This window comes from Saimiri boliviensis, chromosome X, assembly GCF_048565385.1.
Source record: "Saimiri boliviensis isolate mSaiBol1 chromosome X, mSaiBol1.pri, whole genome shotgun sequence".
NCBI lineage: Eukaryota > Metazoa > Chordata > Mammalia > Primates > Cebidae > Saimiri > Saimiri boliviensis.
Genome location: NC_133470.1, coordinates 40,406,748 through 40,550,926, shown reverse-complemented (window position 1 = coordinate 40,550,926; position 144,179 = coordinate 40,406,748). Strand labels below are relative to the sequence as shown.

General features: G+C 39.1%; 1 protein-coding gene across 1 annotated transcript; it reads left to right on the top strand.

The window, feature by feature from the left end:
* The first annotated feature begins 31,897 nt into the window (after positions 1–31,897).
* Positions 31,898–138,222, top strand: MAOB (monoamine oxidase B). Its single transcript, XM_003939479.3, has 15 exons — positions 31,898–32,104; positions 69,533–69,627; positions 73,550–73,687; positions 104,291–104,395; positions 105,431–105,522; positions 110,305–110,446; positions 111,665–111,814; positions 113,757–113,916; positions 124,229–124,325; positions 125,366–125,419; positions 127,005–127,062; positions 130,099–130,196; positions 135,421–135,532; positions 136,128–136,190; positions 137,237–138,222. Exons 1-15 carry the CDS (start codon positions 32,059–32,061, stop codon positions 137,387–137,389), a joined length of 1,563 nt encoding a protein of 520 aa, XP_003939528.2. The 5' UTR covers positions 31,898–32,058; the 3' UTR covers positions 137,390–138,222.
* Positions 138,223–144,179: the final 5,957 nt, after the last annotated feature.

Here is a 144,179-nt window from a genome sequence, read left to right as displayed (position 1 = left end):
AGAGGAATGGTTGAATACATATCTTCATAAACTGTAGACTAATATTCAGCCATTAAAAAGAAAGTACTGGCTGGGTTCAATGGCTCAAGCCTGTAATCCCAGCACTTTGGGAGGCCGAGGCGGGTGGATCACTTGAGTCCAGGAGTTTGAGAATAGCCCGGCCAACATGGTGAAACTCTATCTCTATTAAAAATACAAAAATTTGCCAGACATAGTGGTACATGCCTGTAATCCCAGCTACTCGGGTGACTAAGGCATGAGATTCCTTGAACTCGAGAGGCAGAGACTGCAGTAAGCCAAGATGGCACCACTGCACACGCTCCAGCCTGGGCAGGCAACAGAATGAGACTCGGTCTCAAAAAAAAAAAGGTACCAAGGTACCACTTGATTTGGAAGAATTTTTATATGAATGTTAAGGAAAAAAATGATGCAAAAATGAGTGTGTAATAATATGATGCATTTTTATGAAATAAACTATGATAAATACTCATACGTGTGTATACAATTATGTAAGCTTGGTAAGGATTCACACCAGGTAGTCAACATGACATTTCTGTGTGCACATGTGTGTGTGCTCATGGGTAATTGTGGGTGAGCATAGAGCAATGAGGTGAAAGGAGGAGCAAAAAAAAAAAAAAAATGGAAAACATAGCAAAACATTTACGTTAGTAAAACTATATGTATATGAAAACATATGAATCACAACACAAAATACGTACATTAAAATAATTTTATAAATAACAAAGTTTTGTATGCTTCATGTTCATACTAAAAATACCTTTGGAATTTGAAGTTGACGTTTATAGATGTCTTCTTGTTTTGAGAGACTCAGGCTAAATAAAGAAAGCATTGTTTTCCTCTAGGAAGGATTTCAGGATCATGTAGTTCATAGCTTCTGATATGATTGCCAAGAAAATATCAGAACCTCAATCTGTGAAATCTGTCCTTTGTTTTACGTTCACATACACATACCTGCTCTCCATTGCCTTGTCTCAGACATAGACATCTGTCCAGCTTATTTCAAAAATGTTTGTTGTTGTTATGATTAGAATGAGATATTCCACAATTGTTACTGAAGCAATTAGAATAGGATATCATGAAATTTGTCTTAGATAAAATTGTCCATTGCTTCGAATTTTTCTGGGTCTGAGCAATTACCTTTAAAAACAAATGAACAAACTCTGTTTTCCCCCTAGAATTTCAATAACACCCATTTTTTCTCAGGACAGTTGCATCAGGCTCTGTTATATGCTATTTACTATAAAGAGATCCTGGATATGAAGTGCTTAGGGTACTGACGTAATTCAGAATGACTTAAAAGGCACAGCCCTCACTAAATGAAAGGCAGAGTCTTGAATCAACAGGCTGGCTCAATAGTGTAGGAAAAATGCAGGGGTTATTTAAGTCTGAAACACACAAGGATAATGAACATAGCTGCTGCTCCTTACTCCTAAAAACCAAGTGAACAAACAAACGAACAAAACCAGAAGCCTTCTTTAGAAAAATTGAGATTCTCTGAGGTTGTTAAAGAAATGGAGAGATTATTTGCCATTATGTTCATATGGAAATGAGAAGAAAATGTAGCCAAAAAGATACAAGTGTAATTCAGGCACAGTTTTTAATCTAACAACCTTAAAAACCTGTTATTTGAAACTAACATATAATATTTGAATCTCAACGAGTTTCATAGAAAATTAGTATGTACCTATGCAACAATCTTGCATGTTCTTCACATGTACCCCCAAAACTAAAACGCAATAAAAGATATATTTTAAAAAAAAGGAAGTTAACCTCAAGCCTTGTTTATGTCTCTCTGTCTTGAATTCTAAGTGTACTGCAGTAGCCAACTTGCCTGCAGAATCAAAACATATAGGTCTTCAGAACCCAAAATATTAATTTTGTGAATTTCTTTGTCCCTACAATAAAAATTCAATGTATCTGGATTGTGTGCATAGATGAACTATGAAACTGCATACATCTGCTTCCCTCTGGGACATTTGCTTTGTCTTCATACCCTCCAAGTGCACTGAGGGTCAGAAAGAAAATGCATGCAATTGAGCCAAAAGGATACCTTTCACCTGAAATGTACAGCCATAAAAAAGAATGAGATAGTGTCCTTTGAAGGAACATGGATGAAGGTGGAGGCCATTATCCTTAACAAACTAATGCAGGAACGGAAAACCAAATACAGTATGTTCTCACTTATAAGTGGGAGCTAAATAATGAGAACACAAGGACACAAAGAGGGGAAGAACAGACACTGGGGCCTACTTGAGGTAGGAGGGAGAGGATCAGAAAAAAATATCTGTTAAGCTCTAGGTCTATTATCTGCGTGACAAAATAATCTGTACAACAAACCCCTGTGACATGAGTCTACCAATATGACAAACCTGCACATGAACAATTGAACCTAATATAAAAGTTAAAAAAACAAAACAAAACAGAAAAAAGAAGTTTTTTTTTTTTTAACCCTCTGCCTTTTAGGTAATGGTGAGGCTGAGTCTGCTTTGGTTCCAATGCCTTCCACTCCTTTCCTGGATCACTGAAATCCACAGTCTTTTGGCAGTCGAGAAGTCCCCGCAAATTTTACCAGGTGGCTACACTCAGCACGATCAGTCCAAAATGCAAATTTTATCTCTACCTTAGAATTATTCATCTTAATTATTATTAAATATTTAAATCATTCTCTTACTTTTGTATTTATTATTGCTAAACAGTAAAAGCGTTCTCTTAATTTTCAGGATACATTTCATTTTTTTTTTTTTACTTTTGATATGCAAGGCATGATGTGATTATGCTTCTGTCTATCTCTTCATCTCACTTTCCATCACACACCTTAGATTCTCTTCCTATAGGGAACATTAAAACATACTGGATGTCGTGCTGTGTGGAGCCACTATACCCTTCTCACCTGATGCTGCTTGTTCTGCAAATGCTCTTTATTCATCTTGTAAACTCCTACTTCCTCAAAAGGACATTTTGTTTGTAACATCTTCCAGAAAGCCTTTTTAGCATTCAATTTTCAAGTAATAGATATGATGTAGAATCAGGTTAAGGGAGAAAAAAAAAAGGTTTTTAATAAGGGTCCAGAAAGAAAGGACTAACATCAGAAATTAGAAAACCACCAAATCCTCTAGGAATCCCGGATTCTGCACTTCTCATTTTGTATCTATCCTATTTCCTCTCTGTCAGGTACTCTTTCTGGTGTTGTTTGTTCGCTTATTTTTTTTTGGTCATCATGGAGCATGAAATACAGTTTATAAGTCCTAGCTTTTCAGCTGTAAACTGTGTAATGAATACTAATTCACTCAGAGTAATATTGTAAAACTTATAGGAAATGATGCTTGTAAAGGGCTTAGCACATTCCTTGGCACATAAAAGCATTAGTTGTTACATTATTAGGCAGATGGATCATTTGAATACTAAAGTTCTGGGTACATACTAATCAACCGAAATGACATTATAAGAATTTGTATTAGGCTATTCTTGCATTGCTGTAAAGAAATACCCAAGAGTGGGTAATTTATAAAGAAAAGAGGTTTAATTGGCTCATGGTTCTGCAGGCTGTACAGGAAGCAAAGTGGTTATCTGCTTCTAATGAGTCCTCAGGAAGCTTCCAATCTTGATGCAAGGTGAACAGGGAGCAGACATATCTAACAAGGCAAAAGCAGGAGGAAGAGAAAAAGAGGGGAGGTGTCATACACTTTTAAAGATACAGATCTCAGGATAACTCACTCAGTACCACAAGAACAGCAACAAGGGGATGGCGCTAAACCATTCATAAGAAATCTGTTCCCCATGATCCAATCACATCCCCCCAAACACCATTTCCAATACTGGAGATTATAATTCAACATGAGATTTGGGTAGGGGCACAGAGAGATCCAATCTATACCAGAATTCAATACCAAATCAAGCAATCCACAAAAGTCAATTGAACAACGTGTTTTTGCTTTTCTTTTCTTTTCTTTTCTTTTTAATTTTTGAGATAAAGTCTTGCTCTGTTGCCCAGTATGGAGTGCAGTGCTGCAATCTCAGCCCACTGTAAGCCCCTTCTCCTGGGTTCAAGCAATTCTCTTGCCTCAGCCTCCTGAGTAGGTGGTACTACAGGCATGCACTACCATGCCAAGCTAATATTTGTATTTTTTAGTAGAGACAGGGTTTCTTCAGGCTGGCGAGGCTGGTCTTGAACTCCTGACCTCTATTCATCTACCCACTTCTGCCTCCCAAAGTGCTGGGATTACAGGCGTGAGTCAACATACCTGTCTGAACAATGCATTTTACCACTGTGGGAACAAAATATAAAAACTAAATGTGTCTATTTTGAAGTTGGAATAATGTTTCCATTTTCCAAAAGGGAAGAAAGGTGGATTCTGGAAACCAGGGAATAATGTGCCTGACGGAATTCCTCAGCAAAATTCTAAAGCCGATAACAGAGAGAAAGCCTGGAGCACACACAAGGAAGCCGTGGCCATTGAGGGATGGAATGAGTTCACCAAGAAACAAGCCAAACCTCATTTCCTTTGTACATAGTGTTAATGAAACTAGCAGGTAAGGGATTTCATAGGTTGAGAGAATTTTAAATTCAGCAAGGTATTTAACAAAGTATTTCATTACATCTTTGTGAACAAAATTGTTAGATTAGTAACTATTTGAATGGTATTAGTCAATGAATGATGAATTAGTATCAACTAGGCATGTCCAGCAGTGAGCACAAGGGCCCTGTACTTTGCCAAGTTTGATCATTTAATCCCCACAATAATCCTGTAAGGCAGATAGCACGGTATTAGCTCCACTGTTACAATGAGGACATGGAAACACAGCAAGGGGAAGAAACTTGTGAAGTCTTATAACTAGCAAATCAGAAAATCGTCCTGGAAAAATCCAGCTATATCAGACACCATGTAACCTTGGGTAAATTACTCAAACACCCTGAAACTAAGTTTGCTTATGGAGGAATTGAGGATAATAATGCTTACAGACAGGAATGTCATGGTGATAGTTTGCTTTCGTTCATTCATTTATTTTGCAAATACAAAATATTTTTCAGGGTACTAGGGATACACGGTTGAGAGTCGGTTGCCAACGGAGACAGACAAACAGGGAGGAAGAGAGACATCTAATAACAAACAAATGAACAAATAAGTATCAACTGAAAAACGCTTTAGTACAATAAAACAAAAGTACCAGCTCTGTGAGACATAAAAGCACTTAGAAAATGCTTCAAGAGCTACCTATTTGGTACTATGCTACCTACCTGGGTGATGGGATCATTTGTACCCCAAACCTCAGTGTCACACAATATACTCAGGTAACAAACCTGCACAAATACCCCCGAATCTAAAATAAAAGTTGAAATCATAATAAATAAAAATATAGTAGCTATTTTTTAAATTGCATTTTAGGTTTTGGGGTACATGTGAAGAACATGCAAGATTGTTGCATAGGTACACACATGGCAGTGTGGTTTTCTGCCTTCCGTCCCCTTGCCTGCATCTGTCATTTCTCCCCATGCTATCTCTTCCCACCTCCCCACCCCCCATCCCTCCCCCATTTCCCCCCAATGGACCCCAGTGTGTAGTGCTCCCCTCCCTGTGTCCACGTGTTCTCATTGTTCAACATCAGCCTATGAGTGAGAATATGCGGTGTTTGATTTTCTGCTCTTGTGTCAGTTTGCTGAGAATGATGGTTTCCAGGTTCATCCATGTCCCTACAAAGGACGTGAACTCATCGTTTTTGATGGCTGCGTAATATTCCATGATGTATATGTACCACATTTTCCCTATCCAGTCTATCATCGTTGGGCATTTGGGTTGGTTCCAGGTCTTTGCTATTGTAAACAGTGCTGCTATGAACATTCGTGTGCATGTGTCCTTCTAGATTTATAATCCTTTGGATATATACCCAGTAATGGGATTGCTGAGTCAAATGGGATTTCTATTTTTAGGTCCTTGAGGAATCGCCACACTGTCTTCCACAATGGTTGAATTAATTTACATTCCCACCAACAGTGTAAAAGTGTCCCTATTTCTCCACATCCTCTCCAGCATCTGTTGTTTCCAGATTTTTTAATGATCGCCATTCTAACTGGTGTGAGATGGTATCTCAATGTGGTTTTGATTTGCATTTCTCTAATGACCAGTGATGAGCATTTTTTCATATGTTTGTTGGCCTCCTGTATGTCTTCTTTTGTAAAGTATCTGTTCATATCCTTTGCCCATTTTTGAATGGGCTTGTTTGTTTTTTTCTTGTAGATCTGTTTTAGTTCTTTGTAGATTCTGGATATCAGCCCCTTGTCAGATGGGTAGACTGCGAAAATTTTTTCCCATTCTGTTGGTTGCCGATTCACTCTACTGACTGTTTCGTGAAAATGGCCATATTACCCAAAGTAATTTACAGATTCAACGCTATTCCCATCAAGCTACCAATGACCTTCTTCACAGAACTGGAAAAAAACACCTTAAACTTCATATGGAACCAAAAGAGAGCCCGCATAGCCAAGTCAATTCTAAGCAAAAAGAACAAAGCGGGAGGCATCACACTATCGGACTTCAAACTATACTACAAGGCTACAGTAGTCAAAACAGCATGGTACTGGTACCAAAACAGAGACATAGACCAATGGAACAGAACAGAGGCCTTAGAGGAAATACAACATACCCACAACAATCTGATCTTCGACAAACCTGACAAAAACAAGCAATGGGGAAAGGAGTCCCTGTTTAATAAATGGTATTGGGAAAACTGGCTAGCCATGTGCAGAAAGCAGAAACAGAACCCCTTCCTGACACCTTACACCAAAATTAACTCCAGATGGATTAAAGACTTAAACATCAGACCTAACACCATAAAAACCCTAGAAGAAAATCTAGGCAAAACCATTCAGGACATAGGCGTAGGCAAGGACTTCATGACCAAAACGCCAAAAGCAATGGCAACAAAAGCCAAAATAGACAAATGGGACCTAATCAAACTCCACAGCTTCTGCACAGCAAAATATAGTAGCTTTTAAGAAATAAAATGCTTTAAGATATATAAATGTGGGGGAAATGATTTGTAAACTTAAAGATTCTATAAAAACATTAATGGTCAAGTGAACAATATAGGAGTTTAAGGTTAAGGAGGAATTTCTTGGGCCAAGATGGTCAGGAAGTTATGGGGAATGAGATGTTTAAACTGAACCTTTAAGAATAGGGAGGATTTAGATAGTGGGAGAGGAGGCAGACATTTTTTAGCCAATGGTATCAGAAGAAAAGGTTCTCACACCAGATTATAAACTATATGATTTAAATGTTTACCCTATTCCCCAATATTACAGTTTACAAGTAAATATTTATGCTTACTTTCTTTAAAATATAGGCACCAGACACCTTTAAAGATTATTAAGTCAACTTTCAAGGAAATGTCTCTAAGAAGATAAGCTTGTATTATTACAGGGCAATTGCAGACTTTGTAGATTAACAATAAAGATAATACAGCTGAGAGGGAGGGAGATTAGGTAAAATAGATATTGGAAATTGAGTGAGATTTGGTCAAGAGGGAACTCTAAACTTAAATTCCTTTATATTTAATATATTTTGCTCTAAGTAATATTTATGGCCTGCATGCTTGTGATTTTGAGTTCTTAGTAAAATTCATCTAGTGCAGGACATAAAGATAGCAAAGAAAATGAGTTTAAGCCCAGTCATTAGCAAAGGAAGCTCTTTAAGATACAGGGCATGTGAGTTGCTAATGCTTAGTTATAGGACACAGGTCTTGGGATCTCACTGTGCCTTTACTGTCGATAGTAGTAAAACTAAATTGTCATTTGATCATGAAACAGCAATTCAAAGCTATTCCCCCCCTTTATTTCTTTAAAGAAAATATAATCATAAGATGTATAGGGGTATATGAAAATGCACAAATAAAAGTAGTTCTTCCATTATTCCCAATCTGAGCAGATCCATATTAAATTGCTATATCCATTCTATATGCTTTAATGAAAGAAGGATCTAAAGATACAAGTTATAGTTCAAAAGAGTGACACTTTCCCAGGAGAACAAACCCCATCAAATACCGTTTTTATTTTTGTTTGAGAATGAGAAGACCTAGAGGTCAATTTAATAGTGGCCCTTAAATATACAAAGTACAGTAGTCTTTAAATATACCAAGCATAGGTTGATGAGGGTGAAGCTTATTTTTTTCCTTTCAATTGAAAAAACAGAATGAAGAATTTTGATAAAATTGCGGGAAAGAAGATTTTTTTCTATAATAAGGATCCTTTAGTAAACACTTAAATGGGTTACTCCATGATGTTGGAAATCACCCATCAAAGTATTTTTTAGACAATTACAAGAGTGCTAGGCTGGGGATCAGAAGACCCTCAATCCTTAGTCATTACTCAGTTCCATGATCTTGGATGAGTCACTTAGCCTCTCCGGGTCCTAATATTTTCATCTGTAAAGTGGCATCTTTAGACAAATAAGGAACACCCTTGATTCTTGGCTAGATTGTCATCTTGCTGAAATGATTCCTAACTCACCTTAAGGAAATGAGTTAGATTTCCTTGCTAGGCTATTCAATAGCCTGCAATAATGCTTTTCCTCTTAAATCTCTAAATATTTCGCATTTCCTTAACGTCTCAGTAGCACTCTGAGACAGAAAAATGCAAAATATCTTTTTCTTTTTTTTCCTTTTTAATACACATACTTTTTTTTTTGAGATGGAGTCTCACTCTGTCACCCAGACTTGAGTGAGGTGGCACAATCTCAGCTCACTGCAACCTCTACCTCCTGGGTTCAAGCTATCCCCTGCTTCAAGTAACTGGGACTACAGGTGCATACCACCATGCCTGGCTAATTTTTGTACTTTTGTAGAGACAGGGTTTTGCCTTTGCTATGATGACCAGGCTGGTCTCAAACTCTTGACCTCAAGTGATTCACCTACCTTGGCCTCCTAAAATGCTGGGATTACAGGCATGAGCCGCTGCACCCAGCCAATATACTTTTTTTTTTGAGACAAGGTCTCACTCTGTTGCCCAGGCTGGAGTGTAGTGGCCAATTATGGCTTACTGCAGCCTCAGCCTCTCAGGCTCAATCAATCCTCCTGCTTCAGCCTCCTGAGTAGCTGGGACCACAGGCATGTGCCACCATGCCCTGCTAAGTTTTTAATTTTTAGTAAAGACATGGTCTCACTATGTTGCCCAGGCTGATCTTGAATCCCTGGACTCAAGTGATCTGCCCACCTCGGCCTCCCAAAGTGTTGGAATAACAAGCATGAGCAGCTATACCCAGCCATATTTTTTCCTAAAGTGTCATAAAAACATATAGTTACTCTGAAAGGTCAAACTTCCACAGTGTTTGAACTTTGATGCTTTGTGAGAGTACTAGATAGTTTCTTAGTGCTCTTTGTAACATGCCCTTTATGTTCACCCAGCACCAGGGGCAAGGTGTAAGCTTAGCCATCAGAAAAAGCCTTTCTTCGCTTTTCTTTTATTGCCTGAGAAACAAAGAGAGTAATGACAAACATTTTTTAACCTCTTTGGGCTGATGTATTTGTGGCATTTATTTGCAAGGCTACAAGTATACTCCTACAGATATTAATTCAGGTCATCCAACATTTATTAAGCAGCATTCGTGCTGGAGATACAAAGTTCCTGCTTTGCCAGGCTCTGGTGAAACTGAGAGGCTGATGGAGGACAATGATGCCTCCGATGATAACTTCACAAAAATGTACAAGGCTGGAGGCACACTTGTGGGCCCAGAGGTGCCCAGAAAAGGACATTTAGACCAACCCAGGACTTCAGGGAAGGCTTTCTGGAGAACAGGACACTTGAAATGCACCCCAAAGAATGCGTAAGAAAAGCATTCTGGTTAGGGTGGTCAGATGCAATATGAGACACCCAGTTAAGTTTGAATTTCACACCAATGAATAAATTTTAATATAAATATGTCCCAGATGTTGCATGGGGCATACTTACACACAATAAATTTAATAACTGGACATCCTGTATTTTATTTGATAAATCTGGCAACTCTACTTTTGGAGAAAGGGAATTACTTTAACAAAGGCACAGAGGCGAGACTAGCCAGGAGTATGGCATTATAAGAGGGTCCAATATGAGACAGAGGGTGGCAGCTGAGGCTAGAGAGGGGTAGGGACCAGGTTAGGGGATAGATGTGCCATGATAGAAGCTTATACTTAATTCTTGTTTCCATTTTGAGCAAGCCTAGAAAGCACAGAAGGCTAGAGGGAAGGATTTACTCTTCAGACTCAGAATGCATGGATGTCTGCAGCAAGGCTATATATTTTCTGAACTCTCCCATCTCCGTCATTGTCTAGTCATGTCTGCCAAGTCATGCATAGCTCCTTGTCCCCACATTTCTTCTTTCTTCTTCCTGCAGCAAAACCACAACACTGCCACGTTCAGGCCCAGCCCAGCTTGGGCTGTGGTGAATTTAAGGAGCTGTGTTTCAACAACAGGTGTTGCTGAGAATTCAATCAACCTTCTGCAGGATGACCTTGGGTTTGGCTCTCTGTGTTGTTTCTGTTTTTGTTTGTGGCCATCTTTCTGTAATCAAGTTTTACCTTGTAAGCTAGTTTTCCTAGCTCAGATTGGTACATGTGCTTAACCTGCCTGTTCCTTTCTCCAGCGCTGGGCCTGGGCCATCTAGCCTGTTCACCCACATTTTATAGACTCTGCTGTACCTATTGCTTTAAGAGACAAGCTGTGGGCCAGTGAGTTTTCCCACTTAGGAGGCCCCCTGCAATCTGTGGAGACTTAGCTCACTAGCTTTCGGGTCTTCTGCTTTGTCTACTGCAGAGGTTTCCTAAATTGAGCTTCCAAGTGTTAACTACTGGCTCCTTCAAGTCACTGCTGTAAGCCCCAGGCTGCAGGCTCTAGGCTCCAGTCCTATGCTTCCTTTCCAGCTGCTACCAACTGGTAGAACTTGGTGACTTCACACCTTCTAGCTGTGGGCACTGCTCTTACTCTAGCCCCGTGGCTGAGACCCCATCCCTGGAACTAGCATGTGTAGCAAGACTTCCTAGTCTAGCTGAAATGACCCTTCCTCACCTTGCTGGGCTTCAGTGGCTCTGGACATGTCATCTGGGTTCTCTTTCCTTCTTATGTGATTATCCTTTAGAAATCCCTGCCCTGTCTCAAGGAATATACCAGTCTCTATGCACCAGCCCACCCCTCCTTTAGTTTAGACTAACCATCTCACTCCCTATGTCAGCACTACTACTGTCTGCAGGACAAAGTTCATGCCCAGCATGACCAGGAAGGCTTTCTTTGATCTGACCTTAATCTTCACCCTCAACTCTATCTGCTTTTCCGTGCCCCTGATACACTATGTTACTCATCTCTACCCTAATGCAGGTACCTTGCAGCTTACCCTCCTCTGCCACCACTATAGCTTCTTCCCAGCGTCACCATCCCTGACTAATACACCCCCCACCCCTGTTAATTACTTTCTACTTCGTGTCAACACCATCCCTTAGCATTAATCTCTTTTTTTGTTTTTCTTAGTTTGTGTGTGTGTGTGTGACAGGGTCTCCCTCTATTGCCTAGGCTAGAGTGTAGTGGCATAATCATGGCTCACTACAACTTTAACCTCCTAGGCTCAAGTGATCCTCCTGCCTCAGCCTCCTGGATAGCAGGGATGACAAGTAGGTGCCACCACACTTGGCTAATTTTTTTTTTTTGTAGAAATGAAGTTTTGCCATGTTGCCCAGGCTAGCCTTGAACTCCAAAACTCAAGCAATCTGCCCGCCTTGGCCCCACCAAAGTGGTAGGATTACAGGCATGCATCACTGTGTCCGGCCCTTGGAAATAATCTGTATATAAAGACTTACTACACTGCATTAATATTCTTTATTTAATATCTGTTTTCTCTATCAGAATACAACACTCTGGAGGACCATGTCATATTCATCTTGGTATCTTCAGAGTGCCGGGAAGTAGGTGAGATCGCAATGAACATTTGTTACCTAAATGACTATGTGAATGGAGATATGAGTGACTAGCCCATGTAGCACTAATAGAGGACAGGTAGAAATGACACTTGGAACAGGACCATTTAAGTATATACTTTTCTATTTTCTCTTGCACTTTGAATGCATTAGACCTGTATCATGTAGTGGACATTATCCTTCCTATTGACTGTTCAGGATAGGATCTAAGCCTCTTTTTACATTTGGAATTCTGCCATGGAATTCATACAATGACATGGTGGGAAACAGGTACCAGCAGCTAGGCTGTGGATCATTTGACCCAAGCCCAGTCAAATTACTGTCTTTGAATCCATAATCAGTGATGAGGGCAGTTTAGGCTTCATTCTGGTGGCACCAGTGGAGACCATCAGTGCCCCATGGTTGAGTTGATGTCCTTATAGGTCACTACCCCTAAATAAATCTGAAGCAGGTGTTTTCCCTTGGACACATTAAAACATACCTAAAAGGAAGCTTAGATGGACTGTGACACAATAAATGCAATTAATGTCTTCTAATGCCAACTGTTAAAGGTATGGCCACTGAGAATTTCATTTTATAGAAAGTATATCTAGACAGTGCTTTTGAGAATAACATAGCTGTGTTATTGCATATCTGTTGGAGAACATCCCAGATTTGCTTACACTCTGTGCCTATGATATTGAGTTTAAGGATTTGGGGCAGGGGTAATTGTTAAATATATTTGCTTCTATTCTTGGAAAAGAAAAAGTGTAAAGTGTTAATAATGCAAATGTCACTGTGTTCTCCTCCACTGAGAGGACTGGTTTATGCCAGATCATTTTCCAGCACATAGGGAGTGGCTTTGACAGGTTGATAACTTTGTAAGATGGGAGACATCTGAAATATTCATGTTTTCCCCTTGTAGTTCCATCTCCAATATTTAGAAATGTTCTCAGTTAGACTTTAAAATAATGCACAGGGCTTGAGCTTTCTGTCATTTGACTTTAAAAGGAAGTTTCATTCATAATATTTATCCTCTTATGTAAAATTCTGGTGTAAAAGTCTCAACTCCAAATATGTTAAATGGCAAAATTAGTTTATAAAAGGTTTATGCACATCTTATAACCTTAAGTTTTTATTTGAGAATGTGAAAATACAAAGTACCATAGGCTTCAACTGTCTTGAGTGCCAAGAATAATACAGAAAAAGAAGACAACTGATGAGTGAGTTTATAGGGATCTAATCTTAAGATGGTAAAAATGTAGAAAGACCTTGCTGGTTTTGGTGGGTTATTCATTTCTTTTTTTTTTTTTTTTTTTTTTTTTTTTTTTTTGAGACGGAGTTTTGCTCTTGTTACCCAGGCTGGAGTGCAATGGCGCAATCTCGGCTCACCGCAACCTCCGCCTCCTGGGTTCAAGCAATTCTCCTGCCCCAGCCTCCTGAGTAGCTGGGATTACAGGCACGCACCACCATGCCCAGCTAATTTTTTGTATTTTTAGTAGAGACGGGGTTTCACCATGTTGACCAGGATGGTCTCGATCTCTCGACCTTGTGATCCACCCGCCTCGGCCTCCCAAAGTGCTGGGATTACAGGCTTGAGCCACCGCGCCCGGCCGTTATTCATTTCTTAAACCATCCAGACCAAATCTAAGCTTAGAAGAAAAGTTTAGTATTAAGTACCTTTACCTTCATGGATAAGCTTCAGCTTGCTCTTGCCAACAGAAGAGTGCTTCAGTTACAGAAGGCATACTTAATTTGAAGAATATAGCAGCCTTTTTGTAAACTTTCCAGATATCAAATTAGACTTTAATATATAAATAGTTTTCTGAGATGACACTGCCTCTATTTCTATAACCATTTCACCTGGACTATCTAATCAGTCCTAAGAATGCATCCCTAAATGTGGTTATTGAAAAGCAAATAGCTGTCTCATGACAAGTACATGTTATTTAAGGGGGAAAATAATAAATTTTGAATTGAGTGTGAAGGCTCCCTATCCTTATATACAGGGTTTCTTTTTCCATGCTAGTCAGTGACTTAACCTAAATTGTAAATGTTTATAAAGAGTTAACTGTTCTACATCACACTTATATTAAATAATTCCATCCACTTATGGAGGAGGAGGAGTAGAATAATGTGGAAGAGGTAAAAAGCTGGGCACAAGTTCATATGCCTGTGAGTCAGTAAAGATTGAAGTAATGTTCCATGTTGAACTGGTTATTTTGATATATGATCATAATTGTCTATGAGGTAGAACAATTCTGTTAACTGGAAAATCACAGGAGATATCCATCGTATTTTTCAGGACAGATAGTTTTTACTGGGGGGCAAATAGGTTAAAATTACACTGTATGGTCGTTGCATTTAGGTTTTAAAGCAAAGGATATGTAGAGAAATCTATGCAATGTATAGTTTGTCCAGATTAGTTTTCATTTGGGGAATGAAGTTCTAAGATATTTCAACAGCAGTTTACTCATCAACTGAAAAGTCTTTCCAAAAGAGAACTATTGGGAAACCATGGTGTGTGTGTGTGTGGTGGTGGAAAAGAAAAGCTCCTTCAGTTTTTTGGAGGGAATAACTTTAAAAAAAATACTTAAGTGGATGTTTACTTGGTGCAGTTAAGAATTAAACTGGTCAATTTTAACATTGCTGTAACATCTGAAATAAACTTACATGATGTTCTGGTGAAAAAAAAAAAAAAAAAAAAAAAGGATAACCTAGCCAATCCTGTAACTTTGGTTCCTGTTTATTCATTAGTCTAGTTCTTTAGCCTTTCTGCTGATTCTGTGAGACAACCCATAACTTTCCAACAAGATCTTTCTTTTTTTTAAGACAAGCAGAATTGATTTCAGTTGTTTACTACCAAGAATATCAAGTGACCCACTGGGAAATATACTAGCAACTACCACAGAAGCTGGTCACACTGCAGTGTCCTAGCTTTAATTTGTAGAAGGAGGGTCAGTTTCTCCCAAAACCTGTTATCAAATTATTACAGACAAGAAACAGAATGTTAATAAGGAAAGAACGTTGTCAGAGATCCTAACATTCTATGGCTATTTTATGGTGTGCTTGCTATGCTAACGCTGGAATGTAGCCATCACTTTTACCATTTGAGCCTATCCCTGCAGCGTTGATGTGTAGGCCAAATAAGAAATATCATGTGAAAATGTTCTGAAACTTTAGTAGGACTGTTCAAATGTGGCAATTCAAGCCTATCCTATGCTGGAACTGAGCCAGTCTGGATTATGCAGAATTAAAGGAGTCCCATTGCAGTAACACTTGAGACAGAACTATTAAGTAATTAATCAAAGAACAGGTCACTATAGCTGCTGTGTAAATGTGAGAGGACATTAGGGACTTTGGGAAGTGAGAAATTCTGAGACATCAGCTACAGTCTTAGCTATGTTTAGGTACATGGCATATTAGAAGAACGTCTCTCTGCCAAAGCTGTCACTAAGATGAGGCCACAATTGCTACAGGCTAATGAGAAAAAAACACATCTGAATGATACTTCACCTGAAAGTTTTTGTTTCTTATGATGAAACAACTGCTTCTGGATCCTATTACTTGACAAAAAAAACTGCATAAGACACTCAGGTGCATGTGACATCCCCCAGCCATAGAAGTGGCAACCAGTTCTGCACAGATGTTACATAACCTTGCAGCACCTCATCTCAACTACATCTTGTACTTCTCACTTTCTGCCCCCTGCCCCCGCCCCTGCCCTGGGTTCCTCGGACATCATTACCTGGGAGACATGCAGAAACTCTCTTGGTACTCATATAGGCATAAGTTGGAAGGGTGGGGGAGTTAGCAGCCCATGGGGCAACCCATGTGATATGGGGAATATGATCAATGCTCCCCACTTCCATGCCACTGGCAGACAATTGTGTGGTGCGTTCTCTATCATTACCCAAAAGGTCCCAGCGAGTTTAAATGCCAGATGCCCCCATGTGTGTCGCTCCTTCCTGTTTCTCTTTTCCCACTCCCCATTACTCTTCCCTGGAATCACTTCCCCAAATCAATTACTTGCATGAGTACCCTTGTCCCAGGCTCTGGTTTTCAGGACAATCCAGGCTAAGCAAAGCACCATATTTATGCAGAACTGAGACAAGGCATTGATGTTCCCCACCCTCATCCATCTCAGTCTTTTCCCTCCTCGTTCCCGGAATGCCTCTCTAAAACTCCTGCCTTCTTCAGTGGCCTTCTGTGTTTATCTTGAGGGGTGTGTGTGTGTGTGTGTGTGTGTGTGTGTGTGTGTGTGTGTGCTGCTTGCACCCTCTTATTAAAGCGTGCCATTTTTTGTCTGCAAATGCAGAATCCTCAGACTTTTCCATTTCACAGATTGATATGATCTTTCTAAAAATGATAGTAATAATCAATTGAGTCACTGGTTTAAGGTTGCCAAATTTTAATTTTTCCAAATAAAGAGATGTTAGAGACAACTTTTATTATCATTTTGTAACAGAAAAAAAAAAAACTGTTAACACCAAAAAAGCATAAGGATATAATCTCACGCTAGGTGATGGTCCCCAACTAGCATAATCTTAGCTTTCTGAAAATTTCACCGCGCTGTGAAATTCTTAGTTTTCCTATTTTGAGGAGGGTTGATCATCCTTGGTAGAGGTCCTGGGACCCTGGCAGGAGCAAATGATGCCTCTGCTCCACCAAGGACGATCAACCTGGGCCCCTCTCCCCCTCCCTCTGAGTAATGTCACCCAGCTCTGTTCCCTTTAGTATGAGCAGAAGCGGTTTCATTTGTCTTACCCAATTGATTCTTCTAATTAGACATAACATTTTTTAAGATTCCAAAGTCAAGAAAACGGAAAACCAAATCATAAAAGTCAACACATGGTATTGTGTGTTTAACTGCTTTGCTGTTTGTGTTCTTAAAGTTGAGAATTCAGGGAAATGATAGAAATCTATGTTCTTGGGTCAGAAGACCAGAGGTAAAGTAATAGCTCTGCCATTTGTCAGTTGTCTGGTCTCAGAGAAACCTCTATCGCTAGTATCACAGTGTCTCTACATATGTGTCTGTACTGAGGGAGAGTCTTGGGTTTCAAGTAGTCTTGTAAATAGCCAGAGGGCACGGCTTTGACCTCTGGAATTGGGATACTGCCAGCCTGGCCTCTGCTGAGGGCCCAGGCCCTTTCACGGGGCATGACCACAGCCTACCATTTTCGAAGAACTATCACCAACTCTGCTATTAGTTGTGTAGCTGTTATTTTTCCTTACTATGATTGTGTATACATTTATTTTAAAGTTATTAGTAACTTGGCATTTTTGTGTTGGGTATGTACACTGTTAGTTTGTTTAACATGTTATAAATTATTTTTCTATGAATTAGTAACTTATTTTCTTTTTCTATTTTTTCACTAAGGGCTATGCTTTCCAAACACCCTTTCTTTTATCTATTCATTTTATATGGTTTTTTGCTTTTCAAATCACTTTTATATATTTTAGTCTTTTCCTTCTTACTTCACATGTACTAACCTTTATGATTGCAACTACTTAAGTTTTGATAATTTTGTTTATTTAATAGTTTAATATACATATTTATCCTTTTTCATTAGAAGTCTTTCAAATCTTTAACTGTTACTTTTCCTCCCTCATTTCTATCATTAATTGTAATTTGCTGTTACAGGGAAGAAGCTTTTTTTTTTTTTTTTTTCCCCCAAATCCAGATCCCAGGCCAAGACATATTCCTTTTTTTTCTACCATCTGGACAGGTGGCTTATGTCCAATGAACACTGTCATCAACTTATTCCTTGTAGTGTTTGAACTCCATTTTTAGTCTCAGAACATTTCATGTTTCCCCCCGTCCTGGCTCTGCCCTTAAAGTCTAATTCCCTTGGTTAGGGACATCATCAAAGGCTCAGGGATAGCTGTAGTTTCAAATAATCACGTGTACTTCCATCTGCTTCCTATATTGAGCTCCTTATGATTTCTATCACTTTCCTGTTAACTTGGTTAAACAATTAAAATGATGTTTAGATATAAATTTTTGTTTATATATATAAATTATTTATGTAAATCTGTATGTATATAAAACCAACACCTTTTAAAAAGTATTGTTAATTTCTATTTTCTATATATAGGTGACATTCACATAACATAAAAATTAACCATTTTGAAGCTTACATTTGATGGCATTTAGTATATATTTGGTGCCCACAATGTTGGGCAACCACCACATCAATCTACTTCCAAAACGTTTCATCACCCTGAAAGGAAGGAAACCCCATGCCTGTTGAGCAGTGAATCTTCCATTTACCCCTTCCTCAGCCCCTGACAACTACCACTCAGCTTTCTGTCTTTATGGATTTACCTGTTTTGAATATTTTATATAAAAGGAATCATACAATATGTGACCTTTTGTATCTGGCTTCTTTTACTTAGCATAATGTGGTGTTTGTTATATTTTTTATCTGGAATTTTTAGCTATTTTGTATTGGGAGAACTTCCAGGACATTTAGTGTATCACCATGCTAGAAATAGAAGTGCTAAATCTGATTATTACTTAATTATACCATGAGTAGGAAATTAAGGGACTTTGTCAAAAATTTCTTTTGACTGATACTTATCACTGGGAGTTCCAAGACTTATTCAGTGCTTTCTTATTATTTTTTAACCCAAGAATAAGAGAGTTTTCATTAATATTTGGTCAATAATTCCCCTGTAACAGTGGGCCTTCAAAATATGGATTCATTTTATCTATATTTTATTTTTTTTGTTTATTATATTTATATATTTATTTTTTTGAGATGGAGTCTCACTCTCGCTCTGTTGCCCAGACTGGAGTGCAGTGGCAAGATTTCAGCTCACTGCAATCTCTGCTTCCCTGGTTCAAGCAATTCTCCTGCCTTAGCAGCCTGAGTAACTGGAATTACAGGCATGCACCTCCACATCCAGTTAATTTTTTCTATTTTTAGTAGAGACAGGGTCTCACCATGATGATCGGCCTGGTCTTGAACTCCTGATCTCAGGTGATCCCTTCACCTCAGCCTCCCAAACTGCTGGGATTACAGGCATAAGCCACCATGCTTGGCCTTATCCATATTTTTAAATCTTATACTGAATTTCACTTTAAAAGTTATCAGGAAAAATAAGAATTTATTTAGTCACTAACTTCATTATTATATGGAATATAATATGGAAGTTAGTATTCCATATAAAATGGAATATTATATGTCTGATATTATTATTATATGAAAAAATACATCTTATCATCTTATCTCTCCCACAGGGATCAGTTCTTATGAGCTCCCTAATATTAGTTGGAAGCAGCAATTGTTTCTCAAAATGATGAAATGATGTCTCTAGTATAATAAAACAAAAGGCAAGCAATATGAAAACCTACATATTTTGGTAGAATTATACCAGATGTGCAAATCTCCAGAGGGTTTTTGAACTGATAGAGCAAAGCATTTATTTATTTGTTCAGGAGAACTGCCTCTCAGGAAAGATCGCAGATTTCCAAAGGTTTTTCTCTTTTTCCTTTATTATGGGTAATTTTTCTTCTGCCCAACATTGTAGATGCAGAAGCATACACTAAAGGTAGTCAACCCTGTAATTAGCTGATAATTATTTGCCTTTCATTGTCAAGTGTACTTATTTCAATGAGGAAATCTAACTGAGCTTGACCCAGGACCACTGAAGTCTGGACCTTTGATGTAAATAAATGTGTGTGATCTGAATGGATATAGGTCATAATTCACCTTTTCATCATCCAGTATTCATGTTTGGCAGGATTTTTATTCATCTTTGAGACAAGTTTCTCAAATTCACAGGCTCTGTTTGCCCAAATTGTCCCTTATTTGCCTCAATTGGATAGGAAAATAATTAGAGACTTCTTAGTCATGTAATTCAACTGGTATAGGGTGCTTTCATCTAGAGCAGTGGTTCTCAATAGGGGGAGATTTTGCCCCCCAGGGGACATTTGGCACTGTCTGCAGACATTTTTGTTTGTCACAAACAAATGGGGGAGGGATTACTACTGGCATCTAGTGGTGTCTTGGCTTAGTCCATTTGTGTGGCTATAACAAAAAACTAGAGACTGGGTAATTAATCAAGAACAGAAATTTATTTCTCGCAGTTCTGGAAGCTGGAAAGTCAAGGCACCAGCAAGTTCAGTGTTTGGTGAAGGCCTTCTTGCTATGTCCTCCTACAGTAGAACAGGCAGACATTATGTCCTCACTCTGTGGAAGGCGGAAGGACCAAGACGGGAATGAACGCTGTATGAAGCCTCTTTCATAAAAATTTCGATCCCATTCACAAGAGAGGAGTCCTCATGACCTAGTTGCTTCCTAAAGGTCCTATCTGTTAATATTTTTAATTGGAGATTAAGTTTCAACATAAATTTTGAAAGGATCCAAACATTCAAACCATAGAAACTGGGTAAAAGACTGTGATGCTGCTAACCATCCCTGAATTATCCTGTCCAGATGTCAATTGTGTGAGGTCTCAACCTGATCTACCCTGAAGCTATTCTAGAATTTAGGTCTTGTTCCTTCTTGGTCCCAGGTGCCTTAAAATGACTTAAAAAAATCCTTTAAACTCTGCAAGGCCAGAGTGTATGCACTTCATATTGACACTTTCATATCAGAATGTCAAGCAGGTGTGGTGGCTCATGTCTATAATCCCAGCACTTTGGGAGGCCCAGGCGGGGGGATCACTTGAGGGTCAGGAGCTCAAGATCAGCCTGACCAACATGGTGAAACTTTGTCTCTACTAAAAATACAAAAATTAGCTAGGTGTGGTGGTGCATGTCTACTCAGGAGGCTGAGGCAGGAGAATCATTTGAACCAGGAAGGCAGAGTCTGAAGTGAGCCGAGATCCTGCCACTGCACTCCAGTCTGGGTGACAGGACAGAGCTAGACTCTGTTTCAAAAAAAAAAAAAAAAAAAAAAAAAAAAAAAGTTGAGGACCTACTATTTGCCTTTTCGTTTTCTATCTCAAGAAGCTTAGTACCTACATTCTAGTCTAATATTTCTCAAAATATAGTTTCTAGGCCACTAGTGGGTGACAAGACCTCCCCTAAAAGAGGTATAAACTGACCTAAAATGTAATCTTCACATCAGTCTTTCTAGGAGCATCACATGCAATTCTGTAGATCTTTAATTTTGTTTCATTAGCTGTTTTTTTCTACTGGAAAGTGCAACAAGTAGAGTCAGCAGCTGTGGAATCTTTTGCTCTAAGTCATTCTTAGAAAAAATGTTGGAGAACCACTGCTATAGAAGCTTTCCTTTGTGACAGCTGTTTCTGCTCAGTTTCCTGCTAAGACAGCTATGTCCTTTCCTTTTCTCTGCTATTCTTTATCTATACAGATCTTTATCTTCCTTCAAGATCCATCTCAAATTCTCTCACACTGACTGATGTATTCATTTGTTTGCCCGCTTATTAAACACATTACAGATCTATTAAACACCACTGCCACTATGCTAAGATCTGGGAACACAGGAAAAACCCAAAAAGACATAGTTCCTTGAGTATCTTATCACCTATTGGAGGAATTCTACTTCTGTTAACACTGCCCTTTTCCTGTGCCCCATAATAAAACATTTAATAATATTCTGCTACTTATTACTCTCAAATTGACTTCCATGTCTTGATTTCTTCTCTTGAACCAGAAGAAAATATTTTTGGGGTTCTGGGTTGCATATGGCAATCCTCTTTAAGGCAAAGGCTCTCTAATATTTTCCCTACATCTCCAAGGACATGTAACACAGAATTGGATGTACAGTCAGTGCCCAAATAAGCAATCAGTTGTCTTATTCCTTTAATGTAGGTAGAAACTTTAAATATTCTTTCTGCAAAGGTAGGGACAGTGACTATTTATATTAGCTGGTGCTAAGGTACGTAATTGTGTTTTTTTCTTCCTTCCTTCCTTCTTTCTTTCCTTTCTTTCTTTCTTTCTTTCTTTCTTTCTCTCTCTCTCCTTCCTTCCTTTTCTTCTTTCTCTTTCTTTCTTTCTTTCTTTCTTTCTTTCTTTCTTTCTTTCTTTCTTTCTTTCTTTCTTTCTTTCTTTTTTTTCTTTCTCTCTTTCTTTCGTGCTAGATGGAGATTTGCTCTTGTTGCCCAGGCTGTAGTGCAATGGTGTGATCTCAGCTCACTGCAACCTCCACCTCCCAGGTTCAAGTGATTCTCCTGCCTCAGCCCCCCAAGTTGCTGGGATTACAGTTGCCTGCCACCACACCCAGCTAATTTTGGTATTTTTGGTACAGAAGGGATTTCACCATGTTGGCCAGGATGGTCTTGAACTCCTGACCTCAGGTGATCCACCTGCCTCAGCCTCCCAAAGTGCTGGGTTTACAGGCCTGAGCCATCGCACCTGGCCGATGGTTTTTCCCATTAAAAGTAGGTGACAGGCTTTCCCATTAAAAGTAATGGGAAGAGCCACAGTTATGTTTTCACCAACCTGACACTAGTTCATATTCACATCATAGTTAAATCAACTCTGATCTAAAGTAAAGAACAGACTTTCAGGAAATGGTGGAGTTTAGGATATGACTAAAAGGCAACTCATCTGCCCTTTAGTCGTATTTAGGATATGACTTCTAAACATCACATTAGGAGAGGAGACAGGTCTACAGTTATTTTTGTTTTTGTTTTGTTTTGTGGAAGGATAGGGCAGATGAATTGTCTTTTAGTTCCTTTATATTCCAAACCTGGGTTTTGCATAAGATATTAGTATGTTGGTAATGTAGAGAAACAACTTGTTCTAATCTCAATTATTTGGATAATTCACCATGAAAATTATACCTCAAATAACATTCTTTTCATGTAGCACTTTGCTATAAATGAACATTATTCTAGTTCTACAGTGAATATTATGACTGAAAATTACTGGAATTGCCGTAAAATCTCAGCACTTGATGAAATTACTTCCCTTGAATGCCAAGAAGATACCAGTTTTTGCAAAATAGCACCCAACCTGATTCCAGCAGGTCAATTTCTATTGCAATGCGAACTCTGAGTAATATTTTTTGGAACTTGAAAATGTCCTGGTACCTGGAATTTACCAGTAAATGTTCCACACATAGCACAGTACTATACAGACAGGAGGTATGGTTACATAAAATTTGACTTCACAATGTTTGAGCTTTTCTATATTTGCTTTTCATAACCAGGAGTTCTGAGTTCTCATCTTGGCTGTACAAATGGGTGTTGTCGTTATCAGAAGGAAATTTCAGAGACGACATTGTTTCCTGTTCCTATTTCAAGACCTCTGGGTGTTCTACTCCATCATCGTTTGAGTCTGCCTGCTGCTGGTCTTGCTCTTTTCTTCGAAGGCTTTAGGTAGGCTGTTGGAAGGAGGTAACAAAGGGATTGTACAACTCGCTCCAGAGAGCTTTATCAGCTCTTGACTCACATCACTAGTCTTCTAAAGATGGAAAGGTGTTAAATTTTCATCTGTCTTGAGAAGGTGGAAAGGTTTATTTGTATGCGTTCTAGGGAATTTCCAGGTAGGGAACAGATACTTTGAATGATTTCCCAGAGTAAGAAAGATGGAAAAACTTTATTTTCTTTTGACTATAGCAAATCCTCTGTTACTCAACCTAGTTGCCCAAATTTATCAATTGGTTATCAACTTTCAAATCATTTGAGCATAGTAAAATATGTTTAATAAAATTATAGTCAACATACTATGAAAACATTTTATTCTGAAAATTTTCATAAATTCACACAAGTAGAAAGAATAATAGAATAAATCCCCCATGCACCTCTCACCCACCTTCAACATCTGTCACTGTTTTGCCAGGTTTTTCTTTTGTCTACAACCACCACTATTTTTTTTTTCCTAGAGTGCTTTGAACCAAGCCTCAAACACTGTGTCATTTTACCCTCAAATACTTGAGTATGCATCTCTATTTGACAAGGACATTTCTAATATAAACACCATGCCCTTATGACATATATCAATATGAAAAATAATTTCTTAATGTCATCTAGTCCATATTCAAATTTCCTCAGCTGTTTCCAAAATATAATTGGTTTTCTCTAATCAGGATCCAAATAAGTCTATGCACTGCATTTTGTTGGGTCTCTATAATGAGCATAATTTAATCTTTTTTGTGTTAGAATTTAGAAAGCACCCTAGGATTTCAGAGGATCTTGGAATCCTTAGTATAATAATACTCTACACAGCCAGATATCTGTGAAAAAGTTGTTATAACATACAGAACATCTTTTAAAACCAATAATATTTATTTTTAATTGACGATCATTGTATATATTTATGGAGTATGATGTGATGTTTTTATCTATGTATACATCGTAGAAAGATTCTATTAAGCCTATTAACACCACTTCCCCAACTTATCATTTTTTTATGTAAGGTGAGAATGTTAAAAATCCATTGTTTTAGTAATTTTCCAAGTGATACATGACAAAGTAAGACCATAGGCTTTGTCACTTCACTTCTTTCAGAAAGTGTGTAAAGGACTTAGTTGAATTTTGCTGGCTTCCTTTTAAAAATCCTTCAGCAAAATTTTTCCAATTTTAAAATACCCTCCTCCAAATACTATCTAAACTCAAGACTATCTATTAGAGAAAGCACAGTAAAATTTCAAGACATTTCCACTGTAGATTTTTTTATGGGCATAAGGTATTTCAAGGACTGGCTAAATGGGTCATTTGATTTACTGAGAGAGAAAAGGCAACATTCCCAGTAACATGAAAAGCTTCACCAAAGTGGCTGAGTAGCTAGGCCTGGGAAATTGGGAAGCTACAAGGCCAGGGAACCAATAAAGAAGAAATCATGCAGAAGTAACAGAGGCGGCACAGGAGTCTTTAGCAAAGTGACTCAGAAAAGGTACATGAGCAGAAAAAGTAAACAAACAAACAGATAAATGAATAAAATAGTAGCCTGAGGAGGGCTAAGAGTCAAGGAGAAAAGGTGTCTTCTGAAAAGGTCCCACACATCACATCCAGCTACTGGTTCAAATCTTGGCTGTTCCCCATAGACAAATGGATCTCAGTGGAAGTTTTCAAATACCCTAATTCTGTAATATTTATATATACAGTAATGCATCACTTAACAACAGGGATATTCCCTGAGAAATGCATCGTTGGGCAATTTTGTTGCTGTGTGAACATCCTACAGTGTACCTACATGAACCTAGATAGAATGGCCTACTACACACCTAGGCTATATGGTGTGCAACCTATTGCTCCTATACTCTAAACCAGTACAGTATGCTACTTTAGTAAATACCAGAGGTAACTGCAAAACTATGGTGACTATTTGTGCATTGAAACACATTTAAGGATAAAAAGAAGTATAGTAAAACATAGTATAAAAGAAAAAGTGGAACACCTGTATATGGCACTCAGCATGAATGGAGTTTACAGGACTGGAAGTTTCTCTGCGTGAGTGGTGAATGAGTGTGAAGGCCTAGGATATTACTGCACGCCACAGTAGACTTTCTAAACATTGCATACGTAGGCTACCCTACATGTATTTTAAAAATAAAGTAATTGTGCTGCAATGTTGTAATGACTACAGTGTCACGTGGCGTTAGGAATTTTTCAGTTTCATTATAATCTTATGGAACTGTCATCATATATGTAGTTTGTAGTTGAACAAAATGTCATTATATGGATCATGACTGTATATATCATTATATGTCTATTCATTTATATATTTATATTATATATTTCAGAGGTACATTCAAGTTTTCTACGTTTTAATAGATCTCAGGGTTTTGCAGTAGATTGCTCATGCTCTACTTCACTTACTTTTACAGTTGTCCATATTTTAAACTCCTGAGAATCAGAATATCCATAGTGAAGAATTTTTTTTTTCTCAAACACTGAGAGTTTTTTTTTTTTTTTCCCTTCTGACATTTGCCCATTTTAACACCAACTTGTTGTGTTACAATTCAATTCAATTCAGATACCATGTATCTGGAGTTAGCATCTCACAAAACTGCTTCCACTTCAGAGGCCAATTGCAAGCCCTGGGCTACTCGTAATTTGATGGACTGACTATAAATTGGGGGTTCCCATGACCCCTTCTTCAGAATTCGATAATTTGCTGGAATGGCTCCCAGAACTCGGGAAGTCATTTACTTACATTTCTGGTTTATCATAAAGGATACAGATGAACAGCCAGATGAAGAGGTACATAGGATGGGGTCTGGAAGGTTCCCAAGTACAGGAGTTTCTGTCCTTGTGGAGTTGATGTGTGCCATCCTTCCAACACATGGATATGTTCATCAACTCAGAAGCTCTCTGAACCCTATTATTTAAGGGATTTTATAGAAGTTTTATCACATAAACATGATTGATTAAATTGTTGACTGTTGGTGATTACGTCAATCTCCAGTTTCTCTCTCCTCCCTTGAAGTTAGGGGATGGAGCTAAAATTTCTAAGCTTCTAATCAACGCTTGGTCTTTCTGGTGACCAGTCTTCATCTTGAAGCTGCCTAGGAGCCTGCTAAGGGTCACCTCACTAGAGTAAAAGATGCTTCTATCACCCTTATCACCAAGGAAATTCCAAGAGTTTTAGGCACTCTGTGCCAGGAACAAGGAAAAAACTCCCGGTATGATTCCTATTAAACCACAAATACTTTATTTCAACCATTTCATAAAAATTGGCTTTCCATTACTTAGAAGAGTTCAAGTTAATGCAAGTCCAAGCTGTGGGCATCATTTTGTAACATGTAACTCTCCCAGCCAGCAATATGTCTTACTACAGTAGCCATCTAAAAGAAGAGCTACTTTTCTTATCTGGTTACCCATAGTTACCAGACTCTTGATTGCAATCATCACCAGGAGTCTACATGATGTTAATACCTATTTTATAATAAAACATGGAGAGATCATTTAACTCAAGGCTACATAACTGTAACCATTTAATTGATTCTGCATCAGTGAGCTTACACTATGAAGTAAAAATTATATAAAGCATAAACATTCATTCAAAATAACTCTATTCAACAACCAATAATTAATATTCTGATCCTAATATTTATTTTTAATTTCCTTTTTATTAAAAGAATTGGTGAAAATCCTTGACCCAATGTTCTTGGGAAATGTTTGTTCTGATTTTCTCTTCTTTCTGATGTGAATTTTCGCTATTTGACCTTCCTCTGTGCGCCATACAGTTCCTTTCATGTCATCTGTTCTGATATATCATTCCTTCTTTAGGACCCTATGTCTGAGTTGTAGAAATATTACTTTTTTACATTTTTAGTTTTTAAATTTATTTTTTATTTTTTTTTTTTTAGAGGGTAAGTCTAATTATATTGCCCAGGCTTGTCTCAAACTCCTGAGCTCAAGCAATCCGCCTACCTCAGCCTCCCAAAGTGCTAAGATACAGGAATGAGCCACCATACCCTGCCAAGTTGTAGAAATATTCTTAGTCTTGACATCAGTCATTGTAAAAAAACATCGCTTTGGGTGCAAATTGCTTATCACTTATAATGCAAATAAAGTCTTGTTTTTCTTCATCATGCTCTACAGCAGGCGTCCCCAAACTACGCCAGGCCTGCTGGCCGCATGCGGCCCCCTGAGGCCATTTATCCGCCCCCCCCCCCCCGCCCTCCGCACTTCAGGAAGGGGCACCTCTTTCACTGGTGGTCAGTGAGAGGAGCACAGTATGTGGCGGCCCTCCAACGGTCTGAGGGACAGTGAACTGGGCCCCTGTGTAAAAAGTTTGGGGACGCCTGCTCTACAGCATGTTTGAAGATGATCTCCGTCTTTCTGAAAACTTGTGGCTTGGTGTCTCTGCCTGACTTCGTATGCTCCGGGGCCAACCCCTGTGTATTAGGCCCCTCTGTTCCCTGTCCTGCCCATACTATGACAATGGAGCCACAAAGAAAAGGGCCATATTCTGGTTCTTCGGGCAGTAAGAGTCATTTTTCTGTCTGTCTCAACCTTGTCTCTATCAGCCAGGTGAGCACCTCCACATGTCTGTCAATCTATTGAGGTGAATTGTGAGTGCCCATCTGTCACTGGACTTGTTCCCTGCCAACTTTATATTGATTAAGTACCTGCCCAGTCCCTGGCTCTAGGGAGGTATTTTCTTTGCCATCTTAAACCAGCCTGTGGCCTTTCGAGTTGGGCCTAGATTCTGTAGCCCATTTTCCTGTGAAGGGTCTTGACTTAGATTGACGCCGGGCTCCTACAACTTTTTGTGCTGCTTGAGGATATGTGATCCCCCCTAAACATGTCCTTGGGTCCAAAAGCAAGGTCTTGGCCTATTGAAGGGTCCCCTACCACCGTCTCATTGCCCCCCCAGGGAAAGAGATGGATGCCCTCAGATTAGGATCGAAGCTGATGATGAACACTTCACTGGGCAGAACCAGGAGCCCTATAACGCTTCCAATTTAACATTATTAAAAAGCTATCCTGGCTGTAACGGCTGACCCTTTCATCACTTTATCCTTCTAGATGTGTTTTTTAAAAGATTAACAGAGTCATTGGGGGAAAAAATGGAAAGCTTTGAAGAATCTAATTTTAAAACAAATTTTCTATCCCCTGTCAAGCTTCCAGCATGAAAAAAAAAAGCAAAATGTACAACTCAGATAATATCTGGCGAACCCTGTTCTGCACAGCCTACTTCGTTATTGAAACCTCCTGTGGCATCATGAGACATTCACTGAAATATCCGTTAATGAAAAGCTGGACAGTAAGAAAGAAGTAATGAGAACGTTTTATCTCTTTGGCAGTCTTCTAATAAAAAAATGAAGGGAAAGGAAGTTCCTTTTAATTGATGAGACATAGATTTCATCAGGTTGAAAAGGCAAACAAACACTGCTAGGGGCAAGCTGTACTCCTCTCTGTACCTTTTGGTTAGAGGTGCTGAGTAATACTCTATTGGAACATGAATTAGATTTATTGTAATGGCCTGTTTCCATATTTAGTTTTCCCAGAATTCACATAGTTTCTTGTTTATAATGGCATATATCTAATGGTGAGCACAATGTCTGACACAGAGTTGTTACTTAATAAATTATTCTTGAATGGATGAATAACAGATAACGTATCCCTTCCTGCAGGAATTTATTATCTAGTTGGGAAGGGAAGACACAAACACAAAAATAAGTGACGATTCCTATCATTTTATTTATTGTTAATCATCTACTGTTATCACTGTATTCTTCAGTATTAATTTTGTGGTATTTATCATAAGTCATAAAGGTAGTCAAAGATGTTCTTTCTACCTTAGCAGAAGGTAAGTGTCTGTTTCTTCTACTAACCCGGCCTCAGACTCACCTCTCAATTTAGCATTTGCTGATTAGTCTGCCTGGAGTGCTCATATTCAGTAGTTAATTAACTCCTATTCATCCTTCAAGACCCAGTAGAAATGTCATTTCCTCCTGGAGGTCCTCCACGATAGCCTGGGCTGGGTTATCTAGCCCTGCTTTATGTTCCAGGCCAATATTCAGAATTATGCTTGTCATCGCTTTTCCTGTATGTCTTCCCTGAAAGAACGTGAGCCCCATGAGGGCAGGGACAGACTGCATCCTTTTTATCTCTTCCCCAGGGCTCAGCATAGCAGGTGTTCAATGCTGGTATAATGAAGGGACACTTTCTTACAAAGAGCACTTTGAAATAGGTAAGGGGCTCTAGAGCATGGAGCTCATTCTCAAAATGATGGGGAGGCAGAGGCCTGGAGTAGAGAATGGGATCAAAGTGAGTGGTCCATGGACCAGCAGCACTGACATCACCTGGAGCTTGTTAGAAATGTGTCTTCTCGAACCTCACCCAAGACCTGGGTGATTTGTATGCACATTTTAAGTTTGAGAAGTACTGCTTTTCATCTGGCCACACAATGCAGACAGAGAAGACAGACCTCGGGAATGATCCCATCTAAGAGACTGAGGGCCCTGAATGGATCTCGGCGACTGCCTGTATGTGGGGACAAGAGGTAGCTGCTGATTTTCTTGTGACCAAGTCCTGGGTTCTAATTCAATCCCCCTTTTTTAAAAAAAAAATATACCTCATGGAGCACATGGTAACTGACTACCTTTGTTTGGGGAAAATGCTGTTTGCTGACGAATTTTCTCCAGATACTATGGAACTGTGTGGTTCCTCTCTTGGCCTCATTGTCAGTTGGACATAGAGAAGGGATCATCAGTCTGCCTTTTACTCAAAGTCTTAGATCCCCAGGCCCCTGGCTGACTTGTACTGTTGGAACTAAGCAAAAGAGATTCCAAGAAGATCCCACAAGGACTTCATGTGAGTCCATTTTTCTTGCTATTTCAGAATACCTAAGAGGGGGTAATTTGCATCGAAGAGCAATTTATTATATCATGGTTCTAGAGTCTGCAAATTCCAAGATCAAGGGGTTGGCATCTGGTAAGGGCCTTCTCAATGTGTCATCCCATGGCAGAAAGGCGATGAAGGGTTAGAAGGAGCAAGAGATCAAATTCGCTGTCTCAAGCCCTTTTTATAGTGGCATTAATCCATTCATGACGAGCCCTTAGGACCTAAACACCTCCCAACACGTTGCATTGAGGATTGAGTTTCCGACATGTGAACTTTGGGCGACACATTTAAACCATTGCAGATCCTCTCCATTCATCCTACCTCACCTGACACCTAATTCACGTGCAGGCTAGGTTAGGGGACAGAGGGTCCACAGCCAAGAAGCCCACAGCTTCAGGGACCTGCGGACAGAGGTGGACCAGATAGAAGATGGCAAGGAGGAGGTTAGCACAAACTGTCTGCAGGGTGAGGCAGCTTCATTCTTTGCAGTGGGGACATGAGGTAGGGATCAGGGTTCAGGAACAGGATCTGACTGTTTTATAGCAAAGCAGGACAGATGGAAGTCAGAGCTGGACGAAGACTTTTCCTGCCACCTGTGACTCAGTCACAGAAGTACCCAAACCGTCTTCTGGTGTGAAGACCGCAAAAGCTCGGCATACCTCGGCAGTAGGTAGATACAGGGAATGGTGTGGGATGAGGCAGAGGTTTGCTTCAGGTTCTCATCAAATCCCCCAGATCTGAAGCCCGTCTCTCTCAGGCCTGAACAGAAGCCCTTCGCCTGTTTATTTCTTCAAAAGCCATCCTAGGCTGCTGCTTCTCACTTTTAGTTCTCAGATGTGGTTTTCCCACTGTCCAGAAGAAATAAACTTCTGTTTTCGGTGGAGTCATCTCAGCTTAAAGCCCTATAATCCTGTTGAATCATTGCTGTGTTTGGCTACACCAGGCTCCTCAGACCACACTCCAGGGTCACACAGGTAACTTGGCTTGCTGCTTCTAGGGGCTCTGAATCCCGCCTTGCCAGGGTCCGAGGCCTCTTTACCTGCTGCCACCAGTCTCCTGGGGTCTAGCCTCAATAGCTTCCATCAAGGACACACTGCATTGCTTAAGAGTGTATTTAAGATGCTGCATTTGCAATGCTAGGGAGGAGCCTTCCTGAGTTAATGGCACAGGGGGAGTGGGGAAAGAAGTGGGTATTTGGAAGGAGGGTGAGGTGAGCTGGGAATGCCAAGAAATGGTACTCCTGTGTGCTAGATCGAAGTGGGTCTTGGAATCTTCCTAGCTTTTCTTTTTCTTTTCTTTCTGACTTTATCTTATGTTGTCACTCACTCACTGTGTTTTGCTTTCCTCAACTGCAAAATGGATTGTTGGAAGCTTGAACAGGAATCATGCTTAAATAAAACGTTGAGCATGGTGCCTGGTACCGTGAAACCATTCAATGGAAGTTTCTTATGATTTGCCTCACACCCATGGAGTAATTGGGGCCCTGAAGAAAGACACCCCAATCTGCCATTCTCTCAGCCGCCCAGCTTAATAGTGCACTAGGGAGGCTGACGGGAAAATACCGTGCAAAAGGCTGAGGAGTGGTGATTCTGGGGCGGGACTTTTTGAGGCCCTAGGTGAACTCTCCGCCCAGGCACCCGCCCTCCCCGGGCCCGGGCGGCAGAGCTGCGGGCGGGGGCGGTGGCCCGGTGCTGCACCCGGCCTGCGCGTAGGCGGGCAGGCGGGCGGGGCTGCGCGTCCCGGCTCCCGGGGCGGGTAATATAGCGGCTCGCTGAGGCGCTGGTGCGCGGGGGCAGCGCGCGGCAGGCAGGCTGGCAGGAGGGCGGGCTGGTTGGCAGGCAGGGCTGGGATCGAGGCCCAGAAACCGGAGCAGCGGGCACCAGGGCGGCCTGGAACGGGGCGAGCGCCATGAGCAACAAATGCGACGTGGTCGTGGTGGGGGGCGGCATCTCAGGTCAGTCGCGGCTGTGCGCCTTCTTCCCCTTCGCGCGCTCGGACAGGTGGCCGCCTAGGAGAGGCGCGCGGGGCGGCCGTGGGGCAGGGGCTGACCCTGGAGCCCCCAGACTCTCCATGCACGGGGGGGTTCTAGTGGGTCCGGAGGGCCGCGCACTGAACCCTCCTTTGGGGGCAATTTTGAGTGCGTTTCTGGACGCAGAGGCCGGAGGCTGGAAGCCTGTTGCAGGTCTGGGGCCAGATTAAACTTCTTCCCCCAAGGAAGGCCTTCGCTTGCTGGAATTGTCGAAGCCAGGGAAAAGGGTTGGGAAGGTGGTACAAAGGTCAGTCATTTGCTCCAACTTGACCTGAACACTCTGCACCCTCACTTGGAGCAAGCATGTGCCACAGTGTATTGTTGTCCTGACATCAGGAAAACGACCTTGAACAGAAGAGGCTGGAGCCTGGCCAATCTGTTGCCAAAGACTTTCCAGGCCCTCCTGATTCTCTGAGATTCTGTGATTATCATGGATCTAACCCGAGGCTGCAGTGTCTTGGCAAATGCGTGTTTTCCTCTTATCCCTCTCCCACCCGCACTCTACCCCACCCCACTCCTAGCGCAGGATGGCCAAGCTGCAGCTTTGCTTTCTGGCCTAGCCCATATTTGGCAAGGATGGGACAGAGACTACCCCCTCAGCCACAGGGGTCTGTGCACACCAAGGGCACCGAAAAATAGAAGCCAAAAGAAGGGAGAGGGATAGTGGGGGAACTTACCCTCTGTGGAGGATGAGGCAGATCATATGGGATGGGGTCAGTGGGAATCAGCATTGCTCTCAGCTTGGCCTGTTTAATGGTCCCCTGGGCATGCTCTGGCCCACCTCCTAACGCTGCCTGGCACTTGAGCAGTAATTAGGACACTTCCAGACCCCGTGAATGTGTAGTCTAAGACTTGCTCTAAGGAGTTCTCAAGTAGCCTTCAGGAAGTAGGGGTCGTGCTCCCTGAGAGGCCAGGGCAGAGTTGTTCTGACTCTCCTATGGCTGGAGAAAAAACCAAGGCATTGAATGTTTGATGCTGACCCTGGTCCTGTGCTCCTGCCTCTGCTCCAGCTTTCCTCCCCTTTGGGTGGATCTCAGGCTACCATGTCTGCCTAGCTGGCTCTGGTGATCTCACCCATGCCAGGCCCTGTGCCTGGTGTTGCAGATACAATAGATGGGTAATCACAGCATGCTGACGTTGGCCAAGGCTGTGTATAAATTCTGTTTTCTTTCAGTATTTTTGACATCTTGTTTCCTAGAGGAACTTAAAAGCATACCTACTTAGGTGTTTTAGAAAATATAACTAAGTGCCTCTTGATGTTGCCTTGCATAGCGCCTCATCTTATGAAAGCTGAAGCTTCTCTTTTCAGGCCCCCAAAGTCATTTTCTTACGGAAGTATGCCTGATGGGTTCAGATTCTTCTATTTTCCCTTTGTGATTTGTACCTTTGGATTCATACTCCAAACCTTCAGGTTCAATCACATTACTCATGTTAGACTCATACGGAAAAGGTAGATGAGGGTTTAGCTATTTTTGCAAGCAGTGGTGAAACGTCTGCATTCATCCTCTTAAACTCGGATCAAAACAAGGTACTGATGAGTAGGTCTGACTTGTCTCAAGAACATTCCACGGAACAGGCATTGTTCTAAGAACCGAGAAAGCAGGCTTCTAAGGCCCAGTCTTGCTCAATGCTTTATCTGCCACACAGGGATAACACCAATTAGTCATTGCTAGATTACAGGGCAAATGAAACAGTGTTAGTAAAATAGTTTTTCAGAGTCTGAAATATGGCACAAGCCCCTCAAGAATTTTACCCGTTTATTCAGACAATAGGAATTGAGGGAGGCTGTGGTAGGGGATTAAAAAATGGATCATGTTGTTCTTGCCCTGGAAGACTTGTCAATTCAGGAAGAGAGATGGGATACTCAGACAATACAAGATAGAAGGTGGTGTGTGCCATGGGAGGGATCCATTCATTCAGTCACTGTTCATTCATTCAATGAACATTTACTTCCTGCTCCACATTTTGTCCCAAAAGGACTAAAAGATTACTTATGCAGGGCCATTGTTCCTGGGGCCCTCCCACAAGCTGATGTGGGAGACAGTCAGGAATAATTACTACTGTTTGGCCTATGATAGGTGCTTTAGTAGTGCATCCAAAAAGTTCTAGGGAAGGTGACTGGAGAGAACATCAAATTGTGAGAAAATCTGAGAAGAACTCACAGAGTTGGTGACATTTGAACTACAGCTTAAGGGATGAATATGAATTCACCAGAAGACTAGATGAAGAAAGCATTTTAAACTAAGCAGCTTGCATAAAACCACAAACGCGTGAAGGAACATGGTAACATGTTTAGGAAAACTTAAGAACTTCAGTGTGGAGAGGTGGCGGAGGGGTCTGGTGGGAGAGAAAGCTAGAAAGGTCAGTTGGGATGGATTGTGGGGTGTCTTAGATGTCAGAAAGGTTTCGCTGTTTCTGTGGTCAGTGAATAGCACGGATGATTTTTTATTCACAGAGTGCCATGCATTAAATGACATGTGTCACATCTGGTGCTGATGTTAGCAAAAAGAGAGATATGAAGAAGAGGGAGAGAAGGTTTTGGGGAAAGATAGGACATCTAGAATTGGAGGTTCTGGGAGGAAACCCAGGGAGAGAAGTCTAGCAGTAGGAAAGAAATTGGGGGTTACAAATGTGTACGACAGAGGTTTTAATAGATGAAATGGCCAAAATCAAGAGTGTAGTGTGTAGGATTTTAGAATTAGTAGGTGACCAACACAATGATTTATGTTTAAAAGTCTCTGGATTTGACTCTGGGTTCTCAACTTTGTTAATAATCAAACTTGTGACATTCTGGCAACTCCCTGATAATTTTCAAAGCTGTCAGCAAATTTTAATCACTCCCTTTGGGATAAACAGAGATAATACTGGGAGGATAGCTTGTTAATATATAACTTTCTTTTTCAATATTTTAAAAGTTCCAAGATTGTTGTAGACAAGCTTTTTAGAAATGTGTATGGTATAGAAATGAGCATTTGCTGAAATCTCTTTTACCCAAGGGGCAGGTCATCTCCAGAGACTTGGCAGAGCAATGACATGTCCCACATGGAACTGGACAGCAGCACGTTGCTTCTGTCTCGCGTCCCTCAGTTTCAGTGTTTGGGTTGGTGGAACCATGGGAACTGTGTTTTGCAATTCTGGAATAGCTCTTGTTCAATCTCCGAAAGCTAAAAAAGGCAACTTGAAGCAGAAAAAAGAAAGTTTTGGCCAGGCTTGGGAGAGGAGATTTGGTCATTTGAGGGTGGCAGGCACTTGTTCGACATCCCTGGAAGTGATGGAATCAGACTTCCAAATTGTAACCAATACCTAGCAGGCGATCTTTGTGGCAAGGAGAGCAAGCCTAGCTGCAGGCTAGAGGTACTGGCCTGGGCAGGGAATGTTAGAGATGACTCACAAGGGGTCGTGAGTTGAGGTTTGTGGTGGGCAGATGTGGCTCATGTGTTAATGGCAAAGCCTCCTTCTCACCTTTGTGAAGAAAAATAGAGAACTTCCCTGGGCTCCTGTAACCCACTTAAATATCCTAAAAAATAATAATTATATAGATGTGCCTGGAAATTTGTGTATCCTAGACAAGGAAACAATACACAGAGGTAATACAGTTAATATTAAAAGAACATACGCTTTAACTTGGAAGGCTGAGACAGGAGGATTGTTTGAGCCCAAGAGTTCGAGACCAGCCCTGGCAACATAAGGAGACATGGCCTCTTAAAAAAATAAATAAATAACAAATGGCTGGGTATGGAGGAGTGCACCTTTAATCCCAGCTACTCTGGAGGCTGAGGTGGGAAGATCGCTTGAGTCCAGGAGTTCGAGGCTGCAGTGAGCTACAATCATGCCATTGTACCCCAACATGGGCCACAGACAAAGACTGTCTATAAGAAAAGAAGGGAATGGGGAGAATAGGCTTGATTCATATTATTCAGTGTTAAACAAACTGGTTATGAATCTCATTTCCTATGCTCACCTATGTGGAACCTTAAAAGATGTATAACCTTCCTGTATTTCAGCTGCCTCATCTTTAACATGAGACTCATAATGCCTTCCTGGCAGGCTTGTTTCAAGGATTGGAAAGAATGCACATGCAGGACCATAAACAGTGATCACTTTGGCTTTGGCTTATAGTTGCCATACTCTACCTTTTTGGAAATATATTCTTCTTTGTCTTATAGAGTTTATCAGTCTAAGGGAGCAAGAAACAGGCATTTCTAGGTAATCGCTTATTTTCACCAACCAATAGTTTTTCTGGATGTGCAGCATAGAGAAGGTGACAACAGGACGCTATGTATACATGTGGGCATCAGTTCAGCCTCATCCTGCCTCAGCCTGTTCCTTTATCTCCCTGCAAGAGGCCTGAGGAACTCAGGCTCACCTTAGGCTCTGGGACCTACAGGGTTCCTCATCAGGAGAATTTTGGAAGCTTTAGATCTGTACTGCAGTCTCACCTCAACCTGGCTGTTATTCCAGTTCTGATCTGGTCTTCATTTTGGCCACTTGATTCCTGTCTTAACTACAATAGAAGATAAATGCATTAATAATAAATGATATTCTTCATTTAATAATATTATTTAATAATAAATGATAAGAAAGGTAGCATATCAAGCATTGTCTACACGTTGTGCAAAGTTTTAGAAGCTTGATCAAAATGACAAAAGCTTTGTGAAGGTTAATAATGACAAAGCCTGGTTCTTTCTACTTGATTCTAACACATCTGGGACACAGTGATGGGGCCGGTTGGTGGGCTGTGTGAGCACAGCCAGTTGTCACTAGAGTCACAATTTCTAGGCCCTTATGTGTCAGATGAATGTCAGAGATGGTTGTGGTAGGGAATTCAAAAATGATAATGTTGCTCTTGCCCTGGAAGACTTGTCAATTCAAGAAGGGAGATGAGATACTTAGATAATACAAGGTAGAAGGTGGTGCATGCCATGGGAGGGGACGATTCATTCATTCATTATTCATTCATTCAATGAACATTGAATGAATCAGAAGTCACCAGGGCAGACTTGAGATTTGGCTTGGCCTTTGACAATGGCCACAATTTCCTTCTCCTCTGACTGGGTATTGAGGTCTAGGCTCCCTGCTATACACGCAGGGGCAGTGGTAGAGCACAGGGGTTAAGAGCAGAGGATCTACCCTGGTTTCACCACTAACTAGCTCTTCCACCTTGGGCAAAATAGTTAACCTTCCCATACCTTAGTTTTCTCATTTGGAAATGGGGGTAATAATGGTATCTATTTCATAACGTGGCTGAGAGGATTAAAAGAGAAAATACATGTCAAGTGCTTGGGATGTGGCTTGGCATTTGGCAGGCACACAATAGATATTGGTTATTATTGTTCATCAGGCTGACAAAACGTCCGCTAGCAACTAGTGGTCTGACGTGCCAGTGTGCCAGCTTCCTCACTGTCAAACTTTGGGTTGAGAAAGTGGTTTGTGGCTGTGCATGTGAATGCACTGACATACATACACACATGAACATGCACACACATGCACACACACACACACTCAGGGAACATTAGCCTGTAACAGGGATGCTGTTTCCAAGCCCTGCTTTCTTGGCTTGTAAATGATTTACTAACACAGATGATGTGAGAAAGTCAGCAGCTTAGTTTTTTAAAGAAAGCTTTAACTCTAATTATTTTAATATATATTTAAGAGGTAAATATGTCAGAAACTACAAATTCAAACCATTCCTATATGAAGAGGAAGGGGGATAACACAGCTGTTAGACACAAGGGCACTGGAGGCCTGGGGCTTGAGTTCAAATCCCATCGGTTCCCCTAAATGTGGAACTTGGGCAATAGTAACTGGTTAGTTATTTTGCGGAGTTCAACTATAGATGATTTTCATTTTTTTTCCATTTTCTGTAGTTCACAGATTTTCACAGTAAATATGTATTATTTCTGCAATTCATGTTTCCAGAAACACCATACTCTGCCCTTGCTAAAAGAATTTCTCAAAGTATAAATCATCAAGATGGAATGTGACTGCATCTTTCATTTGTATCAGTAGCCTTTCTTCTTAAAAATATTTGAGGGAATTTTTGTTATTAATAAATGTGGTTATTGGCCAGACGTGGTGGCTCATGCCTGTAATCCCAGCACTTTGGGAGGTGGCGGTGTGTAGATCATTTGAGGTCAGGAGTTCAAGACCAGCCTGGCCAACATGGTGAAACCTCGTCTCTTAAAAATACAAAAATTAGCCAGGCATGTTGGCACACACCTGTAGTCTCAAGCTAGTTGGGAGGCAGAGACGGGGGAATCACTTGAATCAGGTGGAGATTACAGTGAGCTGAGATTGTGCCACTGCACTCCAGCCTGGGTGACAGGGTGAGACTCTGTCTCAAATAAATAAATAAATAAATGTGGTTATTATTCTTCAATTTATCCTTCTGCAAAAGATGCCCTGCTAGATAGCAAAAGCTCTTCCGTAGAGCTTGTTTCTTCAATTTGTGTTAGTATTTCTTCAGAGAAGTTTCTTCAATTTGTCTTGGTACTTCAGAAGTGGGGGAATGTCCCTGGGCTAACTCAGAATGCTCAATAAATGTTAACTTTGTTATTTTTACAAGTTACTAGGCAGTACTTAATTGAGGGCACTCTGGAATCTTGCAAGATCAAATACCCATGTAGGGGTGCAAAAGTGACCCAAGCTGACGAGCCATGTTCAAGTGTATTGTGTGTCTGAAAAACGAGTGTTTTCAGCCCCATAAGAGAATACTTTGGAAATTTGCTCAGGTTAAATGTGCAACATTACGCTTTTGCAAGGATCTCATTCATAAGCTGGGCTTAACTTATTAGTAATGTGTCTGTGTAAAAGTTGTTATTTCCCCTAAGAGGAGGACATAATGGTATAAAATTCCTTCCCGATTTTGAGCATTCAAAGAACAAACTTCTTCCAAGCGAAAATATGCTTTGCTTTAATAGAATCATTGGTGACTGAAGATGGAAACATCTTTACAGTTTTACCTACTAGTTAAGATCGCTCAGTTTTACATCCAAGAAAAAGTACATTTTGAGAGGGCAAAGGGCTGGCTCCAGACCTCACAACCACTTCTTTTGAATAAAACTACTGTTCTGAAGGATAAGCCCTCAGCCTTAGGAGAAAATGCAAACAGAAGGAGAACCTGATCAAATGGTGCTGGGTGAGAGGTTAGAATCACTAATACTTTGAATGCACTATTTCTACTTTCTGTTTTCATGTTCACAAAATAGATCCATCTTTGGTCTCCTCCATTAACTCAGTAAATAAAGATACAGAAAGCCAGCTCCCTGTTAGCAATATTTCCCAAGTCAGCATACATTTATTTACTGAAGGAAGGTATAGAAAAAGAGTAAGACTAAGTTCTTACCCTCAGGAAACTTAAAATGCAGATGGAGACACAAGACTAGCGCACACATGCAATAAGGAGCAATTAAAAATAATACGTAATTGAATTCTGAACTGTGGGACCCAAGGACTAAGTTAGAAGAATCATTAAAGACCCCAGGAGTTGGAGAAGGTCCCATTAAGGGAGTAGAATTTAGCAGGTTCTGAAGAACAGTCTGGGTTTGGGAAGGTAGAGAAGAGAGAGGCTTTAAAGATGGGAGGAATCGTTTAAATCATAGGGCCAGAGGCAGGTGATATTTATTTGTTTAGAGATGGAGTTTTGCTCTTGCTGCCCAGGCTGGAGTGCAATGGCGCCATCTCTGTCCACTGCAACTTCTGCCTTCTGGGTTCAAACAACTCTCCTGCCTCAGTCTCCCGAGTAGCTGGGATTACAGGCATGTACCATCATGCCCAGCTAATTTTGTATTTTTAGTAGAGAAGCAGTTTCTCCATGTTGGTCAGGCTGGTCCCAAATTCCTGACCGCAAATGTTCTGCCCTCCCTGGCCTTCCAAAGTGCTCGGATTACAGGCATGTTATTCTAGAAAGTCCAGCTTGTCTAGAATAAAAGAATGGGGAGACATGCGGAGGAAAGTTAGTAGGAGGCAGGCAGGATCCACAAATGAGAGACTGAAAAACAAAGTGAATAGTTAAGTTTTTTTGTGGTAGGAAATAGGGAGCCATTGACAGTTTATGCTATAAAGATAAGGTGGACAGTTGTGTGCCTGATGGCCAGGGAAGCCAAGACGTGGACAGAAATTCAGGAACAGGTTGAGAGGTGATCAGCTGATTATAATGTATTGGGTTATTCTGAATGCCCAAGGGAGGTTTCAAGAGAAATGGGGATAGAAAGAAGGCAAGAATGAGTAGAAGGAGGTCTTCAAAGATGCACTTTGCTTTCTTCATTGTCTTTTTGGCAGCCTATCCAGAAGAGAAGTATCACAAACAATAACTAATGTCTTCCCTCCAAAGTTTTGGAATTGAGAGACTTGGCCAAATTTATATTTTTTATTCTTTAAAAAAAAAAAGAGAGATTTTCTTCCCAAGAAGAGCTATGACTCAGTTTACTAAATGATAAAATGTGTATTTCTGACAATCTCAAACCCAAAGTTCATCTTATTTGTTATATAAAACCTGTCAGCTGGGTGCGGTGGCTCACACCTGTAAGGCCAAGAAGGGCGGATCACAAGGTCAGGAAATCGAGACCATCCTGGCCAACATGATGAAACTCCACCTCTACTAAAAATACAACAGTTACCTGGGCACCGTGGCCTGTGCCTATAGTCCCAGCTACTCAGGAGGCTGAGGCAGGAGAATTGCTTGAATCCGGGAGGCGGAGGTTGCAATGAGCCGAGGTTGTATCACTGTACTCCAGTCTGGTGACAGAACAAGACTCCACCTCAAAATAAAACAGAAACCAAATGGAATTTCTATTTCTAGGTCCTTGAGGAATCACCACACTGTCTTCCATCAAAAATGATGAGTTCGTGTCCTTTGTAGGGACATGGGTGAACTTGGAAATCATCATTCTCAGCAAACTGACACAAGAACAGAAAATCAAACACTGCATGTTCTCACTCATAGGCGGGTGTTGAACAATGAAAACACATGGACCCAGGGAGGGGAGCATCACACACTGGGGTCTGTCGGGGGTGGGGAGTTGGGGAGAGATAGCATGGGGAGAAATGCCAGATATAGGTGATGGGGAGGAAGGCAGCAAATCACACTGACATATGTGTACCTATGCAACAATCTTGCATGTTCTTCACTTGTACCCCAAAACCTAAAATGCAATTAAAAAAATAAAAATACATATTAAAAAACCAGCAACCAGAAAACAAAAAACAAAAACCTGTCATTGAAACCTTTTGTTTTGTGAGATCAGAAAACATCTTCAGGTAGGTCTGACCTTTTAAATGTTAGTCATCTTACCATAGTCTCCATTTAATGGCATCTTAAATGTCATATACTATCTAATTTCCAATTCATATCTGAAATTTGAGCTCTTGATCTTATGTTAGGCATCTCTTAGCTAAGCCATTTTTAATTCTAGTCACCTTCTCATCAACATTGATCGGAATTACACAATGATGTAGGTGTCCTACTAGATCCTTAGTTTTATTTGCTCTCCTTCTAGCTGAAATAATCCTCTCTTTTGCTTAGCCTCTCCAGCATTTCTAATGATTCTTTTAATTGAATTTGGAATTCTGACTTCATATTTTGAAGTTGGGGCTACTTTTTATTCCTATGATCCCAGTTGTGTGTGTGTATTAAACTGTGTGTTGATAATTTTGTCTTTAATTTTATCTTACTTCTTTGGGTTATTTTCCAGTTTTCCGCATTAAAGAAACAAGCTCATTGGAAGAGCTTTTGTTATCCATCAAAGCATCGTTTTTCAGAAGGATAAAGTGAAGAATTAATAACCAAATTAGTTAATAACCAAAATTATTTCAAACATTTTGTAAGAAGAAAGGCCACGGAGAAATGAGAGATGCAATCACATTCCATCTTGATGTTCTATGGCTTGAGGAATTTTTTAAGAGAGGTGTGAATGTCTTTTTTAATAACATGAATTGCAGAAATAATACATATTAATTGTGAAAAATCTGTAAATTACAGAAAATGGCAAAAAGAAAATGAAAATCATCCATAATTGAACTCCACAAAACACCATTGTTACTATTGCCACCTATATTTTCTTTATGCAAACTTTATTGTATTTACTGTAGTTATTTGTATCCCTTTTAAAAACAAACACTAACATATTATAAATGTTTAACCATGTCTTAAATGTTTTTCCATAATTTTATAACCTTAGTTCATATGATTGTATTATAACTCCTATAGGAGTTATATGTTTCTATTATAGCTCCTTCATCCTATAGTCAATAGGATGATAGTATCAATCTCCTATTGCTGAAAACTTGTGTTTTTTTTCAAAATTTCTGCTATTTTCAACAAAGTTGTTATGAACCTAAATTGTTGTGTATCATTCTGATTGTTTCTTTAGGAAGTTTCCAGAGATAAATGTTAGGAATCCTTTTAAGGCATTTAAGAATTATTGCGAAATTGTCATCCCAAGGAAATTTTATCAATTTACCTTATGATGGACCTGTAATAACGGACTTCTTAGCCATTTCAGTAGGAAACCAACACTTCCTTCCTACTCAACCACCCCTCAGACAGATAATCAAGATTCTTCACCAGTTTGTAGTTGTAATTTAATGAAGTTGTAGGCACTACAAATTAAACACATCTTCCGTTTTGTAACATTTTAGTGGTGGCAAGTAAATTTTGGTCTCTGTAACATTTAGGAAAGCTGTTTTTCACAATTATTACCTTATGCCTACCATTATCTACCGGCAACATATACCTTTATAGTACTTTTAAATTTATTGGGTACCATCTAGCCTGTGCTTCCAAAAATTTGGCATCATTAATTAGATAACTGTTGTGTTTCCGTGCAGAAAAGAAAAGAAAATAGCCTTGTAACAAACCATTTTCTGTGATTAATTATTTTTACCCATCTAGATAAAACATGAATACAGCCTTTGTTCACAGCCTATTGTAACAGCTGATCAAACAGCTGTTTCATGTTTTACATTTTAATTTCTTCTCTATTTTGCATTCAAATCCTGTGATAGAGTTTAGTTTATTTAGGAGACCCATAAGATAGAGTTGACTGTTTCAGAATAGCCCTTTCATGCGGTGCCAGTTAGTCAAAATCAAACAGCCCTTGTTAAGCACCCATGATAATTACACATAAAGGCGTGCACTTAAAGAGTTGTCCTCGTTTCATCAAATATATTTCCCTATGTCATTGTTTCTGCAGGGAAGGAAAAGAAATGTGTTCAGTCGTTAATTCATTCAGTCATTCAATAAACCCTTATCAAGTGCCTTATTTACCAAACATTGGGCTAGGTGTGAGAATACACAGATGGGTAATACCTGTGCCCATCTTTCAGGGGCACACCCAGCAGAAGGAGGCAGACATATATAGGTGAGTGTTCTGAGGGATGATGGGTGCTGAGAAAGACATACTTATCTGGATCAGATGAGACAGAGAAGAGGAAGGTGGCAGCTTCACCTCTAAGGCCTCAGAGGCCTTGAAGGAGGATTTGGCAATAGAATTTACTGGAGAGATAACCAGCAAATTCAAATATTCTTCATTGACATATACCTTTAAGTGGTTGGAACTTAAACCTATATTCTAATGTACATAGAGTGTTGAAATTTCACTTTCACTCTTTGTATAGTGGATGCTATAGTAGGCTATCCCACTACCTTCAGAACCTCCTGAGAGTGTTATCTGCTGCTGGCTCATAGCTGAGACCCTCTCTGAAAGTCACCCTTGATTGAAGGGAGCTGACTCACTCAGGCCTTTTTACCCTCTTGCTTCAATCCAGGACAAATCTGAAGAGCCATATTAGCCTGAGAGTTCACTGTAGGACTAACTGATTTCTCTGTTGTGATTGCATCTCTCAGTTCAACTCCTTTCTCTGCCCTATCCTGCTTCCCTTCTTTATATGTGTTGAACCCTGAGAAAGCTTCTATATGCAAACCCAGGGGACCCTAAGCTAGACAGAGGATGATTGAACAGCATTTTTGCTCTGGATGTCACAAGATGTTCTAATCATGAAGCTTCAGACACTTGGAGGGAAAAGCAATTAAAGGGCATGAGCTTTTTCATGTTCTTTTAACGGCCTCCACCAAGGATGCAAGAGGCTGGTTCGGGCTGGGGAGAGTGATTAGCCTCATCAGTTTTGGATAATCTTTGGTGCTTGAGAGCCCCCAAGGTAAGGGTGAAAGGTAGAGGCTGATCACTATGCTGGCCCAAACACTCTCTGGGGAATCCCATTCTTCTCTTACTGCTCTGTGTGCTGATTCAGAGCTGAAACTTAGGGCTTCTGATCGGGAAGTGCTCGAAATATGGATTTCTTTCTTTACTGGAGAAATTTGTGGCAGTACAGCTAAGAGAGAAATCATGAAACAGACAACCTTAATCTGTGAAGACTGGATACAGAAGGTTGGAAGCTGTCCATCTATTCCAAGCCACCATTTTGGATCCAGCTCAGATTCCGGGTTCTTAGAAAAATAGTGCTCTTGGCACATACCTATATTCTTCCCCTTATCCTGTGACCGTTTTATGCAGCTTCCTGTAGGATTTCTCACAGGGTGTTGAAAATGCTGAAAGTGATTATAAAAAATAGGCAGTGAAGTTCTTGATGGATAAGGGAGGTTGTGAGGGAGAAACCTGGTTTATAGATGCAAATGGAGATGTTACTAGATTGGAGGTCTTTGTATATTAGAGCAATTTGAGCAAGTGAACTAGAAAGATAGGAAATCATGATTGTGAGGGGATGTTCTATAGGGTTTTGACAATCAACCTTTTGATTGTACTACTTGGAAATTACCATTGTTTAAATGAGTTGCAAAATTTGAATCAGCATGTCCAGAGATTTCATTTTCTATGTGATTCAAAAAAATAATTTAAGAGTCAGAAAAATGATTTTATTTCATATTATTTTTTATATACTAATCTGCTGTTGGTTTTACATCAGGGCAGAAGAGACAGCTATCCATTTAATCTAAGTTTAGAGATTGAAAAGTCCTTCTGTTTTATTCAGAAAGGCAGGAATCGTACACTTTGAGGTCCTAAAGATTCGAAGTAGGTCTCTGTTAAAATTGCATGCAGGTCACTGGGGAAGCTAACCCCTCCACTGCTGATTTGCTATGTGAGTGATGTACAGCAGGATGGGGAAGGGAAACGAAGCAAGGTGCTCACACTACCGCAATGCAAAGCAGCTGGAAGACAAAGGCAGGCTTTATCTCTCAGCTCGTTTTCTTGAACATGATTAGAAAAGCATAGAAAACAGTGAGAGGCTGTACAAAATTTAGCATTATTTAAAGTCCATGGGAACAGCACTTTGTCCTATTCCAAAACAAATTATAATAGAGAGAGAGAGATCCTGTCCTTCCCATACCCCGTCAAACTACACTTTATGCAGCGGGACCATTAGTGTTATGATACCAGTAGCACTTTGAGAATTCTGTTCTCTGATTGAAAAAGCAAAAGCCCGTTGTTTATGGAAGAATCTGTAAAAGGAAATTGCGGGCTAGTTTTCAACCCTGTGATTCAGCCTCTTATATTTACTATCTACCCGAAATCTTTGCTGGCAACACGCCATTCTATCCCTGTCTGCTACGAGGCTTTCATTTAGGAAACATTAACCGAATGCCTCCTGTATGCTAAGTGCTAGGAATGAACAATGAGGTTCCAGTTCAACAACATGCACACACACACACACAAGAACTGCTGTGAAATTACATTTTCTGTGCTGATTTATTTTTGGCATATGCACAAAAATGTACTTTTTAAATGAAAGAAGCCTCTTGGTGCCTTGAAACAGCTTACTTTTGGACAAGATCACTTTGGCTTTGCTTTCCAAGTCTCTGTCCTCTGCTAGCTTTTTTAGTTTTACTCATAGGTGGTATGATATTTCTAGCCTTATAAGGGGTATAAGTAGAATATCTTACGTGCCTTTTATGTTAACAGAAATTGGGCTGCACACAGGAATGGTCAGTATCTGAAAGGAAATCACATGGTTCTAGTTGATAAAAGGCAGAACATCCAAAATATACCACCTGTGTCCTGCTTCTCTCCCTTTGTTCCTTTCTCTATGATATCATAGAGAATGTGTCCAAGGGGCCAATGAATTTTCCGTAGATAAATCAGTTGGCCAGTCCACAGTATTGAGCTTCCAGTGGAACAGGTCTGAGAAATGGGGGAAAATACAAAGAGGTTGAGATGACAGGAAGTAGGAAAGGTAAAAGCATTTTGCATGTAGAAGAAAAATCATTTGGGGCGTGCACTTGCTTTATTTCTGGGTTTTAGTTTGTGATCAGAAAACAAGCAGAAGCTGATGAAAATGGGAAAGCATTTCTTTTCTCCTACTGTGTTCTTTAAAAAATATATTTCACCAAACATAATTTTAAAAATCTGTCTTCCTTCCCCATAGATAAATTTATTTGAAAGGAGTCTGTAGGTTTAAAGGTTGCTTGAGAATAAATTTAAAATTAATCTCTAAAATTAAAGGCATTCGTGAATTTTGAAATTCTATTGAATATATATGTATGTGTAAAGATGTTTGAATACTTTTTCTTTGGAAAAAAGGGATTTTAAAAAAGAAGTATTAACACTTAGAATTTAAAGAAGCTTTTAAATGATACATCCTATATATAAATTTTAGCGTCATTTTTCAATATTTTTAGATGCAATGAAGATCTCAGTGACAGGTGAAAAATGATGTCTGCAAGTAATTTTTAAATGAGAGCTTATTCAATTTTGTAATTATGGCTATATATGAAGAACAAACAAAATACATGTGCAAAATATAATAAAAGCAGTGTCTGCCTGGTATTTATAAAGGACTTTGGTTACATGTAATTCTTGTACACATGATAAAAAAAGGAAAGTAAATTTTTTCCTCAACAAATACAGCCTTCTATAAGGTGGTATGTATAGTATATCGGTTTGTATAATTCATACATTAAGTGAAAGGAAAGAAAGAGATGAGGAGTGGAAACACTTATGCTGTTTTCTAGTTGAATATTGTTTTTTCCATCTTTGGCATCTGAGTTTTGTAGCATAGTGCAGTATGCGGTGTTTAGTGCCTATAAACTGTTACTTAACTAATACTGTTTTCTAAAATACTTTCCATGATCTAAGAGAAGAATTTCTAGTTTCTTGTGCTATGTATTAACTGGACATTCTAAAACATCACTTCTCCTCATTACTCCCATGATAGCACAATTTCCTGCTTCCCTCCTAAATCACTAGCTGCTCCACCAGTCTCCATTGCCAGCTCCCTTCCCCTGCCTGTTCTTACTTCCTTGGCCGGTAATGTTTCCTGTTTCAGGAAATGGAACCACATTCTGGCCAGGTTTCAAGCCAAGAGCCTTGACATTTGTAACAGACATTGTAGGGATCCCACCAAATCCCCTTGGCACTTATTTTCATGTGAAAATATACACATGAACTTAAGGCCTCTGTCTGCTACAAGCTTTTGCCTGCGGGCTTTCTCTGGCTACTGGAGCTCCTTTTGGCTCATATTCAGGCAGGCGAGCAGTGGGGATGGGGTTAATGCCCCCTCAAAAGCAGCCATCAGTCTATGACTAACATGATTTGTTGAATAAGTAACCCATCTTCCTCATCTCTTAGGATAGCTAAAGTGTGTTCCATACTGTCTCCAAGATTTTCCCACAGTTGCCCACAGTGGTAACCACTTAACTGTCTCCACGCCCATTCTGAATCTGGTGCTCCTCACATGGACCACTGTAGCTCCCACAGTCTGCTCATTTGTGTCCCATCATTCTGTTTAGTCCTTCTCCAGTCCATTCTGGTTTTTTATTGTGGTAAAATACACCTAATATACAATTTACCGTATTAACCATTTTTAGGTGTACAGTTTAGTGGCATTAAGTACATTCACATTGTTGTACAACTAACACCGCCATCTATCTCCAGAACTTTTTCATCTTCTCAAACAGAAACTCTGTACACATTAAGCAATAACTTCCCATACCCCTCTTCCCTAGCCCCTGGCCACCATCATTCTACTTTCTGTCTCTATGCATTTGACTGCTCTCAGTTCTTATATGAATGAAAGCATACAGAATGTGTCCTTTTGTGTCTGGCTTATTTCACTTAGCATAATATCCTCGAGGTTCATCCTTCTAGTTCATTCTTACAGTAAAGGAAGCACAACGTGTGAATGGGAAAAATTCAGATTTGATATTTTTTAGGCACAAAACGTATTTATTGTCAGAAGTGAAGCAAGCAAAGTTGTTCAAAGACAAAGCTAAATATTTGTCGACCTTCACCTCATTCCTGCCCTCCTGAGGTAACCTGCCTTAACAGCCTGATATGTTTCCTTTCACATGTTTCTCCTGGAAGGGCAATTTTTCTAAAATGTAAATCTCATGAGGTTTACTCTTCTGCTTCAAATCCTTCCATAGCCCCCCCCAATAACCTCGGGATAAAGTCTGAAATGATGGTTATGGCCCAGAAACACTGCAGACCTGAACTCTTCCTATTTTGGATGCCTTGTTTCCCTGACTCTTCCTAGGGCTCTGTAGCTACACTGATCCACTTCGAAGTTCTTGAATTGCAATCTCTGGCTTTTGTACCTGCTTCTCTCACATGTAGTATTCCTAGTTCTCCTCCCTCCCACCCTCCAACTTGGGTAACTTTTGATCATTCTTCTAAATATATTTTAAAATTCGCTTTGGGGGAGTCCTTCCTCTTGTCTGATAGACCTGTGTGAACTACATTAGTGCCTCCAGCCAGAATAAAAAGTTTTTGGGCAAACAGTCAGTCACAGTAGTTCAGGTAAACAATGGTTGCTCGGAGAAGTGAATGAGGAGGGAATATGAGTGCAACATCGACAATACCTGCTACAACATTTAAAGTGTACAATTCAGTGACTTTTCATATAGTCACAGGGTCTTATGATCATCACCCCAATGTAATTCCTGAACATTTTTGTTTCCCGAAAAGAAAACTACATCCCTTAGCAGTCATTCCTCATTCCCCATCACCACCGTCATCCCTCAGGTCCTTACAGCCGTTAATCTACTTTCTGTCTCTAGATATTTGCCAATTATGAGTTTTTCATACAAATGGAATCAAACACTATGTGATATTCTGTGTCTGGCTTCTTTCATTTAGCACAATGTCTTCAAGGTTCATGCATGTTGTAGCATGTATCAATATTTCATTCCTTTTTAAGGCCAAATATATTCTGTCATATGGGTATACCATAATTTGTTTATCTTTTAATTAGTTGATGGACATTTGGGTTGTTTCCGCCTTTTGGTTATTATGAATAGTGCTGCTATGAACATTCTTGTACAAGTTTTTGTGTAGAGATATTTTTACTTCTCTTCGGTATATACCTGGGAGTGAAACTGGCAGATCACATGGTCACTCTTTGTTTAACCTTTTGAGGATCACCCTCTTAAGATTTTAAAGTACGATCTGCAATGATTTACTGAATGTCACGTAGTGCAGGTACACCTACAAAGTCATTATTTTGTGCTGCCTCCTGGATAGAAGGTAGAGATGTCTGGATTACTGGGTTGCCTGTGCCTCTCATATGCTTTTCTGAGACGGGTGGTGCTGGGAGAGGTCCTCTGGGAAAAACTCTTAGTCTATTCAGCTTCTTTAGGCAAGTGCTGTCCTGAGGCTGACCCAGTTCTGGCTAGTTCTGACCCAGTTTCAAAGGTTAAGTAGAGCATCCCTGTACTGTTTCAAACCACACCACTCCCATACTTTAAAAGCTGACTCTGGGCCATCATCAGTTTTGAAATCAAACCTAAACCTCCTCTATGTAGTTAAGCCCAAAGCCCAAGTAAGATATCATATTGGCAGGAATAAATCCACTCGTCAAAGTGTTGTTTATCCATCTATTGTTTGAGGTGATCATTTCCTGGATTGTAGGTATTCCTGGAAAATAATGTGAAACAAGGAGGGCTTTCAGTAATGAAATGCAAACTAAATGGAAATTAAGACACATTCTAGTTTACCATTCATAAATGGCACAAAAACCAATGAAGCTAAAACATTTATCACTAGGAAAAATATTATCCTGAACAATTATCCTAAACAACAAGCATTTGGTAAGTAATATTATATATGTGCACAGATAATGTATGTATATATTGTATATATATTTATATGTTTATAAGATAAAATGCTTCATTCACATGAAAACTGCTAAAGAAAATTAATACATATTTAAGTGTATGCACATATGAAATGTGTTGATTTACATGAATATATTTATAAATACATCTATTTAGACATTATATTTAACGTGTAGTATTTTCCTTAGTCTAGAGTTACAGTGATGCCAAGTTCAGTTCCTTAATTGATGAACAATAATTATGTTGTATTCATGAGTTTAAAAAGCGTAATATAAACAATGTTATTAAATTTCGAAATTTACACTGTAATCTAATAGAGATATATTGGTGATGTTAAAAAAGCAATTAAAAGAAAAAGCTCCCTAGCCTTGAAAAAATAATATGCGTCTTTCCCTCCGTCTCCCAATCTGATCATTAGCTTGTAATTGAAGTAAATTTCATAAAATACCAAGTAGTTGACCTTTGGGAAAGCATTTCTATCAATTTACTTGTATCCACTATTTTTCTGAAATACAGAGAGTTAGTAGCAACATAAAGGAAGGTGGACTGTGGTTTATAGAGAAGTTTTGCAATTATGTGACTAAGTGCTTAATTTAGATATCTCAAAACTATAAATTTATAAAGAAAGTTGATTATTTGTAAAGACATTCAGTAAATAGTCCACTAAATGACATTGTCCATGTGGTATAAGTTTATTTTAAAGACTCCCATTTAAAGACAACCACTCTTAACTTTGGGTATATATTGTTTCCAGCATCTTAAAAATGCATTCATTTGTTTTGGCTATGTGTGGGTGCACACGTGTATCACACATTTTTACTTGCAGTCATAGTATAGACAAGATTTTATATCTTTTCACCTGATTTTCTAACATAAGCATTTTCCATATTATTACAGTCTATATGAACATAATTTAAGTAACATTGAATAAGGCATGCCATAGCTTACTTAACTAATACCAGACTATTGGACATTATGTATTATGTGTGTGTGTTGTTATTATAAATGACAGTGCATTAAAGATATTCAGAAATAATTACTTTTCCCCATATTTGGTATTATTTCCTTAGGATTGAATCATAAGGTAATAATTCCTGATTTTAAAATATGGACAGTTTAATGTTTTTGACAGATACTGCCAAATTGTTTTTCTCAAGTACTTTACCAATTACTCTTCTAGCCAGCTTTGTTTCATCACACTGTTGGGATCACTTAATAGCATCTTTTGCTTTATCAGTCTTTTTCAGATTGAGAGGGAACGTGGTATTCTCAACTTGGGAGGTGAAAAATGGTTATTTTTCATTTTTAATTGCTGGCAAAGTCAAATATTTTTCTTGTGTCTCTTATTTAATTATGTTTTCTGGGAAGGTTATTTTTTTGACTTGTGGTTAGAATATGAGGTTGAATCCATTCTTCTTTCTGAGTGAACCAGTGTTTATTTATGATTATGTTTCTTTTTTTTGCTGGCTATGTTTTATTTGTCCTTTTTCTTCAAACAGGATAACCGAAGATACAGACAATATTCAATAAACTAAAATAAATGAAACAAATTCTAAGAGACTGAGATGCCACATGCTATGTTTAACCTATTTTTATTCATGCTTGCCTTGGGTTTATGTTTCTGAACTGGATAAGTAACTCATAAAAGAAATGTTTTAGCCAAGCTGTTGAGTTGCTTTCTCTGCCCTTCTGGTGCATGTATTCAGTGAGTGTCTCAACCAGTTCCAGTGTACAGATTTCACACCCAGGTGTATGGCTAATACAGGGTGAGTCCTGATAGCGCAATTAAAGTGGCCTAATCCAATAAGTAGACTTCCTTGAACATATTTTCTGTGTGTATGTAAAATTTAGTGTATGTAAAATTTGTGTTGTGATGCTACTGCTTTCACAAACCTTTAGTGAAACTCAGTGGATTCAAAGCTCATTTTTCCTAAGATGATTCCCAAAATCTCTGTATATTTTCAGCTGAGCTAACAAATGTGAAAATAAATAAATGTTTATTGGACTTCGAATTTGGGTCAGTTAAGAGAGACAAGGAATTGGGGAAGCATGAGATAACAAATGGACATAATAAGACATAGCACTAAGAATATGCAAAATACAATACATACAATAATACAACAATACAGCACAGGGTACAGGAAATAGAGTCAAACATAAATCCAGAGGAACAAAGAAACACAGAAGAACATAACATCACGGCATAATTTTCTGGATTTAGAATTTTGCCACTAAAGACATATAAAATGTTGTAATTTTGCAACTGTGGGTGTAAGTGGTGACATTGCCATTTTGAGTTGGCAAAGGATTTACTTCTTTGTCTAGGAGGAATTTGTGAAGGAGCACAGGTTTCTCAGGTCTGGATTATACCTCTCTTCAACATAATGGAATTGGCCATTCCCATTACAGGAGGTTTTACCTTTCAACTTGGGTTGCCGACTCATATGACAATTTTTGGACTATGCCCAAAGCTTGAGAGTACAGAGAGTTTGTTCAAAGTACTTAAAAATATACACACACATACACACACACATGCATGCACACACACACACATTTCAGCTGGAGCATAATTCTAAAATACATTTAAAATGTAAGAAATTGCTGTAAGTAGCTAGTACAGCACTAAACAGGTATCTTTCTTTTCAATAATCTAACTGTGCAGGCCTAGAATTTAAATGCCTCCTGAGGATTTAATAATTAACAAAGTCCTTAAAATAACTCTTTAAAATTTCAGGTGCTTACATGACCTTCAACAGGGGAAGCATTTTAGTTTTCTGACAGGTGCCCCAAATAGTGTTACTGATGAAAGGAAACTGTAGACTTTAGACATGAGGCAGATAAGTTATGGAGCTGACATTATGCACTGATATTTGGGGGTCTGTTTTGAATCCTTGTCCAGGTGGAAGACTACCCTTCTGCACTGGTACTTTAATTTTTTTCCATGACAAAATTTTGTATTAAATTTGTAATTAAAGAAACATTTGGAACAGAAAATTTGGGACTAAAAATTTTAGAAGACACCTGTGATCAAACAGTCACTTTGACATTCAAATACATTTTTGATACCTCAGATTTTGGGTAGAAATGCATTCTGATGGACCCATTAGAGTAAGTTCTTTGCCAAATGAGTCACTCTTCATCCTTCTTAGGTTAATAAATTGACCTGTCTGAATTATTTTATGCCAGCAACAAATATTTATTGAGGATGGCTACATGCCAGATACTCTCCTGGGTGCTAGGGATAAAGCTGGATATAACACAGAGATCTCTGCTTTCACAGAGGTTATTGTCTAGTGTGGGGTCACATAATAAATTACCAGATGAACCAACAAAATAAATACTTACCTACTTACAAAGTACTGCTAGTGATAAGTTAATCAATGAAAAGTAAAATAGGATGTGGTAACAGAGCAAAGTCAGAGAACGCCTCTTCCTTAGAGAGAACATTTAAACTGAGATCTGCGATTCTGAACACGTAAATATCAGGGAGGTGAGCATTACAGGATGTGGGAACAGTTACTGCAAATCTCCTAAGGTGTGAAAAACCCTTGCATTTTCAAGGAACAGAAAGAAAAATAGTGTGGCTATAGTAGAAAGAGCAAAGGGTGATAGGAAAGACAACTAAGCAAGAGTGAGGTCATATGGGGCCCTGTAAGTTAAGTCACAGGATGGGATGTCTATTTGCAATGGAAGTTGTTAGAAGATTTGAAATACAGCACTGTCATGAGTTTGATTATTTTTAAAAGATACTCTGAGTTGTGTAATTTGAAATCTTAGAAAGGCAAGAATTGAAGGAGTTGCAGGCTCTTGCAATAGTTCCAAGGACAGACGATATTGTCTTGGACCAAGATGGTATTAGTAAGAGTGCTAAGAAATGGTTGTATCCAGATGACGTTGATTTGCTGGTATATTTATTGGAAGCCAGAGTAGTCAGGATGAAAAAGAATCAAGGACAATTCCTGGATTTTGGCCTGAACAATCGGGTGAATTGTGGTAACATTACTGAGATGGGAATGACTAGAATGGAACCAATTTGGGAGAGGAAACTCAAAAGCTCTGTTTGGGACATGTTATATTTGAGATGATTATTACATAGAGGAAGGCATAATTAAGTAGGCAGTTTGTATATCAAGTCTGAAGCTTCAAGGCTATAGAACTGGTTAAGATCACCTGCAAATGATTGAAAAAAGAAGAGGCTCACAAATGGAGTCCTGGGACTCTCCAGCGTTTAGAGGTTGGGGAAGAGAAGAATCCAGCAAAGGCTTTTAAGAAGGAGCAATGAGTTAGAGAAGAAGAAACCCATGGAAGCCTGTGGCTCAGAAACAAAGCAAAGACAGTGAGTCAAGAAGGAAGGTGTGACCAAATACTGCTAAGAGAACAAGTCATTTAAGGACAAAGCTGTGCCCCCCATATTTGGCAATATGAAAATCACTGACAACTTTGACAAGAGCAGTCTCAGTGAAATAGTAGAGATGAAAGTCTGACTGGAGTGAGATGGGGAAATAGAGGTGCAGAAATAGAGGCAGTGTATATAGATTGTTCTTTGAAGAAATGCTGTGAAGGGATTCAAAGGGAAAGGGAGGTATTTGGGCACATATTTTTGGAAGATGGAAGATACCAGAACATGCTTATGTGCTGATGGTAATGATCAAAGACAGAAGAAGAAATTGATGATGCAGGAGAGAAAATATATGATTAGAAGATCAAAGGCCTGATGGTGATGGGATCTAAAAACTGTGGGGAGGATTGGCCTCCTTAAAGAAAGAACACTTTATTTAAGTTATAGGAAGTAAAGTTTCACATACAGGCACAGGTGGAGGTGTGTGTAGAAGTGGGTTTATTATGGAAAGATGAACAAGTTCTTTTATTTTCTCCATAAAAAATGAGACATGATCACCAGCTGAAGAGGGATGGAGATGTGATGGTATCATGTAGGAAGTTTAAGAAGAAAAGATATAAAGTAGCAATTTTGTACAGTGGAAAATTAAAAACGTGTTCAGAAATATGATTCATTTAATTGTAGGAAGGCATCTGTCAAATACAGTGACCTTAATTTCAGAAAAGGTATGTTAAAGTATTCTTTCTGATGATGATTAAGCAAGAGGTACTGCTCACATTGCTCTAGGATTATGATAAAAATATTATCAACACAGAAAAAATTCCTTTACCTCTTTTCTGCTATCATTGATGGACATTCATCCAATTCATGATACAAGCTATCCATTTGTTTGCTCTAGGTTAAAAACAGAGTGGTTTTAGACTCAGTAATTTTGTGTGTGTGTGTGTGTGTGTGTGTGTGTGTGTGTGTGTGTGATGCATAGTTTGAAGGAATATTAAAAGCTACATGGTTATACCAATATTGTAAGATTTGATCTATAGATAAATTATCTATATTGAATCCAAGGATGATGAGAGATGCCGTAAAAAGTCCCAAGTTGTCAATAATCATTTATAGGGAGATGAATGTGAAGGAAAATAGAGAAATCATTAATTCCCAAACCCAGCCTGCTCATCACGAGACAGCAGCAGCAAGCCCAATATATGCAAGTATTTCTACACATGTAATCTTGTATTGACTCTGTCTAGAAGGTATTGTCCCAGTTTTATGCATTGAAATTAGGAGAAGAAATCCCTTGCCCAAGATTTCACAGTGCCTCAGAGACAGAATGGTGTTAGAACCTGAGTCTTCCAATTTCAAACCAAATACTTTCTAAGATGTTGGACTCATTCATTGATTAAACAAATATTTGTTGGGTATTTGCCATGTAATAGGCACACTGTGCTGAGGTCCTTACATCATTTTTTTTTCCACACCTACTTGATGAGGTAGGAGTAAACATTTTTACTTTTTTACAGATCAGAAATTATTTGAAGTTTAAAGAAGGAAAAAGTTTTATCACCCAGTCTGTGACAGGCCCAAAATATGAAAGATGTCTAATTTTTCACAGATGTTAAAATTTCCTTTTTGATGTCATATGAACCCAATTTAACGTAAGGAATTAATTAAAACAGTTCAATTGGCAAGGATTGGGGCCTTACACTCAGCATGACGCCTAGATATTCTGACTAAAAGCACTTGGATTTGTTTTTGATTTGGGGTAACTGAGCAGATGTCCTAAAGAGAATGGGGAAACTAGATCTCAGCCACAGGCAACCCTGAATAACTTGACCAACCAGCAATAGATATTTTGTTTTTCTCTACATCTTTGCACTAGGGTAACTTTTGTATGCTGGGTCTTATTCTGACACTTGATTCTGACAACTGCATCCAGGGCCTCTCACTGAGATCTAGAATGGTTCTTTTTTTTTTAAAGTAAAAATTATCTCAAAGGGATTGACCCTAATAAAGGTATAAGTAATTTCATCTGAGTTCCATTTGAGGTCTTGTCTTCACAAGCATTGCCAGTTTGTTTTGGCTTTTGTTAAATCTTTGTAACAAACCATGATCTGGGTTTTGGCCAGGAATGGAAAGGTTTCAACCTATCTTCAATCTGTTGGTATGAAATAACAGGAAAAGCCTCTTTCCAAAAATAATTTCAGTGAAAAGTTAAAACTTGTGGAGCTCCCCAAAGGACTCTTGTAGATTTAGATGCAAACTCTCTCTCAGTCTGCCTTGTCCTAGCCTGCCATGGTCTTCTCTTCCTTTTTACTGTGGGTGATCCAATAAAGGAGAAAGTATTTATTACTGTTAGGGAGTCCTAACACACCCCTAACCTGGTTAGGGCAAAATCTCTAGAAAAAGTGACACTTGAACTGTGTTTTGGGGGGTGAGGTGGAATTACGTGAAATCTCAGCAGAATGAAGGCAAACACTAAATAGTGCGGACAGTGAAAGGAACCACAGTGAAGGGAAAGTAGCTTGGTGTTGCCAGCATGTAGGATGTGGAGCAGAAGGAAAAGAGGGTAGAGAGAGTGGCAGAGGGCAGGTCTTGCTAGATATTGCAGGGTATTATGGGTAAGATGGGATACAGAACCTGAAAGACTGAAGTGTGAAGCTCAGGATTTAGGTTTGAGCTCCTAGCCCAATGACTGGACCCAAGTAATAAGGCAGAAGCAGACCTGGGAAGATGAGTAGGATTCGATCACATATTGGTTCAGGTTTGTCAGTGACCCCTACGTTGTAAATATGCTTCACATACAGGAAGAAAGAATTTCCTCAGTGGGTTAACAGAAAGCCCTGTTGGGGAATAGGAACAGCTTCCATCTTTGGAGCCATACAGGCAGCTGACTTGAATCTGTGGGGCTCAGGAAAATGGTGTCTGTCCTTTGCTGAAGCCACATTCCTATTAATGGAATAAGGCCTAATTGGTAGCTTAAAGCAGAAGTTTTAAGTTGGTGGCGCATGGACCAAATCTCTCACAAGTTGGGGCTGGCTCGCCGGTGTTTGAAAATTTAATTTTAGAGTTTTTATTCAGCTCTCCAAAACTCTTGCTCTTGGCTATTGTTTTACACTTGCCCGTCTCACACTTTACCTATTACTATACCCATCTCCCTGAGACTTTTGGGTTTCCAAGTCTTAACTTGGAATGAAAAATGAAGAAGAGATCTTGCCAGAATCTCAATATCTATGTCTCCGAGACAAGCCCAGGCAACATAACTTCCAGAGGCTAGCACTCAGAAGGTGGCAGGTGGAAGTAGTCTTCAAAGCAGCCAAAAATGGGGAGGAAATTATTGGCAGGGTCTTTCCTTTCTCAGGAAGGTAGAGGCCAGGGTGGGATGGACCGCAGACTCCAGGAAAGTGCTTTGGGGATGTTAGCCTTGCCACAAAATTTAATTTTGTGTGGAAATGATCACAGAATAGGTAGTTTGTGTTGAGGGGCTGCAGGAGGCTTCTAGCCAATGTTGTTGGTGATGGGATGCTAGCAGTGCAGAAAGGCCCTGGATCCAATGCTTTTACCTTAAATGAAGAAAAAAATCTAAATTTTAGTTAAATGGAACAAGAGAAAATAATGTGAAAGTACACTTGACCCTTCAGCAATGCAAGCTTGAACTGCATGGGTCCACTTATGTGGATTTTCTCTGTCTCTGTCATCCATGGAGCAGCAATGCCAGCTCCTCCTCTTATTCTTCCTCCTCAACCTACCTAACATGAAGACGACAAGGATGAAACTCTTTATGATGATTCACTTCCACTTAATGGGTAGTAAATATATTTTCTCTTCCCTATGATTTCCTTAGCAACATTTTCTTTTCTCTAGCTTACTTTATTATAAGATTGCAGTATATAATACATATACCATACAAAGTATGTGTTAATGGACTGTCTATGTTATCAGTAAGGCTAACAGTAGGCTATCAGTAATCAAGTTTTTGGAGAGCCAAAAGTTATACATGGATTTTTAACTGTACAGGAGGTTGATGTTCCTAACCCTTGTGTTGTTCAAGGGTCAACTATAGATATAAGCAGAAGGTGAAATCTACTGTAATTGAATTTGTAAAACACTAGGATTTCAGCAGAGTCTTTTATCAGAATTAAAATAGTTGAGGGTTTGGGCGCAGTGGCTCACGCCTGTAATCCCAGCACTTTGGGAGACTGAGGCAGGCAGATCGCCAGAGGTCAGGAGTTCGAGACCAGCCTAGCCAACATGGTGAAACCCCTTCTCTAATAAAAATACAAAAATTAGCTGGACATGGTGATGTGCCCTTGTAATCCCAGCAACTTGGGAGGCTGAGGCAGGAGAATCACTTGAACCCAGGAGGTGGAGGTTGCAGTGAGCTGAGATGGTGCCACTGCACTCCAGCCTGGATGACAGCAAGACTCCATCTCCAAAAAAGAAAAAAAAATTGAACACTGCTTAAAATATTATGTAAGTTTTGTATTTATTATTATTTTTTAATTTTTGCTTTGTCAAGGGCAAATTCCTGAATGCTGGGTAGGGTTGCTGTTTCTCCATGCTGATCGAAGATATGTTTTGTCTCTAGATTTAGGCTGCTGCCAGAGACACTGACTGTTGACTAAAACAGGGAGAGTTAGCTCCATAGCACTGGGACAGAGGCCATCTGCTTGTGAAAGCAGCTTCTAAGAAAACATACCCATTCCATTACCCCTTCCTGCAGTCTATCATTGATGGGCATTTGGGTTGGACTCAGATTCTTTAGCTTTGTCACTATGAGGCTCACCCAACTGCTTACTTAACATCTGTTTGGGCTAATGCCCCATTCCCCAGTTCCAATGGGTCACTTGAAATAGTGCTTCTGCTAGGAGCTCCCTCTCTGCTCTCTTACCCTCTCTCCTCTCTTACTCTCTCCTAACTTCTCAGAACTACTGAAACATAAGAAACACAAGTCTGGACTGGCTACCTAGAGTTTTCATTGCCATGTTATCCCAAATAAGTTTATTAATAGTGAAGTTAATTGACCTGGTATGGAAGATAACATTCCCATGTATGTTAGTTGACTAGTGCTGCTGAACAAACTTCCACACCCTAAGTCGCTTAGGACAACAGAAATGTATTGCCATGCGTTTCTGGAGGCTGGAAGCCCAAGATCAAAGTGTTTGCAGAGCTGGTTCCTTCTGGGGGCTCTAAGTGAGAATCTGTTCCACGCCTCTCCCTCAGTGTCTGGTGGTTTGCTGGCAATCTTTAGTGTCTCTTTTCTTATAGAAGCATCATCCCATCTCTGCCTTCATCATTGCATGGAGTTCTCCCTATGTGCACGTATCTGTGTCCAAATTTCCTCCTTTTACAAGGACACCAGTCAGATTGGTTTAGGGCCCACAGTAATTACTTCATTTTAACTTGATTACCTCTGTAAAGACTATCTCCATATAAAGTCACATTCTGGGGCTGTAGGGGGTTCAAACTTCGACATGTGAATTTTGAGGCATACTCAATTCAATCCGCAACATTATACTACCCAAATTTACTCATCTGGCCATCCTCCACCTCCTCAGAGGTAGCAGCACACTTTCCCTTTCTCCTTGCTCTAGCTGAGGGCATTGCCCCAGGTCTATGTTTGGTATACCTTTGCCTGGGTAATCCTGCCAGGCTGCACAGCCAGGAAAAAAGGAAGAGGGAACTTTCCTTGTCCTTTTCCTTCTCATTTTATCATTTTCTACTTTTCTGTAACTTGGCTGTACCTAATGCACTTCTGACCTCCCAGGAAGCACCCTTTCCAAATACCTGTAGTTAACCTCTTCCCTGCCTTCATGATGCCTCTTCTGTTAGGCTTTGTTCTTTCCTAGAGGCACATCATGTTTTGGACATCAGTCTAAGTAACCAATTAGTTTTAACCACATTGACCAAATTGACCAGTTGCTTTAGGTATGTTCTTCAAAATATATAAGGAGAAGTTTCTGCCCTCAAGAGAATCACTTTTATCCCTTGTTCCCAATAAGTTATAAAGACTAAGAAATTACATAAATAGTATATAGCATCTCTATGGGATTATGTGATACATTAACTTGGGACTCTGAACAAGTCCAGCAGAATAGAAACCAGTTTTTGTTTTTCCAGAATTCTCTTATTATGAAAATTTTCAAAGGATAGTATAGTCATCAATCATATACCTACCAACTAGACTCCACAATTAATGTTTTTGCTATATTTGCTTTATTCTACTATTTATTCCTCTCTCCATCTATCAATCCCTCTTGATTTTTGATGCATTTCTAAGTAAGTTACAAACATCATGACATTTTATCCCTAATTATCTTAGCACATCTATCCCGAACGAGCTTTGTTTAAATCATCATTTCCTTATTGTATATGAACACAAAAATCATGTATTTTTATTCACATCTATTGATGACACCCAAATTTTAAGCTCCACAGGGCAGACTTTGGGCTAGATGCTTTGGGGTTATAAAGAGACTACCTCTGCAATAAAATCTCTGCTTATGTGAAATTGCCACCCTGTTTCATTTAGGTTAATCACAGACTGGGAGGGGCCTAATTTAATCACCTTATTTTATGGATGGAGAAAGTGAGTCCCAGCAAGGTGAGGACTCTTGCCTGAGGTTATGCAGCCAGGAAGTGGCCTTTTGGGCATCAAGCTTTTTCTACTGAAGGGCAAAGTCCAGCCTTGTTCTTGACCAGGTGGTGTTTTCCTCCGATTCTGGTCCTTGCACCTGGCTGAGTACTTTGGTCTTTGTTTCACAGGTTTGTGTCGAGGCAGGCTTACTAGGCTTCTAGAATATGGAAGCAGGGCTAAGCTTTGGCATCACTGAATGACTCCTTTGTAATTTTATTTTTTCCAATCACTGCTTACATGAGAGCCAGATTTTCCTTCCTTGACAGGTCCCACATTTTGTCCTCTTTTTCTAGATTTCCTAATCTGTCTTCTCCTTTTTGGTGGAAGGAGATGTTTTCATGGAGAGGTAGTCAATGTACTCTTCAGCACACAGCTAACCCTCTTCATGACATTTGTGACACCCATCACAAAATGAGATCTAGGGAGGGGGTGACTCAAAGCAGAAATAGTAGCTCTTCAGTTTTATATTCTTCCTTAAAGATGTTCTGATTTTAAAACTTGTGTTGGTAATCTGAGTAGGGCTACTATCACAGCAGTGAAATATTTCATCCTCAGATCCCCATCAAAGAAATGATTATGGCATGTTAGAATAACTGAGGGAGTATAGTTGCTTAAGGAAATGGATACCCCATTTACCTCGGTGTGATGATTACACATTGTATGCTTGTGTCAGAATATTTCATGTGTCCCATAAATATATCCACCGACTATGTACCTATAAAAATAAAAAATAAAAAAGGAAATGATCATGGCATTATATAATTATCTTCTATGCTTAAAAATAAATAGCAATTTTCTTGAAAGAGTGTATGTTTATTTATTCAGACACACTTCCTCCAATTCCCAAAAGGATTTGATGCAGGTAAATTAAAAGTTTCATTTTATTGAACTGTTTTTATAATAAATAAAATAGCACACAAACCCGAGAAAGACAAGGCTGTAATTTCCGGGTTTGATTCCTTTATTCATGGGAGACTATGTTTAGGTAAAGCAAAAACAAATTTTGTCTACCACAATTACAATACATAAAAGATATTCAACTCCTTTCAAACAACAAAGGGAAGAGACAAAAGCTTGGTTATTAAACAAGACTTACTACGATTGCTGACATTTTAGAAAATGTAGTCATTTGCATATAAAGCGTGATGAAGAGACAATTTTTATGGTTTTAGACATATTCTGAAAGACCTTGGAAGGCAATCTCATTCTAGTATCTCAAAGCGGCTGCATCTGGAGAAAGGTTTCTATGGCAACTTATGAAAGCTTGATGTTTTTTTATCTTTTTCAAGAGCACAAATCATCCCATAGCCTGAGGCTCCAGTAAAGGTCTCCTTTATTTTACAAGCTATCACCATTTGTTTTTGTGTTACATATTTTGATTGTCTTAGAGGAAACAGAACAAAGGTTACCAGGCTACCAAGAAGGCTTGGAGTCTATTTTTTTTTTTTCATTTTGGGGGACAAGATGTGAATAACATCATTCTAAACATTGCTTCTCAATTATCAAAATGATGGTACACATCAGCATATTCGGTTTATGTCATGTGTTGTTTAGATTTTCCCCAAAATTGTGACTGGTGCATTCTCAGGAAGAGAAGTCAGTTTGAACTTAAGGAAGAGGAACTGTTTGGCCAAAGCACCTCTTAATATGTAGTTATTGGAGCTGCCCTGGGGAGTGCTGCATTGTTCCACATGCCTTCAAATATTCCTCTAATTATACAGTGCCAAGGCTTTGGACATTGATAGACTCCAGGTGATTTTTATTAACGTATTCTTTCCAAGAAATTTAATTTAAACATTCTGATTTTAAAACTCTGCATGTTTTGAGAATTTTGTTTTAGCAACATGGATCTCTGTATGTTATAGGAGGTAATAGGCTGAGAAAACACATATTAGGACACAGAAACAGAACCAGGTATCAGACCTAGCTCTGCCATTGCTAGCTGTATAACTGTGAGGAAGCCCTTTAATCTCTCTGAACCTCGTTTTACTAATCCGACAAATAGCAGTAACGATGCCAGACTCACGGCATTATTGCTAAGGATTGAATATATGTGAGTGTTGGAAACTGTGCAATGCTATACAAATGTAAGGTGGTTATTACTATTGGTTGGCTGTCTTTCCCTTTGAAAATGGTAAGAGTTTATGTTACCATTTCTGGCATGACCAGAGGAAATCAGTTTCGGTATGTCTAAGTATTTTAGTTTCTTATACTGTATTTAAAACACTTTACTTATACAGACATCGATAGCTACAGCCATTTATTTATTTATTGACTCAGTAATCATATGTCATCTCTGTAGAAGGGTATTAAATAAATTCATTCAACAGACATTTAAGAACCAACTGTGTACTAGCATTGAGGAGACAAACAATAGACAATTAAACTCTTATTTTTCATAAAATAAAAGTTTTCTGAGTTTTCTGAGCTTCAAGGCCACAGCATAAGCTGTTCAGGTGGTGCCCTGCCCAAGGGCATTGAGCTGATGAACTGGAAAGAGGGTGTACTGCCGTCCCCCACTCTGCCAGTCAAGCCATTTGCATGCACCTTGTGAGCTGCATTCGCCTGAAGGAAGGACACGTTTTGGAAATTTACTAGCCAGCAGTCTGTGCCTTCTTGCAATTTACACAAAGGCACGCATGAGTGTGCTAACAGTGGCCCTCATGCTTGTATGGTCCGTGATGTTAAAGAGAAGATTTGCAATGTTTCATTGTGAGGTATGTATGACAAAGGCTGCTGGCGTGCTTCTTATCTGGAGTCAGGTTGCTTGAATTTAAATACTGGCTCTGGTGCTTGCTAGCTGTATGACCCTTGTGCACATTACTTGGCCTCTCTATGCCTCATTTTCTACATCTGCCTGCCTCATAGTTATGGGGAGGATAAATAAGGTCTTAAAACACTTAGAATAGAAGCTGGCACACAGTCAATACTCAAAATGTTAGCTGTTTTCAGTGATGGCTTTACTGCTCAGGGTCTCCTTGCTACTCTGTGTTGAAAAGTTCAACAACTAACATCTGATTTCTACCTACAAAAACCACTTTTCTTTTATGAATTTGATGTCAAATTAATGATATGTATCTCCTTCCCTCAGACCTTTTTGGTGTGTGTTTGTGTTAAATGACTAGAAAGCATTCTCTTCAGAGAAATTGAAGAATTCCAGTCATTTGATCAGAAGGTAATTTGGTTGTTTTTAGAATTTTGTCACAAAACCATTGCTTTGTCAGAGTGACACAGGTGATGAGGGATGTTTGTATATTCTTGGCTTTTAACAGTTCCGAAGGAATGCCTATATAGTTTACCAGGGTTATAAGTCAGGGATTCTTTAAGGTATAGTGAATTTCATTTTCAATTTTGATTAACATGATTCCCTCTCTCTCTTTTGATAACTTTAAACTGGGAAAGAGTCGTTATATAGTATTTTCAAGACAATTAAGTTTGCATTTTAATCTGTTTAAAAAGTTTTGTTAAATATCAAATTTTGATAAGAGTATGAAACAGATTGGTGAAGCCACACATGAAGCAGGTGGTGATTTTTATTTTACCCTTCCCTTTGTATACTGACTCCTCTAACTGCCCTTAATACACTGTAAAGAGGTCACTTCTGGCTGGGCGCAGTGGCTCACGCCTGTAATCTCAGCACTTCAGGAGGCCAAGGTGGGTGGATCACCTGAGGTCAAGAGTTCGAGACCAGCCTGGCTAACATGGTAAAATCCTGTCTCTACTAAAAATACAAAAAAATTAGCTGGTGTGGTGGCACTCACCTGTAATCCCAGCTACTCAGGAGGCTGAGGCAGGAGAATCGTTTGAACCCAGGAGGCAGAGATTGGAATGAGCCAAGATTGCGGCATTGCACTCCAAGTTGGGCAACAAAAACAAAACTCCATGTGAAAAAAAAAAGGAAAAAAGAAAAAAAAAAAGAGGTCACTTCCGTGTTACCGCCACTGTGTATTTCCCAGTCTCCTACAGCATCTAACTTGGGCCATTTTCCTTGGCAAAAAACTAGAAGTGCAGAACTTGAATCATGTTGCACATCACTGATTTCTAACTATGTCAAATAATTTGGGTGTCTAATCATAATTGAGATTGTCATCACTTTGATGAAACCTTTTCCAAGTAAACTTCTCAGAAGAGAGATGCAATATTTTTATAATTTCATGACATTAAATGTTAGTCTACCATTATTTGGGTGTGCTGTGCTGTGATTATTCATCCAAGGGCCTGTCATGGGGACATAGGGACTGCTTCTGAAAGTGCCACATTATCATTTATTTGTGAGATAATAATTGATACTGCATGTTCAGTTCAAGTGTCATTAGCTTTTCAAAAAGATGAAGTGATAATAAGCTTGCTCCTAAACTGTTTGCAAAGGTTAAATATCTAAGAGAAAAGCTGGTATTTAAGATTCTTATATTCAGACAGACAGCAGAATGTTTTAAGACACTTTCTATCAATCAGTGTATATATATAGTTACTGTGTTTTTAATTACTTCTTTTTGGTCCAAGAATAGTGGCTAAGAGTTCAGGTTTTGGGCTGAACTCTGACTCCGCCACTTACTAGTTGTGTAACCTACAGTAAGTCACTGCATGTCTCTAAGCTACCATTTTTTTTCTTTTTAAAATGAGGATAATAATATTCCTCAGCATTGCGGTAAGGATCGGTTGAGCTTTTTGTGTAAGGCACTTCATCCAGACCAAAGTGCTTCATGCTTTATGATGGTGGTTGTTATTACTATGATTTTTTTTTTTTTTTTGAGACAGAGTCTCACTTTTTCGTCCAGGTTGGAGTGCAATGGCATAATCTTGGCTCACTGCAACCTCTGCCTCCCAGATTCAAGTAATTCTACCTGCCTCAGCCTGCTGAGTAGTTGGGATTACAGGCTCCCACCACCACACTTGGGTAATTTTCGTATTTTACGTAGAGATGAGGTTTCATTGTGTTGGCCAGGCTGGTCTCGAACTCCTGACCTCAGCTGATCCCCTGCCTCAGCCTCCCAAAGTGCTAGGATTATAGGCACGAGCCACTGCGCCCGGCCGGTACTTTTATTTTTAACAAACAAATTGTTAATTGCTTTATATCAGGAAACTATTGCATACGTGTTTAAACAGTGGTGATTACATTGTCTGATGTTTTTAGGGCAAATGTCTTTCTGCTGTTGTATCATTTTTTTTTTTCAATAGTATTGCACTTGAACAGTTTCATACTTCCCAGAGGATATACCATCTCTCATATTTTTGTTGCTATGGCAAAATATGTTAAAAGTTCCAAAGACAACATAGAAGAGAACTCTTGGGAAATAACTGTCTTGTAAGTGAGGGATGCTCTGTAGAGTTGTTTGCTTAGTCCTTGAGCAGTCAAGTCATTAGTGCTCTTATCAGTCATCACTGAGGGAGGCTTTTGAGCTACCTCTTCTAGACGATCTTAATCACCTCTTGACCAGACTCTAACTCAGTTTCCTATGTACCCGGAAATTCCCTCCTTCTAAATTGCATACTTTCCTAAGCCACTGATATTTGGACCAATTTTTTTTTTCAAATCAATTTTTGTCAGTTGATTTCCAATGAGCCTCCTGACTACCCCCTATGAAGATTAATGAGCTAAATTGTAAGGTATTTCCAGCAACATATTTTTGTGTTGCCCTTTTTAAAGATATTTTTGTAATTTTCTGCTTATAATTGTTTAAGGTACCTGAGCATAGAGAACTCTATTCAATGATTTGATAAGCTCTTTGTTAGTTTTAATAACTTTATATTTAGCATCAGATATTATTGGGTAACTGCATTCACTAAAAGACAGTACTTTTTGTGGAATATAAAATGCTAGTGTATACAAGTGACATGTTTCCTTCTGAATTCTTTTGTTTAAGCCTCAGCACGCTCAAGTGGTTTACCTGAATTCAGCGATAACAGCTGTTACTATGGCTGCATGTTATGTCATTTGTTGAATTGATGCTTGATATGAAAAATGTCATTTAATGATTTGCAATTTTGAATTTAAACAGAAGTGGGTTTTTTTTTCCTTATGGAGGTAAAATTAGGAAATTGGGGTTATAAATCCTATACCCTGTATTCCTAAATCAAGGTTGTGCAATGCTTATGTGCACTGCGAGGGGTTTGTGGACTTTGGAACTGTTACCCTACCAACAACTGGAAGCACTGGCCCTGCCCCCAGTGACAGGGATGGGAAGATGGATTAACTCAAATAATGAAATGTCAAATCAGCCTCTCTAAAAAAATGGGAATTCCTCCTTTAAGATCACCGATAGATGGTGACTGAAGCCTTGGCTTTTCATTATGGTTTTTAATGTGGGCTCATATTTTATGTTATATGGATTCTTATCAAACCACAAGATACGAGTGTGTCTTAAACACAAGTTGATCCAAAACAGTGAGAAATATCTTTTGAAGTGTAATTTCTCCTTGTAGCAAAAATTGGAAGATGCAATCAATCAAGAGGATGGCCATGGGGGTCCGGGGAAGACAGTGTTGCATAATGGCTGTGAATACAGATGCTGCTAAATGGCTTTGTAACCTACTCCTTTATGTGACCTTGGACATCTCTTTGGGCTTCGATTTTCTCAGCTGTAAAATGGGAATGTCAACAGTACTTATTTCATGGGGTTGTAGAAGTTCATTGAATTAATTTATTAAAACACTTAGAACCCAATATAATATGAGTATTAGCTATTTTATAGGAATCTTTTAAATTTTTGCAGTAGTGGGATCTAAAAGTCACAGAACTATTATTTTTGAAAGACAAGATGGAAGCTGTTTTATTTATGTTGTAAGGCACGAGAGCATCTTGGCATGTCCTTGGTGTTTGGTCTCATAAAGCAAATGAGTAAGGCAATTGGAACTGAGCACATTCGGCTCATCATGAGAAGAGCACCAGGTTTCTGTTCTCTGAGAAAACGTGCTAAATTCTGTAAGAGTGCTTTAAAACATACAGTATTTTAAGAGCTTTGAGGTCAAAAACTACATCCAGGATGGATCAGTACCCCAAACTTTATACATGTACGCCGCACTATGCTTTGTCCTTTGTCAAAAAGTATTAACGCTGCATTAAAGTGGGTGTATCAGTCAGGGTTCTCCAAACAGACAGAACCAATAGGATACATAGAAGAATACATTTATTGGGGGAATTGGCTCCCACCATCACAGAGGTGGAGGAGCCCGGTGATAGGTTGACTGCGAGCTGGAGCATGGGAGAAGCTGGCTTAGTCTGGAAGCCTCAGAACCAGGGAAGCTGATGGTGCACCTCCTAGTCCGAGGCCAAAAGCTGGTGAGCCCCCTGAAGTTCACTGGTGCAAGTCCCAAAGTCCAAAACCTGGAGTCTGATGTCCAAAGGCAGGAGGAGAGCAAGCATCCCGTTCCGGAAGGAAAAGAGAGGGCAGAGAGAGAAAGTCCTCTCTTCTTTAACCGGTTCGTTCCAGCAGGGTCCCAAGCCAATTGGATTGGATGGTGCCCACCCACATTATGAGCAGGTTTTCCTCTCCCAGTCTGCCGACTTACATGCCAGTTTTTTCTGGAAACAACCTCACAGGTACACTCATTAACAATGCTTCACCTGCCATCTAGGTATCCCACAATCCAGCGAAATTGACACCTAAAGTTAACCATCACCGTGGGTAAAGTTTATTGCATGTTAATTTACCTCGGTAAAGCTGTGGGGTTTTTGAAAAGCTAAATTCATGGTGATGAGAATGTAATAGGCATTTAACAAGTATTTTTTACTAATAGTTAAATTAATCATGAATGGAATTATTTCATTCTTCAGCGATGGATTGCATCAGGAAATCAAAATGCATAAGGGGTCAAATTTTATGTCCTTGGTTTTGAAACTTTTTGTGAACTTCTAAAAGGCCAACTTTAATAGTAAATCCCAGTTCCTGGCACATGCTTTGAAGGCCCACTGTCCCTCAGTTTACTGGTTTTTCATATTTATCCTGAGAATAAAGTCAGCTACTGGACTTGATCCTGTGTCTGAGTCTTGTGTATTCCTCTTGAGCTTGGCCTTGTTGTTCTCATTTATGTTACCAGACATACAATTTAGTCATTAAAATAGACATTTTGATATAGTGACAGAGGATGTGCTTAAGATTTGAGAAATTTACCAAAAAATGGAATTCCTATTGTTGTTTCCAGAAATATCAGACTTTGGGCCTCTATTGACAAACCGTATCCACTTGCAAGTTGAATGTAACAATAGGCTGTGTATGTGAGCTAGCATGGACTTTTCTCATTGGCTGTTAGCATGAGGCCTTGCCTGGCATCCTTGTGAAGTATTTGATCCTGATGTCTTACTGTCTTTTCTCCCAGGTATGGCAGCAGCCAAACTTCTGCATGATTCTGGACTGAATGTTGTTGTTCTGGAAGCCCGGGACCGTGTGGGAGGCAGGACGTACACTCTTAGGGTAAGGCATTAAGAATCTGGTGGTCAAACAAGGGACTGAAGCTGAGTTTGGGGTTTCGTTTTTGTTTTATTTTCCCTGAAAGTCTTCAATTTCATTTGACTCTGAGAGGGTGAAAATAACTCTGAAACATTCTTCACACCATCTCTCCCAGTTTGCCTTCCTTTCAATTCTTCTGTTCCTTTTTGTCTGAAAATCTCATTATATTTGGCCTCATAGAGTTAGGATTGAGTAGGAAAGAAATGGGCAGATTTGTGTGTGCCTCTCTCTCTCTCTCTCTCTCTCTCTCTCTCTCTCTCTCTCTCTCTGTGTGTCTCTTTCTCTCTCTCTTTTTCTGTATGTGTGTGTGTGAAATAGGAAGAAAAATAACATAATCATCTGTACTTTCTACTCCTAACTTCTAGGCTTCTTTTATAGCAACACAATCATTCCAGTTATACAAACTGAACTTCTTTGGAGAGATTTTTTCTTATTTAAAAATTTATTTTAAAAATTATATTTTATTTTTAATTGACAAGTCACAATTGTATTATATTTGTGGAGTACATTGTGACATTTTCATCATATGTATACAATGTGGAGTGATTAAATCAAGCTAATTAACATATCCAGCACCTCACTTTCTTAACATTTTTTTTGTGGCAATACATTTGAAATTTACTCTGTTATTTTGAAATATACAACACATTATTATTACTACAGTTACCTTACTGTAAAATGGATTTCAAAACTCATTCTTCCTGTCTAGCTAAAATTTTGTACCCTTGGACCAGCAACTCCTCATTCCCTCAGTTCTCACCCCCTAATCCCTGATAACCTTCATTTTGCTCTCTACTTTTATGAATTCAACATGTTTTAGATTCCACTTATGAGACTTTCTGAGCCTGGCTTATTTCACTTAACATAATGTCCTCCAAATACATCCATATTGTCCCAAATGACATTTCGTTCTTTTTAAAGGCTGAATAGTATTCCATTGTGTGTATATACCATGTGTTTCTTATCTGTTTATCCACTGATGGACACTTAGGTTGATTTTGTATCATGGCTACTGTAGATAGTGCTGCAGTGAACATAGGTGTGCAGATATCCCTTCGACATATTGATTTAAATTCTTTTGGAGACACTCCCAAAAATGGGGTTGCTGAATTATATGGTAGTTTTGTTTTTAGTTTTCTATTCCTGGTTTTATGAATAACCTCCATACTGTTTTCTGTAATAGCTGTACTAATTTACATTCCCACCAACAGTGTACAATGGTTTCCTTTTCTCTTCATCTTTGACAATACTGGTCAGTGTTCATCTTTTTGAGAAAAACCATTTTAACAGGTGTGAAGTGATATCTCATTTGGTTTTAATTTGTATTTCCCTAAGGATTAGTGGTGCTGAACTTTTTCCATGAATCTATTGGCCATTTGTATGTCTTCTTTTGAGACATGTCTGTTAAGTTCCTGTGCCCATTTTAAAAAAATCTGGTTATCTGTCACTTGCTATTGAGTTGTTTGAATTTCTTTATAATTTGGATATTAACTTCCTATCTGATGTATGACTTGTAAATATTTTTCCCCACTCTGTGGGTTGTCTTTTCATTTTGGTAATTGTTTCTTTTACTGTGTAGGAGCTTTGTAGTTTGATGCAATCCTGTTTGTCTGTTTTTGCTTTTTTTTGCCTGAACTTTCAGGACCATATCCAAAAGATCATTTCCCTGACCAGCGCTGTGGAAGTTTCCCCGTTTTCTTCAATTTTGTGGTTTCAGGTCTTATGTTTAAGTCTTTCATCCATTTAGAGTTTATTTTTATATGGTGTTTGTATATGGTATAAGATAAGGGCCTACTTTCATTCTTTTGCACGTGGATAGCCAGTCTTTTTCTGCACCATTTATTAAATAGACTATCTTTCCCCATTGTGTGCTCTTGGAATCTTCATCAAAACTCAATTGACTGTAAATTTGTGGGTTTATTTTTGAGCTTTATTTCCTGTTCTATTGGTTGGTAAGTCTGTCTGTATGCCATTACCATACTGTTTTGATTAAAATTGCTTCGTAATATATTTTGAAGCTAGGTAGTATAATGCCTTCATTTTTGTTCTTTTTGTTCAAGATTATTTTGGCTACTTGTAGCCATCCGTAGTTCCATGTGAATTTAAGGATTGTTTTTCTATTTCTGTGAAAAATAGCATTGGCATTTTGTTGGGAATTGCATTGAATCTATGCCTATGGATATTTTACATTGTTAATTCTCCCAATACATGAACATGGATGTCTTTTTATTTATTCACATAAACTAAACTTTTACCTGCCTAATTTTCCTTCTTTTTCTTTCAGCTTATTTTTATATTTTTTAGAGAATTATTTACCAATTTATAAATACCCTTATTTTAATTGCTAGCTAATTGTTTCAATTCTGACACTGTTGCCTAAAATTAATGATTTTCTATTTAGACACAGAGTCAAGTAAAGCAAATTTCTCTGCAAGGAAATGCCCTACTTCCACATACATTCAAGATCTGAATAATAGACATGGATGCTACAGACTATTTTCATTTCCAGAGAGATAAGACATATAAAATTCTGACTCACAGCTCTTCTTTCGGAAGGATTCATCAATGATATATATCTGACACTTCGTATTCATGATTTTTTTTATCAGCCCAAGGAGATTTGGGGCTGAGACAACGGGCTTTTCTAAATATACAGTCATGTCATCTGCAAACAGAGACAATTTGACTTCCTCTCTTCCTATTTGAATACCCTTTATTTCTCTTGCCTGATTGCCCTGGCCAGAACTTCCAATATTGTATTGAATAGGAGTGGTGAGACAGGGCATCCTTGTCTTATGCCGGTTTTCAAAGGGAATGCTTCCAGCTTTTGCCCATTCGGTATGATATTGGCTGTGGGTTTCTTGTAAATAGCTCTTACTATTTTTAGATATTTTCCATCAATATGTAGTTTATTGAGAGTTTTTAGCATGAAGGGGTGTTGAATTTTATCAAAGGCCTTACCTGTTCCACACATGGACAATTATTATATGTTGCTTTACAGGTTTTTACTTGTGTGCATCTTATCTCCTGCAGTTCTTCAAATCTTCATTTTCCTTTCAAAATACGGCATGTAAGAGAGCCTTTTGCATAAAGAAGCTAGTTTAGTACAATTAGGTGCTGAATTTTTAAAGACATTCTTCTCTCATTTGAGAAAATTTATTGGACAACTGCTATAGGTGTTTGGAATACTTTAGTGAATAAAACAAAGATGCTTTGTGAAAATTGCATTTTTGAGAGGTGAGTGGGAAACTAGACAAAAAATAAATAAACAAAAACAGAAAAGAAGGATCATCTCTATTGTTTCTAACTAATAGCAACCTGGTTTTTCTTGTACACTCAGAAATAGGAAACTTTTCTACTCATTTTTTAAAGGTTGCCCCTAAGTCATTGGAAATGAAGCCAATTCAAAACTACATAAAAATACTGTTGAGGATAAAAGCAATTTCAAAGTCCAGATTATCACCAAATATTCCCCAGTGCTATTTTTAAATGTCTGGATTAACAAATCACATAAGAAGTTATCATTTTCTTTCTTGCTTTTTCTCTAGCATTAGGCCCCTCAACATTCACTTGAAGTACTGAGTAAAGAGATTCCTCAACAATTCACAGCTCACAAATTCAAAGCACTAAAAACCAAACCATGTTATGGTATATTGCAAATAATGAGGTTTATAAGCTCTTGCCTATTCAGCATTCAATTTTGCTTTATAGACTGATAACTAAATCATGTGAATGAAGTAGAGTTGAGAACAAAATCTAGTTTTTCATGGATATACCTTAAGATATATCTATAACTTGTGAAATGTCGATTTGTTTATTTCAGGACTTTTTTATTTTATAAATTTTTTACAAATATTTGTTTCTATTTTCATCCATGGGAAAACAGAACCAAATGGTTAAATATGTGGACCTTGGCGGATCCTATGTTGGACCAACCCAGAATCGTATCCTGAGATTAGCTAAGGAGCTAGGATTGGAGACCTACAAAGTGAATGAAGTTGAGCGTCTCATCCACCATGTAAAGGTAAGACCAGGTCAGACTTTGAAGGATTCAAAAGTTCTCTATGATGTTTCCTTATACAAGTTCCAGATCTTTCTCTCAGAGAATCTTCTACATCTCTGGATGATGCAAATGTATTTTATAATGGTATTTCAGCCACTCTGTGATTCATTCACTATTATCAAAGGGTAATTAGGTGGGAATTCTAAACCTATTTAGGAAGGTTATTGATGAAGTGGTATTGTCTACGTGGTAAAATGTTTAACAAAACCCATAGAGAAAAAAATTTGTGATTTATTTATTAAATATCTATTTAAATACCTTGAACTCTTTTATGTTATACAAAAATCTGTGCAAAGTTTTTAAAATACTGCCATGGACTGCACATTGTAAAGAGTATTTGCAATATGCCTCATGGAATATTCTTAAGTTTTATCATTGTGGCCTATATATCAGCTAAAGTTATTCTTCTTTGGAGATTGACATCAAAGTGGTTCAAGTCTCAGATCCCGTCTTTTGCAAGGAAGCTTCATTGTTCTCCCCAAGATTTCTGTGAATTTACTGGGTTTCTCATTCCTGTGATCATTTGTGGTTCATGGTTCTGGCTTCCATGACAGCTTTGTTCATTCACATCTCATGGCCTGTGACTCTTTTCTTCTCTTTGCTTATGCCAACTTGGGCTCACACTCACCTCTTTGTCCTGATTTTTCTCAGACCACCATAAGCATGTGTGAGAAGCAAACATGACTGAAGTTTTGAGCAATAGGGTGGAGTGAGGGGACTCTTGCATTTGCAGAAATACAAACAGATTAGAACTGAACATTGGACATTCATTCTAATAACCTCTTAGATCAAAGCATTCCCCGAGGATTTCTCACTGGTCACATTTCTCTGCAGATTCCAGTCTCCCTCCATGTTGCTGGTCCTCAGACTCTCTTCACATCTTCTTGCTCCTCTCTTTTTCCAGCATCCTCATCTTGATCCACAAAGTCACTCACGTTCTCTGACAAGCAAACAGTCACCTAATCTGAGCCCTATCCTGGAGTCCCGTGGAAGAACTGGCAGAGGTTTTCAATTTCAGTCTTTCCTCTCTCATCTTCACTTGCTCCCATAGGTGGAAGTAAGCGGCATAGGAACTTATTCCTCCCTGGTGCAAAACATCCCCTCAGAAGACCAAAAGAAACTAGCAACAGTCAATTTTGATTTATATAACAATTTTGACATCCTTATATTATTTGTGAGTGATAATATCAAGACAAATAACTGATCATAAATCATGAAACATTTAATAAAACAGGAACTAAGCATCTACTTAATTTGCTATAATGTGGGTAAGATTTTTCCTTAATTTATAAATAAATGTTTTGGTTGACCTTCAAATTTTATTTTGTAAGTCTTTTCACTTTGCTTCCCTATGTGTGTAGCAGAAAAAGAGACACATGAATTAGAAATGAAAATTAGCATGGTGATAATGTGATTTGTTGAACATCAATCAGCAGTTCTTAAAACCCTTTGTTGGATTCTTTGTTTTTTGAAATCTAGGTTTTCTTGACCGATTTCTTAAGTCTTATTCCACCTGTAAGGCTTGCAGAGATTGACTCCTCAGAACACTAGGATATTTTAAATTTCTCTAGACAAAGGAGATACCTAGAGATTATATTCACTTTTCTGTCTTTGTGTGTGTGCAGAGATTATTTTCAGCTCAGTAGTCTGTCCGGGATGCTTTGTTTTTTCCTTTGTTTTGTCCCTTGGCTGAGAGAAATTGCTGAGTCATCAATTGTAAGAAGAATGTTACACTTTAATGATATTTCGTAGTGATGGCCAAATGTGCTGCTTTTTCACTATTTCTGGTACTCTATGCACAGTTAGGAAAATAAAGCCATACACATTACTTAATACAGGATAAATACATATGCCAATAATGCTCTTTATACTTAAAAGAAGTCTTATTGCTGTTTAATTATGACAAAAATAAAGCATATTTATTGTGAAAATATAATTAGAAAATATAGATAAATAAAAACAGAGAACAAACTGCTTTATAATACTATCTTGAGAAAATCGCTCTATTTTATTTTTTTTGGTTCATAGATTTTCTTATTCCTGTATTGCTATTTTCTGACCTCTGCTGGAGGAAATGGGAAATATCAGTGCATTTAAAAAATTATATATACATGCGTATGTGTATATGCCTTATGTACTAACTTACTCTCAGATTAATTATCACTAATGAGACAAATTGAAAAAATAATGATGCTGTGAAACAAAAGTTTTTGTAGCCTTGACAAAGGTGGCAATTTGGCCTCCTAGTGATCAGTCAAATGCAGTGAAGAGCTGCATAACACGTAATGATGAAGACCTGCCCAGGCGCGGTGGCTCATGCCTGTAATCCCAGCACTTTGGGAGGCCAAGTTGGGTGGATCACAAGGTCAGGAGTTTGAGACCAGCCTAGCCAACATGGCGAAACCCTAAAAACACAAAAAAATTCGCCGAGCATGGTGGCTCATGCCACCAGCTACTTGGGGAGGCTGAGGCAGGACAATAGGACACAGGAGGCGGAGGTTGCAGTGAGCTGAGATCATGCCACTGCACTCCAGCCTGGCCTGCAGAGAGAGACTGCCTCAAAAAAAAAAGAAAGAAAGAAAAAGATGACAACCTTATAGCTAAGAAGTCCTCCTCTAAGTACTTGTTCTCTACCATCCCCACTTCCATGTCTTTGTGTATGTAATTTTTCTCATTTTTGACCTGTAAAAAGCCTCTCGGATGGCTACATTCATTTCTGGAATTATTAAGAAGAACTTTGACACTCTATCTCCTACCACGTACTGGAGAATGCAATTGAGAAATGTATCTCCTCTGTCATGGAAGGCAGTGCCTTGGGAATTTGAACATTGCCCTCTATTACCTATTGTAATAACTACTTTTCCCAAATGCAAACTACAGTTCATGTAAGTAGATAGTATATTTGGGCCTTTTTTTTTTTTTTCAACGAACTTGCATGTATTTCTTAATCTGAATCCTGAGAGTATCAAGTATGATACTTGCCATATTGTCAGATCCTGCTATCAAAGGGACCTGTTTTTAAAATGTTTTACATGGCTGATAATGGAAAATGGAGTTTTATGTGCAACTTTAATAACATTAAGTGAAGGAACTTGGATATGCTGGTTGATATTGAAATGAATGAAATGGAGCTACCCAGAAAAGGGGAAGGGTATAGCAGCTCATGATGGGCTAACTACCCAAATGAAAGAGTGTCTTTCCTCAAGAGAGGTTGACTCCCAGTATCACCAGTTCTGTGGCAGTTGTCACAGAAATGTTCTTCTGATAGAGGAGGTGTGTTCATGCTGGCCCTGTAATAGACATCCTTAAACCACTGGTGTGCTGTGATGAACGAGCCCTTGTCTCGATCTGATCTGTCAGACATGTTTGTATCTACTGAGTGGCATTAATTTTTAAGGCTACAGTAGATCTGTTATATGTTGTTAAAGTAGGGTTTTCATGAATAAAAGATGTGATACCAAACTGCATTGGGATTTAATTATCAGTGGGAAAGTGATCACTTTAGCTCAAATCTATATAATTTAGAAATTGTTTTCTTTATTTCTAAAGTCAGTGATGCAGCTATTAGTACTTTACAATTATTGTTAAACATCTACTGAGATTTTTGACCCATTTTACAAATAGGCATGCTAGTTTTCACTTATATAGTTTATTAGAAGGCAGCTGTTTAGATGTCTTGGAAGTAACTTGCAAAAATTGCTTTATTTTAAGAATATTTCTAATTAAAAAGAAAAAGATAAAAACAAAAGCTTTTTAAGGAACCCTGCTATATTTTGACTTATGTTCCTGTCTCTTTCATTGTGTGTTTACATGTGCATGTGTTTGTGGTTGTTTTTGTTCTTTGGGGTTCTTTGAAGAAGTTGGAGAAAATTCTAAGGTTTGGTACAATTTAGGCAAATGACATTTATCTGTCTTAGAAGTTTTCATCAGTCTGAACGTTGAAACTAAAGTCTAGTAAAAGCACCCATGAAACTGCTCTAGGACTGAAGGTTGAACTGTTAAGAGTTTTACCAATATAAAGATGTAGTCTGACTGAAAATTAAGCTCCCAACTTCATACTGAGATTTATTTCCAACCTTCTGCTATCTGGAGACTGAGCAAAAGGACATTTTGGACTTAACCTGCTTCCCAGTAGGCAGAAATGAAGCTTATTGTTAAAGTCCTTTTTGTGTTGCATATGGTCAGCCTTCAATGCTAAAGACACATGTGAATGAGGAGACATCTCTCAAATATATTGCCTACTTGTTGCTGCCTTAGCTGCTATTACTCTAGCAGCCTCATAGAGGAGGAGGCATTTGGCACAACCGCTCAGTCTTGCTGACGACTCCGAAGTCCAGTTGAAAATATGATATACAAAAAGCACATAAAGGCAGAGAGGGGAAGCAATAGCTATCTATCTGCAATGCCATTTCAGTTTTTCTGTATGTCTAAATGGCCTCTTAGTACTAAGGAACAGCAACAGAATTTGAGTAGAAACATTGAGACATAAAATATGCAAATGTTAATTGCATTTAGCAAATGGAAATCATCCTGGTGTGTAAAGTCTTGGCTTCTTCTGGAGATCAACAGACCAGAAGTATCCAGTCTTCTCCAGGCCCTCAATATTCCCTTCCTCACACCCCTATCCTCAATCCGATTAATCCAGGGGAGCCCGCATCAAAGTCCAGAGTACACTTGCTTCTCTCATGAAGACGGAAGTCTCCAGGAACAGGTTAGACCAACTCTTTTATTTTATTCAGGAACAGTTGCCCATTTTACATGAACTTCACACTTGCCATGTTGAGCTTACTGGCTTTGCACATCTGCCCTTTCTGAGGTGGGCTTAACAAACCTTTTCTACCACTTCCACCCACACTGCATTTCATTTCTTATTTGTTTGAAACAAACATGTCTTACTATGGAAGATTTTTTTCAAGTAAAAAATGTGGAGAAAAGTAATTTTCTCTCTAGTAAGTGAAACACATTTGTCTAGTGAACACTCTAGAGCTTATGCTGTTATTCTGGAAACCAAAGTGCCCATTTGTGTTCTTTAGAGAATGCAGGCAGATCTTTGGCATATAATAATTTCTTTTTTTGAGACAGAGTCTTGCTCTGTTGCCAGGCACCAGACTGGAGTGCAGTGGCACAATCTCAGCTCACTACAACCTCCGCCTCCTGGGTTCAAGCAATTCTCCGGCCTCAGCCTCCCGAGTAGCTGGGACCACAGGTGTGCGCCACCACGCCCAGCTAATTTTTGTATTTTTTAGTAGAGATGGGATTTCATCATGGTCTCGATCTCTTGACCTTGTGATCTGCCCGCCTCGGCATCCCAAAGTGCTGGGATTACAGGCCTGAGCCTCCATGCCCGGCCTGACATGTAATAATTTGCTGAAAATTATGCCTTCGATGGCTGGATTTGCAGCAACATTTGGGATATGAGATGAACTCATTTTCTGCCTCCAAGGTTTCCATTTGGAACTTAAAATGCGGTACAATCAGTAAACATATTTTCTATGCATACACATACATATCTGGATAAACTTAACAGTGACTATGGTTGTGGATAACAAAGTTAGTTTTAAATTTTGCTGGAAGTAGAGGGTAAACAATGTATGGAATTCAGTTATGATAGTGAAATTCACTAAGGGAAACAGGGATATAGCTTAAATCTTGTGCAAGATTTTACAACTTCTATACCATGGGATTATGCGGTATTGCCAAGTAGTCCAATGGAGCTGCAATGACAGGGGGCCCAGCTCACCAAAAGATGGTGACTAATAAGGGGACCGTGTAACAGATTAAAGAGAGCTTTGACAATTTGCAGTACCAAGAGATTGACAGGAAGTACAAGATGGCCTAAAATGTGTTAGCCTGCCTTACCATGTCGTCAGCAAAGTAGCGCCCTGCAGAAAGGCTTAGGCATGGATTCCCAGGCTGTGTATTACATATCCTGGGCATTTTTCTTGGCTTCTGCAACCACCAAGAAGTAATAACAATGGTAACATTACTCTTATATGGACATCTAGAAACTACTAAGTGTTTTCAATCCCAAATAACTATAAGTTATTTAGTTGTGAATTAGAAGTGTTATCCCCATTTAACAGGTGAGGATCTAAAGGTTACAGAGATTAATTGCAAATGACAAGATGTAGCGGGGTCAGAGCATGAGTTGAGGCTTTTGGGTGTCAAGAACATACCACACAGAGCTCACTGTCTGCTGGTTGGGGACTACTATTTGTGATTTCCTTTTAAGCCTCAGCACACAGCTGGCCTGCCTTTCTTCTTGCCAAACTTGTACTCTCATATATTGGAAAAATTGAGTTCAAGATCCTCCTTTCCTTAAGATTTTCCACAGTTGAGTACAGTTATTCTACTAGCTCCCTCCAATGCCCTGTATCCTCCTCACCTTCCTGATTACTCTTTATAAAAGGTGCTGTTTTTAAGTAGGATAAATAGTTTTCTGTTACTTGTGTATCAAGACTTCATAAACAGTTGACTCTTGGACAATATGGGGGTTAGGAGTGCTGACCCCTATGCAGTCAGAAATGCTTATATAACTTTTGACTCTCCCAAAATTACTAATAGCTTGCTGTTAATTATGTTGGTAAACACATATTTTGTATTAATTATGTACTGTATTCTTACAATAAAGTAAGCTAGAGAAAAGAAAATGTTATTAAGAAAATCATAAGGAAGAGACAATGTATTTACTATTCATTAAGAGAAGGTGGATCATCATAAAGGTCTTCATCCTTGTCATCTTCACATTGAGTAGGCAGAAGTGGTGGAGGAAGAGGACAAGTTGGTCTTCCTGTTTGTTTTTTTTTAATTGTACTTTAGGTTCTGGGGTACATGTGCAGATAATATAGGATTGTTGCATAGGTACATACATGGCAAGGTGGTTTGCTGCCTCCATCCCCCCGCCACCTATATCTGATATTTCTTCCCTTATTATCCCTCGCCACCCTCCCCATTCCCGTTCTCCCTCCCCTAGTCACCCACTACTGACCTCAGTGTGTGATGCTCCCATCCCTTTGTCCACATGCTCTAATTGTTCAACACTCGCCTATGAGTGATAACATGCAGTGTGTCAGTTTGCTGAGAACGATGGTTTCCAGATTCATCCATGTCCCTATGAAGGACATGAACTCATCATTTTTTATGGCTGCGTAGTATTCCATGGTGTATATGTGCCACATTTTCTTTATCCAGTCTATCTATGATGGACACTTGGGTTGGTTCCAGGTCTTTGCTATTGTAAACAGTGCTGCAATGAACATACATATGCATGTGTCTTTATAACAGAACAATTTATAATTCTTTGGGTGTATACCCAGTAACGGGATTGCTGGGTCAAATGGTATTTCTATTTCTAGGTCTTTGATGTTTTAGGGGTGGCAGAAGCAGAAGACAATCCACTTAGAAGAAAACCTATGCAGTTCAAATCTGTGTTGTTCAGGGGTCAATGTTTTGTGTATGTATGCAAAAAAAGCAAATGTAATACAAGTAAAAACTAACAACCACTGATACTCTTTCTAACAGTTTCTCTTAGAGATTGAAGGTTGGTACGTACTTGGTCTGCCTTCCAAATTATCCAGATTATTGTACTTGATGTACAAGTAAAACTGCAACAGTTTTAACAATGCTTTATCTTTTTTTTCTACCTGTCAGTCCTGTGACACCTCTTTTCTGGCTACATGCAACCTGTCCAGTAAGACAGTAGCACAAAATTAGAAATTTTGTTATAGCAGCATTCTACTTCAAAATATCACCAAGTGATAACTCAAATAAAGGATTCAAGAATGGATCAGCTTTGGTGAAATTGGTGTTGAACATAAAACATATTTAAATAAAGATTTAAAGGAATGGAAGAATTACAATCATAGTAATTTATGTCAATGTTGTTAAAAATTTTATATGGTAAAAATGACATAATCAACAAAATCAGAATGTAGAGAAGGTGAGAAAGGAAGATGCATAAGAGAGGTAACAGCTGCTTAAATCTTTCATAGCAATGAATCAATCCATACCAACATTAAACTTGTAGTTAATAAAAATCCGCAGACTCAAATCTCTTAATAATTTTCATGATCTTTTGATTTAATACAACAGAACTCATTCAGGAACTAATATCTCTGAGGGAGTGTGAAACGTTTATTTCAAATTTAGCACTTCCTTCAGTTTATTTCAGTTTATGCTTCTTCTATTAAACTGAAGTACCTTTCTGTCATTTAAAGTAACAAATATAATATGATTCAATTCTCATATTTTTTATTTTCTCTTTGTTCTTTTCTTCTTCCTTCCTTTCTTTCTCGCTTGTTTTTTGTTTCCTTCTTCCCTCTCTCAATCATCCATTTGTTCTTTTATCCATCCATAGCAACTATTCATCCATCTATTCATTTTACTATCTTGTAGATGCTTATATAAGAGGTCTGAAATGTCATACACCAAATGTTACAGCTTTTTTTTCTTAACTCAATGGTACAACATGGAGTAATTTGTTGCTTTCTTCTTTGTACTTTTTAGTACTGCCAAAACATTTTATAAAGAGCTCCTCTCATTTTTATTTTTAAAAATGTAATTAGACACAGACTTTACTTTGGAAAGCTCATGATCTATGAAAAGAGGTTAGGCCCAGTGTTTCTAGCAGATCTCTGTGCCTCTCACCTGCCTGGGCAGCAGTCTCCTGGGTTACATATCCATTAACAATCACCAAACTGCTTCCAGCTAGGCTTAGTGACTGAGCTTAGATCCTTTGAGTTCAGACAGTCTAGATCCCAAAGCAGCTGTTCTAATACAGAACCTCAAAGGCCCTTATCCTGGTATTACTGTGCTGCAGAATTTTCTGGGTAACACACAGACACACACACACACACACACACACACACACACACACACACACACAGAGAGAGAGACACACACACACTTCATCACTGACCTTTTGTGTGTCCTTGGCCATGTTATTTATGCTTTTGTGTTTGGATATCTGTTTGAAGAGAAGGAAGTTTGTACTTGTCCTGCTTAGGACTTTGAGGTTTTTAAGAAGGATATTCAAGAAACAAGATGTTGTTAACAAGACACTGATTAACATCATTTTCAAGAGGCAGCTGTGATACACTGAAGAGCCTAAGAACATCTTGATAGGAAGGAGAGAGTTTGTTTACTTTCCCTTTGGAAATAAACTTTTCTAATCAGTTCTGGGAATTCTTAGTAGCAAGTAAGAATGTAAATTATGAGAAACTTTACAAATTTTTTTCAAAAGAGGACCAGTCCAATAAACTTATCCTGAAAATATTTTCATGAGCTCCTTATACACTGAGCTATGAACTTTCCCCCTTAAAATCCAGTATTCTTTTTTTTTTTTTTTTTTCTGTATTGTTAGTAGGCTAGGAGAGAAGCATTTGGCTGCAACTAAACTCACATGCCCAAACAGGTTAAATAGATCATAGGAAAGATAAATAAGTGACTTTTTCTGCCTGTATTACCTTCTAAGTTTCCTTCAGCTCCAGTCAGATTTTTTTAGACCCCAGAATATGGGACAATGGCTATTAGTAGGCTCAGTTGAGATCCTTTCCTTGGGGTCCCTAACTGGCCATGGTGGCACTCTTGTAGAGTCAGGAATGTCTCTTCCTGTCAGAAAACAGGTGGTGTATCAGGATTTACCAGTCTCTAAGAAAACCTAAGTTCAGAGGAAGTAAAATCTATTATGTTAAAAATCTCTTTTGATATATGCATGAAATCTAAAAATATTAAGATAGCCTGCAACAGCACTGTCCAATCAAAATTTAATGTGTGCCTTGATAATTTTAATTTTTCTAGTAGCCATATTAAAAAGTGAAAAAGATGAAATTAATTTTAGTAACACATTTTATTTAACCCAGTATATCCAAAATATTATTTAAACTTGTAATGAACGTAAAACATTATTAATGAAATATTTTACGTTCTTCTTTTGTACTAAGCTTCTAAAATCTGATATGTGATTTCCACTCACAGCACATCTCGATTTGGACCAGGCATACAATTCTTAGTAGCCACTTGTGGCGAGTGGTTACTGTATTGGATAGCACAGGCATAAAAGGTTAGTAGATCCTGCGTATTTTTGCAAACATTTCTAATCCATCTTAAATTTGTTTTAAAAACCCATTCAAAATCTATGTCTAAATCTCACAACAGAGACCCTGCAGTAAATCACAAATCGACTTCATTTATTCTAGCAACGTCAAATTCTGTCATCACAAAGGATCCAGAAGCAAACAATGAGTGAAGTTCCTTATGTGCCTGTTACTTCCTAAGGGCAGGAAAACTTTGAATCACTTTGAAAAAACTATCCTAGGTACACAGAGAGTTGCTATGTCCTGTGATTTTAATGCAATAGGAAGTGAGCAAGCTGGAAGTAATTGAGGTTGACGTGGTCAGAGAGACTACCGTAAGAGAATGCTTTGAACACTTCCAAAAACCTTAAAAGACACTGTTCAATAAATTCAAGGGAATAAATGTATGGAGAGCATAAAGACTTTTCATATAGTGTCATTATTTTAATACATTTGCTCATTTGTCCCTGACTATGACTAATTCAGGAGAAATAATAGAATTGTCCCAAAGTGCTATAAATTGTGATTATCTTAAAATATAGTTAGAGAAGAGTCCAACAAGTAATGAGTTGTAGAGATGATAAGCCTATAGTTCAGTGGAAGATTATTTATTCTTTTCATCTTTTAGCACACGTGCTTCATGCAAAATTTTGAGCAAAAGAATTGCAGAGCGACCTGGAGCATTTTACTGCTGACATTTACTATTTCGCCTTTTTTTAAAGTTGGCAAATGTTAAGGGCAGTTGCTACAGACAGCTTCTAGTCATGTGAAAATCGCGAAAAAAAAATCACAATTCACAGTTACCTATAATTTAGGCTCGCGGGTGAAACCAAATTCATATGTACATGGTGGCTCCTGGAAATTCTGCTCCAAACTCAATTTAATAAAAACAATAGCCAACATCTTCTGAGATTTTGATAGATACAAAGCAGCATTCCAAGCAGTTTATATGTGTTATCTTGCTTAATCCTCAGAAAAGTCTGATGGTTTTTTATTATTTCGCCTTTACAAAGGAGAGCATTGAAGCACAAGGCATTTACACAACTTGGTCAAGATCCCCCAGTTGGTAAGTGATGAAGGGGGTGTTTAACCCTGATCCATCTCACTCCACCATCCTGGGATTTGGCAACTCAGCTTAGGTGCAGGCCAACACAGAGGTTATACTTAAGAGAGGGTGAAATCTCAAGAAAGACAGGGAAAAGGATAAGGGTGCTGAGGACTGAACTGCAGGGCAGGCCCCCAACCCTTCTCCCTTTTCTGCTCAGGTTCTTGCTTCCTAATGCTGATTTTGTGTGTGTGTGTGTGTGTGTTATGCCCTATCACTGATTTTTCTTTTTATCTCCATTTGGACCTCCTGTGACTTACTTGATCTTCCAGTGGAGGACACTTGACATGAATCATCTATTTGGTTAAATCAAGGACTATTGGGAGACATTGAATTCTCTCATTTCATTCTTAATCCAGGCATTTAAAAAAAGTATTAAAGCTGTTCATTATAGTGAGAATGCTGGAACTCTGTGTCACACAAGTTAAACGTAAGAATAGGCAGCCATACACGTTTCTCGGGTTTATTTCATGTTTCCATTGCAAAGTATAAACATAGTAAGATTAGAAGAAGCATTGCTTTCTGTATAACTTTATGCTTAGGCAGAAAGGAGAATATAAAATTACATATTTAAGGATGATCTATGTGGAGTAGATGTTTTGGCAATTGAAAGGGTGTCATTATGATACCTAATAACATTGATCCTTTGGATTAGAAAGGATGAGAGTCCATCTAAAAACAACAGGTTGTTTTTAAGCTGCTACTTCTCTTTATGAGGCCAGGATAGTCATGCTGCTGCTATTTTAGGGACCTCATATTTCTCCCAGATTTGTTCCAGGCATTTCTCCCAGATATCTGTTGACATCTTGTCTATGAATCCAGGCTGGAGCTAAGGTTTCTTGATTTTAGAACCCTGGGAGAAAAAGCAGTAAAAATAAATAATTTAGAAAGATAATGAATAAAATTAAATCCTCATCATGACCTTCAAGTATCTAAATGATATGCCTCAACAACCTCCTGACCCAGCTCACCCTGGTCCAGCCACTCTGCCTTCTAATGTGCCAAGTTTATTCCTTCCCCTTCAGCTATTGCACTTTGAATCAGATTAAAGATGGGTGGCTACACATTCTTTGACAGTCTTCCCATGGAAAGGGAGAGGTGAGTTCCATGCCTCCTCTTTATGAATCTGGGAAGACTCTATCACTGCTTTGACCAGGAGAATATGACAGAAGTTATGCTATTTCAGTTAGGTGGCCCAGGCCTTAAGAAACTGGGAGGTTTCAGTTTTGAAACCTTGAGTTACACCATGTAAGAAGTCCAATACCCTGAGACTGCCATGCCGGAGAAGCCACATGTAGGCACTCTGTTCACCTGTCCCAGCCACATGCAGCCTTCCAACTCTCCTTACAATGGCACTAGACTTGGGAGTGAAGCTGTGTTAGACATCCAGCTCAGCTGAGCCTTTGAATGACTCCAGTCCCATCTGCCATCTGATGCAGCCACATAAGTAAAGTCAAGCAAGAAACTGCCTAGCTGAGTTCAGTTAACCCACATAACTGTGAGAGAAAATAATAGATTGATGCTTTAAGCCATTAAAATGTGGGGTAATTTATTTATGCAGCCATTAATAACCAAAACACACTTGCTATTCCCTCCACTTGGAATGCCCTTTCTTGGGCCTCAACTCAAATATCACCTTCTCAGAGAGGTCAGAGTAGCCTTTCCTACCCCCACTTCTATTCCTAATTTATGCCTTCTCTGCTTTATTATTTTTATAGCACTTATAAATTATATTATGTATATCATATTATACATGTATTTGTTTTTTTACTGTCTTCTCCTGGTAGAATGCAGGTTCCATGAGGCAGATACTTTGGTTGGAATATGTCCCCAAAGTTCATGTGTTGGCAACTTAGTCCCCACTGCAACAGTTTTGAGATGTGGGACCTTTAAGAGGTGATTAAGTAATAAGGGCTCTGCTCTCATTAATTGTTCCCGTTACTGCAGGAGTAGGTTAGTTAATTGTGGGAGTGGGATTGTCATCAGAGAAGTGGACTACTGATAAAAGGATGAGTTTGGCCCCTTTCCTCTCTCTTATAAGTGTGATTTCTTACCATGTGATGCCTTCCACCACGATATGATGCCACAAGAATTCCCTCACCACAAGCCAGCACCTTGATCTTGGACTTTCCAGCCTCTGGAACTAAGAGAAATAAATTTCCTTTCCTTATAAATTACCCAGTGTGTGGTATTCTAAAATAGCAACATAAAATGGACTAAGACAACAGAATTTTTTTTTTTTTTTACATTTTGTCCACTGCTGCATCTCCAGCACTTGGATCAGGATTTGGCAGTTGGTAGGCTTTAGGTAAATGCTTCTTGCATAAGTGATTGAAAGAATGGGTCTCTGTCCCTATGTGAGCCTGTCCCTTTTAGAGCACTTTTGGGCAGACTTTTATTTGGCATCACTCAAGAGAAAATGGAAATGTTTTAGTCACAAGGACTCTAGTCCTACAGGAAAATACGTGCCACCTAGAATGGTGTCAAGTAACCAGAAAGGTTCCCCACCTCAACACTTAACACCACCAGCTCCAACCCAAATTCCACAAATAAAGACTATTTTCTTTGTCCACAGTCAAGTTACAGATAAACTAGTATAGAGAGGCAAACGAAACATACAAAAATCCCTGCCCTTGTGGAGCTTATGTGTTATCTGGGGAGGATATAAACAAACAAATGAAATATATAGAAAAAAATCTGTATGCCTAAAATAGAATTAGAATTAGTCATGTTTGATTTTATAATTGCTTTTCACCTGCAGTGACAAGCACAATCAAGAAATATGGCTAAGTGCAGAATAAAATAATGCTATAAAACATGGATTTACTTAAATGAAGTTAATTCAGATGTAAAAAAAAATCATATATTATGTTCCTTGAAACTTTAAAATATGCAACTTTAACACTCTCGATTCTAATGGCGATAGGAGTTGATTTCCAAGTATATTTTAGAGCTCAAGTTCAGTTAACCAATAACTTGCTGAATTACGCAAAAAGCGTTGGCTTTCAAAACCTATTTTCCCCCATCAGGATTTAGTAATTGTTAGTGAGGGTTTGAACTTTTTAACCAGATATGCTAAATCTCCTAAACACATGTGTAAGTGATGAGTCCTATGGAGAATGAGAGTGTGGGGTTATGTGACAGGGTGGGATCCAATTCCAAATGGGTAGTCAGGGTGGGCCTCACTGAGAAGGTAACATTTCAGCAAAAAACTAAAGAAGATGAGAGAGTAAAAAATGGCTATTTGGGTAAGAGTTCCAGCCAGAGGAATGACAAGTGAAGAATCCCTGAAGCTTGTGTTTACAGCACAGCAAGGAGCCCTCTGTGGCTGGAGTGAAGTAGACAAAGGAGAGCTGGGGTAAGGAAGCAGTAGCTCTCAAAAACCAAAGGAAAAAAAAACCTCTCACCTGTAGGGTTTGCATGTTGTAAATACATAATGGCCGATGTCAAGCTACCAACTTGCAGTCACTGAATGCAAAGTTGGGAAGAGATGAACAGAGTTGGTTCTCATGACCCAGTATGCACAGGCTCCAACACAATATGAGAAGGTCGGAGAGAGAACAGGGCTAGATGGCATAGGGCCTAGTAGGCAATTATAAGAACATTGATGTTTACGCTGGGTGATATGGGAAGCCACTGGAAGGTTTGAAGTAAAGAAGTAGCATGATGTGACTTTCCTTTGTAAAGTACTATTCTGCAGAAACTCCCTCAAGAGCAAATAGATTGTGTGTGTGTGTGTGCATGTGTGTGTGATGTGCACATGGCCACATGTATGTCTGTGTCTATTTCTTCTTCATGGATGGCAATTTACCCCAGCTGCTACTCTGCTTTCTTTGGGGGAAGATACAAAAGAAGAATACAAATCTTTTCTTTCTTTCTTTCTTTCTTTTTTCTTTTCTTTTTTTTTTTTTTTTGAGAGAGTCTCGCTCTGTCGCACCAGCTGGAGTACAGTGGCATGATCTCGGCCACTGCAACCTCCATCTTTGAGGTTCAGGCAATTCTCCTGCCGCAGCCTCCCAAGTAGCTGGGACTACAGGAGCCCACCACCATGCCTGGCTAATTTTTGTATTTTTAGTAGAGACAGAGTTTCACCATGGTGGCCAGGCTGGTCTGGTCTCAAATTCCTGACCTCGGGTGATCCACCTGCCTCCGCATCCCAAAGTGCTGGGATTACAGGTGTGAGCCAACACTCCTAGTCTGTAGTCCCAGTACTTAAATGCCTAAATGAAGAAAGAGGATTGAAGGGCAATCCTCTTTCTTCATTTAGGCATTTAACCCTGAAATTAAAATGACAATATTAATCATGATAATTTTTTTTTTTTTTTTTTTTTTTTCTTTTTTTTGAGACGGAGTTTCGCTCTTGTTACCCAGGCTGGAGTGCAATGGCGCGATCTCGGCTCACCGCAACCTCCGCCTCCTGGGTTCAAGCAATTCTCCTGCCTCAGCCTCCTGAGTAGCTGGGATTACAGGCATGTACCACCATGCCCAGCTAATTTTTTTTTTGTATTTTTAGTAGAGACGGGGTTTCACCATGTTGACCAGGATGGTCTCGATCTCTCGACCTTGTGATCCACCCGCCTCAGCCTCCCAAAGTGCTGGGATTACAGGCTTGAGCCACCGCGCCCGGCTGATAAATTTTAAGACTATGTGGCTCACTCAACCATAGAGCTTTTAATGCAAGTGAAATGCAGCACATGTGTGAAGCTTTAACATATCATCACAATTCGTTCTATGACATCATCTCATCAATTGGTGATGGAAGTATTCTTAGGATCCTGCTATGCTCTCTAGCTTTGAAACTCACAGCATTCTATTCAAACTCATGTATGTATGTGTGAAAAACAGGAGGGTTGTCAGTAGTCATTCAAAAATTTTGAAGAGGAGCACTTTGAAACTACACTTAGACCACCCTGCACCTGCAGTTTTCGTTATCACAGTCATTGTTGAACCCTAATTTAGGTCAGCATAAGTTAGCTAGAACCTCATGGCCTGCTTTGGAATTTAAAGCCATCATATGAGACAATATCCCTGAAAAGAATTTTAGATTTGAAGCTGTACATAAGAATGGTATTGGGGGAAGGGACCTTCTGAATTAAAAGTTTAATTTTTGGTGGGTCCAAATGGTACAGATCAAAGAAAGAGAAAATACTAGTACAGTGACAGAATTCCTGAGCACAAATACATGGCCTTGAACATGGAAAAGGTGAAATAGCTGAACGTAATGTCAAGAAGGAGAAAGAGACAGATGCTTACAAATTTAACAGAAGCCATGAACTATTATATAATGTATCCTAAAGAGTTTCTCTCCCAGCTATGAAAGAAACAGCCTTGCCTCAGCGGTCTTTTGCTAATATCTTCTAGCAGCCCAAAGATATGTGGGCATTGTCTTATCAAAGCTCCTCTGAGCCTTGAACAATATGTGTGACTATGTGTATTTTCTTGGAGAAGTTGAAAGATATAACAATACATGCATCTGTAGGTCGGCATGGTGGCTCACATCTGTAATCCCAGCACTTTGGGAGGCCCAGGAGGGCAGATCACCTGAGGTTAGGAGTTCGAGGTTAGCCTGGCCTACATGGTGAAACTTCATTTCTAATGAAAATACAAAAATTAGCTGCACTTGGTGGCGCATATCTGTAATCCCAGCTACTTGGGAAGCTGAGGCAGGAGAATCGCTTGGACCCGGAAGGTGGAGGTTGCAGTGAGCTGAAATTATACTGCACTCCAGCATGGGTGACAGAGTAAGACTCGGTCTCAAAAAAAAATAAAATAAAATAAAATAAAAATAAAATAAAATAAAATAAAATAAAATAAAATAAAAAGGCATGTTATAATATAGATACTGAGATAATAGGCTTACAACCCAGTGGGGCCTGGATTTGAATTCTGAAACCACTACTTACTGGCTGTGTGATCTGAGGCAAGGCTCCTAACCTCTCTGTACCTCTGTTTCTTAACCTAAAAAATGAAAATAATACTACTTTGCTTATAGGGTTGTTGAGGGAGATAAATGAAATAATTGTATGAAATCTTTAAAAGGATTTTAGTAAGCAACAAATGTAAAAAAGTTATTAGCCATGGTGATGATGATGATGGTGATGGTGGTAATGATGATGGTGATACTGGTGGTGGTGGCGGTAGTGGTGATGATGATGGTAATTATGATACTTACCTGTCACTATCCTTATTTCTCATACCCACTTTCCTTTTGCTCATGACTTCTCCTTTGAAATGGCTTTTCAAAAAGCATATGGGTGTCAATTCAAAGTACCTCTTAGGTGAGTTTCTTTGAAAACTTTTTCTTCCTGAAAGTAATTGTGTCAAATAAACAGATGCCTCTTTGATATTCTTTTCATCTCAGTCTAGTTGGTAAAGTTTGAATTCTCTTAAAGTGTCTCCAGGATGTATTCCATGTAAATTTCATAAGTAGCTTTTTGGCCAAACTGGCCTCTTCCTCCATCTGAATCTCACTTCAGGTTTCTCCTGCTGTGTCATCTCTCGACTAGCCTCCAGAATACTCTTCTAATCAGAATCTTCCCGGCATCCTTCTTATTCCCTCAACAAGTGAATCTCCTTTAAATCAACACAAATTTCAACACTAGGGATTAATTTTCATAGCCACAGAGCTCCTTTTGGGACCAAGGAAAGCTTTCTATTTGTGCATAAAGTATCCTTTGATTTATTTTAAAGTGGAGTTCTTATTTCAATGCATTTACTTTCTTTGGAGAAATATTCTGACTCATCTAAGTGAATCATAATTTTGGTTTGTATCACTAGAGAAAATGAATACTTCTCTCAAACAATTTATGGAGTGAAAAGTTGGTACCTGCACCAGCATTCATCAGAGGCTGACTTTGGTGTTGGATGAGTTATTCAATGGAGAAGGGAAAACATGTTGTGCTTGGATAAATTAAAGGATATGAATTTCTGTATCATAAGGCTCTCTCTGTAGAGAAAGACATGCTAATTCTGGAGTCACAGACTTCTGTTGCACTCCTGGAGCTTCAATAACTTTTCTATGGACCTTGGGCATGTAATTTAATGCTTCTTAGAAGCTTCAATTCCTAGCTTGTAAAGTGGGATTATTAGTTTCTAACCTCCAAGAGTTCCCTTGAAAATTAAATATGATAATATATGAAATGACTTTATAAATATCAGATAAGTTTATCATGTTTAAGATATTATGTGATAGAGAAACTCTTTAGGAAGGAATTTTTGACAATTTGCTTTTTAGACACCATTTTCCTCAACTTAGATAATCACACGTCCTCAGATTTCAAAAGGATAATCTAATAACCCAAGATAATAATTGACATTTAAGGAAGAACTTGCTTTGAGAAAAATCATTTATTTTAGAAGTCAGTTTCTCCCTCCCTCTCTCACCCCATCCCTCCTTGTATATTGTACTAAGGCATGTACCCAGGTTATCAAGAACTTTTCCATCTTCTCATTACTCTGTACATTTCAGAGGCATCAAAAGCATTCGGATAATATCTTTGAAAGGCAAGGGGCACACCTGTCATCCGGCACCTGTGACCCCAGCGAGGCTACAGCTGGGATAGGAAAGTGGTGCAGTTGTTTTGGATTAGCTGATCTGCTCTCTGAGGCTGGACTTCAGGGTCCAGTCCTGGAGATTCAGAGAGGGCTTGCTGGAAAATGCGATTAAACGAGTACCTTCCATGACAAGGAGGTGCTGGGGCAAGCATTTGGGAATGGATTTTTGTGCTGGTAAATCCCAGCATGCCCATTCAAAGTGGGCAAAGGATATGAAGAGACACTTTTCAAAAGAAGACATATATGAGGCCAACAAACATATGAAAAATGCTCATCATCATTGGTCATTAGAGAAATGCAAATCAAAACTATCAGATATTTATTTATTCCTCAAAGATTTATTGAATGAGTACTGTCCTAGGTACTGGGAATATGACAGTGAAAAAGACAAGATTTCTACCTTTGTGGGGATTACATTCCAGCATGGAGAAGCACTATATATGAATAAATGCACCACATAGTCTCAGTTGCTATGAAGAATAATAAAAGGTTGACAGGAAAAGCATCTCTGAGGAAGTGACACTTGAATAGTGCCTTGTGAATATCTGGCAGATGAATGTTCCTGAAAGGGAATGACAGGTGCAAAGGCCCTCAGGAAGGGATAAGTTTGTGTGTCTAAAGAACAGCAAGGAGGCAATGAACAAAGGGAGAGAGTGGTAGATGGGGAAAGATAAGTACAAAAGCCATGTTGCCCATGGTAAGGACTTTAGAGTTTCTGTAAGCACGACAAAAAATCATTAGAAGAATTTTCTCAAAGGAGTGACATGTTCTGAATTATAACTTACAAAACACACTCTGACTGCTGGGAGATTCTGGGGGCCAAAGGTGGAAGCAGAGAGAGAATTTAGGAAGTTAATGCAGTAATAAAAGTTAGAGCTGATAGTGGCTTGGAGCAGGGAGGTAACAGTCAAGGAGATGAGAAGTGGTTGGATTCTAGATATATTTTGAATGTGGAACTGGCAGTTTTGATGGCTGATTACATATGAGATAGGAGAAAAAGAAGTCAAGCAATGAAATTCTATGCAGCTGATTTTGGGCAATCTGGGGTTTACAGATGAATGGATTATTATTGTCTAGCAGTAAAAGTGATGGTTGGGGAGTGGGGGATACAGAGAAGAGTAGAAGGAGTCAGTGAAATTCTCCAGACTCCCCAAAGAATCATTTTGGTCAGTAGTTAAAACAGAGATACGAGAGAGAGAGAGAGGGAAGGAGGGAGAGAGAGAGAAAGAGAGGGAGAAAGGAGGAGGAAGAGGAGGAGGAGGAGAAGGAGGAGGAGGAGGAGAAGGAGGAGAAGGAAGAGGAGGAGGAGGAGGAGAAGAAGAAGAAGAAGAAGGAGGAGAAGAAGAAGAAGAAGAAGGAGGAGAAGAAGAAGAAGAAGAAGAAGAAGAAGAAGAAGAAGAAGAAGAAGAAGAAGAAGAAGAAGAGGAAAATAAGGAGGAGGAGGAATAAGAAGAGGAAAAAAAAGAAGGAGGAAGAGGAGGAAGAAGAGGAGGAGAAACAAGAAGGAGAAGAAATAACTTCTGGGAGGAAGAAATGCTACACTAGATCTCAGGCTCTTGTTGATGAACATTGCAGATGGCATTGGAAGCTGCTGAAGCTCATCTGCTAAAGAAAAAAATGTCTTTTGCTGGAAGGAATCAAACATAGGATCAGTACATTCTGGATTCTGGGAAATGTGGATCTCTTTCCTCAGGGAAGCCTAGCAACCACCAGCCTGGCACAGCACATCAGCAATGCCTATGTTACCTATTACAGTGACTATTCCAAATCCAATGCCACTGGAATCCAAAAAGGAACTCGATTTTTAAACCCCTTCCTCTTATTTCTCTCTCAGAAGGAGTCAATCACCCACAGCAAGTGTGGACATTGAACATCCCTTTCCGGGAAATTTACCTTGTTTAGATATATGGATGTATTTACAGTGCATCAGGTTGGTTAGGAAACTTTTCTCCATAACAATAGAGCAGTGCAGGCTGCAGCAAGTTGAAAGCTGAAGTCTCTTTCTAGTCAAGTAGTTAATGAATCTACTGTATATGTCCGTATATTACAACATTCCATGGCTCCTTTGCTGGCTGCTAACCTTCCTCATCCTGAACTCAGAAGTTATATCAATCATTCATTTACTTACAGCTTCATTGAGATCAATTCACATACCATATAGTTCATCATTTTAAGCGTACAGTTAAATGAAGTTTTAGTCTCTTCTGAGTATGTACATTTTTGTTGATGTGTAACATACATATAGAAAAGGGGACAAAGCATAAATGAACAGTTGATGAATTTTTAAAATGAACATATTCATAAAACCAGCTTTCATCTTGCTACAGCCCCCAGAGGCCTCCTCATGTTCCCTTACTGGCATTACCCATTCCCAAGGATAACCAGTACCCTGACTTTTATCAACATAGATTAATTTTGCCTGTTTTAAAACTTTATAAAAATGAAATCCTATAGCATGTAGTCTTTGTGTCCAGCTGCTTTTGTAAATTTTTGCTGTGAAATTCACTCATGCTATTAGGAGTATTTGTAGATGATTTATTCCCCTTGCTGTATCATGTACCATTAAAGAACTATAATTCTCTTTTTTGTCCATATTGCTATTGATGGATAGCTGTATAGTGTGCCATTAAGGAACTATAATTCATTTTTTGACCATATTGCTATTGATGGATATTTAACATTTTCATATATGGATATTTAACATTTTCATGTTTGGAGAACATTTTCTGGGACATATACCTAGAAATGGGTCATAGTAATGTGTATACGCAGCTTTAGTAGATACTTCCAGTTTTCTGAAGAGGAATATACTACATTACATTCCCATTAGCAAGGTATGAGAGTTTTGGTTGCTTCTTTACTTTACTCACACTTGGTATTGTCATCAGGCTTTCTCAACCTCATCTTCCTGGGCTCTGGCAAGAGGGTCCCTGAGTAAGCTTCAGGTACCTTCTCCTGGTGTTATATTATCTGTATGTATGCACTCTGCTGGAGACACTCCATGATTTGCAATACATTTTCAGAGGGGCCCTTGTTCCAGAAAAGGGCAAAAACCAACACTTCCAGTTTTCAGCTTTCTTATAATCTCTAATACTGTGGTGAAACATTATTTTATTTGGGCCAAGATTTCTCCTGGAAAAGCTGATACTGCTGTGTAGCTGTCTCTATTTTTGAAAAGCACATTATTCAAGGCCAGAGCACTCTGGACTTTTGCTAGTGCCGGTGTGCATGTTGAGCAACATGTTAGAGATATCCAAAAATTACATGACCTAAATAAAGGGGTGATATTTATTGAGATACTTTAGATGCCTGTGCTATTTGATCAAATAAACACTTATGCGTTTACAAATTGAAAGAGTGAGAAAGTTGGCACAGAAAAACAGATTTTAGTCATGGGCATTATTCTGCTTTGGAAACAACCTCTTGGCATGATGGCATGTCCTGATGGTTAGAAATGTGATACAGCTGGAAACAGCTGATACAAGCAGCAAAAAATTAAGCTCACGAAACCCTGCATCCTTCTGAACACACCCTTATTCTTTGAGGTCAATATATGGACGAATTTTGGAGACTCTATCTATCTGTCTATCCATTCACTCATCCATCCATTTCCATCCTTACATTTGTCCATCCAAGCATCCATTCATCCATCCAACCATACCATGCTTGTCAAACACCAATTCAATATATAATATTCTTAAGCATTATGGGACGATACAAATGATTTTCTTTTCTAATATAGCTGGAGAGAGAAGACATACCTACATGGAATATCTAGAGAATACAGTACTATAAAGATAACATGGGCAAGTACAAGTTAAGATGGTAGGGACTCAACATGGAGTGAACTTGATGTGCAGAGCACTGATGGGTGGTGAGGTGAAGCTTGGAAGGCTTCTTGAAGAAGGCAGTCTTGAGCTGTGCAAAGAAAGTTGTTTATACTTTGCACTGATGGATATTAGAAGATAAAAAGCCTTTGAGGAAAAGATGCAGTGATGATGCACTGATGAGGATAGCCTGCTGACATCAGGGGAAGTGCTTGACCAGAGTACAGAGGCAGCCACCTTCTTCTTGGAAGGTACTTTCTTCTTGGCAGTCACGTTCTTCTGGCAACCTTGAGAACCAGGCATAGGAGCTTGAATTTGTTCCAGTGAACAAGGGGACAGTCCATTTGGAGAAGAGCTAGGATGAGGCTGCCCCCTTTTGGTTCTTTGTGCAGTCCATTCATGCTTCCATCTGAAGACACTTGCTAGGGCCTCTGCCTTCCTGGAGCATTCTCCCCTCCAGATATTCACATGATTTCCCCCCTCACCTCTTTCATCTCTTCATTCAACTGTCACCTTCTCCTTGAGGTCTTCCTTAACATCACTTTAATTAAAATTGCAACCAACCTCCAACTGCCAACACTTCCTCTTTGCCTTCCCTACTACTTCGTCTTCATAGCACTTTTTGCCTTCTAATTTACTACTACATGATTTTCTTATTTATTTTGTGTAGTGTGTGTTTTGTTAGGGTTTCTTTTTTTGTTTGTTTAAAACTACTCAAATATAAGCTCCCAGGGGAGCAAAGACTTTTATCTGTTTTAGCTCCCATGCCCAGAACAGTGCCGGGCACACAGGAGGCACTCAAGAAATATTTGTTGAATATATGAAGGAATTGATGTGACAGCCATTCAAGGATGGACTGGACTAGGCCTTGAGTGGGAACAGGAGGAGCAGCCACAAAAATGATCTGGCTGATCACTGAGCCCATCACTAGCTTCTATCCAGTTTGCAAAAATCTCAAGTGGTTACCTTATCTAAATGCCTTCCAGAGACCATCTTTGGACCAAATGAGAAGTGGTTCATAGAGCAGAGACCTGACAAGAGCTTGAACTCTATTTCTCATGTGCAATTTATTGTATGTCACTTATGCTGCAATAAAGCTGTTTAAGAACAAAGAACTTGAACTCTACATACACACAGCTGAGGCTAAGTTCATTTTCTGCAGTATGCAACTGTGTGACCTTGGACAAGTTACTCAATCCTCTGTGTTGCGAAACTGATCTGCAAGATGAAACTATCAGCAGCTTATTCAGTGGGTTGTTGTGAGGATTAAGTGAGTTAACTTAAACCTATTAGCCCAGTGTCTGAAAAATGGTGTTCAATCATTATAATTAAAAGGAAAGGCTGGGAAGCTTCATGATCAAGAGCATTGGACTTTGAATGTCTGAATTTAAATCCTGCTGCCACCTACTAGTTGTGAAATTTTAGGCAAAATATAATTATTTCATCTCTGTATGCTTCAGTTTCTTCATCTGAAAAGGACAAGATGGTTCCTATCTCATAAGGTCACTGTGAAGACTGAGTCAATATATATGAAATGCACAGAACAGGGCCTGAACAGAGTAAGCACTCAATACTACTTGTTGTCATTATTGCTTCTTCTTATTCTGGGAGGCCTTTACCTGGTTTCTCAGCCACTACCACTTCTGTCTTCACTATTTCTTTCTATGGACAATCCCAGACCTTTTGCATGCTATGGTGCTGCTGAAAGATTCCAAAAATGTAACGTTGCCATTTTCTGCACCTCGCTCCAGTTTCATCCATGCGATAGTGCAATCAGAAGACAGTGTCAGTGCCAATTCTGGGTGCTTAGAAATTTTAGCAAGCAATTCTATAGGAAAAGAATCTAACTATTTGATCAAAAAAATGGGGAAAAATTTTAATAGACATTTCTCAAAAGAAGACATCCAAATGGAAAATAGACATGTTCAAACCTGCTCAACGTCATTGAATATCAGAGAAATGCAGATCAAAACTACAATAAAATAGCATCTCACCCCAGTAAAAATGGCACATATCCAAAAGGCAGGTAATAACAAAAGCTGGCAAGGATGTAGAGAAAAGGGAGTATTTGCACACTGTTGGTGGGAATGTAAAGTAGTACAAGCACTATGGAGAGCAGTTTGGAAGTTCCTCAGAACACTAAAGATGGAGCTACCATATGATCCAGTAATCCCTCTGCTGGATATGTACCCAAAAGAAAGGAAATCAGCATATCATGTCTCTAGAACATAGGTCAGGAGGAGAGCAGGATGTGTAGAACATTAATGCTGACAATAGTAATGGACGTGTCACCCAGCCAGCCTGTTTCTAAGAGCCACTGATTCATTAGGTGACAATTATAGAACGTGGAGTTCAAACGTTTTAACTGAACATACAGGCTCCAAACTGAAGCCATGTGAGAATCAGTTTGGTTACTGTTTTTCAGAAAGTCTGCTTTAAAAAGTCAAAAAATAAATCTACATGCCAGGAATTCTGATGCTAGGAATTCATCCAAAGGAGATTTATCAAAAGTGTGGTCATGGATTTATGAGTAAGAAGGGTTGTATAAATGATAGTACACTCATAATGATGACAAAACCATTAGCAATATCCATTTAGTGCATGCACCTGTGTACCATGTATAATCTCCATTATTCCTACAGTACACCCAAGATAGTATCATGATTCCAATTCTAATGATAAGAGAACTGAAGCTTACAAATATCGGGCAATTTGCCTGTAGTCATACAGTTATTATTTTGAAGAGCCAGTTCAACTCAGTTCTGTTGGTCTCTTAAAATCCATCTTGAAATCCTTCTCATTAGATTCTAGTACAGAGCCTCTAACATTTTTACATTCTTAAAAATTATGGAGAATTCCAAGTAACTTTTATTTTTGTGGCTTTATCTCTCTCTACTTGCCATATTATAAATTGAAATTGAGAATCCTAAAAATATTTATTGACATAAGTTAATTACTTAAAATAAAAATAATAACCCTACTATAAGTAAAAATATATATATTTTTATTTAAAAAACTGTGTTTTAAAACAAATAAAATGAGTGAGTGGCATTAATGTACATTTTGCATATCTTGTACACATCTGGCTTGATAGAAGACAGTGACCATGGCGGATACTGTGAATCAAATTGAACTTCCAATAGCTTCCACTCATGAGCTATGAGAGTCCAATCTAGTCGTTTAAATTTATCTGAGCTTTCTTTTCTTTTTTTTAAATTGTATTTTAGGTTTTGGAGTACATGTGAAGAACATGCAAGATTGTTGCATAGGTACACACATGGCAATGTGATTTGCTGTCTTCTTCCCCATCACCTATATCTGGCATTTCTCCCCATGCTCTCTCTCCCCAACTCCCCACCCCCTACTGTTACTCCCCCATTTCCCCCCAACAGACCCCAGTTTGTAGTGCTCCCCTCCCCATGTCCTAGGCATACAAATATTATAATTACAATAGTAGCAGCTGCAGTAATAATATTGATTGAGAACTTACAACATGCCAGCCACTGTTCAAAGTGACTTACATGTATGAACACACTTCATCTTTCTAACATGCCTCCAAGATAGTTACTATGATCACATTTCACTGGTGAGTTAATTGAAACACAGAGAGGTTAAACAACTTAACAGAGCTAGTGAGTGACAGACTGTGACTCAACCCAGGGAGACTGGCTCCAGAGCCCATGCTCTTGCAGTGCACGGCCCAATGAATGACATAGAATAGTACAGGCATGAAACTGGTGCAGTGGAGTTTAGCGGCAGATGAAAGAGAAACAAAAAGCTCTGGGACACTGAGAAGACCACCTAGCCCAACTATTTATAATAATCTGGGCATACTTTCTGGAAGTATAATCTGGGTATACTTTCTGGAAGAAGATGATGGAGTCAATAGATGTTGAATTACAAAGACTGCTATCTGGGGCCTGGAAGATTACACAACTGTCATACTCTGTGCCAGTTAGCTTAGGAGAAGCAGAGCTAGAATGAGGATTGACTTTTCCTTTGTGAAGAATGATCCCTGGATCAATCCACAGGTTTCTGCTGAGCAAGTACTATGTATTGAACTCTGATGGAGAAAGGATAAGTGGAGGTTTTCAGGTCAGCATGCAAGTTGTATGGAACATGAATTATTTCCCAATAAAGCTGATTGTAAAACAAAGCCAGCATGCACTCAACAGCCAGAAGTTGCTTCTAAATACCATTCTCTTGATAAAAGGAAAGGCTTCTTGGACAAATGACAGATTTAGGACTTGGACAGAGAAAACAGAAGATGAGTCTGGAGAATCCTCTAGTACCAGAAATGAAAAAAATGCTCAACCGACAAAAGGATGAAGGTATGTCAAAGGGACACAGGCGTTGACCTGAAGGAGTGCTCAGAGGTAGAATAAGTGACAAATAATATAGTATTAGATTATAATACAAGTTATAAAATACATATATATATATATATGTCCACTGTTATAAATAAATGATCAAATAGGTGAATCAAAGGTGGGAAAGAGGAAAATCTTCCTTAGAAAATAATTCAAAAAATGTGTGGGGATTCTACTTCTCTAGGAAGTGGAGGTTAGCTCCCACCATCCCCTCTTGAGGATAGTCTAAACTTAATGACTCTTTTCCAAAGAACAGAGCATGGAAGATGGTGAATAGCAGCTCTACAGTGGAGAGACCTGACAGACACCACCTTAACCAAGGAATCAAGGTTAGCATCATCCGTGATAAGTCATATTGATATCACGTGCCCTTTGAGGTGACATGATGACAAGAGCACTTGATCTTTGTGGTAGTTTTCCCCAAAATTCATAGTCCCAATCTAAAAATGAAAAAAATAACTTCAGACAGATCCAGATTGAGGGATATTCTACCAGATACCTGACCAGTATTCTTCAAACTTCTGGGGTTATGAAAAATGAGGGACGGCTGAGAAACTATCACAGAGCATAGGAGACTAAGAAGACAGGACAACTAAGTGAAATGTGATGTCCTGGATGGGACAGAAAAAGGATATCTGGTGGATATGTGCATAAAATCCAAATAAAATCTGAAGTTTAGTGTATAGTGATGTACCCATGTCAATCTCCTGGTCTTGGTAATCAATGTACCATGTAATTTAAGATGCTAACATTAGAGAACTTTAGTTGAAAGGTATATAGGAACTTTCTGCACTATCTTTGCAACTTTTTTTGTGAAACAACCATTACTTAAAATAGAAATCATATTTAAAACATAAAGCATAAAAGAAAGTCAGCAAGTGTCAGTATGCTGATCAACTACAACTTCCATGCACTGCTGTTGGTAATGTAAAGCACTGTAACACCTGTGGAAAACTATTAAACTTAAAAAGTTAAACCTATACCCACCATGTGACTCAGCCATTCCACTACTAGGCATTTAGCCAAGAAAAGAACAAACATATGTACATAAAAAGACCTGTACATGAATGTTCATAGCAGTTTGGTTCACAATGGATCAAAACTAGAAATAGTTATTAACAGGTCAAACAAACCATGGAACATCCATACAATGGACTATTATTTAGCAATAATAAGGGACAAATGGAAACTTGGACAAATATCAGAAATATCAGGCTGAGCAAAAGATGCCAGATACAAAGGTGTACGTATTGTATTAATCCATATAAAAAATTTTAAAACATCACGGTCAGGAATAGGGAAGGGACAGCAGGGGGTGGGGAGATGGGGAGAGATAGCATGGGGAGAAATGCCAGATATAGGTGATGGGGAAGAAGGCGGCAACTCACACTGCCACGAGTGTATCTATGCAACAATCTTGCATGTTCTTCACATGTACCCCAAAACCTAAAATGCAATAAATAAATAAATAAAAATTTTTAAAACAGGCAAAAACAATCTATAGTGACAGAAAACAGAACAGTGGTTGCCCAGGTCCAGAAAAGGGAAAGGGATTGTCTAGGAAGCAGAAAGAGGGAAGTTTCTGGAGTGATGGAAATGTTTTATATCTTGATTGGAGTGGTAGTTACATAGGTGTATACATGTGTCGAAACTCCCCAAATTGCATGTTAAATTATTTAATGTGGGTACATTGTTGAGGAGATATTGATCCAAGGAAACAAAATTTTAGTTAGATAGGAGAAATAAGTTCAAGAGATCTATTGTACAACACAGTAACTATAGTTAAAAACAATGTATTGTACTCTTGAAAACTGCTAAGAGAATAGATTTCACATGTTCTCACCTCGCAAAATGATAGGTATGTAAGGTAATGCATATGTTAATTAGCTCAATTTAGCCATTCCATGGGGTATACATATTTCAAAATATTATCCTGTGCATTATAAATTTATACAGTTTAAATGCAGGTTAAAATTGAAAAAATAACTTTTAACTATAAAAAACAAAATATGGAAACTAAACTAAACTGAGTATATTGTATATAAATTACACCTCAATAATGTTAATTAAGAAGTGTGACAGTTAATTTTATGTGGCAACTTGGCTACATATTTGGACAAACAGTATTCTAATGTTTCTGTCAAGGTATTTTTAAGATAAGGTTAACATATAAATCAGTAGACTTTGAGCAAAGCAGATTACCTTCCGTAATGCAGATGGACCTCATCCAATCAGTTGAAGTCCTTAAGAGAAAAAGACTGACATCTCCCAGGAAAAGAGGGAACTCTGCCAAAGGAATTCTGCCAGCAGACTCCCTTTGAAGTCAAACTGCAACTCTTCCCTGGGTCCGTGGCCTACCCTGCAGATTTTGGACTTGCTATCCCCCTCAATCGACATGAGCTAATTCCTTAAAATAAATCTGAATCCTTCTCTCTGTCTCTGTTTCTCTGTTTCTGCCTCTCTCTCCATCTATATCTATATCACCTATCTATGTCTATGTATCTGTGTATGTATGTATGTATGTATGTATGTATGTATGTATCTATCTATCTATCTATCTATCTATCTATCTTTCTATCTATCTAACCATCTATCTATCTATCTCTTGTTGGTTCTGTTTCTCTAAGGAATCCTGGCTGCGAAGAAACGTAAGGCTGTATCTCAACCCTTCCCTGAGAATCTTATGGCCTTGTTGGAGAGAGAAGACCAACATGGCCACAGAATTAATACAAGAACAAATATGAAACCTCTTATTTCACATTTCTAGTTTCTCTGCCTACAGCATCAACACAAGGTGCTTCTTTGTTGAATGACTCAGAGTTTTGGGGAAGTTTTCATTGACTGAGGACCTTAAGTTACTCTGATTCGGTTGAAAGATGCTGTCAGAATGCACAGCCTGGCTTCTGAGTCAGGTTTTCAAATGGACTCAAAGTGTTTTTTTTGTACGTCTCTTAAGCACCATCAACAGGTTAATTCTCCCAGAGGTTACTTATTTTTAATCCTTGGAACAATGTGTTCCCTTTACCTCTGTGTCGAGCTGTCCCTGTAGGAAGAACCAGGTGGTATAAACATGTCTGGAAGAGAAGCTTGAAGTTGGCTAATCTTTCTGCTTTGACTTTGCTGATCTCTGGGAACTCCTGTGTTGACCTAGCACATCTGAGTCCTTGGAAAGCTTTCTGGGCCGTTTTTTGGTTCTTCTAACAGATGGTTGCATTCTTGTGATTGGCTTTTCATCCGCTTCTAAGTTGTATTATGCTTATAGTTATAATTTTCTGACTCTCTAGGCACACAGAGGCTCCTGACTCAGATATTTGCAAGTATCATTGGCAAATAAGATTTCGTTAGTTTAACTTCACTTATATACTGTTATTTAAATTTTATATGGTGAGGGCTCCAGTTTCAGAGATAAGTCTCTTTACTGTGCTTGGTGTGGTAGTGAACTTAACAGAATTTTGCTGGAAATCTCTATGCCAAAATCTTAGATGGGGTTCTAAGGACACAAGTAGCTAAAAACTTGAGTGTATATCACATATTGATAACTCACATGATTTTGCTTGCAGGCGTTTACCAGCTTAGCAGATTACCTACTTTTACATTTTAGATATTTCCCTTTAAAAATATCTTGTACCTCACAGGGCAAATCATACCCCTTCAGAGGGCCGCTCCCACCTGTATGGAATCCAATCACCTACTTAGATTGTAACAACTTGTGGAGGACATTGGATGACATGGGGCGAGAGGTAAAACTTCTTTGACTGTATTTGTATTTTTTTGTGATAAGTTTAGTCCTTCAAAGAAAGAAAGTACAATACAGCTCTAATGCCTAGCACATTGTGAGCATATGGTAACAGTTAGTAAAGATTTGTGAAATGAATGAATGAACTTGTTTCTAACATCTACAAGAATAAGATGTCAAACAGATTGATATTTGTATACTAATGATGAGTGGGGAGGAGACTGGATGTCACTCAGCCTTCTTGGAATTATGTTTCAAATTTTTTAAATCTCGGGTACATAGCAAAATTAGACTTTCGGGTCTTTGATTCACCACGGTGCCCAAACAAGTCATAAGTAAGCACACATAAAGCTTTTTTGTTTTTCTTTTAAGTTCCTGGATACATGTGCAGAACATGCAGGTTTGTTACATAGGTATACATGTGCCATGGTGGTTTGCTGCACCTATCAACCCATCATCTAGGTTTTAAGCCCTGCATGCATTAGGTATTTGTCCTAATGCTCTCCCTCCCCTTGCCCCCACACCCCCGACAGGCCTCAGTCTGTGATGTCCTCCTCCCTGTGTCTATGTGTTCTCATTGTTCAACTCCCATGTATGAGTGAGAACATGTGGTGTTTGGTTTTCTGTTCCTGAAGACACATAAAGCTTAACTGAAAATTCCATAGATATGATTTGCTGCAGCTCTGTGATCCTTGTTAAAGAGTTAAATTTATGAATGTTCTCTGGAAGTTAGTGACTTAGGAATCTGTATCTAGAAATAGCCCAGTTACAACATGCCTCTATTTATTGTGCAGGAAGTGTTATCATAAATTAAATATGGCTTGAGTGGTACGGATTTATAATAGGAAAGCTACATAGACAGCATTTGATTATGCAGTAAAAGCAATATTGGGTGAATTTGGAAGACAACATTTTTCTTTTTCAAGTTAGTTTCTAATACTATTTGACTAGTTATTTAAAATGGAAAGTTACAAAAATAAATAAAATAACATGGAAAATTACATCTGTCTTTCTCCTTTGAATCCTCATCTGAATGTAGATTCCCAGTGATGCCCCATGGAAGGCTCCCCATGCAGAAGAATGGGACTACATGACAATGAAGGAGCTGTTGGACAAGGTCTGCTGGACTAAGTAAGTCTTGCCATTAGGCACAGGCATTTATTGTGACTACCTTTCAGGTTTCTTTAGCAATACCATTCAACAAGTATGGGAGAAGTAGATGCTTTGTGTCTAAAACCACACCACCAGCCAAGTGGAGTGCTGAAAAACATTGGCATTGGCTCCTACCCTAAACATATCTGTACATACAACTTATTTTCTTTGGAATAGTTTTATATCGCAAAGATGATATTACCTTATGAAGTCCTCAGAACAGACTAGAAGGTACCACCTTCTTTATCTAAAACAGCTTAAAGACCATCAGCTTAAAGCTCTCATTTGTCAAGTTGTTGATGTAGGACAATTTTTGTATTCCCCACTGGTGGTCAAATGTGAACGTGGTTAGCCTGCGCATTTGCATTGCAACACCTTATGTGATGTAGTGTAACTCAAGGAGTTAAAGAAAAACCTCTAAAGCCTTTGTCTAAAAAGTTACCAACTACAAGGGAAACGTGACTGGAGGACTGCTTCCCTTTAGTGAACAAACAAGTACGCATAAGTTAAGCATTAAATTCTTGTTGGCAGAACTGGAAACTGTAGAGAAATTGTGAAGACCACATGGAGAGGTCACACTGCTCTTGGACAGCAAGGAAAATGGAAAGGATTCTGAGGGTTCCAATTCAAACACATGGTAAATTTGTGGTAAACCATGTAAGAGAAATGGAAGCCAAATTCAAGGAGACTGTTCTGTCTCGCTAAAGAGCATTAGTTGAGAATATGTTTGGCTCTGGGGTTAATTTCTTCATTCTTCGGTACTCATTCACTGTCAACTACAAGTAAAAACAAGCTTTTAGAATATCTGAATCTAAAGAATGAAAATAATGAAAAGACATAAAATTTATATACTTTTCTATATAAAAATTCAGCTTCTTATAATTTAGCTTTAAGAAAGTGAGACAAAAGAAGAGAAAGAGAGACATACAGGGAGAGAAGGAGAGAGGGAGAAAGAGTGAAAGAGACAGATTCAAAGCATTATTTTTAAAAGAGAAGATATGAAAGCCCAATAATAGAAGATTGGCAAAATGAAGTATTAAACATTTTTAAAATGGAATACTCGAGGGTTTTAAAAAATCGTGTTGTAGAGGAATGTTTAGTGACTGAAGAAAATAGTAATATTAAACACATAAAAAAGCAGGCTGTTGTGGTATGGTGTATGATCTCATTTCTAAAAACAACTATTTATGCACTGTGAAAGCAATGGACATCCATCAAAATGTTTTTAACGTTTAATATTACCATGCAAACATTTATTTTTAAAATGTTTAAAACCATTACATCACCAAAAATTATTTTTTAAACATCATATTTCATGATACTAGAATATCCCATGGAAAATGAATGTGTAATGTATTTGTTCATTATCATCGTGTTGAACACATTACCATTTCAGTTTTTTGTTATTGTTATACAATACTCTATAATAAACATCTTTGTGCCTCTCCTATGTCTCCAACCTTTGAAAGCAACCAATTCTGGAATAGTAAAATCCTTTTATGTCATGAAATCAATGCCTGTTCTTAATCATATTCCTTTAAACATTTATCTAATGCTATTTAACACTTCTATGAGAATGTAGTTTGCAATATAATTTAATTGTAACAAAATTGTAGTATTTATTTTTAAATCATATACTTTAGATTTTCAAAATATAATAATTATATAATTATGTGCATTTGTCTTATAACTCCTGTTATGAAAAGCTTTTAGTAAATTCAGTTAGGTCTTTTCTCCCCAGAGAACTTTTAAGTTTCTTGACGATAAAATCAATTATATTTCTTTGGGATCACAGGGACCTGACATTTTCTATCATAGCCCTTGGCCTAGTCCTCCACTTAGTGAATATTCTAAGTTGTCGTTTGACAAAATAATTTATTCTGAGATGTTAGGAATATAAGAACACAAGACAATCTTTTAACTCTTCCCAAGCAAGAAACATACAGTATTATTTCCTGTATTTAAATGAAGTAATCCCTAGAATATCCAACCTATTATTATTTAAACTAAAGCAAAATCATATATTCCAAGACTAATGTTGATTATTTTATCAGTTATTATTGTTTACAAATTGCCCTTCACAAACATGAATTGTATTTTTAATGTGATCATAGCTATGTAAAAACATTTTAAAAAAATTCTATACTTAGAAAAAAATGCATCAAAATGGGACTAATAATTATCTTCTGGAGGGGCAGAAATATGGAACATACTCGTTCTCTCATCTTTTTATCTTATAAACTTTCCACATTTTATATAATGTGTATGTATTTTTCATGTAGGAAAATACTATAACATTTATCTTTTAAAAAGTCAACAAGGCAAAAAATACAGAAATATTATTGCACTCACTTCCTTGACCTTCCATCCTTCAAATATTGTTCTTATTTCTTTTCTTACCGAACCTCCTGTAGTAAATTCAAATAAAGGATTAGGAATGGACCGGCCCTTCAGAATTACTTTTAGATACCCCTTTATTTCAAACCAGAATTATTTATTTCCCACCAAATTGGCAACAATAACAACTAGGATTGCAGCAATATTTTTGTTAAAAATTGGCTGTCCAGTGGGCCAATGTTAAATTTTAGTTATTTCTTACTCCCTTTACTGTATGCCCCTAAATTCTCCTATAAAATAAGGAACAAAAAAAAAATAGGATTTTAGGAAGCAGGAAATAAAATACTACTTTGAAGTAGTATTTTAAATAGATGTCTGGATATTTGTTTTAGTTAGATATTACAAATTGCTTCTGCAAGGAAGGCATGAATTAGCAATTTTCATTCATTCAATTATCATGAGAAATCTTTCAAAACTAACTGTAAGTCACTTTAATGTATATATGACACCATCTCACAGGCTGTAATGATGGAGACTGTAACAGATGGGCTGTCAGGTTGTTATGGCTGCAAATAATGTCAATAACTGGTATGTGTGTTAGGCATGATTCTACAAATTTCTAGGGTCAAGATACAGTAAAGTAGAGAGATGCCCCTTGGTGAGTATTTGCATTTCCAAGGTTGTCAGCTGACTAATTAGAAAACATTTTGAGGTATTAAAAGCATGAGTTTTGAGTCAAATATGATCTGGTTTGGAGTCGTGCCATTATATATTCCTAAACTGTCCAAGACTCACTTTTCTAGCATATGAACTGTGGAAAAATAATAGATATTTGATAGTGTTGTTGCAACAATTTAACAAGGTAATAATTTGAAAGACAATGGAGTGCAGAAGGAGTTCAATAAATGGAAGACAATATCATTTGTTCACCCGTTGTCAGCATTACCAGGTGGAATATTCTGCCTCAGACATAACCAGATTAACAATATGTAAACTTCACATCAAAGTCAAAAGGGGATTGGACCTTATTAAAGATATCCCAGAGTGCACAGTGCTACTGGTGAATTTTAGGGTGTGCTCCATATAATGGAATCCTTGAAATTGCATGAGATTGTTTGCTTTCTGGTGTGCTTCCTGCTAGGTGATAACCTGTTACCATTTACTTGTCAATGCTAAGCAAAAGCTTACCTATTTATGCTGTATTAATTGCTAGTCCCCTCATCCAGTATTTGAGCGTGTCTTCTGTTAGGCAGTAAAATAACTGAATAGATAACTGTGACTAATTTTGTGTTTGGTACAGTGTATAGCATATCCTTTGCACGTGATAGATGTTTAAAAAATAATGTTTAACTGCCATTTCCCATCATTCATTCATTCATTCATTTAATCATGCAACAAGTAATTATTGAGTGCTTACAATGTTCCAGGCACTATTTTGTTAAAGGGGACACTATGGTGAATGAGAAACATAAAGTCCTTGTTCTCATAGGTTGATATTCTAGTGGGGGAGGCAGCAATTCAAAAAAACTCATAATCAAACAATTTTAGACAGTGAAAAGAGTTCTAAAGATACTATACAGTAGCAAAATGATAGAGAATGTCAGGGTGCTGGGAATATGGAAACCAGTGGTCATTTTCATAGGCAAACACGAATGTGGCTTTCTAAGGAAACATTAGAATGAAAAGAAGCGGGTACAAGATGAGGCAGAAAAGGTAGGCATGGGCTAGATCACTTAGGGTTCTGGAAGCCCTGGTGTAAGATCTGAATCTTATTTTGATTTTAACAGGATACCACTGGAGGTTTTTTAAGCCAGAAAATGACATGATTTGATTTACACTTCAGAGACAGCACCATAATAGGGAGGGAGGGAAAAGCCACTGGCTTTGATTGGAATGAATAGATACAAAATGAGAATGAACGGAGGCAGAGAGGCCAGTCTGGAGGAAGTAACTGCAACACTCCTGGAAAGGAATGGATGCTAAATTTGTGGTGAAGGTGGAGTGATGTGGTGGGAGGTAATGGGATTTCCTGATGAATTGGATAGGGGAAGGTTGATGGAAAGAGAGAAATAATGTTTGATTTCTAGAGTGTTGGCTTTAGTCATTGAGGAAATGGTGGTGCTTTTTACTGAGATGGGAATCACTGGAAGAGCAGCAGGTATGTAGCGAGAAATCATGAAAGCACAGAATCTGGAATAGAAGCTGATTCTGAGTAAGGTGCATTGTTTAGATGGAAAATAATCTGATATTTCAAAAACCTCTGATGTCGTTTTTTGTAATATTAGATTCTAGCGACAATTTTTTGACCTTACCACATTGTCCTAAACTTAACCGAGAAAACGTATTATTACCCAAATAATTTGTAGAGAATTAAGAAGCTGCTCTCCTGCATTTGCCAATTTCTTCTTGTTTCTTCCTGTGCAGATCTGCAAAGCAACTTGCTACTCTCTTTGTGAACTTGTGTGTCACCGCAGAGACCCATGAGGTTTCTGCTCTCTGGTTCCTGTGGTATGTGAAGCAGTGTGGAGGCATAACCAGAGTCATCTCAACAACCAATGGAGGACAGGTACCCACCCATTCCCCCACTGTCCCAACGGAAAAACACTGCTACTAAAATGAAAGATCAGCACCCTCCTTCAATCACGAACTGCTGAAGTGTGGCTTTTAGAGCATTACCATGGCAGCTTAAAGTGGTTTTTGTAAGGCACAGTCTGTTGTCAGGTACCCACTTTGAGAACCCAGTGTACAATGTAATTGTAAAACTAGGCTTATCTCTCTTTATGCACTGTTGCCATTTTCCATCTAGATATACATTCAACTATTATTTGGCAAGTTTGTCGGAGACCATCTGAAGTAAGCTTAGCCTGAGCACTTCTTGGAGGGTTTCTAAAGGAAAGTCAGAAATGCATTTTCAATTTAAAACACATACTACACATGGAATTTATTCATTCGATGCCCATTTCTTGAGCCCCGGCACTATATAAGGCACTGTACTAGGCACAGTAGGAACAGATTAGAGTTCTTAGGTAACCTGCTTGGTTGTCATGTTCCTTTCTTCTCTCTCTCTCTCCTTCTTCCTCTTCTTTCTCTTCTCCTCCTCCCCCTCCTCTTTCTCCTCCTTCTTTTCTCCTTCTCCTTCTCCTTTTTCTCTGACCTTAACTGAACTGAAATTGCAGAGGTGGCAGTCGGGTCAACTGTGTGCATAGCCAGGTAGAACATTTGGAAGTTTTAGCAAGGCTCAGGGCAAGTGCGTACAGTGAGGAGAAATGACTTCAGTGACTACAGAGGCAGCAGGTACCTGACCAGGATAAGATGGGTAGCCGGCCACAGGGAATAGGCTGGCCTGGGGGAAGGGGACATGGTGGGAGGCAGGGAAGTTCTGCACTTGAGCCACAGAGCAAGGAGGCTTAGGCCTGTGCAGGCACGCTGGGGCAGAGCTTTAGATCTAGCTTCACCAGGACCAGCTCCCAACAAAAGACTACAGAGAGGACAGACAGCAGGGATGGTGACCAGAAAAGTGGAACACAAGGGCTACTCTGAAGATGTCCAGCTAAGGTTGGAGCCTAGGAATCTACAAGAGAGTAGCTTATAAAGTAACTTAGAAATCCTGTAATTTTGTCCAAAGACAGCAATTCCTAGTTAGAAAACAATGGTGACAGACACTAGTCACAGCAGCAAAATGAAATGTTATACATCTCAGAGTAAAGATAGGTGAGGACAATTAGCAATTTAGAAGTTTATGCCCATTCCTGCATTTCTTATCCACCTTTTTTTCTCTTTCCAGGAGAGAAAATTTGTGGGTGGATCTGGTCAAGTGACTGAGCGGATCATGGACCTCCTTGGGGACCGAGTGAAGCTGGAGAGGCCTGTGATCTGCATCGACCAGACAGGAGAATATGTGCTTGTGGAGACCCTAAACCATGAGCTGTATGAGGTACCTGTGATATTGTGAAATATATATTTGATCTTCATCCCAGTTTCCTGGCATACAACTTTAAAAATTCTTAGAATCTCCAAAGTGATGCCCTTTGATGCCAATGATTGATGGCTGGCAGCCCCTAGGTAGCTTCAGGAGGGGTTGGTCACAGGAAAGACCATGGCAGGATTAGAGGGTTGGGACTTTCAATCTCACCCCCAGCCTCCAGTGAGGGGATGAGGCAACGGGCTGAAGGTTGAATCAATCACCAGTAGTCAATGATTTAATCAATCATACCTATATAATGAAGCCTCCATAGAAACCCAAAAGGACCTAGTTCTGGGAGCTTCTGGATATCTGCACAACTTGATGTTCCTTAAGAATGGCATACCTGGAGAGGGCATGGACATTCCGTGCTCCTTCTCACATCCCTTGTCCTATGCACCTCTTCGTCTGTATCTTTTGCAATATATATTTTTTATAATACAACATTCAACATGTTTCCCTGAGTTCTGTGAGCCGCTGTAGCAAATTAAACTCAAAGAAGGGATGTAGGAACATCAGCTTGAAGCAGATTGATCAGAAGATCTGGAAGCTATACTTGTGACTGACATCTGAAAGTGGGTGACTGTCTTGGAGACTGAGCCCTCAACATGTAGGATCAGAAGCTGTCTCCAGGTAGATACTGTCAGAATTGAATTGCATTCAGAGGACACACCGCTGGCGTCTGCTGTAGAATTGCTTTCTGGCATCGTGTGTGGGGAAAACCCACCCCACGTTTGGTCACAGAAGTCTTCTGTGGTGGTCATTGTTGACTGAGAGACTGGAAAAAGCACTTTGGTATGATTTTTTTTTTTCTACTCAGAGTAACCAAGACACTTAAACAAGTGGGAAGAGGCCACAGGCTCATAGATAATCAAAGTTCAAATGAAGTCGAGAATACTGCATACTTCAGTCTTTTTTCCAAAAGTGAAAAAGCTGCTTCTAACTGAAAAAAAGGAAAAGAGAACCAGAACATTTGGGGTGGGGGAAGATTTATAAAAGCATATAAAGGTATTCTAATATAGATGACAGGGTGATGGATGCAGCCAACCACCATGGGACGTATATACCTACGTAATGAATCTGCATGTTCTGCACATGTACCCCAGAACTTAAAGTACAATAAAAAAACATATAAAGGTATTGTCAATCCTCTGTATTTTGCCTTTATGTAATTAGAAAAACACAGAAAGTGTTTATTTCATAAATATCAACACCTCCTATGTGCCTGACATTATTCTAGGAGTCAGGAACATAATCCTGAACAAAACAGATACAATTCTCTGCCCACATACAATTCTTGTTCTAGTGAAGGAGAAAGACCGTTATGAAACATATAGTTAAAATATAAAGTATGTCAGATAGTGATGATTAGTGTGGAAAAAATCAAGCAGGGAGATGGGGAGAGGGCATACTAGAAAGTGGGGTGGGAGAATTGGTTATGCAAATTTAAATAAGGTTATCAGGGAAGGCCTCACTGAGGTGGTATCTGATAGAGAATTGGAGAAGACGAGGGATTGAGCCATGTGGCTCCCAGTGGCTCCCTGGGAGAAAATGGAACAGCTAGTGCCAAGGCCCTGTGGTGGGAGCAAGCCTGAAGTAGCCAAGGGACAGCAAGGTGATCAAAATGGCAGAAGTAAGAGTGAGGGCAAAAGTAACAGGTGAGATCAGTGGTGTAACAGGTCCATTTCATGTGTGGCCCTGGTGATGATGGTGAGAACCTTGGCTCTGACTCTAAGTGAAATGGGAAGTCGTTGGAGGTTTTGTACTAAGGAACAATAAGGGCTACTTTAGGTTTCAACAAAATCCATCTCACTTCTTTAAGAGACTGAAAAGAGAAAAGGGTAGATAGAATGAGAATCATTGGGAAAAAACAGCAACAGGGCAACAATGTTTAACCACGTTGCTTTTCTTTCAGGCTAAATATGTGATTAGTGCTATTCCTCCTGCTCTGGACATGAAGATTCACTTCAATCCCCCTCTGCCAATGATGAGAAACCAGATGATCACTCGTGTGCCTTTGGGTTCAGTCATCAAGTGTATAATTTATTACAAAGAGCCTTTCTGGAGGAAAAAAGGTGAGTACTTTCCTTACATTAAAATCTTTAGAAGAAGGTCCAAGAAACTTGTTGCTAAGATGTGCATTTAAAAAATGTCAATTTTTATTTTAGATTCAGGGGCATATGGATATGTTGCATGGTGCTGAGCTTTGGGATATGAATGACCCTATCATTCACGTAGTAAACATCATAGTGTCCAATAGGTGGGTTTTCAACTCTTGCCCCACTTCTTACCTCCCCTTCTAGTAGTCCTCAGTGTCTATTATTCCTATCTTTATATCCATATTTACCCCATGCTTAGCTCCCACTTATAAGAGGGAACATGCAGTATTTGGTTTTCTGTTTCTGCACTGATTCGCTTAGGATAAGGGCCTCCAGCTGCTTCCATGTTGCTGCAAAGGACATGATTTAGTTCTTTTATATGGCTGCAGAGTATTCCATGGTATATACATGCAAGATTTTCTTTCTTTCTTTCTTTCTTTTAATGTGGAGTCTCACTTTGTTGCTCAGGCTGGAATGCAGTGGCGGGATCTTGGCTCACTGCAACCTCCACCTCCCAGGTACAAGCAATTCTCCTGCCTCAGCCTCCAGAGTAGCTGGGACTACAGGCATGTGCCACCACGCCCAGCTAATTATTTTTGTATTTTTAGTAGAGATGGGGTTTCACCATGTTGGCCAGGATGGTCTCCATCTCTTGAATTCGTGATCCGCCCGCCTCAGCCTCCCAAAGTGTTGGGATTACAGATGTGAGCCATCGTGCCCTGCCCACATTTTCTTTATCTAATCCACCGTGGATGGGCACCTACATTGATTCCACATGTTTGCTATTGTGAGTAGTGCTGTGATCAACATATGACTGCATGTGCCTTTTTGGGAGAACGATTTATATTCCTTTGGGTATATACCTAGTAATGAGATTGCTGGGTCTCATGATAGTTCTATTTTTAGTTCTTTGCAAAAACTCCAAACTTCTTTCCATAGAGGCTGAACTAATTTACATTCCCAACCACAGTGCCTAAGTGCTCCTCTTTCTCCAACATCTCTTCTTTTTTGACTTTTTAATAATAGCCATTCTGACTGGTGTGAGATGGTATCTCATCATGGTTTTGATTGGCATTTATCTGATGATTAGTGATATAGAGCTCTTTTTCATATGCTTTTTGGCCACTTGTATGTCTTCTTTTGAGAAGTGTCTGTTCAGGCATTTTGCCTACTTTTTAATGGGATTATTTGGTTTTTGCCTGTAGAATAAGTTCCTTGTAGATTCTGGATATTAGACCTTTGTCAGATGCATAGTTTGCAAGTATTTTCTCCCATGTTGTAGGCAGTGTGTTTACTTTCTTGATAGTTTCTTTTGCTGTGTAGAACTCTTTAGTTTAATTAGATCCCATTTGGCAATTTGTGTGTTTGTTGCGATTGCTTTTGAGGACTTAAAGGCATGTGTTTGCATGTAACTGTTTTGTTACAATGCTGGACATAAAATGTTAATCCAGGTTCTAAGCACAATTATTTCAAATAAAATGTATTGGCACAAACTCATGGAATCAACTTCCCTTAGAATATAACTAATTCTTTGTAAATCAATAAAAAGTTTATTTAATCCTCCCACAAAATCTTGTGAAAAGAGGTGAGTAACCTTTTCTGATTCAGTGTTTTAAAGTACGGGTTTATAAAGCCATTCACAATGGTTGGGATTCTGAAAAGTTCTTAGCTCTCTCTCACTAGTGTCGATTCTACCATATTAAATTCTATTCATTTATCAATTTGCACATATTCAACAAGTGTACTACTCAACTGGGTAGAACATTGCAGGGATGCTCACTAAAGTGCTAGATTCTACAATGATGGGAATGTTCTAGAGCTGCTTTAATATAGTAGTCACTAGCCACATGTGGGTACTGAACACTTGAAATATGGCTAGTGAGACTTAGGAATTAGATTTAAAATTTTTATTTAATTTTAATTGCTTTAAATGTAAATGCAAATAGCTACATGCAGACAGCACAATGCTAGAGTCTTGTCATATTTGCTCTTATAGCATCCACTTTTCTTCCAAGTGGAGACAATGTAAGAAGAGTCAGTACCTAGGACTGAGGGTGAACGGCAGGATGTACTTCAAGGAGGAGCAAGACTGCAGAAAGAAGTTTAGAGGCAAATGCGGAAAATGCCACAATTTTGCTTTAGAGTGCTTCTTCCTGTATGCTGCTCTTTTTCAGCTGCATCATAGGCTTCTCATTGTCGGGGACCGTACGGGACGGGTAGGCACGTCTGCCGGGGGTCTCTCGACCTGCAAGAGGGCCCCAATACCTGGAAGAGAGAGTGCGCTTGAGTGGGGATCTGGAAGGCTGATAGGCCGTGCCTAAACAGCAAATTTTATTTTTCAAAGGCCAGGAATAAATACACTTTCTTCTGCTCTGGTTTACGTCATAGCAAGAGGAAATGCAAATGTATACCTTACATGGCCTATACAATAGAGAAGTCGATACACAATGGTTGCAAGAGGAAATGCAAATGTATACCTTACATGGCCTATACAATTGAAAAGTCAGATACACAATCAGTGGTTGTAAAAAGTAACAGAATTTCCTGTGATCACAAAGCTTGTTTACATCCAGACATTATTCCTCCTGGCTGCAGGTATCTCTGGTTTGATCTCGTTTTAGAACTGAGATGTGAAAAGGTTTTCTGGTTTTGCTCATCAGAATATCTTTTAACTGGATTCACCTTTGTCTGCTCCTGACTCAACTTATCTCAACTTCCCCATTCAGGAGTCTCTGAGTCAGAAATCAAAGCCATCCCTTATAGTGGCATTTGCTTTGCAAATATCCCGACAGTTAAACCATTATCTAGGGTACAAGGCAGTTAGGCAAGTAAAGAAAAGGTTAAAACTTATTCTTAAAGAGAGAGTCATAAAAAAGTTAAAAGCAGGAACTGGTTGCTGGCAGGGGGTCACTCGGTCTAGCAGCACCGCATAGTTTTAGGCCCAAACGATATTGTGGTTGATATTAGAAACTGATCATCCATCTTTCAGATCCTTTTACTGGCTAGCTCGACTGCCTCCAGTAGGAAACTGTGTTTGGGATCAAACTCACCATATAGTGAGACTCACGCCTTTTGGGGGTCTCACACGGGAATGTTCCCCACACCTCATTCTCCACCTCCTCACATTTAGGACTGCTATTGGATTGGTGCATCAGTTGAGCAAATAATCTACTCTTTGCAAAGTCCAGTGCAGGGACCCATCACAAAGAGCCCTGTCATTTTTGTCTTTGAGTCTAATGGCAGTAACACACTGGTGTACCTCCTCTCGTGACCCAGGTCACCAATTTTAAGTGGCTGGCTGGTAGCAAGTAAATAAGGGTTTAGGACAAGGAATACAGTCTTCTCTTAATGAGTGTGAGTGCCTTTATTTATGGAGAGAAACTAACATTCCATTCATGCCTGCAAATCTTTATCTTAGGCCTGCTATGTGCCGGGCAAGTTGTTAAGCGTCAGTATCAAAAAGAAAACCCAGGTTCTCTACCCTCAGGATCTGACTTGGTCCTTGTTGGTAATGAGCCTTGAGTAAGACTTTTAAAAATGACTGTGGGCAGGCCAAAGTGTTTCCCACCTGTAGTACCAGCAGTCAGGAGGCTGAGACTGGAGGATTGCTTGAGCCCAGGACGTAGAGGATTGCTTGAGCCCAGGAGGTGGAGGATACAGTGAATGAGCTATGATTGTACCACTGTACTCCAGCCTGGGCAACAGTGTGAGACTTCATCTTTATCTCAAAAAAATGAAATAAAATAAAATAAAAGATTGTAGACCTGAGATAGCCTCACCAAAGCATTTGAGATTTCTTTTGAGTAACAACTTTAACGTAGTTCTTCAACTGATCACCTGTTGTATGCCAGTCACTGTGCTAGGCATTGAGAATTCAAAGTCACTTTTCCTTGCCCAGAAAATCCAGATTCAGGAGGAATACAGTCATGCAAACTGGTAATTGCACAACAATGTATTGAGTTCTAGGCTGTTATCGAAACACCAAGCAGGGCTCCAGACTCATATCCAATATGATTCCTGTTGCACTGATAGGTGATTCAATGACACTTACTTGAAAACTTCTGTAATGAAATCTGAAGAAGTTCACTCTTATAACAGGATCTTTGCTTTGCATCAGACTATCAATGTCACTGCCAAAGACACTGTAATTAACTACTAACATACAAGTTCAGTCAATATGAGGTAACAAGATACAGGGTATGAATTATGCAGCCACAGCAATCCACCACAGTGACTAGCACATATCAGGCACGCAGTCAGCAATCACTAAAGGGTTTTGTTGTTTTTGTTGCTTTATTTTGTTTTACAGTGTGGCTTGGGTTATTAAAGAGAAAGTAACATTTTGTATTTTGATACAGACAGCTATAGCCAGCTCTTAATTGCTTCTCCCCTCCACACCCCCCACCCAATCCCAGCGTCATGCTAAACCCTGCTTTTATTGTTAATTGTAGCTATTTAAGGTGTACATCATAATGTTTTGATACACATGTACATAGTGAAATCATTTGTGGTCAAACAAATTAACACATCCATTTCCTCACTTGGTTACCTCCTGTGTGTGGTTAAGAGCACCTGATGGCTTTTAGATTGATTATCCCAAGAAATGCTTCCCAGTCTCTTTGTTGTAACATCATGGTGAATTTGCAAGGATGGGTCATCTCCTTTTTTTTGTTGGCCTTCCACCGAGATATCCTAAGTCTACCCACCCTCACCGTCAGCACCCCACCCTACACGGGATGCATCAGCCCTTCATTCTAGCCCACTTCTGTGGAAAGGGTAGGCTGTTAGCAATGCATTGAATTCTTGTGGTCTCCTTGCTTTTGTTCATCTATGAACCATTTCTACTTTCCCTTAAATATTTACATCTAATTTATATCAATTTATGTTTTCAATGACAGGAGCACTACCTGTTTTTCTAAATTACAGAAGTAAATCTAATGAACCTAAAACTTTCAAAAAATAAGTGTGTGAAAAATGTTTCTCTTCTATTTTCCCTCCCCCTATAAAGCCACGGTTAAAAATTTAGATTGCTTATCCTTAAAGATTTGCTGTTTACATAAGTAATACAAGCTGAACATCCCTAATCTGAAAACTCAAAATTCAAAATGCTCCAAATTCTGAAACTTTTGAAGCACCAACATGATGCCTCAAGTCGAAAATTCCATACCTGAGCTCATGTGACAGGTCACAGTCCCAACTTTGTTTCATGCACAAAATTATTAAAATATGGTATAAAATTACCATCAGATGATGTGCATAAGATGTATTTGAAACATAAATGAATCTGGTGTTTAGGCTTGGGTCTCACTCCCAAATATCATTATGTATGTGCAAGAATTTTAAAATCTGAAAAGAGCCGTAATTTGAAATACTTCTCGTCTCAAGCATTTCAGATAAGGGATACAAATACTCAAGCTGTACTTTAAATATATGTGTGCGAGCATCCCTATATATATGTAGAGAAAAATATATATACTGGAAATACATGTTAAATAATATAATAAATATTTTATACAAATGTGACTTTAATTTTAAATAAATATGTTAATATATTTTCCAAAAACATGTTTTTTTAAAAAAGTCACACATCATACATCTCATATTGAAATTTGCTTTTTCCTGTGAACAACATGCCATGGACATCTCTCCATAGCAGTACATTTAAATTTATCCCCTTTTAACAACTGAATAAACGGTATCTCATTTTGTGCCTTATCAGAATTTACCCAAGACATTTGCTGTTGATAGTCATTTTTCTTGTTTCCAACCTTTTGCTATTATACCCTATGCTGCAATAAACAGGATCCTCCATATAGCTCTACAGATTCGTGTAGGAGCATTTCTTTTTTATAAATGTTGTAGAATGTCAAGTCAATTGATGTGGGTAGACCTGTGAAATTTTTGTTAGGGTTTCTGTCCTCTCACACCCTTGCCAGTTGATATAAGTTCCATATTTGTCTTCTCTAAATGCCATGTTAAAATTTGATTCCCAGTGTTGGAGATGGGGCCTAAAGGCAACTGTTTGGGTTATATGGGCAGATTCCTCATGAACATCTTGGTGCCATCCGCCTCCCTGAGTAGTGAGTTCTTGTTCTATCAGTTCCCATGAGAGCTGGTTGTTAAAAAGAGCCTGGCACTTCCCTTCCCTCTCTCTTGCCTCCTGTCTCACCAAGTGATCTGCACACACCAGCTTCACTTCAGCTCCAGACATGAGTGGAAACTTCCTGAGGCCTTTAGGAGAAGGAGATGCTGGTGCCATGTTTCTTGTACAGCCTATAGAAACATGAGCCAAATAAACCTCTTTCTTTTATATATTATCCAGCCTCAGGTATCCCTTTATAGCAACACCAGCAGAATAAGACACCAGCTAATAACATTTAAAAATTTTCTGTCAATCAGGGAGGAGAAATTACCTCATTTTTCTATAATTTGTAATTTTTATCATTAACAAAGTGTCATTTTGTTAATTACCTTTGCTCATTAAAGTTTTTTTTCTGTATATGTTCCAGATATTTTCTCCCAGTGAATCAGTCTTTAACAATTTGTTGTATGATGGTTTACCCCTAGTAAATTCTCATATACACATGGATTTCTATTCCACTGATCTTTGTCACTGAGTTCTCAACATTTCTTTGAAGCTCTACTCGTTTAAAAATGTAGACATAAACTACCATTACAGGTATTCCTAAATTATACACAGGTATCTCTGAAAAATTGTATCATTGTAACTATAAAACATATGAAAAGTAGACTTTTAAAAAAGCCTAAATTGAAAAACAGGAATTTCTAGCATTTTCTTCCACGATCTAGATGTGCTATCTAGGTGTACACCCCGACTTTGGAGAGCACAGGTTTATATCATCAAATCCTATTACAGCATTGTATTGTTTTAATATCTGTAGCCTTATAATATGTTTATAGTATGTTATAATATGTCAGGTAGGACATTCCGTTATTATTACTTTTCCTTTAATTTTGTCCTTAGTAAACTTCTTCAGTTATTCATCCAGATGAATGTTATTATCATCTTGTCAAAGCTCCTGCCTCCACACCCCTACATTACAAAAGCTTCTATTGAATTATTTTATTCTAAACATGCCTCTTTGTCACCTCCCAGAGCTACAATGGCTTCTTTTCTCTCTGAAAATGTTACTTCGCACTTTGGGGTAAATTTCTTCTACTACCTGAATTACTGGGTCCCTCCCCATCCCAATGATAGTTTTTCTGGTTTGTTTGTTGTGAATTTGTTTCTTCTTTTGTCTTTGCCTTTATTCTTTAAGAACTTCTTTAAGTGCTTGGATGTCCTTGAATATCTCCCGTCTTTTTCTAAGTGTAAGGCCCTACAAAGCTGATGAGATGTTTTGTGTGCGTGGGTGCGGCTCCTGAGCTTTCTATCTGCAAATGGCCCGAAATCCCTTCCATGCTGCATAGCTTGTCCTGGCATGAACGTGACTTTTCTCTCTGTCACTTGTTCCTTCACCTCCACTAAGTGCACCCACTTGACTCAGACACCAGATTCACTCTGAGAAGGAAGTGTCCAAGGAACCCCTCCACTGAGAAAGCAGTACCTCCCCCTCGGCCAACCTTGTGTTCTATGCTAGTCCTCTCCAGCTGATCCCTACATGATCAGTATGCTCATGCTCTTTGATCAGATCTTGTCCTATTTGTCTCCTCTCTCTCTTGCCTTCTTATAACAGGGGATTCCTAAGATGTTGTATTTTTCAATCTTGAGTTCTTAGACTCAACATTTCTTTTTTATGTACTTCAATCTTTCTCTACATCTTTTCCTGCCCCAGCATGCCTGAAGGGCATTCAAGCACCCCTCAAGCCAGTGGCTGGTTGGAACATTGATTCTAACAGGTGCACAGTGGGGAGGGACACAGGAGGAGAGAAAGAGACAAGTTCCCTTTAAAAGGCTTACTGGTGTGTCTGCTCACACACACGTATGCACATATGTTGGGAAGGTCCTTTCTATGCTCTTTCTTCCTTATTTTGAAATCTTCTTATTGGGTTTTCTATACAACATTTGCCGCTGAGTCTTCCACAACCATTTTCTTCAAACAACCTCAATTTTGTAAGTGAATGATGGAGCAGGAGGAGTGGTACACTGCAGTAATATATTGTTAGAACATTTCAGACTCTGCCCTGACATTTGCCCCAGTGCCCTGTCACAGTCTTTTGAAATTGCATGTGCAGCCACACCTCTTTTTATTGAACTTCACTTTATTGCACTTTAGAGACTATTGCACGTTTTGCAAATTGAAGGTTTGTGGCAATGCTGCATTGAGCAAGTTTATCGGCATCATTTTTCCAACAGCGTGTACTTACTTCATGTCTCTGTGTCACATTTTGGTAATCCTCACAAGGTTTCAAACTTTCATTATTATTATATTTGTCATCATGATCTGTGATCAATGCCCTTTGATATTACTATTGTAATTGTTTTGGAGTGCCATAAACGGCAGCCATATAAGATGGCAAACTTAATCAACAAATGCTGTGTGTATTCTGACTGTTCAATCAACCAATTTTTCCCCCAGATTCTACCCCATCTTCTTGGGTATCCCTATTCCCTGAAACACAACAGTAATGAAATAAGGCCAATGAGTGACCCTACAGTGGTCTCCCCAGTGTTCAAGTGAAAGGAAGCATTGTACGTCTCTTGCTTTCAATCAAAATCTAGAAATGATCAAGCTTAGTGAGGAAGGCATATCGAAAGCTGAGATAGGCTGAAAGCTAGGCCTCTTGAGCCAAATATCCAAGTAGTGAATGAAAAAGAAAAATTCTTGAAGGAAATTAAAAGTGGACTCCACTGAACATATGAATGCTAAGAAAGTAAAACAACCTTACTGATACATGGAGAAAGTCTGAATGGCCTGCATAAAACATCAAATAGGCTGCAGTATTCCTTTAAGCCAAAGCCTAGATCTAGAGCAAAGCCCCAACTCTCTTCAACTGAAGTTGAAACAGGTGATGAAGCTGCAGAAGAAAAGTTTGAGGCTAACAGAGTTTGGTTTATGAAGTTTAGGGAAAGAAGCCATCTTCCCATAATATAAAAGCACAAGGTTAAGCAGCAAGGGCTGATGAAGAAGCTGCAGCAAGTTATCCAGAAGTTCTACATAAGAACGTTGACAAAGGTGGCTACATTAAACAAAACATTAAACATTAAACAACAGGGTTTTGTTGTTTGTTTGTTTTTGAGATGGAGTCTTGCTCTGTCACCCAGGCTGGAGTACAGTGGCACGATCTCGGCTCACTGCAACCTCTGCCTCAGCCTCCCAAATAGCTGAGGTTACAGTCATGTGCCACCATGCCCAAATATTTGCATTTTTAGTAGAGATGGCATTTCACCATGTTGGCCAGGCTGGTCTTGAACCCCCGACCTCAAGTGATCTGCCCACCCTAGCCTCCCAAAGTGCTAGGATTACAGGCATGAGCCACCACACCCAACTGTAAACTCACTGATGGCTCAGATGGTTGTTAGCTTTTTTACTAGTAAAGCATGTTTAAATTAAGGTATGTACGTATTTTAGATATAAGTTTATTGCACACTTAATAGACTACAGTATAGTGTAAACATAACTTTTATATGCACTGGGAAACCACCAATTTATGTGGCACAATTTGCTTTATTCACTTTATTGCTGTGACCTGAAATGAAACCCACATTATCTTTGAGGTGTGCCTGTATTTTGTTCAGGAGGGAACTGAGAGAGACATTCTTATCCAGGATGAGCTGAAATTGTTTTTCAAGTTGTTTTATTGAGGAAAGAATCTTTGAACGTCATGTTTGAAATGACGGTTTGGGACTCTAATGAATTTTAGTTTACATGTCCTCTCTGCTCTGCCTCCAGAAAATAAAGAACTACTTAGAATAAGTGACTTTCATAAAATGTTAGTGTTCAGTCTCTTCGGTTTTACAGTAATGAACTGGTATTTCCTTTATAGATCTTTGGACTTATTCTGATTTCTTATGAAAGAGAAAATGGGGAACCCAAGTATTAACTGCAAGGAAAACTAGATTTCATTAAATGGTGACTTGGATGAATTTCTAATATCATATGCTTTATTCTTTGCAGAGAAGGGCTTATGGTTTGATTTTTTCAAAAAATGCTGGCCACTTAGCCCTCCTTTGACATCAATTTGGCTTGCCTTCATATGTTTGGGGTATAATATGCTATATTTGGCCTTTGGGCTTCTCAAGTTTAAAAACATGTGCTTCGTTATAACTGCCCTGGGTAGTTTGATAGAGTGATGAATATGCTCTTCCATTTCGCTGTTCTCTAAGATTACTGTGGAACCATGGTTATTGATGGAGAGGAAGCTCCAGTTGCCTACACATTGGATGATACCAAACCTGATGGCAACTATGCTGCCATAATAGGGTAAGGCACAATTATGGTGTTGTGGCTGCTATTCAGTGTTGACAAGGTAATCACATACTATAAACAAATGTGCTCCAAACTTTGATAAATGATTTTTTTTAACCCAATGGCATTATTTTTCAAATTCAGCAGTATAAAAGTTATTACTGGTTCTTTTCTAAATAATGTCTTCCAATGAATAAATATTTGGATGGAAGCAAAATACCAGTAACATTTTAAAAATTTTATGTTAATTTTCTATTAGTATTTAGTGTTGGTGGTAGAGATATTTTGGTGACCCGTCTTTCATTGAAAGCATGATATAAAGACCTGACTTGGGGTGTTTTACTAAGAGAGTTCTTGTGGAGGCTGTGTGGGCATCCATGTTACTTAAGTGGGATGCTGAAATTTCTGAGTCCCATTAAAAAGCCAAGACCAGCCTAGTCTTCAGCTTTCCAGGGAAGAATAGCACATGGGAAGGGAAGGCCAGGATGTCCTGGTGCAGAGAGGTGATGACCTGGAGCATCCAAAATTGAGATAGGCCCTAGGACATTATGAGTTTATCTCAGAGAGACCCAACAGTCAGAACAGGGAGATCGAAGCCAATTGTAAGTTGAAGGCAATCATGGGGCTAGAAATGGAGATGGAATCTAAAAGGTTGGGTGCTAGGGAGACACCATGGTGGAGACAAAACCAAAGAGCAAGGACTGGATGAAATTGAAAAGGCTCAGACATGACCTTAAGTGGGCATTTGAGGCCCAAGGGTTATTCTTATTGACCACCAGCTGGGTGAGGGGAAGTGGGTCAGCCATAGTGTTATCCAAGTCAAAAATTATGGCCAGTCATCTATTTTTAGTCGCTTGACGCCTTGAAGTTAGACAGTGCTCTTCAGTGTCAGAAATCTGACATGAAACTTTGAACGTAAAATAAGCTAGTATATAGTTTGTTTCTTTTGGTTGACTTTTAACTGTGTAAACTGGGCATATGTGTAGCTACAGAAACGAGGCTGGGATGAAAGCAACCACTAATTTCTCCCCTTTTTTCTTGTTTGTGTGTTTTAGATTTATCCTGGCCCACAAAGCCAGAAAACTGGCACGTCTTACCAAAGAGGAAAGGTAACAAAAGAAGTGCTGCTTCTTTCTTTCCTTTCTTCCTTTCTCCCAACTCTGTCCCTCCCTCCCTTTTCTCCTTCTTTCCTTCTTTTCTACCGACCTGCCTGTCTTTCATTTTCACTTAACTTTGTAACTTACAGACTGCCTAATTATATGTGTATTGCCAATGTTACGTGTTTACTATGTTAATTATAAGGTTCTTGTGTAAAAGACATAGTGCCGATAACGTAAGAACCAAAGTATTCAAATTAATATTTGTTGAGTTTATTGTAGATAAGAAAGCATGCTAGGGGTTATGGAGAATACAAAAATGGATATAACTCAGGGGCTGAAAATTTACTTGTGAAGAAGATAACCAGGTAGACAAATGATTGTGTTGTGGGGAAGTCTGCTGTACATACTACATGAATGATGAATAGCAATTACAGAGTATAGGTACAGAGGGAATAGTTTCTCTTGAGGTGGCAATTTCTTCTTGCAATTAGTGTTCACCATTGCCAATTATTTATTCCTACACCATTGCTAATAACCTATTTACCAGGAAAGAGCTCCTGAATTATATTATGATGTGTGCTTTCCACTTCCATCAGGGTGCTCCTCCATGACCAATATCACCTCTGCACGTGGCCAGGGCTGTAGTGGTCTGCCTGGGCCTCTTACCTAAAAATGTCCCCACTAGAGTATAAGATCATGAAGGTCGGATGTTTTGTCTGGTTGGCTCACTGCTGGGTTTCCAATGCCTGGAACAAATCTTTTCCCACGTTGTCTTTTGATCCTGTTTATGGCTTATTCATTTTATACTACAATAAAATTTTATCTTTTTATGTAGTCAAATTTATCCATTTTAAAACCATGGTTTCTGAATGTCTATCATGCATAGAATAGACTTTCTCATTCCAAGATAATGTTTTAGAAGTCACCCATTCTTCCATTAGTTTTATGGTCTCACCTATTACGTGTAAATCGTTGATCCTTCTGAAATATATTTTGGTGTAAAAAAGTAATGAATCATCCAACTGTTTCTTTCATGGACAGCTATTTGTCCCAGTGCCATTCTATTTAAAAATCTGCCTTTTCCCTGTGGGTTTAAAATGTCCACCTTTATGAATTCTAAATTTGGTTGTACTTCTGTACTTAATTTTATTTCTTTGCTCTTTCTAGCCATTGCTCTGATTATGCCAAGTTACTTCATTTGTATAAAAACAAAAAGACAGAAAGAGTGAGAAGGTAGACAGGGAGAGAGAAGAACTTAGTCATTTTCATAGACATGTTTCATAAACATTTTGTTCATAAACAAAAGAGCTTCTGGATTTAAAATAATAAAATAATATCATAATTCAGGCAATATATCACTTTACTTTCTTAAAAGATTTATTGGCAATCCTGTGTGATTAATATTTGCAACTTCAAAGATTTAAGACATCTGAAATGGAACAAAATGCCTTGTTTTAAAGCATTAAAATGAAATGTTAGAGTGGAATCAATGGCTCATGGTCTCTTATTTATGAGGGGATAAATGCCTCCTTCCCACTTTTTCTTTCCTTCCCTCCTTTCCTTTATTTTCACTTTTGTTTCTTGTTATTCACAGGTTGAAGAAACTTTGTGAACTCTATGCCAAAGTTCTGGGTTCCCCAGAAGCTCTGGAGGTAAGACTGCTTCCCAACCCTATACTAAGGGAGAGAGACCTTTCTTTGTCCCCAAGGGGCTAGCAGGGATAGGTTGATGCAAGTTGGGTCCTGAAGTTCATGTTTTTCCCAACGTATTTGCAGAGGCATCCACACAGGACTGGTCAATTTATAAGTGGTTCCAGAGAGTGCGGGCCTTGGCTGTGCTGGTGGCAGGTCAGGGAACTTGCAACATGCTATGGTTTAGGTGGTGCTACATTGTCCCTGAATTCAGAGTTCTTCCTGGAAAAAGACATTGGGCCACTCTGCTTCCAGTTCTGTTAGGGGGATAAAAGAGGGAAGCATCTACTACCCATAGGGAGATCCTAGATCCCAGCAGCCAAGATGGGGATGAAAAGGGCTTTTTCCCACTTCTGGTGATCTTGTAAAAAGGGCAGATTCTCACTCATGTACGTAAACCTATACCCACCTCATCCCCCACTGTCCAACAGTTAAAAAATACAATTACCTGCCCCTACTCCTGCATGGCCCCTTTTCTGCCTTGTTTTACCCTTGAACATGAGAGATATAAAGAAGACAGGCTACCTGTCTGTCTGCCAGTTGAGTTTTAAGACACCTTTGGAAGTAGCCAGAGGGAACAGTGATCTTCAAATGAATCAAATAGAACTCTAAGGTGGCTAAAGGTGGGATGGGGGCAGGGGGCATTTGGTGACAGAGGGCCCAAAGTACTCAAAACAAGTACCCGTAATCACCTCCCCCATCAATATTTAAAATGATGAATCGGTTCTCTCATGACATTCACTAGACTGCTAAGTTTTTAATGTTTTGACATAGACTATGTCACCTTTTGAACGTGATTATTAAATCCAATTATCTGTGAAACATTTGAAGACAATGGAGACCAATGTACAAATGAGCAGTTAATGTGTGAGAAAAGTATAATGAGGAAGCTGAGAATGTTTAACTTGTTAAGGTGCTTAAATCCAAATCTCTGTAGTATATACCATGGTCTAGTTGAGCAGCTACATGGCTTAGTCCTATTACTCTAACACTCAGCTTTGGAGTGGCTTGCTTCCTCCTTGTCAAGTTGTTGTGTCTTTTGAATTTGTCATTTTGTTCACTATTTTAAAGCAAAATTCTCTCCTCCCTGCTCATGCCACCACTGCAGATCTTCTGTACTTGATATAGGTGAAACACATGCTCTTGAGGTTTCCTGGAATTCTTTCTCAGCAAATAAACTAAAACAATTAGGGAAAGAATATGAGGAATGTGCTTTGCTTTTTTGTTTTGTTTTGTTTTTTTGCTCTCATATACCATTTAGCAAGTTTAAACATAGGCATAGCCTCCAGGCTCAAGGGTATTGAGTTAAGTATCAAAATAAAAAATATGGCCAGGTGCAGTGGCTCACACCTGTAATCCCAGCACTTTTGGAGGCCGAGGCTGGTGCATCATGAGGTCAAAAGATTGAGACCATCCTGGCCAACATGGTAAACCCTGTCTCAACTAAAAATACAAAAAAATTAGCTGGGTGTGCTGGCACGCACCTGTAGTCCCAGCCTCTCAAAAGGCTCAGGCAGGAGAATCGCTGGAACCCAGGAAGAGGAGGTTACAGTGAGCCAAGACGGTGCCACTGCACTCCAGCCTGGCAACAGAGCAAGGCTTCATCTGAAAAAAAGAAATACAGTATGTACTCACTACATAAGCACTTAACATCTGTTAAAAATTATTAGTTTTTCTGTTTAAAAATGCCATTCAATGGCACAGGTCTGGAGAATAAAGAGTGTGGAGTTAATTTTTTTAAAAAAAACATTCAAGATATTTCACCCTGGTAGCTATTCAAACTTTATGAAGTTACATTCTGAGACATTCTCAGGCTAAAGCAGTTTGTAATGGAAGTTCCTCCAACAGCTCGTGAGATGGTTGGGGAACGTCAGTTGGAAAGGAAAGCATTTGTCCTCATATTTTGAAAAAGTCTGATCATTTTTTATTTGAGAAAGTCTCTTTTTCTGAAAATGGTGTGGATGATTAATTCCTGATGATAAAAATAAATTGGTCCTGTCCTTGTTTGGTCTTGGTATAGAGAGGGCCGCTTGTTTTATTTTCACTTTGGTATCTATTTTGTGGAAGGAAGAAATTCCTGGGAACAAAAAACAGTGAAAGATAAAGTCCTACCTTTCTTCTGATTGGCTGGAGACAGCCAGAGAAGCCTGCTTAGGAGGTGGATGTAGCCATCAGGTGCTGGGGATTGTAGCATGGTGGTACCACAGAAGACCTGGAGCCACTTAGCCCATCAGGCAGAACCTCATAGTCATACTTTGTAAATAGGATGCCTTACAAATGACTGTTCAAAGTCAGCTATGTGATTGCAATTCTTTTAAACAAAATATTTTTCAAAACCTCTTTTTAAAACATCATTTTCTTAAAACTTGCTATGCTGATTTTATCTTTTCAAAGTAATGGTTAATAATGAAGCTTCTGTTTAGTTACTCTAAAAAAGCATTTGAGCTTTACAAAATCTTGGCCAGTTTTGCCTATTCATGACAAAAACATATTTTTCAGATCAATCGTTGTTTATAAGTACCACCATCAACAGAAGTGCTTGCTTGCCGCAAAAACATGTTTGTCTGTTCGGTTTCCCTAAACAAAGCTCACCTCCACCAAAACATGAACCTGATAGTCCTTTTTCTTCAGCAGACATATTTTTCTGCCTTTTTTTTTTCTTATTCAGCCATACCAGTAAACATAAATCCTTTGAAAAACTTTTCTTGAAACCATTAGGCAGTAAGACTTTTTAATAGGTAAGACCAAGGTAAAAATGGACGTAGACTATCGCGATTTATGAACAATACCTAAGACATGAAGAAACCAAATGAAAAAAAAGATTCTAAAATCTGAATTTCTTAGAAGCTTATTATGAAGGACATTTACCTGCCCAAAGACATATCTTCAAAAACATCAGGATAATGCAACTCTATAGCCTACTAAACTATTGGATTTATTCTAGGCTAGATAGCTTTCTCTGTGACTCCTTTAAACTTTTGTCACCCTGCCTTGCAGCCAGTGCATTATGAAGAGAAGAACTGGTGTGAGGAGCAGTACTCTGGTGGCTGCTACACGACTTACTTCCCCCCTGGGATCATGACTCAATATGGAAGGTAGAGTAAAAGCATGCTAAGCTGTGACTGAAATCCCCTGCACCTGAATCCAAACTCTAAATAGGTTCAGGTAGCTCTTCTCCCTTGGTTCTTATAAATACAAAAAAAAAAAAAAAATCCCCAATTTCCTTTGTATCTTGTGCATCTTATGAATGAAATTGTTATAATTATACACCATGGTGCTGCTTTCCAATTTTAATTTCTCTGGAAGAGAAATTTCAATCAATATAACCAAAGAAGGTTTCAGCATAAGAATAGCATTTTACCTCATTCTTCATGACGTAATTATTATGCATTACATGCCTGTATCAAAACACATCATGTACCCTGTAACTAAATACACCTACTGTGTATCCGTAAAAATTAAAAATCAAAAAAGAGTGGCATTTTAGGCAGTCCAAGGATTCATCCACAATGTCAGAAGAAGTGTCCTTATACTGAGTTAGCACTCAGTAAAACTTCCTCAAATGCCACTGTACAACCGACAACATGGGGACAAAAAAATAAGTTCTAGACTGAGCATAAAGAGACTTGGGTTCCAGCCCTGATTCTACCAATAACCAACTTTGTCATCCCAAACAGGTCACTTCTCTTTTCTGAACCTCACTTTCTTAGCAAGTGGATGGGAAAGCAAAAAATGATGAACAGTGAGCAATAATCAGTATGTTCAAGAAAGTATGAGGTTTTTTGATCCTAATCCTTACATGCTGGGAAGCGTGAGTTATTTTTTAACACCCTTATTGAGACATAATTCACATACCATACAATTCACCTATTGAAAATGGTGCACAGTTCAATAGCTTTTAGCATTCACAGCATTATACTTCCAAGTATATTGTTGTTAATTTATTTGATGACAATTAATGAACTAATAATATAGCAGCAATATTAATGACTACTATAGTATTACTAAACCAAGCAATAATTAAATGCCAAGAGCTTAATCTAAAGAGAATGAGAAATGTAGAATAGTGAGTCAAAGACTGTTGCAGCAAATAGTGGGGGTAAGTGGAAATGGCTAATCAATCTGTCCATGAAAACTGATCAAATAAGGATTAAGACCTGCTTATCAGAAGATACATAATAACTTTGGGTAGCACTTTCTTTACCTGCTTGAAGATGGCAAAATATTATCCAAGAGAACATCCTGAGGCCAAAGGGCAGCACCTGATAAGGTGCTGGGTCATTAAGTTAATTTTTATATATGCTGAGTGTATTAGTCAGTTTTCACACTGCTGATAAAGACATACCCAAGACTGGGCAATTTACAAAAGAAAGAGGTTTATTGGACTTACGGTTCCCCATGGCTGGGGAGGCTTCACAATCATGGTGAAGGCACAAAGGAGCAAGTCACATCTTATGTCTATGGCAGCAGGCAAAGAGAGAGCTTGTGCAAAGAAACTCCCATTTTTAAAACCATCAGATCTTGTGTTAGAGAAATCTGGGAAGGCTTCATAATGCACATACCACCTGAGGGTTGTAGGAGGTAGAGAAAGGCTATTGGGGATTCAGTCTAGGCAGATAGAATGGTATGAGCAAAACACTAGGATCCCACAGGTTTCTGGAAGGTCAGGGGAAGAGCTTTGCATGGATCATGTATTAGGCCATTCTTGCATTGCTTCAAATAAATATCTGAGTCTGGGTAACTTATAAAGAAAAGAGGTTTAATTGGCTCACAGTTCTGCAGGCTATACAGGCATAGTGCTGGCATCTGCTCAGTTCCTGGTGAAGCTTCAGGATGCTCACAATCACGGCAGAAGGCAAACTGAGAACAGGCAAGTCACATAGCGAAAGCAGGAGCAAGCAAGTGTTGTGGGGAGAGGTGCCATGCACTTTTATGTGACCAGATCTCATGAGAACTCGCTATCACGAAGACAGACCAAACCATGAGGGATCTGCGCTCGTGATCCAAACACCTCCCACCAGGCCCCACCTCAGGCATTGGGGATTACAGTTCTACATGAGATTTGGGCGGGGACAAATATGAAAACTATATCAGACAGGCTATGGGTGATAAGGACAGAAAGGAGAATCACACCAAAAGGGGCCAAGGACCCTTTGCCTTATATGACACATCCGGGAATACAAAACTTGATATTGCAACAGAGAATAGCAATCACTGCATTACTTTTGTTTTTGGCTTTAAATCAGAAGTGTGATATGATTAGATTTCCGACCACGGAGTAGTGGGTTTTATGCTCAATTTCATAAAGAGTGTCAGGATAATACCTTTTGGTTTGGGGAGCAAAGAGGACACTTACCTGAACTGGCCTAATCCTGACCACGTGAGAGAAGCAAGATAAATCCTATTGTATCTGGCACTGGTGATGATACAGTAGTGCCCTCTTTTATCTTTATTCCTTCCCAGGGACATATACCAGGCTTCCCGTAACTACCTTCAATTTGTCGGGTAGAAACTAAGGTACAGCATAGCTTAATGAAACTCCCAGCTTGAACAGAGACTACCTGCCCAGACAACTTCCCTTGACCCTTCAGGGCCATGGCATTTACAATATTGCAGTATGTTTTATACTTAGGGCCCTGAAAGATCACAGTAAATGTTCTGCTTCCAGAAGGAAGAGAGAAGACAGAATCAATAGTACAACTTTAGTAAATAAATAAATACACATTTATTAAGGAAATTTTCTTCTGGACAGTGAAAAAAATGATCGTAGTGACTACGCATTAAAACTCATAAGCCACAAGAAATCTATGTGTTCTCCTTTATGATGTCCTATATCTTTTGTAAATATATACTGTCTGTTCACTCACCTGCAAAAGAAGGGGCAGGTATTTTTCTTGTCTGGTTATTGACTATTTTTTCCCCTAAAGGAACATAATTTCCAAATGACAAGTGCAGGGAAACTATCTCTTTGTTAAAAATTAATCATTGGTTTTTATATATTCTGATTGTTAGCATGATTCGTTTTCTAAGCCTTTTTATTTATTCCAATATTTCATTCTAGGGTCTAGCCAGGCCTCCCGGAGATCTCCAACTGGGGTTAGTTTTCTCCATTTGAAAAAAAATGTAAATATGCAGTGAAAAACGGCATTGTTTAATCAACATGGTGAAAGTTAATCCACTTTCTTTTGCAGGAGGGGTTCCTTCCTGAATACCTTAGGCTCTCGATAGTTACAGATTTATTTCATGTGTTGTCATCAACATACTAATACAGATGTTCCTCAAAATATGATGGGGTTATATCCCAATAAACCCATCATAAATTGAAAATATTATAAATGGAAAATCTGCTTAATACAACTAACCTACTGAATATCATATTTTAGCCTAGCTACCTTAAACATACTCAGAACACTTACATTAGCCTACAGTTGGGCAAAATAATCTAACAGAAAATGTATTTTATAATAGAGGGTTGAATATCTCATGTCATGTATTAAATACGGTATTGAAAGTGAAAGAATAGTTGTATGGGTATTTGAAGTATGGTTTCAACTGAATGTATACTGCTTTAACATCATCATAAAATTAAAAATTATAAGTTGGAGACCATCTGTATTCTATATAATAACTCTCCTTATATTTTCTTCTCCTATTTTTGATGATGTAATTAGAGCAGGTAAAAGAAAACACACCAATGGAAGCCAGCTCGTTTGGTTTTCTAATAAAAGGCCCAGTGGTGTACAGTGTTGACTAAGATGGATCATGGGTGTTAGCTCTTGACATCACTTATCAGATATAAGAGAATCCTGGGACAGGATGAATAATGCATGTTGATGGTGCTTTCCTTATGGTATTTTTTTTCTCAGAGAAACAATGAACTGCCCCTCTTACAGGCCATGTGCTGTGACATTTCAGTCCCTCGAATAGCATGTTGGCACTCTACTATTAAATATTATAGGGTGATGATACACCAGGCAAAGAATATAAGATAAAAACATAGACTGTGACGTCTGGTAGTGATGGTTCAAATCCTGGCTTTGTTATTTTCTAGGAGTGTGGCTTTTCGCATATCACTGAACATTTCTCCAAGCCTCAGTTTCCTTGTGTGAAAAATGAGATAATGAAAATAGTAGCTATGTCACAGAGTTCTTTCAAAGATTGAAGAAACAGTGCAGTATAGAGAGGAAGTAAAACTAAGTGGAAGACTGTAGGTTCCAGAGTCAGATTGCCTGAGTTCAAATACCAACTCTGCTACTTACTAGCTGAGCAAATTACTTTGTCTTTGTTGCTCGTTAGGTTCCAGGAAGCAGACCCTGAAACAACAATTAGCCGACAGGATATATATTAAGGCATGCCCTTAGGATTGGCACCTGTGAAAGAGAGAAGGCAGCAGGAGTGGGCATAGGGAGAAGTTAGGCTGTAATGCAGTTCCAGTGAACGCCTCAGCTGACCCCAGAGGGAGTTCCTGAACTAGAATGGCCCTTCAGAGTGGTCTCAAGTTGGAGCTTGGGAATCTGGTATTTACAGCCCATGGTGACCAGTCACTGGGTGCACCTGCTGCTGGAAGGGGTCATGACCTAGGTGATTTTTCAGCACAGGCAATTTCCAAAGAGGGCTGACATCGGTAGGCCCTCTTCTGGCAGCACTCCCAGCAGCTGGGAATAAGTCTTTCATTCTTGAATGGGGCCTGTGTGGTTCATCACAATGTCCACCACAGTCTACTTCCATATTCTCATCTGCAACATGGGGATAATAATAGTACCGACCTCACGAGTATAAGCAAGTGTTCAAGGAATAGCAGTTAAGGAGCCTTAGTCAGACTCACAGATTTGTTAAATGTTACTGATGGAAAGGGTCTTATATATCAGTGGCTCATTCCCTTTAAGAGGCGAGGAAGCCAGAGCTCAATGAGAGGAAGTGATTTGCCGTGTTCAGTAGTGGAATAACCAGGTGGGGAACTGGGGGCATGTATCACTTTGCCCAGAGCTAGTGAGCCATAAAGGGAGCCATATGACTGGGCTTATACAGTCCCACACTTCATGGTGGTGAAGCAAATAAATAATTAACCTCCATTAATGTCAGCTCCTTCACTTGCAACTCTTGGTGCAGTAGTGAACTTTGGCTTTTATTCCATTTTGTTTCCGACAAGGATCATGCAGGAGCTGGAGGAACCACATAAACAAACATTATTCCAAAATTGCCAATGTCCTTCTTGATTGTTCAGAATCTGAGGAAGCTGATCAGCCTCGATCTTTGTGGGAAAGCTTTTCTCTGACTCTCTGAGACTGACCACTTGTGCCTCTTCGCTTTCGTTCCAAGGGTTCTACGCCAGCCAGTGGACAGGATTTACTTCGCAGGCACTGAGACTGCCACACACTGGAGCGGCTACATGGAGGGGGCTGTAGAGGCCGGGGAGAGAGCGGCCCGAGAGGTAGGGCCTGGGGTCACAGATCATGGGGAAGGAGGAAACTCATGGTCCTAACATGTAGGTCAAAGATATCTGAAAGCCTGGAGATTAACTCTCCAGTAACCCCCAACTCAAGACCCATAAAATACCATCTTAACAGTTGTCTCAGGTGAAGTGAACACCTTAGCCCGAAGTCATAATGAAAATACCAAACATGTCACTGAAAGTGAAAAGAGTTCATGGAGCAAATGATCAACCTGACTATACTTGAAAGATAACCCAGGTCTGATCTTCCAGGACCAAACATGCTTCTATTAGGACTCAAAATTCAATTCATTTCACAGGAAAGCTTTTTCTGACAGTTCCTCTGATCTCATCCTTATTTGAGGTGTGTTCACAACTATTAAAATTTATGGTAAGCCTAATGATTGCCACCACTTATACCAGAGTGGAAAGACCCTTTGGTGCCTTTTAAAGGTTGAGTGGAGTGTTCTGGCCTTTACCATGGTGTTTCTGATGGATATCTCAAGAGACTGTTACTTAGTCCTTTATTTAGAGAACAGATTAGAAGTAAGATGGTGTCACTTTTGCTATTTGCCAACATGCTCTTTTATTTCAGATCCTGCATGCTATGGGGAAGATTCCAGAGGATGAAATCTGGCAGTCGGAACCAGAGTCTGTGGTAGGCTATGTTTTATTTCATGAATTTAGATGTCTTTTCTCTAAAACCCATTATTTACAAGAAGAGCACACTTGTCTCTATTCACATATACCTTTTCCTAAGTGATTCAACTAAGTGATTTACCTAAGTGATTTAAACATGAATGTTTAAATAAGTATTGTGGGTCAGGGCAGAGGTGAGAGATTCAGACAAACTTTGATAAATTTGTAGCTACCACATTCATTACGGGTTATTAGGAAAAAATATTTTTTGATGAGGAGGGAGACATTTCTCAGACAGTTCTAAAAGTAGTAACTCAATAAATGCTTGTTGAATAAATATCTAGCCTGCTGATTCTCAACAAGAGGTAGGAGAAGAAAGAAAAGTGTGTTAGCATCTCCAGTCCAGGGACAAACAGATGGAATGAAATGGAGAATATTGAGATTAAAATTTTATTTTTAATATACTTATCATTCTTGCAATAAAATCCTAGGAAGTTTTCCTGGCTGGAACGAAGGATGCATAGAGGTTAGAGTGAAAACACACTGTAGAGGACAAGGTCAAAAAGGGTAAAGTTATTACTCTATCCTTTTAAGTGTGAAGTCAGAGAAAATAGGCCCGCCACTCCAAAGTCATTCTCTTAGTGCTTCTGCCAGGAATGGGATTGTAGGCTGAGGGGACCATGGGTTCATGTCCTAACAAGTATTTATGGCACACGTGTTCTGCATCAGCCATTGCGGTAAATGCACAGCAGCATTTAGTGGAGCTCAACATCTGGTGGAGAATGCAAACGATAATCAAAAAGTACAGAACAGCAGAGAAGGCATGCTGAGAAAACAATGCAAAAGGAGAAGCTCATCCTAGGCTGGGGGCCCAGGAAATAAAGCCTCCCTGAGGAAGTGAAGAGTCCAGTGAGGAAGACAGGGTAAACAGTATAAGCAGAGGGAACATTGTGTTTAATGGCCTAGAGGTTGGCAAGAATGGGTTATGTTCAGAGAGCTGGAGGAAGTACAGACTTTCTAAAGTGCACAAGCCCTGTACTAACACCCAGTGTTGTCTGAACCCAGGATGTCCCTGTGCAGCCCATCACCATGACCTTCTTGGAGCGACATTTGCCCTCCGTGCCAGGACTCCTCAGGCTGATTGGATTGACCACCATCTTTTCAGCAACGGCTCTTGGCTTCCTGGCCCACAAAAGGGGGCTACTCATGCGAGTCTAAAGAGAGAGGGTGTCTGTAATCAGACTCTCTTCATACTGTCTTTAGGGTATGGGTTGGCAGAAGCAGTTGCAGTCAAGTTCCATGAAGACAAATAATGTGGAGTGAGTCGGGGAGCGTGAAGATAAGTCCAACTCTGACTGTAAAATACATGGTATCTCTTTCTCCATTGTGGCCCCTGCTTAGTGTCCCTTACCTGCCTTAGTGTTCTGTATTGCCCTCGGAACCTTTAGAATAGTTAAATTGGCTTGTTTAAGGTTCTTGCTGCCCTGCAACACACCTTGCCCATGCACAAGCAATGAGATTTATCCTACCACTGTGGCTTTGTGCTTGTCCTTCCTCTTACCTGTAATAGCCTCACCTTCCAAAGTTCTTTGCATTTGTCCTTAGAATACTGTATTGTTACAGCTGAAAGACATTAAAGACCATTTAGTCCTCACCTTCTGTTTTAGAGTTAAGCAAACTGAAGCCGACAGAGGTGGAACTTAATGACCTAAGAGCCACAGTAAGCCACTGATATCTGGAGGACTAGAACACAAATCCAATGCTTTTCCCACCTCCCTGAATGTATTCCCCGATTACCCTCCTTCACTCCCTGTGTAGTCACTGATGATGTCCCCTTGTGTGGGTTTACTTTGTGCTAAGTTGTCTTACACTACTCAAATGCCACTCAATGTATAGCCTTAAGTCTTACTGTTTTGTGCAGTGTGTCTCCAGCTGATTTTAACTTTTTGATGGTAGAAAGTTTCTCTCTTCTTCCTTTTGTATCCTCCATTGTATCTTCATATAAAGTACAGTACACACAGGTAATTAAAAATAAAAGTTGGTTGACCATATCTGCTGTCCTTTCTTTTTGGGTAATGACTTTCAAGCTTTGGACAGATCAAGTCAAGATCCAGTGTTAGGTGTATAATTGTGACTTTAAAGCATTTAGTCAAAATTTCCTTGAAGCCTGGGTGATGCATGCATTTTAATTGCATAATCCATCATGGGTGGCATATGCGTGAGCACGTTGTAAATGATTTATAATGATATGGTAAGAATACTAAAAGATACAGTTCCTTGCCTTCACTACACCAAAAAATACCTGTCAAAATAAATGACATATTAATAAGCAAGATGCTTAAAGTATCAAGCTAATGACAATATTTCAGTTGACATTTCACATTCTTTCTTGGTGCAAAGCTGATTACTAGGTACAGTCATTAATTTAAAACTACAGTTTAGCAGTGCATTAAATCTTATTTGGACTATTTTTTAAATGATATCACCATCTCAAAGCACTCATGCCTCTAGATTTCCATAGTCAGTTTCCATAGGGATGTCTTTTAAATCCATAAATGGCCATTCTTATACTCTTCTTTAAAAAATGAAGTTTATTCTTAGCACAAGTGAAATTTAAGAAATCTTCCAAGATGAATCAATAATACTATAGAATTTCTGATTTTACAGTGGCATTAACATGTATGAATTTATGGGAAATTTAGGGACTGTCTTACTCTATTTTGTGTTGCTATAACAAAATATCAGAAACTGAGTAATTTGTAATGAACACAAATCTATTGGCTCATGATTGTGGAGGCTGAGAAGTCCAAGATCAAGGAAATGTCATCTTGTGAGGACCTTTATGCTGTGTGGCAGAAGGCATCACATGGGTGAGAGAGAGCAAGCAAAAGAGGGCTAAAGTCATCTGTTTATAGGAAATCCACTCCTGTGATAACAAACCCACTGCCATGATAATAGTATTAACATATTTACGAAAGTGGTGCCTTTATGATCCAAACATCTTTCATTATTAGTTCTCACCTTCCAACACCACTGGACTGGGGATCAAAGTTCCAACACATGAACTTTGGGAGATACATTCAATCCATAGCAGAGACTAAATGAGAAAAATCAAGAACCCACCAAGATTTTCTTTGTAATCATTTTTTAAAACTGTCTAAAAATGTACATAGCATGGGGAAGTCTTCTTGAGCATCTTTTCCAAAAAGTCTCCCTAAAAATTGATCATATGGCTAACTATAATGCATCTGTTATCAAAGAGTCAATGGCTGGTCACAGTGGCTCACACTTGTAATCCTATTGCTTTGGCAGGCTGAGGCAGGCAGATCGCTTGAGCTCAGTAGACCAGCCTAGGCAACATGGTGAAATCCTATCTCTACAAAAAATGAAAAAATTAGTCGGGCATGGTGGTGCATGCCTGTAGTCCCAACTACTGGGGAGGCTGAGGCAGGAAATTGCTTGAACCTGAGAGGCGAAGGTTGCAGTGAGCCGAGATCACACTACTGCACTCCAGCCTGGGCAACAGAGGGAGACCGTCTCAAAACAAAAACAAAAACAAAAAAAAACCAGAATCACCTTCTCTAAAAATCCCCCGGATTACTCATTCTCCAGCTGAGTGAGGAGTGCCTTTTAGTTGTTTTCCCAATGTCACATACATTGACCTCTTGTCCTGTGCCGACCGCATGATATTGCCATTGTGTCATCTTGTTGAGTTACATGATTTGACTGAGGTGCTGTTTCTGGGTTTTGGGGTTCAGGAGAGCCCTCAGTTCCCGTGAGACCTCATTTTTCCAGGTTCTTGGTCTATCACTCCCGCAAGAATGCAAGAGGAAACCACAGCACAGTGCACAGTAAATGCCGGACTCAGAAGTGTTTGTAGAAAGTGATTTATTTAAGTACAGAAAGAGAAACAGGAGGAGAGAGAAAGGAAAAGCTGACTCTCACAGTGAGAGAATCCAGACGGATGGAATCTAGGAGAGGAAAGCAGCTTCCACACTGAGTGGAAGAGAATAGAGACAGAGATGGAGTTTAGGAGGGGAAGACAGGCTTCCACGAGAGAGTGTGGAAGGGGACGCCAGAGGGAAAAATCCAGGAGAAAGAAAGACAGCTTCCACGAGGGTGGAAGGGGATCCAAACATGGAGTCTGAAGGGGTGTGGAAGAAGGGGACTTTTAACCTGGGAGGAACCCCCACCTTCACCAACACCCCTTGGCCAATGAAAGGAGTTCCCTTAAAATTCCTCTGGAGTGATTGACTTTTGATCCTTTCCCGTGCGTGAAAATCAAAACAGAGACTGTTAAATCTCCCAGATGGAGAGAGATGGGAGAGGGGCATGGCACTGGGAAGTTCTTGCCCTTAAAACTATACCCCCTTGTGGACCCAGAGAGAGAACACATTCCCTCAGTGCCAAGTTACATTAAATATCAGTTACCAAGGTGAGACCTGAGAGACAATAATAGAAAACTTCAAAGGAAAGATCTAAAAAATACATGTTTTTTTTTTTTTTTCCGTTGTAACCCCTCACCAGTTTTGAGGATCTAAAAGGAGTGGAGAGGGTTTTCAAAGGGGCAGATTTGTAAAGAGATCTCTTTAGAGAGAGTTGCCTTCTCCCAGCCTACCCAATTTTAGGAAGTCTGGTCATATAAGAAATAAATTCAACCATTTTCAATATAAGTTTTCTGTTGCAGTCTAAAACATCCTAAAACATCCACCTCACTTGACAAGATTTTAAGACCTTCTTATAAGACTGCCTTTAGATAATAATAATGCTTATTATTAATTATATTATTATAACAACAGTTACTTTCATTAAACATTAATTACAAGATGCTAAACATCATCTTATTTTATCCTGATTCCACTCCCATCACTTCCGTTTTCCACATAAAGAGTCTGAGTCTCAGAGACAAAGCAAAGTTCCCATAACCAGTGAGAGGTGTAGATGGCCTTCAAAGCCAGATGAGAGTTGCTCTAAACCTCTGCGTGTTCTTTTCACTGTCTCTACTCCCTGGACCAGCCTTATAAGATTACTTATCCAGAACACTTAGCACCTGATCTTTTTAAATTATTGCTATCTCCAAAACTTAGGTATTTTCTATCCAAAACGTATTTTTATTTGCTTCTACCACCTAATATGGCCCTAGTATCTTCTGGATACCGTCTTTCACTTTTTCCATTACAAGAACTAAAGAATGATAACCATTCAACAATAACTCAACAAATATATATTGAATACCCTCTCTATTTCAGGTTTTTGTGGGAGTTAGGAATATAGTTGTGAACAGAACTGAGAAACTCCCTTCCCTCATAAAACTTAAGTTCTAATGAGTAGAAAATAAATAAATAAATAAATAGTGTAACCTATACTTTCAGGTGATGAGAAATGTCATCAAGAAAAAGTTAGCAAAGCAAGGGGATAAAGAGTGATGTGGCGGCAGGGCATGGCTATAGTAGATTGAGTGGTCAGGTTAGGCCTTACTGAGAAAGGGACCTTTACTAAACTGAGACCTAAATGAAGTAAACAAATGAGCCATGATGCTACTTGCAGGGAGAACATTTCAGGCAGAAGAAATAGCAATTGCAAGTCCCAGAGGTGAGAATGTGATCGGAGTATTAAAGGAATAGCAAAAAAGCCAGTGTGGCAGGAGCAATGGTAACAGAAAATTAAGGCAGAAAATGAGGTTGGAGAGATAGACAGGGGCCAGATCAGGTATGAAGTCTTAGGTCACAGGAAAGGGTTTGGCTTTTATTCTAAGTGTAAGGACACTCCATTAGAGTGTTTCTAGTAAGGGAGTAGACAGTCTGGCAAATTTTTACAAGAATTAGTCTGTTGTCGATACTGTAGTGTGCTACCCAAATCTTCCTTTGGAAATGATGCACTCATTCACTCAGCTGCTTGAGTTGGGAGGCTGACAGCTCATAGCTGTGTCCCTTTCTGCAGGCTGAAGGAAATCCCTGTCCCAAAACATGCCCCTTCCTAGGAGTAGTCCAAATCCAATGAGTGAGTACAAATAACTATTTTAGTTCCAGAGCTCCTCGTGGTATCAGCTAAAGCCTTTATTGCAATTGCCTCAGAGTTCTGCTTCATCCTCTATGCAATTTGCTTCCCTCGCTTCTTCATAGGTATTGATCCCAAGGACACATTCCAATAAGCTTCTTGCATGCAAATCTCCATCACTGAGTCCGCTTCCTGGAAAATCCACCCTGTGACGCACTTAGTAATATGGAGAGCAGGTTGCTTTGTGGTAAGAGTGAAAGTAGGAGACTAGCTAGGAGGCCTGGAAAGTTAGTTGTCTAGGCCAGAGGTTCTGTTGGCTTGGTCTAGAGTAATAAAGATGCAGATCCATGGAGATCCATGAAGATCCAAGTGGAGGTGTTGGATAGGCTTTTGGCTATGTGTATTATTACAGTTCAAGGGAGAGGTTAGGGCTGGTGATATAATTTGGTAAGCCATGGGATTGAATGTAAACAGAGAAATCTTTGAAGACAAGCCCTGAGACACTCAATCATTAAATTTGAAATGTTCAATATCTCTTTACTCAATTACAAACAGCTGTGATCCCAAAAGGAAATACATATCTAAGAGCTACGACAAATTCTGTACTCAGATTACAGTGATTTCACTGTAATCATTCATTATAATCTCCATTATTGCAGCTTTTTAGTGATTATGGTAAGCTGATGTAAAAATGTAATAATTATTTTAAAAAAATTTAAAACATTTCTGTTCTATATTTCTCATGTTTGGACACCTGGTTAAACAATCTGCTGCTGAATTTATGTATTTGCTTATTGTCTGCTACTTCCCAAAGAATTTGAGACAACATCCAGCAACACATTTAAATACCAAGTTGACAAAACAAAACAAGAGGAGATGGTGTGTGAGCAGTAAGGCGATGAGGAGAAGGTGGACAAGCAGGTGGGCACAGGGAAGACCAACTGCTGTCTAGGTAAGGAATCCGAGGGAGTCCTGCAAAGACCTATTGACCAAGGCCTGAAAATGTTTTTGTTTCACTTTGTCACACTGTCTGAAATGTTACATCAGAAATCTCTTACATTGGGGTCTCTCAAAACGCACATTTAGCCCACCAAATGGATTCCTGGCACATCTCACTTAAGCGTGAATAAGCTTTATCCAACTGTGGTTACCTCAGGGAAAAAGTCTACTCCAAAGATGAAATTCTGGGCAACACCAGCACAAGGTGACTTCAGGATATTGGGAGACTCAATGATTCTTCCTTCCTCATCACCCTCTGAACTCTTCTGCCTACCTCCTCTATGTCAGCTCTTCCTCCTGTTTCTCCTTGACTTCCTCCAGAGTGCTTTCAGTGGGTGACTGCCTCCTTTCTCAAGATCCTGCTGATGGAGGGAAGAGAACCCCAAATATGTCCAGTGCTTTCCAAGAGTCGGCAGGCATGCTAAAATGACACTTTTCATAGTTTGACCTCAGAAGGTTGGGTTCCCTATTTGAAAGGCTTCTATGAAAAAGTCGATGGCTGAGGAAACTAGAATAAAGATAGGAAAGCGGGGAAGGCTCTGATCATTTCTACAGGCCTTTGGTCCACCCAGCAGCTGTGGTCCAAGAACCTTCCCCTGGGGCTTGTATGTGCGGGAAGTCCTACTCCCTCTGCCTTAGGTGTCCTGCCCTGTTGTCAGCGTGGAGTGTTTCTACATTTAGTCTTCAGCAACTCAGCTTCAGAATTTCCTTCTTTGAGAAGCCAAGAAGAGGAGAGTCAGCTGGGTCCAGTGAGGCTCTTTCTCCACCCCAACCCATCCAGGCTGGCAGTGCCAATAACACCATATGCCCAGCTTAGTAGGGTGACCCAGATAAGCAGGCAGGGAAGAGCAGCAGGGACCCAGTGTTCCTGGACGATGATTCAGCTGAGGTTCTGCAGAGGCTAATCCAGGTGGATTCGAGGGCCTGGTATTCAGCAGGCATGCAAAGAGTCATATTTGATCAGGGAGCAGGACATTGGCAGCAGCTGGGTGCCAGCCATATACCTGCCCCA

Bases quoted from the DNA above. Each gene is read 5' to 3' on its own strand.
- MAOB (XM_003939479.3), top strand. From the start codon at position 32,059: ATGAGCAACAAATGCGACGTGGTCGTGGTGGGGGGCGGCATCTCAG. The intron at 110,447-111,664 runs GTACCCACCCAT...TTCTCTTTCCAG, and splicing joins CAACAACCAATGGAGGACAG to GAGAGAAAATTTGTGGGTGG. The intron at 135,533-136,127 runs GTAGGGCCTGGG...CTTTTATTTCAG, and splicing joins GGGAGAGAGCGGCCCGAGAG to ATCCTGCATGCTATGGGGAA.